This window comes from Arachis hypogaea, chromosome 16 (genome assembly GCF_003086295.3).
Source record: "Arachis hypogaea cultivar Tifrunner chromosome 16, arahy.Tifrunner.gnm2.J5K5, whole genome shotgun sequence".
Taxonomy (NCBI): Eukaryota; Viridiplantae; Streptophyta; class Magnoliopsida; order Fabales; family Fabaceae; genus Arachis; species Arachis hypogaea.
Window position 1 is genome coordinate 7,935,906 of NC_092051.1, and position 143,819 is coordinate 8,079,724.

Sequence of the window (143,819 nt, forward strand, 5' to 3'; positions counted from 1 at the left end):
TTTTTTAGTGAGAGGATGATTGGTGATAAAGTTTACAAAGTTATTTTTTATTATAATGGTTTAGGACATAAGAGATGGTTTAACGTGAAAGGATCCAAGAAAATTTGGATACCTAAGGTCACTTGAGCTTGTTTTGTAAGTGTGCCTAGCATCCAAATGGAAGGAGAATATGTGGTATATGGACAACGGATGTTCTAGGCATATGACCGGAAAGACAACCTTCTTCATAAAGCTTGATGAATATGATGGAGGATTTGTCACTTTCGGTGATGATGCTAAAGGAAAGATAGTGGCTGTTGGAAGAGTTGGTAAAAGTTTTTCATCTTGTATAAATGATGTTCTTCTTGTAAATGGTTTGAAGCATAATTTACTTAGTGTAAGCCAATTGTGTGATCTAGGATTTGAAGTTATTTTTAGAAAATTTGTGTGTTTGGTTGTTTGTGAAAAAACTGGGGACATTTTATTTGAGGCTAAAAGGTGTAATAATGTGTATGGATTGACTCTTGAGAACTTGAAAGAACAAAATGTAACATGTTTTACTTCTCTTGAATCTGAAAAATGGCTATGGCATGAAAAGTTGGGTCATGCTAGCATGTACCAAATTTCTAAGCTAGTCAAGAAAAATTTGGTTAGAGGAATTCCAAATATCAAATTTGATAAGGATCTTACTTGTGATGCTTGCCAATTGGGCAAACAAGTAAAATCCTCTTTTAAATTAAGAGATGGAATCTCAACCAAAAGGCCATTAGAGATGTTACACATTGATCTTTTTGGTTCAACAAGAACTCAAAGTTTAGGAGGTAAACACTATGGTCTTGTGGTGGTAGATGATTACTCTAGATTTGGTTGGGTACTTTTTCTTGCTCATAAAAATGATGCTTTTCATGCTTTCTCAACCCTTTGCAAGAAAATTCAAAATGAAAAAGATTTAAAAATTGCCCATTTGAGAATTGATCACGGAAGAGAATTTGAAAACCAAGACTTTGAAAAATTCTATGATGATTTTGGAATTGCTCATAACTTTTCATGCCTAGAACCCCTCAATAAAATGGGGTGGTTGAGAGAAGGAATAGAAGCCTTCAAGAGATGACTAGGGCCATGCTTTGTGAGAATGAGATTCCAAAATTTCTATGGGCTGAAGCTGTAAATACAGCTTGTTACATTTTGAATAGGACCATTATTGGAAAAGGGTTGGAGAAAACTCCCTATGAGCTATGGAAAGGAACCCCTCCAAATCTTAAGTATTTTCATGTTTTTGGATGTAAATGCTTTGTACTTAATAATAAAGAAAACTTTGGCAAATTTGATCCAAAATCCTATGAAGGGATGTTTGTTGGATACTCCACCACTAGCAAGGCCTATAGGATTTATCTCAAAGAACATAGGACTATAGAGGAATCCATACATGTCTCTTTTTGTGATTCTAATTCAATTCCCAGTGCTGTGATAGAAGATGATACAGATTGTGAAGATGTTGTCAATAAAAAAACCAGTGAAGAAAATCCTAAGACTGCTCAAAATGAAGAATCTGCCAGTCTAGTTTTGTCTCGTCAGATTGGAGGAGACATTTCCATTTTGTCTCCTGAGCCAGCAAACGAAACTGAAACAGTGAGACCCACAGAAGCTCATCAAAGCTTAACACCACTCCGGAAGCCTAGAGAATGGAAGTCCATGAGGGGTTATCCTCATGACTTCATTATTGGTGATCCCTCTCAAGGTGTAACAACAAGATCCTCAACCAAAAGACAATCCGAACTAAGCAATTTTGCCCTCTTGTCACAAATGGAGCCCAACAATGTAAAATAAGCTCTTGAAGACCCATCATGGTTCAAAGCAATGCAAGAAGAGCTTGCTCAATTCGACAAGAATGAGGTTTGGACACTAGTACCTCATCCGGATGGTAAGAAAGTTACGGGTACTAAGTGGGTGTTCAAAAATAAATTAGGTGAGGATGGAAAAGTTGTTCGTAACAAGGCTAGATTAGTGGCCCAAAGTTACGATCAAGAAGAGGGTATAGATTTTGATGAGTCTTTTGCTCCGGTAGCTAGAATATAAGAATTAGGTTGCTTCTTGCCTATGCTACCCATAAGGGTTTTAAAATGTTTCAAATGGATGTGAAATATGCTTTTCTTAATGGCTTTATTGATAGAGAAGTGTTTGTGGCACAACTCTCCGGTTGTGAAGATAAAGAATTTCCAAACCATATTTTCAAACTCTCAAAGGCTCTTTATGGCCTTAGACAAGCTCCAAGAGCTTGGTATGAAAGGCTTGGTGCCTTCTTATTGGAAAATAAATTTCAAAGGGGTACCACCGACACTACTTTATTTATTAAAGCATCTAATGATGATATCCTCCTAGTTCAAGTTTATGTGGATGACATTGTGTTTGGATCGGCCAATGAGTCCTTGTGTGAAGAGTTTGAAAAACTCATGACTAGTGAGTTTGAGATGAGCTTAATGGGAGAGCTAACTTTCTTTCTTGGCCTCCAAATTAAACAAACTCCTAGTGGTAACTTTATTCACCAAGGAAATTATGCAAAAGAACTTATCAAAAAATTTGGCCTAGAAAGTTCCAAACCAATGGGAACACCAATGCATCCAAACACAAAACTTGAAAAGGATAATGATGGCAAGGATGTGGATGAAACAAGGTATAGAGGAATGATAGGTTCACTTATGTACCTTACCTCCTCTAGACCGGATATTGTTCAAAGTGTGGGTGTATGCTCAAGGTTTCAATCTCACCCAAAAGAATCCCATCTTTCAGCCGTTAAGCGCATCATTAGATACATTAAGGGAACTAGTGATTATGGCTTGTGGTATCCAAAATCTGATGATTTTTGTGCAGTAGGATTTTGTGATGCAGATTATGCGGGAGATAGGATGGATAGAAGGAGCACATCCGGCATGTGTTGCTTCCTCGGAAGCTCACTCAACATGTGGTCAAGCAAAAAGCAAGCCACAGTGGCTCTATCCACAGCTGAAGCTGAATATATTTCTGCATTTGCATGTTGTTCACAACTAATTTGGTTAAAAATGCAGTTGGAAGATTACAAATTAAAGATCAATAGTATACCCTTATTTTGTGATAATATGAGTGCTATAAACATTTCTAAAAATCCTGTTTTGCACTCAAGAACCAAGCACATTGAAATTAAATATCACTTTATTAGGGAACATGTGCAAAAGGGTACTATTGATATTCAATTTGTTAAATCTGAAGATCAGCTTGCTGACATTTTTACAAAACCCCTCTGTGAAGACAGATTCTGCACTTTGAGAAAAAGTTTGGGATTGATTGATTTAAGTTCTATTGATAACTTGTGAAATTTTTTATTCTGCTCAGTTTTGTCTCGTAGGAAAGCAGGAGATAAAAATCAGGGTGTGTTGGAAGGGCTATGATCAAAGGGGAGACTGCGCAGAAATTAAGTCTTATGGGCCCCACCAAACTTCTTTGACCCCACTCTGACCGTTTTGTTCATTTTTTTTGTGTATATCACAATCTCTTTTTGTTGTCTCATCAAATCTTGTTGGAAAAGGATGTTGTCAAATCAAATCTTTTCCCTCCTCTAATTCTTTGATTCTAGGAAACCACTTTTTAGTTTAATTTCAAATAAAAGGAAACTTCCTTGATTAATAACCGCTCATTAATGGTCATTAAACTCCCTCCAATTCTCTCTCGACTCCACATTTAATGCGTCCCTAACCTCCCTCTTCACTCCACTCAATTCGGCTCTCTACAACTCTCCCTCTTCCACTTCTCCATTTTCTTTATCATGAAAAAGAAAACCGCCCCAAGAAAAAGTGAAAGACTCCTTTTCTCCCAAAAACCTTCCACACCTCAAACTCACACCCACATACATATTCATTCTACCTCTTCATCTTCTCCCTCACCACCATCCAAACACACAGACACCATGAGGAGGAAAGTCATCGCAACAAAGACATCTTCAAGGAAAAAGAAGGAAAAGGTTCCCATGGCTGAAGAAGAAGAATCCCACACTTCACCTCTTCCATCACTGCCGCAATCACCACCAAAGAAGACCACACCCGGACGCAGTACCCAGAAGACAAAAGGGTTCGTGTTGTATAACACCAGGGAGCCAACAAACTTGGAGTCATTGGATTTCAAAAACAAGTTCAACAAATCACATTCACATTTTGATCCGGCTAGGTTCAATTCTTGTGCCTCCTATGAATTCCACAAGGAGGTATTGGAAAAACGCCACCTTTGTGCCACCTATCTCGTCAATCTCAACTCACTCACAAACAAAGGGATCAATGTTTCTCCTCTATTTGAACTTCTACAATGGACACCACTGCTCCATCTTCAGAAGCCTGTCTACCCCGGATTGGTCCGTGAATTTTATGCAAACATGCAGCTGATAGATGGCACTATCCACTCCTATGTCAAGAGAATTTACATAACTCTGAACTCTGAGACTATCGGGACTGCCCTAGGCTATACAGATGAGGGGCCAAGGGTGTATATGACTGAGAAGTGGGACTCCCAGGTTGGAGTCATGTACAAAATAGCCGTGCAACATAATTGTGAAAATTTATCTGGCTTGGACAGCACAATTCTGACTCACAAAGCACTCGGCCCTACAAACTCCCTGCTCCACAGGATCATCACTCATATCCTAACCCCTCAAAGTGGTTCCCATAACAGAGTAACTGTTTCTGACTCTCTCATACTTTTTGCTCTTGTTACTTCTACTCCTATCTCATTTGGTTACCTTATGATAAGACACATGTGGGAATCAGTTAAGAGTACCAAGAAGGTGAATCTGCCTTATGGCATATTTTAACAAGTATCTTTGAATATTTTAAAATTGATCTCATAAATGAAACAGTAGAAAATAAGGTATCTATGATCAAAGGAGGAGGAGCTATGAAGGGAACCAAGGGGAAGAAATCAGTAGCCTCGGATAGTGAGTTTGAGAGTCGGCCTGAGTTCTCCAGGACAACCGAATCAATCAAAGAAATCCTCACCGAATTCACCAACATGTCGGAGCTAATGGTACAATCCTATAAGGCAGTCCGCAAGCAAGCCTTTGAACATGAGAGGGCTTGGATGAAGTGCAAGGATAGGGTGAGTCTGATATTGTAGAGTTTTGAGGAGGAGTTGGGTGCTGCTAGTGAAGAAGAGGCTGATGAATCTGAGTTCCACTTATCTGATGATTAATCCCTGTTTCTTTTTTTTCGTTGATATTTGGCTTGTTTCGGCTCAATTTGATACTGTAGTAGTTTATTTTGGTACTGTAGACATATGACACTGTGAAACACTCTTGACACTTTGGGTATATTTTGGATATTTTGTTTTCTATGTCATCTTTTGCAGGTGCCCTTGATGCCAAAAGGGGAAGAAATGGCTGAAAATTGAAATTGAGAAAACAGGGGATGAAATCCTTGTGGATTTATGATCACCCTTGTTTTAATTATTGTTTGCTGCTCTGTTGGTTTGATATATGCTTGTGATGCATTTGTTTCATAGATATGCCTGCTGGGTTTTGATCAGAAATATGCATTTGACTTATGCATTTGATTTATCTTGAGGAAGCAATACCTTGGTGAATCTGTTTATTGCCTTAGGAATATACATGTAATTTACCTCGATGAATATGCTGGCTGAACACTTTATTTTTGACAGTTCCTTTAAGCTGTGATATAAAAATAAAGTTTGATAGTTGCTATGGTTTGAGATGATCATACTTGATTAGAAATATTTTTCTTGCTATGATTAATTTGCTCTGATATGTTAATTGAAAAATATTTTCAAAATAGCTTGAACAGCAGCTTCAGGAAACATCAATTTTTTTGTACTCAATTGTTTTGTATGTGTTTGAGCAGAAAATCAATTTATGATGACAAATGAGTTTTGCTTATCAAATCAATTCTGCTCATAAATCAAGCCATTCAACATCCTGCATAAAATATGTTGAATAACATTGTTGCCTTAGGCTTGATACAAATTGTTACAGGTATAAAGCTTCCCTTGGTAAAATAGCTTACATTTAGGGGGAGCCTTGTGACAATTGAAAAAGGAGAGAAATACTAATCTTCAAAGGGAGTACTCTATACTCTAATCTTTAATTTCTTTCCATTTCAATTTTCAATAATGTTTGTCATCAAGGGGGGAGATTAATGAGTTTGAAAAACTCTAAATTATTTTGATGATGAACAAACATTATTAAAACAATTAATTACAAAATTATTAATTTGCTTCTCATTTAACATATGATGGTTAATAATTTTGTTATGCAGATTTTGCAATTGGGATAGATTGGATCATTAATGCTACAAGCCCAATTTGATTAAAAATGATCAGCATTAATACAAAATTATTTTTGATCCTTATGGCTGAAACAATTTCTTGTTGGGCCAGTTTTAATTATTATTGATACAAGCCCAAATTATTTTGCTTGCTTGGTCCGAAACCAATTGAGAGAGGAAGGAAGTCTTTTCTTGCCTCATGCTTCCAACGGATCCCACCTTTCATCATGTGATGGATTTTAAATTCATTTAATTTGAATTAAACTTACATTGGAAACATGAGAGAGAATTAGCTATTGATTTGATAGACATCATCAATACTACACGCTACCTAATGCAAGGGAAGTGAAAATTTAATTTACTTTATCAAAACCCATTAGTTAGTGTTCAAATTTCTCTCTCCTCTCTTTCTCATCTTGCTTCTTGTTTTCGGTCATTACACGGTAGCTATGGAAGAAATATTGAGCCACCGAAAAGAAGAAAGTGCAAGCAACAAGACCATCACAATGATGGCAAGAAAAAGAAAACAAAAAGTATGCTATGGCTGAGATTCTCATCACTTATGGTAAGATTTGGTGAAGAGATCTTGGCTTCTCCATACCAAAAATGGTTGAAGAAGATATCAGTCAGAGGAAGAAGATCATTGGAGGGATGGCTTGACTCTGATTCTGCTCAACCACCACTGGAGGTAGCTACAGTGGCTACGTGATGGAAGAGGTAGAGATTGAAGCAGATGAAGCTATCATCATCAAGCATGCATCAAGGGCTAGGAGTTCATCTTAGAGTGCAAGGCAAGATGGAGGGCTCGGATTGATGATTATTGGTGACCAAGGAAGAACCAGAGGTAATTTCATGTTGGTTATTGCATTTGGTTACCTCTCCTCTCTCTCTGGCCGAACCGGTTTGTATGAAGAAGAAGAAGATTAGCTTGGTTTGTTTGGTTTCAACCGTGGAGGCTTCTCCCTATAAGTAAGGGTGAACAGTCAGGACTTGATGTAAGGAGTGAGAGTGCAAAGCACAGGGTTCTCATAGCTACCTAAGCTAATAGAAGTTCTTCTCCTTCAATATTTTATGTTTTGTATTTTTCTGTTTAATTTTGTCTGTCTTGAGTCTCATGAAAAAAAACAAACAGTGAGGTTTGTAAGAAAAAGCCATAGAGCGAAAAAAGGCAGAGAATGCAAAATTAAAAGAAAAAGCCATAGATGTCCTTAGAGGTCCTTTGTACATCTGTGTTGTGTTTCATGATTCTGTGGGAATTTCCTTGCAAGTTGGGTTAGCACTTAGCAGGTGAAAGCTTGGCAGTAACCAAGTCAAGTTCAGGATTGGGGTTTAGATTCTGAACTTATCCCAAATAGGAAGGGTAGTTCCTAGGGAGAATTGGTGTTTGTAATCAAGAATGATTATAGTAAAATTCCATCATCATAATGATGGAGACTGGATGTAGGCTGCACTGCACTTAGCAGCTGAACCAGGATATATCTGGGTGTATTTTTCTCTCTCTCCTACTCCATTTCTGTTTCTGTTGCATAGGAGATAAAACTGAAAAATATCTCGTGCCGGGTCACGAGATAAAAAGAAAAGTCTTGTGTCTAGGTACGAGACAAAAATAAAAAAGTCTCCAGAAGTTGTTATAAAATGAAACTACTTTTACAACAAAAGTCATAGGTTGACAAACGTCTCTGGCTAAAAAGACCAAGGTATCGGTAGATAAAAAATCAAATAATAAGATTTTTAGTTATTATTTTTATATAAAAAAGTCTAATTTTTTATTAATGATTAATTTTAACATTCGTTATCTAAAATTTAAAATAATTTAACGTATATAATTTTACATTTAATTTAGGTATTAAGTATGTTGCACAAATAAAAATAATAAATTTTTATACTTGCTATTTAATAATAATATTTTTTTCTCTATGCATATAACAATATAATTAGATATTAGTATAAAATAATTATACTGATAGTTATAAAATTAAGAGTAAAACCCCTCCCCGGTCCCTAACCATTTACGAAATTGACCTGGCGCCCCCTCACCATTAGAAATTAACAACGCGGTCCTTAACCATTCTCTCCGTGTGACCAAAAAGACCCTCTTACCGGTACTTCCGGTTACTTTTTACCTGAAAACCGACAAGAGGGTCCTTTCAGTCACACGAGAGAATGGATAAGGACCGTATTATTATTTTCTAATAGTCAGGGGGCGCCATGTCCTTTTCTAGATGATTAGGGACTAAATATTTTAATAGTAGGGTTACACGTAGAGACTAAATATTTTTTTTAGATTTTTAGAAGTGATATTTGTTTCATTCAAATGTTCGTGATATGACGAATTAATTTTAATTTAATTTTACGTATTTTAATTTTGTCTATTTAGTTACTAATTTGAATTTTATGTCAGAAGATTTAGAGTTTTCTTTATTTAACCTAAAATTGGGTGAGTTTCTTCGATTTAATTTCTAAACCAGTGAACAAATTAGATTGAGGTATTTCTTTCTCGTTGCATCAAGAAATTGAATAAAAAATCAACTGATTCTCTTTATATTCAATTTCTTGATACAACAAGAAAGAAATACCTCAATCTAATTTGTTCACTGGTTTGAAAATTAAATCGAAGAAACTCACTCAGCTTTAGGTTAAATAAAGAAAACTCTAGATCCTCTTACATAAAATTCAAATTAGTAACTAAATAAACAAAATTAAAATACGTAAAATTAAATTAAAATTAATTCGTCATATCACGAACATTTTGAATGAAACAAATATCACTTCTAAAAATCTAAAAAGAATATTTAGTCTCTACGTGTAACCCTACTATTAAAATTATGGTTGATGAATTTAATTTCACTAATAAGAAAAATAGTTTAATTTTTCTAGAAAAAGGTGTATGGAATAATAATCTTGGACTAACTTTTTTTTTATTTAGGTTCAACAATATAGAACATACATGTCATTCTTAAAACCCTGAATCCAAGACATAATAATGCTTAATCAACCCAAATAATTATCACTTTTATGTTAAGTCTCGTTGTTAATGATTTCGTGCTATCTATTAAGTTTAACATTATTTGCTCTCTGTCCACATGTAAAATATGGCAGAATACATTAGATGCAAAATTTAGAACAATGCTTTTTTTTTCTTTCTAATTTTAAGTAAAATCCCTCCCCGGTCCCCTCACCATTAGAAAATAACAACACGGTCCTTATCCATTCTCCCCGTGTGATCGAAAGGACCCTCTTAACCGGAAGTACCGGTAAGAGGGTCCTTTTGGTCACATGGAGAGAATGGTTAAGGACAGCGTTGTTAATTTCTAATGGTGAAGGGGCGCCAGGTCAATTTCGTAAATAGTTAGGGACCGGGGAGGGGTTTTACTCTAAAATTAACTCAAAATTAGTTTTTTTTTTTAAACAATTGAATCTTGATTCTAACTTTTAATTATGATATTAGTATTCTCTCAAAATTAAATGTAATAAATATTTGAAAGAAGAGAAATGAAAATATAGATTAGAAAGATAAGCGGTGAAAATTTAAAACTAAATAAAAAACTAAAAAACTATGTATATAATATTAATAATATTTTTTATTTGAATTATATTATTTTGTTAATTTATTTTCTGTAGAACAGAAAGATAGAAAAAATAGAAAATGAGAGAAAAGAGAGAGAAAGATAAAGATGAAGAATGAGAGTAAGAGTGAGAATTTGTTAATTTTGAAAGAAAAAGTTTTATTTTAATTGTAAAAAAAATATCGGATGACATATTTTGATTTATCAAATTACTAATATAAAATATAAATTATATATAGAGTAAAAATAGTAGAGAGAAATAGAAAAATGGAGAGTGGTAGATTAGAGAATTTAGGAAGGGAGTTTATTAATTTAAAAATATATATTTTCTCTCAATTTCAATAAGAGAGTATCATGTGACACATTTGATTATTAAATTAGATAGTAATATATGATACATAATATAGGTATATTTCAATTTCAATTTTAATATTTCAATTTTAATTTTAATACAATTAAAGAATATCATGTTGTACATTTTGATTGTCAAATTAGTAATTAATCATTGATATTGATAATGATATATAAAATAGATAGAGTGGTTGAAGGAAGGAGAAAAATAGAGAAAGAAAGAGGGAATAGGGGAGAATTTTGGAGGAAAATATTTGATTTCAATTGCGATGAGAGAGTGACATGTAGCACATTTTGGTTGTAAAATTTGTAAGGAGTAGGAAAGAATTCTTTAATTTTAGATTGAAAGATTTAATTTTAATTACAATGAGAGAGTGACATGTGGCACATTTTGATTGTAAAATTAGTAAGGAGGAGAGGAAAATTCTTTAATTTAAAAAAAATTAATTTTAATTACAATAAAAAAATAATATATAATACATTTTAATTATAAAATTAGAGATATATAATAGATAATAAATAAATTTTCAATCTATGCAAAGTAAATTGACACTCCAATAGATTACATTAACGGCATAGGTTTTTTTTGGGTTGGGGGGGGGGGGTGTTCATGACATTAACAGCTCTCTCTCTCCCCCTCTCTCAAAATTAAAGTGGCTAGGATTAGATTACAAAAATTAAAGTGAAAATCTATATAATTAATGTGTTTGAAATTAGAAGGAGAGAGTAATTATATTGAAGTCCAGTTTGGCTAAACAATTTAAATAAATTCTTATGAAAAAAGAACTTAACATATAAAAACTTTTATTAATAGTAGTTTATAAATAAATTATTTTGTATTTAAATTTTTAGTTATAAAAGTACTTATTTTAAGATTGTAAGGTTTGGATAAATAATTCAAGAACTTGTTATAACTAACTATAAAAATAATAAGCTATATAAAAATAAAATCATATATGAAAAAATAAAATAAAATTAAAACTGAGATTTCATATCACATACAATATTAAATACAAATTTAATAATAAAAATAAAATGGTAAAATAATAAAAAAAATAACTGAAAAAATATATGAAGTAGGTGATTCAGATGAAATATTGTTTTAAAATGGTGTTGGAAGCAAGGTCAATATTTTCAACAGATGAATTACTATGTGAAAATGGTGGTGAATGGTCAATATTTCGAGCAGATAGAACATTGAGTGAAAATGATGGTAAAAGGTAAACTTTGCATAAAAATGGTGGTGGAGGGCCAATATTTTTAGTAGAAAATATTTTTACAGGGCCAAAGATAAAAGTAAATTTTTTTTGTTTTAAAGTCAATTTTTTTAAGAAAATGATAAAATGACTTATCAAAAAGAAGACGTATTTTTATTTTTCCAAAAAACTGTGAATTAACTTTTTAAAAAATTACAAATTTTTTTTAAATGATATCGAACACTCGTATATAACTTTTCATAATTCAAAAGTAAAAGAAAAAGTAGCATCTAGTGTTGGCCAATTTTATAGTGTCTTTTGTTTGATGCCTAATTTTTGTCTAAATTACTTTTTAATAACTTTAAAATATTTAAAGTTTTTTAACTTTTATACTTTTAAAATTAAAATTAATTATTTTACCTATTTTAATAATTAAACAATACTTTTTAGGCACCATAAAAAACGCGCCTAATGTTTTCCAAGGAACTCTGAGTCATTGACTATTAAGTTTATTACCATTGTGACGTTGATTGATTCTACAGCATATATAAAAAACAAAAAAAGTCTATCTCCTCTGTTTCTCTCCGACTTTTTCTCCTTTTATTGTTTTTTGATGTTTCTAATTTTACAACTGTCAATAGTTCAAGAAATACAAAATATATATAGCAACACATTTAAATATGTACAATGGACATATCAAAATTATGTATAAACTTATCACTATTGCCTTTATAAGTTATTAGCGGCTCAGCAGGTCTGTTCAACTGCTTTTTTATTGAGTTAAAAAAAATATTTTTATATTTTTATTTTTAAAATTATAAATTTAATATTAATAAATAAAAATTAATTATAAAAAAATAAAATATTTTAAATTATTTAAAATATGTAAAAAATATAAAATAATTAAATTTAAATTGAAAAAGGTAAAAAGTTATATTATTATTATGTATACTAAAATTAAGATAAAGATTTACTAACATGAGTTTACAAATTAGTTATTTATATATTAAATTTATTTATTTTCTCAATCTTATTTAATTTGAAGTAAATTTAAAAATTTATATTCAAAACACTATTTATCTTTATGTATAATTCGAATAGATAAAAAAAAATTTTTTAATCTTATATTAGACATCTTTAATTATTTTTAATATTATTATTAATTTAAAATTATTAATTTTTATTTTGATTATATCATCTCATCATATTATACACTATCATTTTTTTTTATTATTCTTTTTACATGGATAACTATTATAGTCTCACCGTCACTATTATGTTGTCTTGTTTTATTTTTTTCTTATTTTCTTCTTCTATTAACCACAACCGCAATCAATTACAATAATACCATTATGGCAGCTCTTATTTTTGTTCATCACTTTGTATGTGAAAGACAGATTAAAAATATATAAGAATGAGTTAACAAAATAATTTATGAGAGTTCTTCAGTTCATTATTGATAGGTATATATATGTAAAAAAATTAAAAAATAAATATCAGATAAAAAAATAATAATTTTTTTTTAAATTAAATTGATGAGAGAAAATTTTGTATGTGAAAGATAGATTAAAAATATAAAAGAATGAATACAGTTTGGTAAGTAAACTGAGGAGAAAGGAAAATGAGTGTGAAAGTTATGCGTGAAATTAATATCCGCGGTAAAATGGTATAAAATTTGCAATTGTAGTAAACGAAAGCGAGAAAAAGATGGAGGCGATACAATCACGATATTTAAGGAAGGAGAATGATGGCAACAGTAATAATACAGAAGAGTGAACCTAATGGTGAGAGGAGAAGCACTAAAAATTGAATAATGAGATAAAAAATTTTATAACCGAATAATGAATCAAACTTGGTATAAAGTACTCACATAAAGAATATACCCAAAATAAAACGATAAGATCCATAAAAAATTATTTATCACCCTAATTATTTTTTGCCTCCTTTCATACATGGAGTTGAAAATCAACATTTGGCATAGTTATTATCTAGTTCAGAAAATCACAAAAACTCATCCAAATAATTGTTACATACAGAGAAGTACATTTAGTATTGGAAAGAGAAGTAAGAAAATTGAAAACGGATAAAATTAATTAAATGGATAAATTATTGGAATAAAAAATTGAAGAAGAGGTTACGGTTCCTACAACTATTAGTGAAATACAGAATAAAAATGAGATAGAAGAACATGTATTGTTGTTGTTAACAGTGAAAGTTCTTTTATTTATAGTAACGGATGCATGTACGGAAGAATCTCTATTATTAAGGGCAATATTAGAAAGTAAATTTGGATACGAAAACTCTGTATCTACATTATATATTGTTATAGACAAGTGATCATCAGCAAATAAAATGGAGCGACCATCAAATTTATTCATAAATTTCACAATATTTAACTATCAACTGTCATGGTAAATTTTAGAAGGTTAGATTTAACAGTGTTTGTATAGTTTTCTAGAGTGTTTGAGAATACTCTAGATGATTCCGAAACATTCTAGAATGTCCTAGAAGGTCCTGGAATACCCTAGAAGGTTCTAGAAGACTCTGGAAGGTCATAGAGTATTCTAGAAGAGTGTAGATGTATATAGAAGTATAAAGAGTGGTATGGAATAATCTAGAAACATTTAGAGAATTGTGATAGGATAGATATTTGTAAAGAAGGTTCTGGATGATTAATCTGGACCGTTGATTAGATTTAATCCTAACCATCCATTGAGGAGGTGGATAGCTATAAATAGGGGTGAGAGTTAGAGTTTGTGTGTGTGAATAATTTGTAACCACACTTGAGCAATAAAGTGTTCTTCCACCAAAGCTTCCTTTCTCTTGTGTTCTCTTGTATTCTTAGCTTTCTTGCTAAGTATTGAGGGTTAGGTTGATTTGGTCTTAGCTCAAGAGGTTGAGTAAGTCCGAGTGCCGGCACGGTAGCGTTGGAGTGTGTCCAAGGCCGTGATAATTTGGTATCCGAGCAAGGTTCGAGAGGGAGCACAAGTGATTTGTGGGTATGGCTTCTAGTATCGCCATGGAGCATATTGAGTCTCAAAGGGGAAGGAATGCTATTCCTTCTCAATGGGGAGGCAAGAAGGTCCGTTCTTCAAGTGAGCCTAGAGGTAAGGACTCTAACTTTCTAGAAGAGAGAGTTTCTGTGTTGGAGAATGCTCTATCCTCTATGGATGAGCGTTTCCAAAGGATAGAACATGATAAGGAGACCCTCGAGGCTCACGTGTTAGGAGAACTAGATGCTTTCAAAGAAAGCATGCTCCAAATTGAAGAGAAGCTTGAGAATTCCTTAAAGTTATTTGAGGAAGTTCGAGTTTGGTTCGAGGAGGCAAAATCTCGACCAACCATTATAAGAGAGACGACAAAGATTGATCTCCCCAAGCCAAAGGAGTTCAAGGGCATAAGGGACGCTCGCGAGGTGGAGAACTTCCTATGGCAAATGGAGAGGTACTTCGAAGGTCAAGGGGTGGTCGAAGAAGCAATAAAGGTACGCACTGCAGCTCTCTACCTTTTTGATAATGCTACTTTGTGGTGGAGGAGAAAATGCGTAGAGATGGAAAAGGATACTTGCAACATAGCCACATGGGAAGATTTCAAAAGGGAGTTGAAAAGACAATTCTTCCCTGAGAATCTGGTTTATGAAGCAAGGAAGAAGTTGAGGGAGTTGAAGCACAAGAGTACGATTAGCGACTACGTAAAGGAGTTCACTACTCTCACGCTTCAAATCCCCAACTTAGCATCAGAGGATGCATTGTTCTTCTTCATTGATGGACTCCAACCTTGGGCAAAGCAAGAACTACAAAGAAGGAATGTTAAGGATGTTGATGAGGCCATCGTAGTGGCCGAATCACTCATTGAGTATCATAAGGGAGACTCTAAATCCAAGTCATCCTCCAAGCCTAGTTCTACTAAAGGTGAGGGAGACAAGGGAAAGAGTTTCTCAACCAAGAAGGAAGGAAAATACTCTTCAAAGAAAGAGTACGAAGAAAAGAAAAAGGCTTTCGTGCCCAAAGGAGGATGCTTCGTGTGCAAGGGATCACACCAAATGAAGGATTGTCCCAAGCTAGGGACTTTGGCATCTATCGCCAAGGAACGAAAAGCTCAAACTCAAGTAACTGAGTGTGTTTGATCTATCCAACACATGAATGCTGTGAAGGGCAAAGAGGCAAGCACTACAGAAAAGAAAGGCTTGATGTATGTCAAAGCCTTTATCAATGAAAAACCCGTCATGGCTATGATCGACACTGGTGCTACACACAACTTCATCACGCCTGATGAAGCAAAGAGGCTTGGGTTGAAGATCACCGAAAAGAATGGCTGGTTTCAAACCCGTGAATACCAAGGGTGAACCCCTTAAGGGAGTAGCAAAAGGGGTTGAGATGACTCTTGGTTCTTGGAAGGGCCTTGTGGATTTCTCAGTAGCACCCATGAAAGATTTTAAAATAGTCATCGGACTCGATTTGCAAAGGAAAGCAAATATAATACCTATGCCATACTACGACGTAGTATGCATCATGGAGAAAGGGTCTCCATGCATGGTCCCTACAATCTCTAAAGTTGGCGGACCACCGATACTGTCTGCCATGCAACTCAAGAAAGGGTTCAAGAAGGGAGAGACTACATATTTGGCTCTATTACAAGAGGAGTCAACATCCGAAAGAGAAGACGTTCCTCCCAAAATCAAGGAAGTCCTTGAAGAAAATAAGGATGTGATGCCTCCCGAGTTGCCAAAACAACTACCACCTAGGAGGAAGGTGGACCACAAGATTGAATTGGAGTTAGGAGCAAAGCCGCCCGCCTCAACACCTTATAGGATGGCACCGCCAGAACTCGATGAGTTGAAGAAGCAACTCAAGGATTTGCTAGATGCTGGGTTCATCCGTCCATCAAAGGCACCTTATGGCGCACCAGTCTTGTTCCAAAAGAAGCATAATGGTTCATTGAGACTATGCATCGACTATCGAGCACTTAACAAGGTAACCATCAAGAACAAATACCCCATTCCTTTGATAGCCGATTTGTTTGATCAACTTGGTAGAGCTAAGTGGTTCTCAAAGCTAGATTTGAGGTCAGGATATCACCAAGTGAGAATTGCCGATGGTGATGAACCTAAGACCACGTGTGTCATGAGGTATGGATCGTATGAGTGGTTGGTGATGCCTTTTGGCTTGACCAATGCTCCTGCGACCTTCTGTACCTTGATGAACGAGATTTTTCGACCTTACCTTGATCGGTTTGTAGTGGTCTACTTGGATGACATTGTTGTCTATAGCAATACTTTGGAGGAACATGTAGAACACTTACGAACCGTGTTCAAGATCTTGCGAGAGAATAACCTATATGTGAAGAAGGAAAAGTGTTCCTTTGCAAGGGACGAAGTCCACTTCTTGGGACACATCATTAAAGATGGAACTCTCTGCATGGATCAAGGAAAAGTGAAGGCTATCAAAGAGTGAGAACCTCCAAACAAGGTATCTGAATTGAGGTCATTCCTTGGGTTGGCTAATTACTATCGGAGGTTTATCAAGGGATTCTCCGCCAAGGCTGCACCATTAACTGATCTTCTCAAGAAGAACCACTCTTGGGAATGGACAAAGGAGTGTCAAAAGGCTTTTGATGAGTTGAAGGCTGCTATCACAGAAGGACCAGTACTAGCACTACCCGACTACTCAAAGGTGTTTGAAGTCCACACTGATGCTTCTGACTACGCTATTGGAGGAGTTCTGATGCAAGAAGGACATCCTATTGCCTTTGAGAGTCGCAAGTTGAATGATACAGAGAGGCGATACACTGTCCAAGAGAAGGAGATGACCGCAGTGGTGCATTGTCTGAGAACTTGGCGTCACTACTTGCTTGGTTCACACTTCATCGTCAAGACAGACAATGTGGCTACAAGCTACTTCCAAACTCAAAAGAAGTTAAGCCCCAAACAAGCTAGGTGGCAAGACTTCTTGGCTGAGTTTGATTTCGAATTCGAATACAAGTCGGGCAAGACTAATGTGGTAGCAGATGCACTGAGTCGCAAGGCTGAGTTAGCGGCCATTTCTATGGTTGAAGGAGATATTATGCATATCATCAAGGAAGGGTTGCATCACGATCCATTAGCCAAGAAGTTGGTGGAGTTGGCTAGAGAAGGTAAGACCAAAAGATTTTGGTTAGAAAATGACCTTCTCTACACTAAAGAGAGAAGACTATACGTCCCTAAATGGGAAAATCTAAGAAGAAAATTAGTGAGGGAATGTCACGACACCAAGTGGGCTGGTCACCAAGGTCAGCGAAGGACCTTGGCACTCATTGAATCTTCTTATTATTGGCCTCAAATGAGAGATGAAGTGGAGATCTATGTGAAGACTTGTCTTGTGTGCCAACAAGATAAGATTGAAAACAAGACACCAAGCGGGTTGTTGGAACCTCTGCCTCTATCAGAGCGACCGTGGGAAATTGTCTCTCTAGATTTCATCTCTGCCTTACCGAAGTTCGAGGGGTTTAGATCTATTCTCGTGGTAGTGGATCGATTTTCGAAGTATGCTACCTTTATACCTTCCCTACTGACTGCACTGCAGAGGAAGCAGCACGACTATTCTTCAAGAATGTGGTGAAGTACTGGGGATTGCCTAAGAGCATCATTAGTGATTGAGATCCACGCTTCACAGGACGACTATGGACAGAGCTGTTCAAACTCCTTGGGTCGGAGCTTCATTTCTCAACAAGCTTCCATCCTCAAACCGATGGGCAGACTGAGAGAGTGAATGCCTTATTTGAGTGTTACTTGAGGCATTTTGTTAGCGCTAATCAGAAGGATTGGACAAAACTCCTAGACATTGCTCAATTCTCATACAATCTGCAAAGGAGTGAGTCTACAGGGAAGAGCCCATTCGAGATTGTGACTGGACAACAGCCGCTTACACCTCACTCTCTTTCTTCCTCTTACTCAGGGAAGAGCCCTGGAGATTATTGTATGATTAAGTCATGGGAAGAACAAGCAGATGTCACTCGTTCTTACCTCGACAAAGCTGCCAAGAGGATGAAGAAATGGGCAGATAAGAAGAGGAGGCATGCAAGCTATCAAGTGGGAGACAAGGTAATGATCAAACTTCTTCCATAACAATTCAAAGCCTTTCGCAAGGTTCATAAGGGCTTAATCCGCAAATACGAAGGGCCATTTGAGATCATTGGACGTGTTGGGGAGGTTGCTTACAAAGTACAACTCCCTCCCTCTATGAAGATCCACCCGGTCTTCCATGTGAGTATGCTTAAACCATATCATGGAGACCAAGACGAACCGAGTAGAGGTGACTCAAGTCGCGCTCCGCCCGTAATAATTAAATCCTTTGATAAAGAAATCGAAGAGAACTTAGCTAATCGCATCGTGCGACGAAGAGGGGTGCCACCAAGTATCCAATACTTGATCAAGTGGAAAGGGCTCCCGATAACCGAAGCTAGCTGGGAAACTCGCGAAGATCTGTGGCAATTCCAAAAACACCTAGAGCGGTATCATGAACAGAATGCGACGAGGATGTCTGCGCATTAGGTGGGGGAGAATGTCATGGTAAATTTTAGAAGGTTAGATTTAACAGTGTTTGTATAGTTTTCTGGAGTGTTTGAGAATACTCTAGATGGTTCCGGAACGTTCTAGAATGTCCTAGAAGGTCCCGGAATACCCTAGAAGGTTCTAGAAGACTCTGGAAGGTCATAGAGTATTCTAGAAGAGTGTAGATGTATATAGAAGTATAAAGAGTGGTATGGAATAATCTAGAAATATTTAGAGAATTGTGGTAGGATAGATATTTGTAAAGAAGGTTCTGGATGATTAATCTGGACCGTTGATTAGATTTAATCCTAACCATCCATTGAAGAGGTGGATGGCTATAAATAGGGGTGAGAGTTGAGTTTGTGTGTGTGAATAATTTGTAACCACACTTGAGCAATAAAGTGTTCTTCCACCAAAGCTTCCTTTCTCTTGTGTTCTCTTGTATTCTTAGCTTTCTTGCTAAGTATTGAGGGTTAGGCTGACTTGGTCTTAGCTCAAGAGGTTGAGTAAGTCCGAGTGCCGGCACGGTAGCGTTGGAGTGTGTCCAAGGCCGTGACACAACGCTCCCTATTTACTCAAATATAGTTGCTAGAATTTGTATTTGTATTTTTCATGTTTTTGACTAATTATGTTCTCTAATTTTCTCATCATTTTAGTCTTATTCTTAAAATATTTGTCAGCATCCATTATTCTTTTTTTGTATAGTCTTTTTTTATATCTAATCAATTTGTTTTGGATAGTGTGCTTATAAAATTCCTATCATCCTTAATTGCTTATTTTAAGTATGAACTTCGCTAAGGGAATAATAAAAAATCTTGACAACATGTATAATGAGTTTTGAATTTGACCCAATACAAAAAAAAATTCAAACAATTATTTCAAAAGATTAACCATCTCAATCCTAATTTATCAAAAAGAATTTACTTAAACATCTTCTCCCCTCCTAACCGTCTGCTACGCCACCCTCATCGATTATCTTACCTCTCCAGCATTAGAAGCTCCCTTACCGGCCATCAAACAACCATCCATGTAATTATTAAAATAATCATCTAATTACCTAGTAAAATGACTATCCAGCATTTGTTAATTGTATATTCTTAAACTGAATCAAACAAAATAACCATCCAATTAAGAATTAAAATAATCATCTACATACCAAGTGAATTAAACATCCAGCTTTTAAATTCGTCTGTTAATGTATATACCTTAAAAACGTAAGGTGAGCGAAATCCAAGAAAGCCAAGTTAGCCGGAAACCTCCACAACACCATAAAACAAAACACTCGCCTTCTTGATATCTTCAATCCGATACACCACATCCACCAAAGACAACCCACCGAACTTCAAATCAACGTACACGTGGCACCATCCCCACCCGCTGTATGTTGCGGATAAAGACGCTGGAACGGTAAAAGCCGCCGGTTGCCAGGGGCTGCACGACCTCCACGTTAGTGGGCTGCGCAACGGACGCAACATGCGCGAAAGGGGTGTCTTCGTTGGACAGCTGGGGGCGTCAGGTTGTGTTCTGGAAAGTGGACAGTGGTGATCTTTGCGACGTTAGTGCGGAGAGAGTGGAAGAGACTGCCGAATAAAAAAATTGCAGCACGTTTTTCGCCGTATAAAATGGAAAAATACATAACTTCTCTATAACTAAATCCTTATTTTTTAAATTTGAAATTAAAAATTATTAGGAATTAATTAAATTAATTATTAACTAATTATAATTTCAATTTTATTTCTGTTGTATACATCGTACACTAAACTCATTGTCTCTCTTTTGGATAATTAAGGTCCACCACCGCCACCACCACAAGCTAAATTATTATGTTGTTGAAAATGATATGAAATAACTAATTTGGGGGCATTGTAACGTAACGCCTTAGTTGAGACTTAGTGTGTGTTTGGATTACAGTTTGCAGATGGAAATTTGTATAAAATTAATTTTGCACAATTGATTTTGATGAAAAGTAAGTTTAGGTTAACGTGATTTATGTTTGGTAATCTTTATATCAAAATTGATTATAGTAAAATAAATGTTTAAATTATACTACTCAAAATCACTTTTAGATGAAAAATTAATAAAAGAGATATTAATTTAAATAATTTCTTTTATATACATGCAAAATCAGAACACTAACAAAAATAATATAAAAAATATTTATCATATAAATAAAATAAATACAATAAAAAATAAAAATATGAAAGAGAGTACTATAAATTTTATAATGTCAAACAAAAAGAAAATATTCTATAATTTTCTTAGTACTATCAGTGCTCTTTAATTTAATATTATTTTAGATTATAAATTTTCATTATTTATGACTCTATTGTTACTTATAATTAATTTTTTATTTATTTTATCCTTTTTTTATAGGATCATAATTGTCCTTTTCTTTATGGGATCATAATTGATAATTTATATTATACAAAATTTTGATAATAAATGTAGTATATAATAATTACAATAAAAAATTTTACAAAGTCAAAATAAAAAATTAAAAAAATTAATACAAAATAAAAATAGAATACATCAAAGAATAGAGAAAAAAATCATATAAGAAATAATAAAAATTCTATAAAACCAACAACATATATCATATGAACAAAAAAATAAAATAAAAAGTAAATAAAATTTATATGAATAAAATCAAATAAAAATAAATAAAAAAATTTCATACACAATATAAATACAATGCAGTAAAAGATAGAAAAAAATTCATATGAACAAAAAATAATAAAAATATCATAAAAATTAATAAAATACTTGAAAAATCAGAGCATTGTAAAAAATAAAAAAATCAACAACATTTGTCATATGAATAAAATAAATACAATAAAATAAATAAAAAATCATATGAACAAAGCCAAACAAAAATAAAAAAGATTTTATAAAAAAATATACATATAAAAAATAGCATAGTAAATGATAAAAAGAACTCATATAAAGACATAACATGAGAAATAAAAAAACTACACAAATAATATAAAAATATTTATCATATAAATAAAAAATATAATAAAAAATATAAAAATTGAAATGTGAAAATGAATACTAAAAATAATAAAAAAATTAAAATATTCAATTTGCTAGTGATTGAAACAAATCTGAACGATTTTGATGAAAAAAAAATTAGAACAAAGAACTATGAAAAAGAAGAACTACTGTGAAGATAATAGTTACTGGTATCTTTTTTATAGAAGAAAATGAAGGGTAGAGTTGGTAAAAAAGAAATAAAATTTTCACCTAATTTTTCAAGAAAAATCAGCAACCATGAACGTCAAACGCAAAAGCTACAAAATTTAGCTTCTCCTGAACGTGCGAGGCAGAATCAATTCTGCGTTCAGAAAGATAAAAATTGCTAAACATAAAAGTAAAATTTTTAAAAGTTCAAACGTGCTTCTCTCTTCTCCAACGTGGTTGTCAAACACACTCTTAATAAGATAAGAAAAATTGTCCAAATGATTTATTTCTTAGGCACATAACTACCATCCATAGAAGACTACTATTTGTCTATTTAATATTTATTGTAGACATACTTTTTATATTATTCAAAAACATATACACCGCTGTTATTTAATTTAGTATTAAGGCATAGTGTGGAGTAAATTATGTATGTATATGTTATGTCACTCTCATAGTTTGAAGGAACATTAACAATTAGGCAATTGGAGACATAATAATCTTATCTTCTACTTGTCCTCTTGGACACGGAAACAACAATAAAAAAATGTTAAAATTAGAGTAATACCCTAAATAGGTCTCCAAGAAATTTACTATCCGATAGTTTTGTCCTCCACAAAATTTAACTAAGATTTTAACCCTGAAGTTTTCAGATATTTTTCAGATATGTCCCCAAAACCGTTTGATCCGGTTAAAGTGGTGATGTGTCAGGTTAACTGTGACATGTCACCTTTAGGACATTTTGGTTCCCATCCACGCTGAACAAAACGACGTCATATTGGAACTAGGGGTAAAACGACGTCGTTTCGGGGAGGACAAATTCGTCCCCACTTAGACAGAGAATGCAAACGACGTTGTTTTCATGTTGGGAACCTATTTGCCTTATAATAGTATCTTAGGGGACCTATTTGACCTATAATTCGTGATGTTAAAAAGAAGCTATATTTACTTTAACGCAAACCTTAAAAACACATTGACATTGGTATGTTCATTTATCAAAATGGTAACATAAACCTGAGAACCCAAACATGTTAACCACATAAATATTTGGCTTCAAGAGCAACACAAACCAAATCAAGTCAAAAAAAGGTTTATTTTTTTTCAACATAAACTAAACGAAACCATTCTAAACAACATAACGTCTTCTTCCTCCAACATAACAAAAGGTGGTAACATAACTAAGACAACAACTTTCACACTAATTCTTAGAAGTATCATTTCTTGAAAGATTGGTTCAACCCTCGTGTTGGAATGATTTTGAACAACTTAGATACTGCCACTGGTTGCAGCTGATATTGTCTCAACACTAACACTCCCCGAATTCTTTGCCCTAATTATTGTCTCCTTTGGACGTCTAAAAGAAAGCTGAGCTAGGAATAAACAGTATTGTTATCACCATGTTTCAGCAATACTGAAATTTTGTGTGAAACATGATGATAACAATACTGTTTATTCCAAACTCAGCTTTCTTTTAGACGTCCAAAGGAGACAGTAATTAGGGCAAAGAATTTGGAGAGTATTAGTGTTGAGACAATATCAGCTGCAACCAGTGGCACAGTATCTAAGTTGTTCAAATTCATTCCAACACAAGGGTTGAACCAGTCTTTCAAGAAATGATGATTCTAAGAATTAGTGTGAAAGTTGTTGTCTTAGTTATGTTACCACCTTTTGTTATGTTGGAGGAAGAAGACGTTATGTTGTTTAGAATGGTTTCGTTTAGTTTATGTTGAAGAAAATAAACTTTTTTTTACTTGATTTGGTTTGTGTTGCTATTGAAGCCAAATATTTGTGTGGTTAACATGTTTGGGTTCTCAGGTTTATGTTACCATTTTGATAAATGAACAGACCAATGTCAATGTGTTTTTAAGGTTTGCATTGAAGTAAATATAGCTTCTTTTAACATCACGAATTATTGGTCAAATAAGTCCCCTATGATACTATTATAAGACAAATAGGCCTCCCACATGAAAACGGCGCCGTTTGCATTCTCTGTCTAAGTGGGGACGAATTTGTCCTCCCCGAAATGACGTCGTTTTGCCCCTGGTTCCAATACGACGTCGTTTTGTCCAGCGTGGATGGGGACCAAAATGTCCTAAAGGTGATATGTCACAGTTAACCTGACACGTCACCACTTTAACCGGATCAAACAGTTTTGGGGACGTATCTGGGGGATATTTGAGAACCTCAGGATCGAAATCTTAGTTAAATTTTATGGGGGACAAAACTGTGGGATGGTAAATTTCTTAGGGACCTATTTTGGTATTACTCTTAAAATTATGAGCAAAGAGTAAATTATTAGTATAATTATTGTTGTAATGTAAAATATAAGTAAGGACCTACAAGAACGTGACGATGTTGCTGGCTCTAAAGACTTCAGGAGCATGGTGAGCTTGGCAGGTTAAGTTGGTGGGAAATAAGGGTCAACACACATTTTTCCGCGCTTTCTTTGGTACTTATAGGTTTCTATTGTTGTATCCTATGAGAGGAAGAAAGGACGAAAGATCGTATAAATAAGAAAAATAAATAATTATAAAAAAATCCAAGAGTCAATGGAGTATTTGTACAATATGTACAATAGACTATTTATTTAGTCCAATATAAGTTAAAAAATGAACATCTAGAGTAAAATATTACTAATTTCTCAAACACAATACATCCATACTATCCAGAATAACCATCTGAGTAATTTCTCAAACACAATACATCCATATTATCCAGAATAACCATCCGAGTACCAAGAATAATAAACATATGATATTCTACTGAATCAAACATCCCTAAACCCCATTATACACATTGTACATATACTCCATTGGCTCTCTATACTTCCTCTTATAAAAATTACCAAAATTTTAAAAGAAATATAAATCATTGATATAAAGATTATAAAAAAAAAATAATTAAAGATATATTTATATTTTTATAAAAAATTTAATTTTTTTAAATATTATAAACATTAATTCTTTTTAATAATTTAGGTATTAATTTTTTTTAATAATTAAATCTTTGTAACAATTTTTTAGAATAATTTTTCTTAATTTTTTTTTGAATAATTTAAAAGGCAAGCTTCACTGTCAGTGATTCATCGATGCTGAAGATGAGTGATTTCGCCATGGATTTGAAAGAAGAGATCAGATAGCAATGCAGAATAGGTTTGATAGGAGCACATGTATATTGTGCAGTTATGGTTAGTTACAATCAATTATTGTTTCAGTTAGTTAGTTACTCTTAGCTGTGACTGAAGCTTCTAGAGAAAGTCAGTTAGCTCCACTGCTTCAGGGATTAGATGCTTCTTCTACCAGCTACAAATAGCTGCTGCACTACACTTGTATTTGTTTTTTGATTCTCTGATCACTCTGCTTAATAACAGAACTTCCCTCTTCTACACACTTCTTTCTCTACTCTCATTCCTTACCTGTCTTCATGCCTTCCTCTCTAATCTTTATATCAGTTTCTTCTATTCCTTATAGCCTAAGTTGCTGATACCTTCATGGTATCAGAGCTCTTGGCTCCATAGCTTCCGTGAACAACCAAATCAGAATCAAGAACGATCAAGAATCATGGCTCAGAATTTTGTCGCAACTCCCATATCCATGAAGCTGGATGAAAACAACTACCTGCAGTGGAAGGATCAAGCAGAGTCAACAATTGAAGGAAATGATATGCTGAATCATCTCACTGGAGAAGAAATTCCTCAAATTCTTCTTCCCAGTGGTGCTGTGAATCCAGAATTTCAGAAGTGGAAGCGGCAAGATGCTCTCCTGAAATCGTGGCCGTTGGCTTCGATGTCAACACCATTCACTACAAGAACGGTTGGTTGTACACTCAAACATCAGATTTGGAAAAGGTTAGAAGATCATTTCTCATCCCAAATCAAAGCCAAAGTAATGCAATTGAAGAACCAATTAAGCACGATTCAGATAGGTAGCTTGGTCACTGAGTATGTTCTAGCAATAAAGAGTACTATGGATGTGTTAGCCTCTCTGTAGGAGAGTCAATGAAAGAGAGCGATCATGTCAATACAATTCTACACGGTCTAACTGAAGAGTATGGCAATGTGATGACTTCAATTCTAGCAAGATCAACCAGCATAACAGTAGGAGAATTAGAACCTCTATTGCTAGCTCATGAAAGCACGTTAGCAAGATTTAGAAAGTCAGAACCCTTTGTACAAGCCAATATAGCTCAGCACTCACAATTCACCCAGAATCAACTCTATCCCCAAAATTCAACAGCAGGAGGAAACTTTAGAGGCAATTTTTGAGGCAGATCAGGAAGAACGTTTAGAGAAAAAGGCAGAGGCACATATAACTCAGAAAGAATGACTCAAGATGCAGGAAGATTTATACAAGAATACAATAATCATGGTGACTACAATAGAGGACAGTACAGTCGAGGAAGAATGATGCAAGGAAGTGGAAAACCACAATGCCAAGTATGTGACAAAGTTGGACACACAGCAAGATTTTGCTGGTATAGGTATGACAAGGAAGATATGCAGGGAAACAGCAATCAGATTACTCAACCAAATGCAAATTACAGCAATATTTTGGCAACACCCTCCACTGTATAAGATCCAAATTGGTATCCTGACTCTGGAGCCACACACCACATTACTCATGATGCACAAAATCTCATAGAGAAACAAGCATACACTGGGGATGAGCAAGTTGTCATAGGAGATGGATCAGGTTTGCATATTCATAATGTTGGTAAAATGTGTTTTAGAACTTATTTGAGCTCCAAGTTACTTACACTAACTAAACTGCCTCATGTACCTGAAATCACAAAGAATTTGATGAGCGTTAATCAATTCTGTTGTGACAATAGAGTCTTTTTTGAATTCTATGCTGACAAATGCTGCATCAAATCACAGGGAACTAGAGAATTGTTGCTTCAAGGGAATGTTGATAGAGGCCTCTATAAATTTGGAAACATCACAGCTGCACACACACCTCCTTCTGCTTATACTTCTACCTTAATACAGCCGAATAATTTTTTGATTTGGCATGCAAGATTAGGACATGCAAATCAAAATGTAGTGTCAAAAGTATTAAAGTCCTGTAATATTTCTATTTCACCTAATAAAGAAACATGTGAAGCCTGTTGTATTGGAAAGTCACATCAATTGCCCTTCTCCCCTTCATATACAGTATACAACTCACCCTTAGAACTTGTCTATTCTGATATTTGGGGACCTGCACCCCATGCAGATAATTCTGGAAATTGGTATTTTGTAATCTTCATTGATGCATTTTCAAGGTTTACCTGGATATATCTCATTAAATCTAGAGCTCAACTAAAATAAGTTTTTAATAACTTCTAACAAATGATTGAATTACAATTAAACACAAAGCTAAAGATGTTACAATCTGATAATGCTGCTGAATATGTTAGTTTATCAAAGGTTCTAAGAGAAAGAGGAGTGCAACACAGGTTCTCCTACCCCCATGTTCATCAACAGAATGGGTCTACAAAAAGAAAGAACAGACACATAGTTGAAATGGGCCTCACCCTCTTGGCTAGTGCCTCCATGTCAACCAAATTCTGGGAAGAAGCATTCAGCACAGCTGCAAAGTTGGTCAATGTATTGCCAACACCAGTGCTTGATGGAGTGTCACCAACAGAAAAGCTGTTTAGCAAAAAGCCACCCTATACAGACCTCAAAGTCTTTGGATGCCTTTACTTTCCTCATCAAAGGCCTTAGAACAAACATAAGTTGGAGTTCAGATCCTCACCTTGCACCTTCATTGGCTACAGCATTGCTCACAAGGGCTACAAATGCCTAACTCAGGCTGGAAAGACAATAATCACTAGGGATGTGGTATTTGTTGAAAACAGATTCCCCTTCCAAGAGCTCAACCAACAAAGACAGTCATTAGTAGAGTCAGCTAGTCAAGCAGCACCACAGCTCCCAATCATTCCAAAACTCCCAGCCTCAGTAATCCAGCCAGCTCCAGCTCCAATTCAGTCAACACCAGTCTCCACACCAACTAACTCCTCAAGATCACTGCCCTTGAGTGTTCAGCAAGCAACAATACTAGCCCCTACACAGTAGCCAATAATTCCTCACTCACAACTAGTAAGCAGTCCTCAAATGCCAGTAGCAGTGTCCTCAAGCCCAACTCCAATCCCAATCAATGACATAGAAATTGTACTCCTAAATTCTGAATCTCTTCCTCAAGCATCAGCAACAACAAATACTCATCCCATGACAACCCGAAGCAAGGCAAGCATAGTAAAGCCAAGAGTCTTTCAAGCAAGTGTAGAACCAAGGAGTGTAAAACAAGCTCTCAACAGGCCAGAATGGAAAGCAACAATGGACTTGGAATATGAGGCCCTTATGAAGACCAACACATGGGAGCTTGTTCAGCTGCCACCAAACAGAAGAGCCATAGGTAGTAAGTGGGTTTTCAGAGCAAAATATAACTCGAATGGATCCCTCCAAAAATACAAAGCAAGGTTAGTTGCTCAGGGCTATTCTCAAAGGCCAAGCTTTGATTTCACAGAAACTTATAGCCCTGTAGTAAAAGCTACCTCAATAAGAATAATTATGTCTATTGCCTTGGCAAACTCTTGGCCAATAAGACAACTTGATGTTAATAATGCCTTCCTACATGGTGATCTGATGGAAGAAGTGTACATGAAACAGCCTCAAGGATATGAAAAGGGTGACTCTCTAGTGTGCAAACTGACAAAAGCTCTTTATGGCTTAAAACAAGCACCAAGGGAGTGGTATTGCAAACTAGCCACTGGGCTGAGAGACATTGGTTTCAAGTCTATCAAGTCTAATGTGTCAGTATTTGTGAGCAATCTCAATGGAGCAAAAACATTTTTGCTGGTTTATGTAGATGACATAATAGTCACAGGGGAATCTAAAGATACAATCAAACAAGTTATAAAGCAGCTGAATGCCAAGTTTTCTCTAAAAGACATGGGAATCCTGCAGTATTTTCTTGGAATTCAAGTGTAAAAAACAAGCAATGGTGGTCTAATCCTCACCCAACAGAAGTACATAAAGGAGCTAATGGGAAAGGCCAACATGGTAGGTTGCAGCCCCTGTCACACTCCTCTGCCATCTACCATCAAACTATCAGCTTGCGATGGTGCCAAGTTCGATGATCCTGCACTCTACAGATCTATAATAGGCAGCCTACAATACCTAACTGTAACAAGGCCTGAGATATCCTACAGTGTGCACAAACTAGCACAGTTCGTGCAATCTCCTTTGGAATGTCACTGGAAAATGGTGAAGAGGGTGCTTCGATACTTGAATGGAACGGCAAACTTTGGGCTGCAGCTAAACAAGGAACATGGAAGTTAAAGCTCAATGAGAATCACTGCTTATTGTGATTCAGATTGGGCTGGGGATCCTGACGATAGGAAATCCACCAGTGGATACTGTGTCTTCCTAGGATCAAACCTAGTGTCCTGGGCCTCAAGGAAGAAAACAGCAGTAGCAAGATCCAGCACTGATGCAGAATACAGAAGCATGGCAGACTTGACAGCCGAACTGATTTGGGTGAAGAACTTGATGTGTGAGCTTCAATTTCTACCAAAGGAGGCTCCCTTGCTGTACTGCGACAACCAGAGTGCAGTGTTATTAGCTACAAACCCCATCCTACATTCCAAGTCAAAACACTTCGAAATTGATCTCCACTTCGTGAGAGACCATGTCAACAGCAAGGCTATAACAGTGCACCATATTCCTAGAACAGTCCAAGTAGCTGACATCCTCACGAAGCCGATCCCTTCGGAGGCATTTCTGCACTTCAGAGACAGGTTGAGGGATACTGAAGTCACATCAATGTCCAAGGAGCAAGAAGTATGTGTTGCAGAAAACAAGAGAAAAGAAAACTAGAGATGATGATAGGAGCACGTGTATATTGTGTAGTTATGGTTAGCTACAATCAGTTAGTGTTTCAGTTAGTTAGTTAGTTACTCTTAGCTGTGACTGAAGCTTCTAGAGAAAGTCAGTTAGCTCCACTGCTTCAGCGATTCGATACTTCTTCTACCAACTACAAATAATTGCTGCACTACACTTGTATTTGTTTTTTGATTTTCTGATCACTCTGCTCAATAACAGAACTTCCCTCTTCTACACACTTCTTTCTCTACTCTCATTCCTTACCTTTCTTCATGTCTTCCTCTCTATTCTTTAAATCAGTTTCTTCTGTTCCTTACAGCCTAAGTTGCTGATACCTTCAAGGTTGAAGATGCTAACGTAGCTTTAGTTATCGAAAGTAGTGTTACTCAATAATGGATTCAATGTCAAAAGTGCATGAACTGAAATACCAAACAGCGTTGATATCATTATATTCCACAACGTGAAACATGCCCTTGCAGAAGTTGCGAATTGATTCTAGTGCTTTTTCTTTTCCTTGCTTCTTAATTGTGCTTTAAGCCATATATAGTATAAGAGGAAAGTAAGGTTGTGCTCTGCTTTCGCTTCGCATCTAACAGTAGAGCATGTCATTATATTTTTCTGAGAAATTCTTACTTAATAGCTTCGAATAATTTTGATAAATGAAAGAGAAAAAAGAAAAAAAAACTAATAGCAACAATGGAGATGGATCGTAGATGTGATGGATGGAAGAATAAAATGGCAGTTTTGGACTACTATGCTCAGTTTGAGCTTATGTTAACCGTCAAAAAATAAAATAAAATAACATGGCAGTTGCTAGTAGTTACCTATCTCCAAAGGTAGTGAAGTTGTTCATAACTAACTAATATAGAACAGAATTAGGAGATCTCTTTATTGGTCATCTTAGTGTATTGTTCAGTTGTAGAAAATAAGCTATCTCCTCTGTTCTCCAACTTTTCTCTTCCGCTTGTTCTTCAACCTTTCTGTTTCTCTTGGAATTCTGACTGCCACTTTTTTTTTTCTTTTCTTTGGTGTCTGTGGCTATGTACTTGGTATGCTTTTACTAATCACAAGTGATGGTCAAATAAAATGGAGTGTCATCTAAATTTATTTAGATATTCCATAATATTTAATTATCAATGCTAACTATTTATGCAAATATGTGATTCCACAATGCAAGCTAATAAACTTCTCATATATATATATATATATATATATATATATATATATATATTTATGTATGTCCTTTCTTGAGATCATAACTTCATGTCCTATTTAGAAAAGAGTTAATACTCAATTTGGTCCTGAACTTACACGTGAGTCTCAATTTAGTTCATGAGATTTCAATTGTCTCTATTTAGTCCTCAAAATTTATAAACGTGTCTCATATTAGTCTCTGAGACGGTTTTTAGTATAAAAACGTTAATGGAAGGCTGTTATAGACTATCAGATGTCACGTTAAAACTTGTAAAATGATATAGTTTTGGTTTTGGCATTTAAATAGCTCAAAAATGGTATCATATCACTTATTTTGTTAGGTAAAATTTTAATAAACACCATTTACGATATTGTTTTTGGTTTATTTGAGTGTCAAAACAAAAACGACATCATTTTATAAGATTTAGTGTGGCATTCGGCTGTTCACGACAGTGTTCCGTTAACATTTATACGTTAAAAATTGTTTCAAGGACTAATATGAGTTATGTTCACAAAATTTAAAGACTAAATAAAGACAATTGAAACTTTAGAGACTAAATTGTGGCTTCCATACAAAATAGCATATGCATTATATTACAAATGAAGACTCAACTCTAGATATTCAAACCTTGTGTTACTTTCCTCAATAATATTATGACAAATGGAAGTAGATAAGGTGGATAGCATAACACTCATAATGATACCTCTCCAATGCGTGCAAAAGTTGCTGTTTTTTATTCTAGTGCTTTCGATGCTCGGCTCATTTAAATATTACACTTTACAATGTTCTTATTATTTTAAGGATTAAATATAAAATCAGTTTCTGAAAAATAAGATATTTTTTAATTTTATTTTTAAATTTTTTTAATTAATTTAATCTTTTAAAAATTATAAATTAATTATATTTATCTTTTTGTCATTCTATTAATAATTTTTTTTAAAGATTAATGTTATAAAATATTAGTTGATAATATATATAATATTTGATATGTCTAATTAGATATTAACTAAATATATTTATAAAAATTTATTAATTTAGTCATTTCTCTAATTATGAAAACTATATTTTTAATATGACTTAGTGATTAAATTGATATATTTTTTAAATATATTTAGTCAACGATCTAATTGAACATGTTATATATCATGTATGCTATCATTTAATATTTTATATTATTAATTGTTAACAAAAATTGAGAAAGAAATAGAGATATAATTAATTTACAATTTTTAAATAATTATTAAAAAAAATTTAAAAATAAATTTAAAAAATAACTTATCTTTCATAGACTAATTTAATTATTATTCCTTATTTTACCGTTCATATTAGATAAGTTTGGTATCTAATCCAGTGGAAGAAAGGTTGTGTGGTCTGCTTTTCGATTTTTTGCATTGGATCCATAATAATATTAGTTTAAGTCATGGGGTTTTGGACTTACTTTTTTACGAAAAATTTATTTTATTATGAAATACGAAGAAAGGAAAGAAATAATTATGATTCAGTAATTATTTATTAATTTTTTTGCATAAAAATAATAATTAAAAATAATTAAATAATTTAAATATTATTTTTACATAAAATATCATTATGTAACACACAATAATAGCATCATTGGTGATTAATCTATATATTGCATATTTGCATCGATTATTATTTTATTAATTATTACCATTAACGTTGATTGATTCTATAATATATAAACAAAATAATCTACTCCTCCGTTTCTCTCCAACTTTTTCTCCTCTTCTTGTTTTTTTATGTTTCTAATTTCAGCACTGTCAATAGGTTAAAAAATAAAAAACATATATAGCAATACATTTAAATGTATAAAATTGGCATATCAAAATTATGTATAAGCTTATTACCATTAGCTTTATAAATTACAAGTGATCATCATCAAATAAAATGGAGCGACCACTAAATTTATTCATAAATTTTATAATATTTAACCATTAATGTTAACTATTTACTCAAATATAGTTGCTAGTATTTGTATTTGTATTATTTATGTTTTGACTAATCTATTCTCCATTTTTTTCATCCCATTGATCTTATTCTTACAATATTTGCCAACATCCTTTTTTCTTTTTCTGTCTTGTCTTTATTTTATTTTTATGTCTAATCAATTCTTTGCTCGGTAGTGCGTTTATAAAATTCCTATCACCCTTAATTGCTTACTTTAAATATATCATTATATCAATTAACAATTTATCATACTCTTCCAAAATGAACGATAAAGATTTGAAGTCACTCAAGAGGTCCAGATTCAGAAATCATTGTCAATACTCAACAGGCAATACAACAATCTAGCAAAATGCGCAAATATAGATGTTTGAACTTTGAAAGAGAAGTACAAAACTTTAAAAAACAAACATAAAATTTTCACAACAAAGGCTTGCTCATAAAAGGGTGCAATATAATGGGAAGAAAAAGTATAGGGTACCAACATATTATCTGCCAACTTCTACCAACTCTTATTTATAATTGTGTTTCATGGAAGTATGTTCGTGGATGTGTCTAATAATTAATGTATTTTAAATACATATATAAAGAGACACATCCAGAAAATATATCTATAAAGACACTTCTATTAAACACCGCTATAAAAAAGACATTTTTATTAGACACATTCACAAACACACTTCCATGAAACACAATTATAAATAAGAGTTGGCAGAAGTTGGCAGATATGCTGTTGGTAACGTAGCGGAACCGTAACGGGAAAAAGATAAAGCATAGAAACACTTGTCAAATATGTTTGTGCTTGTGTTGCTATGCTTTTGCGATCCACCTACTCACCTGGTAATCATCACACCAAATAAAATGCTATCCAAGTTCTTGAGAAATTCCACCATTTCAATTACATGTGCTAACTATTTTCTCAAATATGTATATGTTTTTAGCAAGTTAGATGATGTCATGCATGCATGTCCTTCCTTGAGATTGTAACTTAATGTCTACTTTGTACAGAATCTCATTAGAGGCAACACTAAATCATACTTGTTGAATTACAAAAGAACATACAGAAACTTGAAAAATCACTGAAGACATATAGTTCAAAACAAAACAAGAACAATTGCGTACATTATGGAAACTGATGAAGAAACAAAAGGCACTTTGACTCCAATCCGGGTTGTTAAGACAATTCTTTTTCATCTTCCATTAGCTATTCCATGTCTTCCTAATGTCAGTATGCTTGATGTGAGATATCATGGGCCAGCACTCTCCAACTTGTGGCTCGTATTTTCTATACAACTTAGTGCAATTTATGATTTGTAAAAGATGGAGACTTGTTAAACGGTGGATATCTCTGGGAAGAGACATCAATTTTGGACAACCCCAGATATAAAGAAATTTCAAAGCACTCAGATTCGACAGCCATTCAGGAAGTACCTCCAGCTCGTAGCAACGTGAAATCACCAAAGTTTGTAACGTGCTTGCATACCGTTGGAGAGAATGAGGCAACGTTACCATTTTATAAAGAACAATGGTTTTTAACCTCAAGACAGCATTAGTATCCTCCGATCTATAAAGCCAATCTTCATTGACAACACCGCTGATTCCCAAAGTTTCTAACTGAGGGAAATGGTGAGTATCAAGTGGCAAAGACTTTAGACTCGCACTAGCAGTAACTTCCAAAGTTCGAAGTGTAGGCAATCTTGTCCCAACAAACAAGGACTCCAAATGAACACAATTTTGGACACACAAATATTCAAGACAATTCAACTTTGCAATGTCACTCTCTGGCAAAATAGATTGCTTTGTGGTTATCTCCAATCTTTGCAGGCTGATCAACTTTCTTAACTTTTCTGGTACAGTTTCAAGATTTGAACACCCATCAAGACGCAAAACTTGCAAATTTTGGAGCTTGCAAATAGAATTAGGGAGCCTCTTTATTCTTTTATTATTACAAAGAGAAATATATCTTAAATGTTTCAACATACCAATTGACTCAGGCAAAGTCTCACATGTAGAATTACTTAAATCCAAATATCGCAGGTATCTGCAGTTTGACACCCATGCATTCAAGAAAGCTTCACTGGCTCCCTGATTGTCGACTGGAAATAGAATGCTTCTCACACCTTGTAAGCTTGTCTTGATGGAATTGTAAGGCAAACCATTCTCAACAAAAGACAAATGCAGCACATTTTCTGGTATGTCCTGAGTGTTTGAACTAACCAATTGACACACATCTTTTGAAACGTATACTGCAAGATCATGCACTAAATCATGTAGTTTAAATCCATAAAAGGTGCCACAGTCAACAACGTTATGGAGAAAAGATCTTGTCATTAAGTCACTCAAATATTGGTGGGCATCCTCTAGCATTGTTTTATCTTTGCTTTGCAATGGAAGCAAACCTGCTGCCCCCCAAAGTGGAGCAACGTCAAAAGAATTAAATGCATGATTCTTTGGATAAAGGGAGAGCAAAGCAAAACATTGCCTCAAATGGGATGGCATTTCATCATAGCTTAATTTTAATGCAGGTAAGATATCATCCTCTTTTTGCGGCAAATTCCAAATCTCCTTGTCTCTCATTGCTTCCCACTCTTGTATCTCGTGTTTGAAAAATAGTGAACTTCCCAATGTTCTCACAGCTAAAGGAACTCCTTTGCACTTTTTGACGATTTCTCTTCCAATCATTATCAAATCCGGATGCTTTCCATCTTCTCCTTCTTTAAAAGCCCATCTAACAAACAAACGCAATGAATCCTTGGGAGAAAGATTTTTCAAATGGTAAGAGTTGGCAACGGTACCCATCATGGAAGCGATGGACTGGCTACGTGTTGTGACTATAACTTTGCTTCCTTGAGCACTCACTGAAATGAGATGTTGCAGCTCAACCCATTTAACACGATCTTCATTCCATACGTCATCCAACACCAGCAGGAACTTTCGACCCTCAAGCATGTTTCTTAGACGATGTTGCAATTGCTCTATCTGTAAGTCTATTAAGTTTTGTTGCCCCCCAGGAGCATTAGTGGAAGAAGCAAAATCACTGAGAGGATTGATGATTTTGAGAATCAATGATTTAATATTAAAATCATCAGAAACACTCACCCACCTTTTCAATGGGAAAGACTCACCTACTCTCTTATCATTGAAGACGAGCTTAGCAAGTGTGGTCTTTCCCAAACCTCCAATTCCCACAATGGGAATCACAGAGATATGTTTAGAGCCATCGTTGTTGTCAAGACTCGGTTCCATCAAGAGCTTTATGATCTTCTCTTTATCGTGATCCCTTCCTATGACATCAGACTCAATAACATGGGAGTAAGTCATTTCTCTCCTATGCACAACTCGCCTATCAACTGCAATTGTTTGAAGCCCAAACTTATCTCTATTGGCCGCAACTCTGTCTAATCTCTGCGTAATATCTTTGATCTGCTGAGCAATCTTCCAGCGAAACACAAGTGGATTAGAACTCGAGAAGAAGCGACCTACCTTGTCTTTAGGAGTACCATAGGCTCTGACGACTTGCTTGCGCAATGTTTGGCAGTCAACTTGATCAAGCACGTTCTCAGCATCATAGAAGATGAGTTTGATCTGCTTCAGCCACTCCCGCAGCTCGTGGCTCCGCTCCTGCTTCTGCTCAGCATCCAACAGCACAGCTTTCACATATGAGAGACTGCTTTTCAAGTCTTGAAGGTCATCATAGACACCAACCACCCGAGACGCTTCTTCATATGCACGAGAAGCGAGCTTGGCAGTGAGTGATTCAGCGATGCTGAAGATGAATGATTCAGCCATGGTTATCACTTATCACAGAATCAGAAAGAAGAGAAGAGAGATAGCAATGATAAGGCTAGTAATGTATTTGTTGAAGACCAAAGTGTAGATATCAAAACTAGTGATACGTTCCTCAATAATCGTCCGAGAATCTAATAAGTGGATGAGGTGGATAGCATAACATAATAATGGAGATGGATAGTAGATGTGACAGATGGAAGAAAAAAAGAAAGCATAAGATCCATGAAGGATACTACACACAACTTCAGGCCCCAGGCACATATTTACCAAAAGTAACATCCGTTGTCATTAGTTGCAACTTGCATGAAAAAAATGGCATTAAACCGCTGTTGCTAGTAAGAGAAGTTGTTAATCACTTTAGCTATTGTATTTGTATTATTCATGTTTTGACTAATTATGTTCTCCATTTTTTTCTCTTCCCGTTGTTACTTGGCCTTTCTATTCCACTTAGAATTCTGGCAGCCACCCTTTCTTTCTTATTTGTTCTTTCATATTTGTAAAATTGATCAATATTATTGGGCTGTTAGTGAATGGTGCTAAGTTTTGTTATACAATCCCTGTCATGATTTTCATTTAGGAAAAGTGTAGGCAGAATGGTAGACAATGAAAATATTAAACAATATGAACAATGAATGTATTAGATGTTCATTTTACTAGGTGTGCGGATGGTTTTAATATTAAGATTTATGTGGATAATTTGAAAGTGCAGTGTATTTTTATTTGATTGGTGGTTGTTCAAAAAAGTCATTAGCTACCTAGTATAACCCTTTCATTTAAAAGTTGTATATAATTATATATTGGCATATTGGGTGTGTAATTATCGATTTAATGTGCAACGTGTCAAATTAAAGTAGTTTTCTTTAGTGTGCTACTCTTCTCTTCATTTTTCTCATCCATAGAATTTTTGCCGCCATGTATTTTTCATTTTTTTTCTTTTTTATTTTGTCTTGTCTTTATTTCATATCTAATTAATATTTGGTTTGGTTGATAGTGCAATTATGAAATCCCTATCACCCTTTAAATATCACTATATCAATAAACATACCATTCCAAAATGAAGAAAAAAAAAACAGAAAAATTTTCACAACAACAAAGTCTTGGCCATTAAGTGGGGTTGGCTACACATATCAAATATACTATTGCATCTTATTACGAGTCACGAAAAATTTTGACAGTACAATCATTAATAATTGAGCCCTAAATTCAACTGACCTCTAGCAAGCTCTAATGTGAAGGCCTCAGAGATACAAAAAAAAAAAAAAAAAAAAAAGAAAGAAAAGAAAAGTATGCCAATTTAACTTGGCTTCAGTGATTTCTATTCATCAACGAAAACATGTATATTGTGCCAATGTTCTCCAACTTGTGGCTTCTATTTTCTAATATAGTACAGGACAACCATTGATGAACAAATCTTCAAGGGCTGTAAGACATACAATGCACTTGGTTGTGCGGTGATTCAGAGTCAAGTAGGTCAAGCGCATTCTCAGCATGGGAAAAGATGAGTTTGATGTGCTTAAGCCATTCCCCAAGCTTTTGATTAGGGTTGTGGTCCTGCCTTTACTCTGCATCCAAAAGCACAGCTCTGATGAACGAGGATATATATCAATATATGTAATCAATTTTAGTTTAAGAAGTTCATGGAGATGGAGAAAAAAATAGATACGATCATTGAAGGATACACACAGCTTCAGGCCTCATGCAAAAAAGTTTACCAATCCTACCACCGTTCATTGTCATTAGTTGCAACTAGTTTCAATACTAACAAATAATACCATTCATATCATAAATAGACGTGGAAATAAGCTCTCTCTTCTGTTCTCCACTTATTCTTTCATCTTTCTATTCCTCTTAGAATTCTGGCAGCCACCCTTTCTTTTCTTATTCTGTTTTATTCAGCTTTACAAATTTGATCAATATCATTTGGTTGTTAGTTAGTGCACCGTGCTACTTTTTGTTATAAAATCCCTTCAACTTGTAAATTTATGAATTCTAATTTGATTGAATCTGCAACATATCAAATCAAAGCAGCTAACTCTGCTGTTCTCCAATTTTTCTCCTCCTTTTATTCTTTGACCTTTCTATTACTCTCTAAAACAGCTACACACTCTTCCTTTTTTCTTCCACTGTCTATTAAGCCTTTTAAATGGGAACATTGTGTTCCTAAAGTCAAAACTCAAGACAAGGGATTAAAACTTTAAAATTGTATTTTTGTTATCAAGATCTATAATTATACCATCACCTTTGTCCTTTGTTCTATATAATTAGAAATTTCTATTTTCAATTCTTTGATCATAGCTTAATTTCAAAGCAGTTATGATACCTCCTTCCTCCTGTGGTAAATTCCAAATATCTCCCATTCGTTCCAATTCTTTTAAATTCTGTTAGCCTGGCAGAGCATCAATAGAAGCAAAATCACTACTTGACTTAAAATGTAGTTTAAGAAAATTGACTAGTAAAATACTATGTAAATGATCTCTTTTCATTATAATTTCGACCATTAAATTTTTGTGCTACTCCTATGTTATATTTTTATTTTTTAGACCAATATTCTCAATTCATGTAAAGTAAATTGACACTCCATAGATTACATTAACGGCACAATTTTTTTTTTTGGGGGGGGGGGGGGGTGTTCCAATTCATGACATTATATACATTAATACATATATACGAGGTATTGAAGTGGTATCTAGTGAGAAAGGTGTCCTTATATGCGAAATGAAAAGGTTTAATTATAGTCATTAGATCTAAATAAATGGCTACAAAAATTAGAGTGAGAATCTGTTTAATTAATGTGTTTGAAATTATAGAGAGGGAGTAATTACCATTGACGATTAGTTAATTACCATTGAGGTTGATTGATTCTATAGCATATAAACAAAAGAATCTATCTCCTCTGTTTCTCTCCAATTTTTTCTCCTCTTATTGTTTTTTGATGTTTCAAATTTCTGCCAACAGGTCAAGAAATACAAAACATATATAGCAACACATTTAAATGTGTACAATCCACATATCAAAATTATGTATAAACTTATGACTATTAGCTTTTAAGTTACAAGTGATCATGCCAATGAGTAATAGCTCAAATGGCATAGTCTCCCCATAATCAATTAAGAGGTTGCGGGTTCGAGTCTCCTATCTTTGGTAAAAAAAAAAAAAAGTTACAAGTGATCATCATCAAATAAAATGGAGCGACCACCAAATTTATTCATAAATTTCACAATATTTTACTATCAAGGCTAACTATTTACTCAAATATAGTTGCTAGAATTTATATTTGTATTTTTCATGTTTTGACTAATTCTGTTATCTAATTTTCTCATCCTCTTGATCTTATTCGTACAATATTTGTCAGCATCCATTTTTCTTTTTCTGTCTTGTCCTTATTTTATATCTAATAAATTTTTTGCTGGGTAGTGCGCTTATAAAATCCCTATCACCCTTAATTGCTTACTTTAAGTATTATTATATATATCAATTAACATACCCTTCCAAAATGAAAGATAAAGATTTGAAGTCCGTCAAGAAATCCAAATTCAGAAACATTGTCAATACTCTGTAGGCAATACAACAATCAAGAAAAATGCGTAAATATAGATGTTTGAACTTTGAAAGAAAAGTATTGAAGTTTCAAGAAACAAACAGAAAATTTTCACAACAATGGCTTGCTCATAGAAGCGGTGCAATATAATGGGAAAAAGATAAAGCATAGAAACACTTGTCAAATATGTTTGCGCTTGTGCTGCTATGCTATTGCGATCCACCTACTCACCTGGTAATCATCACACCAAATAAAATGCTATCTAAGTTCTTGAGAAATTCCACAATTTCAATTACATGTGCTAACTATTTACTCAAGTATGTTTCAGCTAGTTGGATAATGTCATGCATGCATGTCCTTCCTTGAGATTGTAACTTAATGTCTAATTTGTAAAGAATTTCAATAGAGGCAACATTAAATCAGAATCGTTGAATTACCATCTTGAATTACAAAGAACATACAGAAACTTGAAAAATCACTGAAGACATATAGTTCAAAACAAAACAAGAACAATTGTGTGCATTATGGAAACTGATGAAGAAACAAAAGGCACTTTGACTCCAATCCGGGTTGTTAAGACAATTCTTTTTCATCTTCCATTAGCTATTCCCATGTGTTCCTAATGTCAGTATGCTTGATGTGAGATATCATGGGCCAGCACTCTCCAACTTGTGGCTCGTATTTTCTATATAACTCATGGCAATTTATGATTCGCAAAACTTGCAGACTTGTTAGACGGTGGATATCACTGGAAAGAGACTTCAATTTCGGACACCGGGAGATATAAAGAAATTTCAAAGAACTCAGATTCCACAGCCATTCGGGCAGTACCTCCAGCTCGTAGCAACGTGAAATCATCAAACCTTGTAACGTGCTTGCATATTGTTGGAGAGAATGAGGCAATGTTGCCATTTCAAAAAGAACAATGGTTTTTAACCTCAAGACAGCATTAGTATCCTCTGATCTATGAAGCCAATCTTCATTGCCAACACTGCTGATTCCCAAAGTTTCTAACTGAGGAAAATGCTGAGTATCAAGTGGCAAAGACTTTAGATTCGCACAGCCACGAACTTGCAAAGTTCGAAGTGTAGGCAATCTTGTCTCAACAAACAAGGACTTCAAATTATCACAATTTTCGACAGACAAATGTTCAAGACAATTCAACTTTGCAATGTCACTCTCTGGCAAAATAGATTGCTTTGTGGTTATATCCAATCTTTGCAGACTGATCAACTTTCTTATCTTTTTCGGTAAAGTTTCCAGATTTGAACACCTATCAAGAAGCAAAACTTGCAAATGTTGCAGCTTGCAAATAGAATTAGGGAGCCTCTTTATTCTTGTATTACCCTGAAGAGAAATATATCTTAAATGTTTCAACTTACCAATTGACTCAGGCAGAGTCTCACATGTAGAATCACTTAAATCCAAATATCGCAGGTATTTGCAGTTTAACACCCATGCATCCAAGAAAGCTTCACTGGCTCCCTGATTGTCAACTGGAAACAGAATGCTTCTCACACCTTGTAAGCTTGTCTTGATGGAATTGAAAGGCAAACCATTCTCAACAAAAGACAAATGCAGCACATTTTCTGATATATCCTGCGTGTTTGAATTGACCAATTGGCACACATCTTTTGCAACATATACTGCAAGATCATGCACTAAATCATGTATGTCAAATATATAAAAGGTTCCACAATAAAAAACGTCATGAAGAAAAGATCTTGCCATTAAGTCTCTCAAATATTGATGTGCAACGTCTACTATTGTTTTATCTTTGCTTTCCAATGAAAGCAAACCTGCTGCCCCCCAAAGTGAAGCAACGCCAAAAGAAATATAATAATGATTCTTTGGATAAAGGGAGAGCAAGGCAAAACATTGCCTCAAATGGGATGGCATTTCATCATAGCTTAATTTTAATGCAGGTAAGATATCATCCTTTTTTTGTGGCAAATTCCAAATCTCCTTGTCTCTCAATGATTCCCACTCTTGTCTCTCGTGTTTGGAAAATAGTGAACTTCCCAACGTTCTGACCGCTAAAGGAACTCCTTTGCACCTGTCTACGATTTCTCTTGCAATCATTATCAAATCTGGATATTTTCCCTCTTCTCCTTCTTTAAAAGCCCATCTAACGAACAAACGCAATGAATCCTCGGGAGAAAGACTTTTTAAATGGTGCGAGTAGGCAACGGTACCCATCATCGAAGCGATGGATGGGCTACGTGTTGTGACTATTACTTTGCTTCCTTGAGCACCCACTGAAATGAGATCTTGCAGCGCAACCCATTTAACACGATCTTCATTCCATACATCATCCAACACTAGGAAAAACTTTTGACCCTCAAGCATGTTTCTTAGACAATATTGCAATTGTTCAACCTCTAATTCTTTTAAATTTTGGTGGCCCGGAAGAGCACCAGTAGAAACAAAATTGCTAGCAGCATTGATGATCTTAATAATCAATTGCTTGATATTAAAGTCATCAGACACACACACCCACATTTTCAACGGAAAAGACTCTCTTATCCTTTCGTCGTTGAAGACAAGCTTAGCAAGAGTGGTTTTTCCCAAACCTCCAATTCCCACAATGGGAATGACGGAGATATGTTTGGAGTCACCATTGTTGTCAAGACTCGGTTCCATCAAGAGCTTTACAATCATTTCTTTATCATGAGCACGTCCTATGACATCAGACTCAACAACATGGGAGTAAGTCATTTCCCTGCTATGCACAACTCGCCTATCAACATCAATTACTTGAAGCCCAAACTTATCCCTATCAGCCGCGACTCTGTCTAATCTCTTCCTAATATCTTTGATCTGAAGAGCAAGCTTATAACGAAACACAAGTGGATTAGAACTCGAGAAGAAGCGGCCTACCTTGTCCTTGGGAGTGCCGTAGTCTCTGATGACTTGCTTGCGCAGTGTTTCACAGTTAACTTGATCAAGCACGTTCTCAGCATCATAGAAGATGAGTTTGATCTGCTTCAGCCACTCTCGCAGTTCGTGGTTCTGCTCCTGCTTCTGCTCAGCATCCAACAGCACAGCTTTCACATATGAGAGACTGGTTTTCAAGTCTTGGAGGTCATCGTAGACACCAACCACCTGAGATGCTTCTTGGTATGCACGAGAAGCAAGCTTAGTTATGAGTGATTCAGCGATGCTGAAGATGAATGATTCAGCCATGATGGTTAATCTAAGAAAATATGAGAGAGTATGCAGAAGATGAACGCAGTCAGAGTCTTCAATCTTCAGCAGCGAAGTCTATAAATTACAAATTTTAAAATCCAAAGTCTTCTTGGATCATTGGATTTTAATGCAGTTTTTTATTTCACTAAAGTTTAAAGAGTTAACCAATCACATATTAAGAGATTAATGTAATTGGCGGAAACACGCCATCATCACATGAAGCAAAATCAAGTGTCTTTAAAATATTCGTTAAACAAATTATTTAAAAAATGTTATATTAATATCACAATTCATAACATTATATATTTATATGTATTTTCAAAAGACTAAATTACAAATTGATATTCTTTTTCATTATTATTTAATTATTCGTATGAATACTATGGGCACATTTTAACTAAAATGAAATCCTTTGTTTTAATACAAAGAGATAAATAATTATAGCATGACCCATTGAACTTTTCCTTTTTTATTGGATTATTAGATGTGAAATCTCCGACCATGATTATGTGTTTAGTACTGACCATGAAGGGGCCTGACACCTAGGAGCTCCTCTACGTACGGAATATCCTGCAAGGTGTTGGTGCACTCACCCCGTGATAGATAGAAAGTGTGGATCTCCGGACGCCAGTGCTTAATGAATGCAGTGATTAGAGAATTGTCAAACACGAAGTTCCTGAGCTGTACCGTGTCGCCAAACTCAACTTCTCTCATGCAAGGAACAATGACGTTCGACGGTGCTAGAATATGACTCACCCGCCTAGACAGTAGCACTTCGGAAAACCGGACCGGTCATCAAACCGCTCTAGCTACTGGTTTACTGGTTCATTGGTCCAACCGGTTCAACCGGAAAAACCGTTTCTGAATAAAATAATAAATAAATTATATACAAACATCATAAAATATAACAAAATCACTAACAACAGTAGTCCTAGGAGGAACATACTTAATCACCACAGAACCAGCACCAATCTTAGCACATTCACCAACCTTAATGTTCCCCAAAATACAAGTCCCTGCACCAATCAAAACCCCATCACCAATCTTTGGATGCCTATCACCAGAAGCTTTACCAGTTCCACCCAAAGTCACACTATGCAAAATTGACACAATGTTACCAATCACTGCAGTTTCACCAACCACTAATCCAGTTACATGATCAAGCAGAATCCCGCTTCCAATCTTAGCACCGGGATGAATACCAACCGCAAAAATCTCGGAAACTCGGTTCTGGATCATAACTGCCAAGACTTTTCTTCCTTGAAGCCATAGCTTATGAGCAACTCTATGAGATTGGCATGCTAAGAAGCCTTTGAAGTTCAAGAAGCAATGCACATGGTTTATGCAAGCAGGGTCTCTTTCCTTAACTGCTTTGAGATTATCCTTCACAGAATCCATGATTTCTTGGTCAGATTTCAAGATCCCAACAAAAAGATCAAAGAGTGTGTTACTTGGAAGGCTTGCACTGCTTAATAAAACATATATGAAATTAAAAACAGCCATAGCAATGAACATTAACAATTTTGCCTACACAATGAACATTAACAATTCTGGCTACAGCAATTCTGCCTACAGCAATTCAGCCAGTCAATAATTATGCAAAACCGAGTAAGTTTCCAGCATTAACAAAGTACAAAACAGAGTAACAAATTTCAGCTTATTTAGCAAAGGAACGAACAGAAATTGAGCAACAAATTTCAGCTTATTTACAAAACAGAGTAACAAATTTGAGCAGAGGGCGACGAGCAGGACGAATCCAATGGAGGATGGGAAGAACTTACTTTCCCATCAGGCAGTGAAACAGCAGACTCAGTTCCAGAACAAATAATCACCCTAACCTTCAAATCAATAACTATTTCAACAAAAATTCAGAAACATCATACTAAAAAAAATTAAAAAATGGCAGCAACAGTCCAGCAACATAACAAATCCATTTCAATAACATAATTTCAACAACATAAGTTCACAGCCACAGTTCACAGTCCACAGAGATTAAATTGACCAGCCACAGCCACAGTTCACACTTCACAGAGGAAGTTCACACTTCACAGAGTATCAATTTCATGCAAGATTTCTACCGGGGTCGATGGAAGAACATGAGCAGAGGCGAGAACAAAGAAGATAAGCAGAGGACGAGTCACTCACCTGGGTCAATGGAGGGCTACCGGTGCTGAGTGTTGACTGTTGAGGACCGCGCGATGGAGATGGAGGGCTACCGGTGTTGACTGCGTGCTGCGTTGCTGGTGTTGAGAAGATGAGCAGAGGATGGAGATGGAGGGCTACTGGGCAGGAACCAGGCGAAGGCGATGATGGAGATTGGAGGGTTACTGGGGCTGAGGATGGCGACACCAGGGGACGAAGGATGGCGACAGGGGGGCTATGGTTCAGGGCGGCTAGGGTTCTCCGTTGGAGATGATTCAGAAAGGGGGAATGAATGAATGGGGTCGGGGAAAGAAAGGGGGGGGGTGGGGTGCTCCACGAGCGGGTCGGGTCGGGTTCGGTTTTTTATTTTTTTTAAAAAAATTATAAAACGGCGTCGTTTAGCATAACCGGCCGGTCACCAATTCGATCTAACCGACCGGTTTTTGGCCGGTTCGCCGGTTCGTAAGCGGTTTTTGTTTGAATGGTTTTCATATGAGGACCGGATCGTTTACAGTGCCGATTCGCGATTAAAGCGGTCGAACCGGCCGCTCCGGTCCGATTTTCAGAACCTTACTAGTAGGCGAGACTTCTATTTAAAAATAAAACTTTTTAAAAATTTGAATTTCAACTTAAATTCTCTAGCATATTCAAATTTAAAAATAAAAATATAAAATTAGACTCAGAAATAAAAATACAAAAATAACATAACATAATAAGCAGGAATAAACAGTAATTAATACATTTCTTTTTATTTATTTAAAAAAATAATAAACAAATAAATAATTAATTAAATTAAATTAAATTAATTAGTAAATTAATTTTTACTATAAATAAATTCGATACCTAACAAATGTTAATAACTTACCAACTAACAAATGTTAATAACTTACCAACTAACTTACTTTATGTTATCTAAAGATAATCTATTCTACTCATATGTTAAAATATTAAATCTATAAAAATACCCTAACTATAATGACATACGCTTATTAATTTAAAAGATGAAAATAATACTAACTTTAAAATCGATTCTCACAACGTGCCAACTATTGTTCAAGTAGTCAGAATTCCGTGCGTCGACATGTCATAACATAAGGGCCAAGCCAACACACATTTCTCCGTGCTTTCTCTCATACTCATAGGTTTCTATTGTTGTAGGCTTGTAGCGAATGAGAGGAAGAAAGATCATATAAATAAGAAAAAAAAATAATTATAAAAATGACCAAAATTTTAAAAGGAATATAAATCATTGATATAAAGATTATAAAAATAAATAAATAAATAATTAAAGATATATTTGTATTTTTTATAAAAAAATTGTTTTTCTAAATATTATAAACATTAATTTTTTTTAATAATTAAATTTTTCTAACAATTTTTTAGAATAATTTTTCTTCTGCCATGGATTTGAAAGAAGAAATCAGATAGTAATGTAGAATAAATTGAAGATGCTAAAGTAGCCTTAGTTATCGAAAGTAGTGTTACTCAACAATGGATTCAATGTCAAAAGTGCATGAACTGAAATACTAAATAGCGTTGATACCATTATATTTCACAACGTGAAACATGCCCATGCAGAAGTTGTGGATTGATTCTAGTGCTTTTTCTTTTCTTTTCTTCTTTGCTTCTTAATTGTGCTTTAAGCCAAATATAGTATAAGAGGAAAGTAAGGTTGCGCTCTGCTTTTGTTTCGCATCTAACAGTAGAGCATGTCATTATATTTTTCTGAGAAATTCTTAATAGCTTCGAATAATTTTGATAAACGAAAGAGGGAAAAAAAACTAATAGCAACAATGGAGATGGATCGTAGATGGGAGAACTTTTTATTGTTGATATTAGAGTATCAATGGTGTTTTTTTAGAATGTGGACTAATATTGGGGTGTTATTTGAAAATGTGGAACCGTTTAAGCAGAGAAATAGAGAAATCGAACTATCCGATTTGTGTTAAAAAATAAAAAAATTTGAGATACAAAAATCGAACACTCCAATTTGTGTACATTCCACAATTTTAAAAAACATAAAAAATTAAAATGTTAGAATATATCACTACTTTTACTTCTATACCAAAAAAAAAAAGAGTACGATGAGAAAAAAAAAAGTAAAAGGAAATGAAAAGTGAAGGATAACAATACACAGAACTTCAAGCCTCAAGCACAAATTTACCCAACTAAAACCCATTACCATTACTTTCAACTAAATACACAGTTGTTAACATTAATAACCATTAAGATCATATATAGTTAATTAACCATTAAGAATAAAATGGTAGTTTTGGACTACTACTATGCTCAGATTGAGTTTATGTTAACCATCAAAAAATAAAATAAAATGAAATAAAATGGCAGTTGCTAGTAGTTACCTATCTCCAAAGGTAGTGAAGATGTTCATAACTAACTAATCTAGAACAGAATTAGGAGATCTCTTTATTCGTTATCTATTATCTTAGTGTATTGTTCAGTTGTATAAAATAAACTATCTCCTCTGTTCTCCAACTTTTCTCTTCCGCTTGTTCTTCAACCTTTCTGTTCCTCTTGGAATTTCGGCCGCCACTTTTCTTTTCTTTGGTGTCTGTGACTATGTACTTGGTATGCTTTTACCAATCACAAGTGATCATCAAAGAAAATAGTGTCATCTAAATTTATTCAGATATTCCATAATATTTAATTATCAATGCTAACTATATATGCAAATATGTGATTCAACAATGCAAGCTAATAAACTTCTCATATATGCATGTCCTTCCTTGAGATCATAACTTCGTGTCCTATTTAGAAAATTTCAACAAAGACAAACAGCTAAATCAAATGGAAGTAAATGAGGTGGATAGCATAACACTCATAATGATACTTCATCAATGCGTGCAAAAGTTGCTGCTTTTTCTAATGCTTTGGATGCTCGGGTCATCCACATGTTACACTTTACAGGATTCTTATTATTTTATGGGTTAATAGTAAAATTAATTTTTGAAAAATAAGATATCTTTAAATTTATTCTTGAAAATTTTTTGTCATTAAGTTGGTATTTTAAAGATTATGAATTATTATATTTATCCTCCTATTACTCTATTAATAATTTTTTTCAAAAATTGATATTATAAAACGTTAATTGATAATATATATAATACCTGATGTGTCTAATTAGATATTGACTAAATATATTTATAAAAATTTATTAATTTAGTTATTTTCTCCCATCACAAAAATTATATTCCCAATATGACGTAGTAATTAAATTGATAGATTTTCGTAAACATATTTAGTCAACGGTCCAATTGAATATATTATGTATCATATATGCTATCAGTTAACATTTTAACATCATCAATTATTAACAAAAATTATGAGTGAAATAACTGAAAAATATATAATTAATTAGTAGTATTTAAATGACCAATTTAATTAAAAAAACTTTTTTAAGATAGATTTAAAAAGTCTCTTACCTTTCAGGATTAATTACACTATTCTTTCTTACTCTACGGTTCATATTAGATAAGTTTGCTATCTAATCCAGTAGAAGAAAGGTTGTGTGGCCTGCTTTTAGGTGTTTTGCATTGGATCCATAATAATACTGGTGTAAGTCATGGGGGCTTTTGGACTTACTTTTTTACTTAACTCGCTGTGGGTTAAGGGCTCTAACGAGGAAATATTTTATCAAAAGTTATTTTACTATGAATCACGAAGAGAGGAAAGAGATAACTATGATTCAATAATTATTTATTAAATTTATTTGTATAAAAATAATAATTAAAAATGGTTAAATAGTTCAATATATTTAGTTAAATTAATTAATTAATATAATATATATTAATAATTTAAATATTATTTTCATATAAAATATCATTGTGTAACACACAATAATAATATCATTGGTGATTAATCTATATATTGCATATTTGCATCAATTATTAGTTTATTATTATTGACGTTGATTGATTCTATAACATATAAACAAAAGAATCTATCTTCTCTGTTTCTCTTCAACTTTTTCTCGTCTTATTGTTTTTTTATGTTTCTAATTTCAGTATTGTCAATAGGTCAAAAAATACAAAATATATATAGCAACACATTTAAATGTATAGAATTGGTCAATTAAATTATAACTCAAATGACATAATCTTCTTATATTTATCTAAAAAATTATAGGTTCGAGTTTCTCGATTTTTGGTTAAATATATATATATAGAGAGAGAATTGGCATATCAAAATTATGTATAAATTTATCACCATTAGCTTTATAAATTACAAGTTATCATCATCAAATAAAATGGAACGACCACTAAATTTATTCATAAATTTCATAATATATAACTATCAATGCTAACTATTTACTCAAATAATTGCTAGTATTTGTATTTGTATTTATATTATTCATGTTTTGACTAATTCTGTTCTTCATTTTTCTCATTTTATTGATCTTATCTTTACAATATTTGCCAACATTCATTTTTTTTTTCTGTCTTGTCTTTATTTTATGTCTAATCAATTTTTTGCTCAGTAATGCACTTATAAAATTTCTATCACCCTTAATTGTTTACTTTTTAAGTATTATTATATTAATTAACATACTCTTCCAAAATAAAAGATAAAGATTTGAAGTCAATCAAAGAGATCCAAATTCAGAAACCATTGTCAATACTCAATAGACAATATAACAATCTAGCAAAATGCAAAAATATAGATGTTTAAACTTTGAAAGAAAAGTGTAGAAGTTTCAAAAAACAAACAGAAAATTTTCAGAACAACAAAGGCTTGCTCACGGAAGCAATATAATGGAAGATAAAGTGTCATGACCCGAACCAAAGTATGACTGACGCTCAAAGGACAAGATGATTTTTAGAAAAATGGACAAAATTTTCTTTATTTTTAGGACCTTACTTATATAAAAATTATCTTCCTGTATTAATAATAAACATCTATTTTCAGAGACAATAATAACAATATATTCCAATTATATTTAGGTTTAATTACTCTGTTGATCCCTATACTTTCACCAAATTTTTAATTAAGTCCCTATACTTTTTTTCTTTTCAATTGGGTCCCTACACTGCTTTAATTTTGTAATTAAGTCCTTCCTAGTGTAAAAAATATTAGAGTTAACTGAACATTTCTTCGCAAATTGAAGGTATTTATAATTAAAAACTTAATTAAATCTTTGACCGCATGTATTTTGGTAAAAATATTATGTTAATTTTAACATTTTTAACATGAAAAGGATGTAATTACAAAATTAAAAGTAGTGTAGGGACCCAATTGAAAGAAAAAAAAGTATAGGGACCTAATTAAAAATTTGGTGAAACTATAGGGACCAACAGAGTAATTAAACCTTATATTTATAACTAAACATATCTAAAATCCGCATTATATATATTAAGTTGATAACGAGAGTATATAGTTAAATTCATAAGTCTTATATAACCAAATTATAATTACTATATAAACAGTTCGAGATTCAAAATAACATAACTCACACCAAGATCCTACCTGTGGTATATGGAGCATTGACATAATCTAGACTTTGAATAAATGTTCCATTACATAATTACTTAACCCTTAGAAAGAAAAAGGACTCACCGAAATGACTAAGATCTACTGAAGGACAGGTGGAATGGAACCTGGAATGACTCCTGTATCTGAAAAATATGAAAATATAATAGGGTAAATTTTGCAACTCAATGAGCAAACATTACATCTATAATCCACACGAGACAATACAAATTTTACCATAAAAATTATATTTTTTTCTAAAAATAAGAAATTCATATTAATTAACTATGCAAATAAATAGATAAATAATTAAGCGGAATGAACTGAAATAAGAGTTCTCATTCCAGAAGTCAAATCAAATCGAATATTAAACACTTAGGGCGACTCCACCTCTAAAGGTAGCCCTTTCCTTTAGTGTGCCCGTACGATATAACAGATTCAACGTGTGGCCTACACGTTAGGCTAGCAACGCCTCTACTATCTAAGGTCTGAGCTAGATGCATCTATGTTAACGTCATAACTGCCGTTAGAGTCTTCCATACCAATCCAAACCAAATCACTTATAAAAATCTCTAATGCTTATAACATATTACCAAATTCCATAGTAAATCAAATATATATAAGAATGCATGTTAAAATTTAATTAAAATTTAATAAAGTCAAATAAAAAAACATGTATGTTTTACAAAATATATAAATATCCTCTCGTGTGTATTTTTATAAAATTATAAGTTTCAAAAATCAATATTTATTTCAAAAATTCAAAAATCACAATAATTAAATATTTTCAAACTCTAAAAATAATGATTCAATTCAAATATTGATAATAATACACTTAAAAATAATTATAGACATAATATCCACTCACAACTTGATTCCAAAGAACCAGAAGTAACTCTAACCACGTCAACGAGTTACCAAATGATATTCAATAACTCTACAACTCTAAAAATAGGACAATAATGATATTTATGAGCTACTAATATTGTCAATTAACATAATCTTACTTACTTTGACAAAAGTCTCAAATTTTCTAACCTAATAACCCTAAATTCGGATTTTGCTATACCCACAAGTATAAGGATAATAAAAATTTGAGATATAACTAATTATTGAGTGAAAGAGTTACCTTAAAACCTTAATAATAACTGGAACTCAAAAATTGAACACTTTTTTTACTTACTAAGTTGAAACTCCATGATTTAAGGTTGTTATAAGTGAAATTTAAATGAATAAAATAGAGTAGAGAAGGAGAAGAAAATAAAATAAAAGAAGTGAGTTTAATGATAATGTGTGATTGTAAGAAGAAGAGATGAAAAGATAGAAGAGATGAATAAAAAAAAAGTGAAAGAGAGAGTTTTAGATTTTGTTTTTAGAAAGAAATAAAAAGAAAATGAAAGAAGGAAGAGAAGAAGGGTCTTCAAAGGAGGGGAGAAAGAGGGAAAGAAAATTTAAGTGGGGGTGCTTTTCCTTTTTTTCTTTTTTCTTTTTCGGTCATTACATAAAGCATAGAAACACTTGTCAAATATGTTTGTGCTTGTGCTGCTATGCTTTTGCGATGCACCTAGTCACCTATTAATCACCACACCAAATAAAATGCTATCCAAGTTCTTGAGAAATTCCACAATTTTAAATACCTGTGCTAACTATTTACTCAAATATGTTTCAGCTAGTTAGATAATGTCATGCATGCATGTCCTTCCTTGAGATTGTAACTTAATGTCTGATTTGTAGAGAATTTTATTAGAGACAACAGTAAATCAGACTTTTCATATTTAATGTATAAATCAATATTCACTTCTCACATCTTATTTATCTCCTCTTACATAATTTTATGCTTCTTACTCTTTCTTACCATCTTGAATTACAAAAGAACATACAGAAACTTAAAAAATCACTAAAGACATATAGTTCAAAACAAAACAAGAACAATAGTGTACATTACGGAAATTTATGAAGAAACAAAAGGCACTTTGACTCCAATCCGGGTTGTTAAGACAATTCTTCTTCATCTTCCATTAGCTACTCTCATATATTCCTAATGTCAGTATGCTTGATGTGAGATATCATGGGCCAGCACTCTCCAACTTGTGGCTCGTATTTTCTATATAACTCAGGGCACTTTATGATTTGCAAAACTTGGAGACTTGTTAGACGGTGGATATCACTGGAAAGAGACTTCAATTTCGGACACTCAGAGATATAAAGAAATTTCAAAGAACTCAGATTCGACAGCCATTCGGGTAGTACCTCCAGCTCGTAGAAGCATGCAATCACCAAAGTTTGTAACGTGCTTGCATATTGTTGGAGAGAATGAGGCAATGTTACCATTTCACCAAGAAAAATGGTTTTTAACCTCAAGACAGCATTAGTATCCTCAGATCTAAACCAATCTTCATTGTCAACACCGCTGATTACCAAAGTTTCTAACTGAGGAAAATGGTGAGTATCAAGTCGCAAAGACTTTAGTTTAGGACAGTTAGTAACTTGCAAAGTTTTAAGTGTGGGCAATCTTGTCTCAACAAACAAGGACTCCAAATTATCACAATTTTGGACACGTAATAATTCAAGACAATTCAACTTTGCAATGTCACTCTCTGGCAAAATAGATTGCTTTGTGGTTATCTCCAATCTTTGCAGGCTGATCAACTTTCTTAACTTTTTTGGTATAGTTTCAAGATTTGAACACCCACCAAGACGCAAAACTTGCAAATTTTGGAGCTTGCAAATAGAATTAGGGAGCCTCTTTATTCTTTTATTATTACAAAGAGAAATATATCTTAAATGTTTCAACTTACCAATTAACTGAGGCAAAGTCTCACATGTAGAATCACTTAAATCAAATATCGCAGGTAAGTGCAGTTTAACACCCATGCATTCAAGAAAGCTTCACTGGCTCCCTCTTTGTGAACTGGAAACAGAATGCTTCTCGCACCTCGTAAGCTTGTCTTGATGGAATTGTAAGACAAACCATTCTCAACAAAAGACAAATGCAGCACATTTTCTGATATATCTTGAGTGTTTGAACTGACCAACCGGCACACATCTTTCGCAACATATACCGCAAGATCATGCACTAAATCATGTATGTCAAACATATAAAAGGTGCTACAATCAATAACGTCATGGAGAAAAGATCTTGCCATTAAGTCACTCAAATATTGGTGGGCAACGTCTACCATTGTTTTATCTTTGCTTCGCAATGGAAGCAAACCCGCTGCCCCCCAAAGTGAAGCAACTTGAAAAGAAGAAATTAGTAATACACGATTCTTTGGATAAAGGGAGAGCAAAGCAAAACATTGCCTCAAATGGGATGGCATTTCATCATAGCTTAATTTTAATGCAGGTAAGATATCATCCTCTTTTTGCGGCAAATTCCAAATCTCCTTGTCTCTCAGTGATTCCCACTCTTGTCTCTCGTGTTTGAAAAATAGTGAACTTGCCAATGTTCTTACCGCTAAAGGAACTCCTTTGCACTTCTCCACGATTTCTCTTGCAATCATGATCAAATCTGGATACTTTCCCTCTTCTCCTTCTTTAAAAGCCCATCTAACAAATAATCGCAATGAATCCTCGGGAGAAAGACTTTCTAAATGGTGCGAGTAGGCAACAGTACCCATCATGGAAGCGATGGACTGGCTACGTGTTGTGACTATTACTTTGCTTCCTTGAGCACCCACTGAAATGAGATCTTGCAGCGCAACCCATTTAACACGATCTTCATTCCATACGTCATCCAAGACCAGCAGAAACTTTTGACCCTCAAGCATGTTTCTTAGACGATGTTGCAATTGCTCAATCTCTATGTCTCTTAAGTTTTGTTGGCCCGCAGGAGCATCAGTAGAAGAAGCAAAGTCACTAGGAGAATTGATGATTTTGATAATCAATGATCTAACATTAAAATCATCAGGAACATTCACCCACATTTTCAATGGGAAAGACTCAGTTACCCTCTTATCACTGTAGACGAGCCTAGCAAGAGTGGTCTTTCCCAAACCTCCGATTCCCACAATGGGAATAACAGAGATATGTTTAGGGCCACCGTTGTCGTCAAGACTTGGTTCCATCAGGAGCTTCATGATAATTTCTTTATCATGTTCCCTCCCTACGACCTTAGACTCAACAACATGGGAGTAAGTCATCTCCCTTCTATGAACAGCTCGCCTATCAACATCAATTACTTGAAGCCCAAACTTATTCCTATCGGCCGCAACTCTGTCTAATCTCTTCTTAATCTCTTTGATCTGATGACCAAGCTTATAGCGAAAGACAAGTGGATTAGAACTCGAGAAGAAGCGACCTACCTTGTCCTTGGGAGTGCCGTAGTCTCTGACGACTTGCTTGCTCAGTGTTTCACAGTCAACTTCATCAAGAAAGTTCTCAGCATCATAGAAGATGAGTTTGATCTGCTTCAGCCACTCCCGCAGTTCGTGGTTGTGCTCCTGCTTCTGCTCAGCATCCAACAGCACAGCTTTCACATATGAGAGACTGCTTTTCAATTCTTGGAGGTCATCGTAGACACCAACCAGCCGAGACGCTTCTTGGTATGCACGAGAAGCAAGCTTGGCAGCGAGTGATTCAGCGATGCTGAAGATGAATGATTCAGCCATGGTTATCACTTATCACAGAATCAGAAAGAATAGAGATAGCAATAATGGAGATCAGAATAAGGCTGGTAATGTATGTGTTGATGCTAGGGAGTCTTTGTGGCTGTCCTTCTAGTTAACATATCAGACTTTTCCATTTAATTAGATAAGATTGGTGTCTTGTCACATCGTGTAATATTAATTGCAACTAAATACACAGTAATATTAATAACCATTAAGAATTAAAATCATAGTTAGCTTAGCTTCAACAGTAAAAGTGTAAACCTGCAGTTGCTACTAGTTACCTATATGCTATCTCCAATGGTGGTTAAGTTGTTTAATAACTTCAACTAACATAGAATAGAATTACGAGATGTCTTTATTCATCATCTCAATGTATATTCAGTTTTGATGAATTCTGCAACCTAGCAAATAACTTCGATCTTTCTGTTCCTCTTGGAATTCTGGCTGCCACTTTTCTTTTCTTTTTTTGGTGCCTGTAGCTGTACTTCGATCATCAAATAAAATGGAGTGCCTACCATCTAAGTTTATTCAGATAATCCAAAATATTTCATTATCAATGATAACTATTTATGCAAATATGTGATTCAACAACGCAATCTAATAATAAACTTCTCATATATGTATGTCCTTCCTTGAGATCATAACTTCATGTCCTATTTAATTAGAAAATTTCAACAAAGATAAACAGTTAAATCGAATGTATTATATTACAAATATGATATAGAGAAAGCACCTCAATTATTACAGTCAGAAAGCAACAAATAAAAATTGAAAAAATCATCCATCGTGAAAGACAGTCCAAAACCAAACAAGAACATTATATATTATGGAAAGTAGTTTTATAAGTAGTGACGATTCATATTAGGGTATGCTTTCTACCTTATATTATTATGAGGAGTGCTAGGGGACAGCAACTTTTGTATTTTGTAACCATCAATTGGCCATCAATAGTGTTTTTAATGGTGTGAGATTACATCTAATGGTGGGAGATCACTCACTTTTTTTTTATGGTTAAGTGCTGACTACAAAACACAAAAGTTGCTGACCCCTTAGACTTTCTCTATTATTATTGAGGTGTAGGTTTTTTTTAACTCTATGTAAAGTAAATAATTTAACCATACTATTTTTTATCCAAAATTTTGTTTTTGACTAATATTTTATAAATTAGTGTTTACAGTTTACTAACTTAAAATATAAATAAAAATAATTCACTTTTTTTTGGAACTATTAGAATGTATATATATTTTTTTATCTAAATTATTTAGTTTTGTTATTAATAAAGTTCTAAGTCATCTTATTCTTATTTTTATGCTCGAGATTTTATGAATTGAAAAATTTTAAGATAGAACATCGATAAATAATGACAATGAGGAAAAGTTTTCCCAAAAATATATTTTACTATGAGGAGAGGAAAGTAATAAATGTACAAATCCAAAGCAGTAACCCACACTGATAATAGCATCATTGGTGATTCATTCTATAACATACAAACAAAAGAAGCTATCTCCTCTGTTCTTCCAACTTTTCTTCTCTTGTTTTTTGATTTTTCTAATTTCAGCACTGTCAATAGGCCAAAAAAGGCAAAACATATATATAGCAGCACACTTAAATGTGTACAATCGACTTATCAAATTATGTGTAAGCAGTAAGCTTATCACCATTAGCTTTATAAATTACAAGTGATTATCAAATAAAATGGAGTGAACACCAAATTTATTCATTAATTTCATAATATTTAACTACTAATCCTAACTATTTACTCAAATATATGCTTCAACAAGCTAATTGATTTCTCACCTATGTATGTGCCTCATTGAGATTGTAGAGAAATTCAACCGAGACAAGAAGTTAAATAAAATTTATTGAATTACAATCTGATAAAGTACCACAATTATTATGAAAGCAACACACAGAAACTGTGATAATCATCAAAGACATAGTCCAAAATGAAACAAGAACATCATACATTATGGGAACTGGAAAAAATGAAAGATACTTCATAAACATCCGTCATGGACTCATGGTTGTATAGCAATCCTCTTCCACTAGAGATCAATCCACCATCTCCGGCTATTGCAAGATTTGAATATGCTTGATGTGGGATATTTGGTGCCAATACTCTCCAACATGTGGCTGGTACTTTCTGTACAATCTAGGGCAACGTTGGATTCCCAAAACTTCAAGGGCTTTAAGACAGTGGATGCCACTAGGGAGAGACAACAACCTTGGACAACTCCAGATATGAAGAAATTTCAAAGAAGTCATGTTCAACAGCCATTCAGGAAGCGCCTCCAATTCATAGCACCTTAAAAATACCAAAGTTTGTAATGTGTTTGCATATCCGTGGAGAGAAGGAGGGAAGTTCACCATCATGCAAAAGAAAAGTGTCTTCAACCTCAAGACAGAGTTCATGTCCTCGTGTCCATCTGACAATTCAAACTTTACACATTCATCGACAACGAATTGCTCTAATTGAGGAAAATGGTGTTTGTCAAGTGGCAAAGACTTCAAATTCTTACACCTCATAATCCACAAAAATCGAAGGGTAGGCAACTTTACCCCTACAAACGTGGATTCCAGGTTGTCACATTCATAAATATGTAAATGTTCAAGCAAACACAAATTTGCAAGGTCATCCTCTGGCAAGACAAATTGCTTTGTGGTTATCGATATTCTTCGCAGATTGATCAAGTTTCGTAACTTTTCTGGCAAAGTTTGGAGCTCCACACAACCACTAAGATTCAACTCTTCCAAATTTTGGAGGTTGCAAATAGACGCAGGGAGTTTCTTTACTCTTCCGTTATCCCTGAGTGAAAGATATCTTAAATGTTTCAACTTGCTGATTGATCGAGGTAGAATCTCAAATGTAGAATCAGCTAGATCCAAATATCGCAAGTATTTGCAATTTAACACCCATGTAGGGAACAAATCTTCATTATTGTCTCCTATACCTATATGTTCTTCAGTTGGAACTGCAATGGTTCTCACACCTAACAAACTTGGTTTGAAGGATTTGAGAAACATATCAAATTCAAAAAACGATATATGGAGAACATTTTTTGGTATATTTTGACTCTCAGAACTAATTACTAGGCATTCATCTTTTGCAACATATAGTGCAAGATCATGCACTAAATCATGTATATTAAAGTAATAGTATGTGCCTAAGTCACAAACATTTTCAAGAAAAGATCTCGAAATTAATTCACTTAAATATCGATTTGCAACATCTAATGAAGTTTCATTTTTGCTTGGTGATGGAAGCAAATCTAGTGCACTCCAAAGTGAAAGAACATGACGAGTCTGAAAATCAAAATCCTTTGGAAAAAGTGAGAACATAGCAAAACATTTCCTCAAATAGGATGGCATTTGATCATAACTTAATTTTAGTGCAGGTAAGATGTCATCCTTTTTCTGTGGTAAATTCCAAATCTCATCATCTCTAAGTGATTCCCAAACATTTATGTCATATTTTGAAAATAGTAAACTTGCCAATGTTCTTATTGCCAAAGGAACTCCTCTACACTTCCTCACAATTTCTTTTCCAATTGTGACTAAATTAGGGTGCTTTTCCTCTTCTCCTTCTTTAAAAGCCCATTTAATGAACAAAGATAAGGAATCTTCCAAAGAAAGGCATTCTAAATCGTGAGAAGGAACGGTACCCATCATAGAAGCAATAGAATGACTACGTGTTGTCACTACAATTTTACTTCCATCACCACCGGCTCTGATGAGACTTCTAAGTTCAATCCATTTGGCACGATCTTCACTCCATACATCATCCAAGACAAGCAAGAATTTTTGACCAGTTAGCCTGTTTCTAAGAAGATATTGCAATTGTTCAATGTCCATGTCTCTCAAGGTTTGTTGGGGCACGAGAGCATCAGCAGAAGTAGTACCGCTAACAGTAATAGCATTGATGATTTTAATAATCAATTGCTTGATATCAAAGTCATCAGACACACACACCCACATTTTCAACGGAAAAGACTCTCTTATCCTTTCGTCGTTGAAGACAAGCTTAGCAAGAGTGGTTTTTCCCAAACCTCCAATTCCCACAATGGGAATGACGGAGATATGTTTGGAGTCACCATTGTTGTCAAGACTCGGTTCCATCAAGAGCTTTACAATCATTTCTTTATCATGAGCACGTCCTATGACATCAGACTCAACAACATGGGAGTAAGTCATTTCCCTGCTATGCACAACTCGCCTATCAACATCAATTACTTGAAGCCCAAACTTATCCCTATCAGCCGCGACTCTGTCTAATCTCTTCCTAATATCTTTGATCTGAAGAGCAAGCTTATAACGAAACACAAGTGGATTAGAACTCGAGAAGAAGCGGCCTACCTTGTCCTTGGGAGTGCCATAGTCTCTGACGACTCGCTTGCGCAGTGTTTCACAGTCAACTTGATCAAGCAAGTTCTCAGCATCATAGAAGATGAGTTTGATCTGCTTCAGCCACTCCCGCAGTTCGTGGTTCTGCTCCTGCTTCTGCTCCGCGTCCAACAGCACAGCTTTCACATATGAGAGACTGCTTTTCAAGTCTTGGAGGACATCGTAGACACCAACCACCTGAGACGCTTCTTCGTATGCACGAGAAGCAATCTTCGTTGTCAGTGATTCAGCGATGCTGAAGATGAATGATTCTGCCATGGTTGTCACTTAGCACAAAATCATGAAGAAGAGAAGAGAGATAGCAATGCAATAATTCAGAAATCAAAAGAACACTCGTAATCAATGTGTTGAAGACTCAACTCTAGATATTCAAAAGTTGGGTTACTTTCCTAAATGATATTCCGACAAATGCAAGTGGATGAGGCGGATAGAATAACATTGATAATGATACCCCGCCAATGCGTGCAAAAGATGCTGTTTTTTATTTTAGTGCATTGGATGCTCGGGTCATCCAGATTCCAGATTGGATAAGTTTGGTATCTAATCTAGTAAAAGTAAGGTTGTGTTCTGCTTTTTCTTGGCATCAACAGTAGATTGTATTGAGAAAATTTGAGAAACAAAAAGAAAAAGTAATACCAATAATGGAGATGGAAAGTAGATGGGACGGATGGAAGAAAAATAAAGGATATGATCCATGAAGGATATTACACACACAACCACTGAGCCACTCTTTCTTTCTATTATGCCCTGTTCTTTCATATTTTCAAAATTGATCAATATTGGTGGGTTGTTAGTGAACGGTGCTACAATAAATATTTGGTCTGTGGTGCGCTTATGAATGCCCTATCACCTCTAGTTGCTTACTTTAAATATTATTATATCAATCAACGTATTCTTCCAAAATAGAAAAAAAAAACATAAAAACAAAAAACAAAAAACAAAAAAGATTTGAAGTCAATCAAGAGGTCCAAATTCAGAAACCATTGTCAATACTAAATAGGCTACACAACAATCTAGCAAAGTCTAACATGAAGGCCTAAGAGATGGAAAATAAGAAAGGCACGTCAACCTTTACCTTGGCTTGTAATTTGTATTCAACGGAAACATGCTTGATGTCGGATATCTTGGGCCAATGCTCTCCAACCGGTGATAGCTTTGATGAACAACAGAGGCAGAGTCGTCTTCTTCAACTCTTGGTAGCTTAGTTATGAGTGACTCCGCCACGCAGAAGAGGAATGATTCCTCCATGAACCACCTTCAGTCTCGTCATTCATAGGTTTAAGTCCCCTGACCACTATGACTCCATTTGCATCACAGCAAAGGTCCCTAGATTAACTAGTTAAATTAATTATTCTATATATTATAAATTTAAAAAATAATTTGTAAAAAAAAATTAAAAAATATTCAACTGGTAATTTGTACACGATTCAATATAGTTATTTAAAAAAATAAAAAAATATATACAATTTTAATATAAATAATAATCATATTCAAACCGGAAACGAACTCGTCGTGGACCAAGGGGGATGGGTTCCTCGCGGTGGGGATGACCGGATCCAAACCGAGGAGAACGATGCTGTCGACGATGATGGAAGTGCAGTAGGTGGCGAAGCAGAGTTACTAGCAGCCAGGGCTGAGCTTGAGACGGCTGGGGTGGCGAAAGGCCAGGTTGTCGGTGGCGGCGGGAGTGATGAAGTTGATGAGGGGGTCGAGGAAGGAGGGGTCACGGTGCTTGAGGGATGCATTCCGGAGGGCCGCGGGCACCTAAAGATAAGTGACGACACCGGTGCCCTGCTTGACCTGGGATCTGATGATGGTGGCCAGTGTCTTATCCTGAGAAGTAGAAGGAGGGTATGCAAACAGGTTGACTATGGCATTGAAGGGGGTGCTTTTCGACATGAGGACCTGGAAAATAATACAGAGGACAGCGACAGTCAGTGTTCAAAGTTAGAAGACCAATTACTGGAAACAGACCTCGGAGCTGGGAAAAGAGTCAGGTGTGTTAGGGGTAACAATGGGTAGGGTTTGGATCCAACCTTAACCTTATTTGCGGGTTGAGATTTTTATATAAACTCAACTCTACTCTATCTGCGAGTTGAGACCTAACTCTATCCGCTCTTAACTCGTGAGTACCCGACCCTACCTGCGGATTACAAAAAATATATAATATTATTATATAACTTGATTATAATTTAAAATAGAACTGATTTTTTTGTAAGAAAAAATATTAAATTATCAATTAATGATTTTCTTTTAGTGGTTAAGTATGTTTTGCATTTATTGAGAGATCTTTGATTCAACATCCACTTAAAACATATTTTTATATAAGTATATAACATAAACATCTTTAGTTGGGTAGGATTGAGACTCAACCCGCACCTTACCCAACCCGTACGAGAACCTTACCCGCTGCGGATCGGGTGGGGTCGGGTTGGGTACCCGCGATAGGGTACATATTACCACCCCTAGGTGTAGGTGTTGACGTGTTGTGCTGCAAAATGAGGATGTGGACATTATGGAAATTTTCCAAGCACAGAACGCAGAAATAGCTCGTAAAAGAAGTGACAAAGTAGAAGGCGAAAATGAGGCGGTACAGACTAAAAAATAAAAAATAGGTGTATAAAAATATTTTAAATGATTTTAGTTCATGGAATATTAAGGGGTTACGAGGTGATGGAAAGTTGCGAATGGTTAAGGACCTTAAGAATAAACATAAGTTAGATATAGTTGGATTGATTGAGACTAAAAAGCAGGTAGTGACGACTGACGAGGTTTGACGTTACAAGAATATGGGGGCATAATGGTGTAGGTTGGGAATATGTAGGGTCTGATGGTGCCTCCGGTGAATTGTTGTTAATTTGGAATGATTTGGTGTTTAAAATGAATAATTGCTATAAGGGGAAGAGGTGGTTGTGTGTTGAAAGAGTAATATTAAAGAGTCTGTTCAATTGTTCATTTATCCTGGTCTATGGTGCACATAATAGAGATGAGAAGAATCATGTTTGGGAGGAGCTGAGTTATATAGTTGGGTTATGTCAAGTTCCTTGTTGCTTTCTGGGAGACTTTAATGAAATAGTACATGATGATGAAAGAAAAGGTGCTACTGGTTTAACTCGGTCTGCGGAAGAATTCAAGAGTTGGATACAAGATATGAACTTAGTGGATATGCCGCTTACTGATCGCAAGTTTATATGGTTCCAGGGACGTTCTTGCAGTTGTATAGATAGAGCTCTACTTAGCTTGGAGTGGTTAGAAGAGTTCTCCGAGTCTCAACTTCGAGGTGGGCCAAGGGGCTTGTCAGATCATTGCCCTGTAATAGTTGAGGACAGGAAGATGACGGTTGGTCCAAGGCCGTTCAGAAGCCTGGACTCGTGGTTCACACATGAGAGATTTCTCAGAATGGTAAAGGAGGAATGGAGAGGTCTGGGGGACAAACAATTTCCAGATAAATTGAAGGCTTTGACATTTTCGTTGGGAAGATGGCATAAGGACAATTTTGGTGAAATGGATAAGAAGATTGAAAAGTTTGAGGAAGAATTCAAGAGAATTGATGATCTGGTAAGTAATGGAGTGTATGATGGAATGATGGAGGCTAGAAGAAAGGCGTTGGTTACTTGCTGTGAGAGATGGTATGTGAGAAAAGAAGTACATTGGAAACAGATGTCTCGGTCTCAGCACACGAAGGATATGGACAAAAATACAAGGTACTTCCACAATATAGCATCAGCAAGAAGGCAGAATAATAAGATTGATGCACTGGTAATTAATGGCAGACGTGTCCGGAATCAAGCTAGAATAAAGATTGCTATCAGAGATTTCTACAAAGATTTATATCATCAAGAACATTCTCCTATGGTGGGTTTCAGAGATGGTTTGGTGGAGAAGATAGATGAGCAAGATGCTGTGACTATAAAAGTACTACCATTGGCCGAGGAGATTCGAGAGGCTGTGTGGGACTGTGAGTCATATAAGGCACCATGATGTGATGGGTACAACATGAATTTCATTAAGAGATGTTAGGGTGAGATTGGGGCAGAATTCACGGCAGCAGTGTTGGGGTTCTTTCAGACGTCCAAGCTACCGGCGGACTCCAATATCACTTGGGTGGCGCTGGCACCCAAGTTCATTGGTGCGGAGAAAATCAAAGACTTGCAACCTATTAGTATGGTGGGATGCATTTACAAGGTTATATCCAAGGTCTTAGTTAGGAGGATGAGATCAGTGATGTCAGCGTTAGTAGGGGAGACTCAGAGTGCATTTGTAAAGGGAAGGAAAATACATGATGGGGCACTTATCGCATGTGAAACGGTAAACTGGCTCAAACTAAGGAAAAAGGAAGCAGCAATAATCAATCTAGATTTCCAAAAAGCCTATGATAGGGTCAAGTGGAGTTTTGTGGACATTGTGCTGCAAAAGATTGGGTTCGGACAGAAATGGAGAGCATGGGTTATGGAGTGTGTGACCACTGCTTCTATGTCGGTTCTGATAAATGGTTCGCCATCTAAGCTGTTCAAAATGGAAAGAGGCTTGAGACAAGGTGACCCCCTTTCACCCTTCTTGTTTGTTCTAGTTGTGGATGTACTGCATCGAATGATTGGAGAGGCAGTCAGGAATGGACGGATATCACCTTTGTTGGTTGGAAAAGGCAGTATAAAATTGTCACACCTTCAATTTACAAATGATACTATTCTATTCTGCCCACCAGAAGATGAGATTATTAAGAATTACAAGAGGATGCTGAGGTGCTTTGAGTTGATGTTAGGGCTTAGTATCAATTTTGATAAGTCCAGCTTGATTTCAATCAATTGTGATGAGCAGTGGGCCCAGTGTATGTGCAACTTGTTGGGTTGTAAGCAAGACACTCTTCCAGTTAAATACCTTGGAATCTCTTTAGGTGCAAATCCGAGGTTGGTGAAGACCTAGAAGCCTATAATAGACAAAGTGGAGGAGAAGCTCAGTCTGTGGAAAGCTAAGGTGTTAAATAAAGTTGGAAAATTGGTGCTTATCAAATCAGTCTTAAATAGCTTGTCGGTGTATTATTTGAGTCTGTTCAAGATGTCGAAAGCTGTTGCTGAGAAGTTGATTTCATTGCAGAGAAGATTCCTGTGGTGTAAGGAAGATGGTCGAAATGGTATGGCTTTGGTAAGATGGGAAGTGGTGCAGGCTCCTAAGAAGCTAGGCGGTTTGGGAGTTGGGGATGCTTTAATTCGAAACACTGCTCTGTTATTTAAGTGGTGGTGACAGTTTGCAAAGGAAGAGTGCCCGTTGTGGAAGAAGGTAGTGTGTTCCTGCCATAATCTGAACACAAATGAGTTACTATCAACTCAAGTACTACCTACTAGAGGAGGCCCATGGAAGGATATTTGCCAAATACATATCACGAATCAACATATTAGGGATAAGATGGTTACAGGTTCGCTGAAAGAGCACTTTTTAAGCTGGACAGAGGAACCGAGGAGTAAGGAGAATCAAGGGCAGCAGTTGAGGTGCTTCTGTGCGATTCTCTGAAACATCTGGATGGAAAGAAATAGGAAGATCTTCCAAAATACAAGCAAAGGCGTTGAAGAAATTATCAACATGACCTTCATTAGTGCTAACGAGTGGAGTGGTGTGGATCCCTTTTGTTGTTGATGGCTATGCCAGAGATGACTTGGGGATCGGTTTCGTGTTGTTATTTTTAGTTATATTGGATTGTTGGATGGCCTTGTTTGCTCCACCTTGTTGTGTTGAGCTTTTGTTTTAAAAAAAAAATAATAATCATATTCAATCCTAATTTCTCAATTCAATGGAATGATGATACATGTTAAATTAATTGATTAAGAAGTTTAAAATTTTAATTAGTAACAGATTAAAATTGATTTAAAATTTTTTTTTTTTTGATAAAAAATGGGGCTCCAGGGCCAAAACAAAACAAACTAAGCTTTTAAAATTCTAGCAAATATGACTTTCTTTTTATCGCCATCCAGAAAAGGGGCAATAAAAGAGGGTGGAGTGATGAAACGATGAACACCCACCGGGAGATTGTGGGCGTGCTTCGCCAGAGCATCTACGCTAAAGTTGGTCTTTCTGAAAATGTGGTTGACACTGAAATCTCCAGAGTTGGCTTGGAGATCTTTAATGGCCCAAATAAGGGAGGTGCAACTATGGAGGGGACTTGAGCTATTCTGCAGCTTCACTGCACAGGTAGAATCCGTCTCCATCCTTACTTTTTTTAACCCCATTTCAATGACAATCTTAAAACCTAAGTATATGGCCCATAATTCTACAGCTGTAATAGTGACTTCCCCAATATTCATCATGAATCCTGCCACAACCATGCCGTTAGAATCTCTAATTAGCCCGCCACACGCACCTGAATCCCTTGCTTGAAGAACCGAGCCGTCGACATTGACCTTGTACCATCCTTCATCTGGCGGTTTCCATCTGACTAGAACAGAGCAAGAAGCTTGGAGGATGTCACTGCTTTTCTTAGTAAGAGCAAGAAGAAGATCCATTTCGGTCAGAGAAGAAGATCCCTGTGGTATTGTTCATTTCTACTTTTTGTTCACCCATCACAGAAGGTAGCTACTGTAGCTACGTGGAGGAGGAAGCAAAAGTGGAGCAGATAGAGCTGTCAAGGATCAAGTGTTCATCAAGGGCCAGAAATCCTTCTTGGGGACCAAGTCAAGATGGAAGGCTCAGATTGATGAAACTTGATGAGAAGGGATGAGAGAGAGGTAATTGCATGTTGGTCTTTGCTTTCGGTTCCCTCTCTCTTCTCTCTGTCCGAACCGATTTTGAGTGTTGAAGAAGAAGAAGTTGGCTTGGTTGAACCGTTTCAACCTTGGAAGCTTCTCCTTCTATAATAAGGGTGAACGGCCAAGGCTTGAGACAAGGAGAGTAAGCACAGAGTTCTCATAGCTACCCAAGCTAACAGAAGTTCTTCTCCTTCAATGTGTTTCATTTTGTATTTCTTTCTTTAGTTTTGTCTGTCTAAGTCTCATGGTGAAAAAGGCAAACAGTGTGAGGTTTGTAAGCAAAAGCCAGTGAGAGGTAAAAGGCAGAGGGTACAAAATTAAAGAAAAAGCCATAGGTGTCTTAGAGGTCCTTTGTACATCTATGTGTTGTGTATTATGATTCTGTGGAAACCTCCTTACATGTTGGGTTAGCACTTTGCAGTTGAAAGTTTGGTAAGTGACCAAGTCAAGTTCAGGATTGGGGATAGATTCTAGACTTGTCCCAGATAGGAAGGGTAGTTCCTAGGGAGAATTGGTGTATGTAATCTGTATGATTATAGTGTAATTCCATCATTGTTGTGATGAAAACTGGATATAGGCTGCATTGTACTTAGCAGCTGAACCAGGATACTTCTTAGTGTGATTTTCTCTCTCTCTTCTACTCCATTTCTGTTTCTGTTACATAGGAGACAAAATTGAAAAATATCTCTTGACTAGTTACGAGACAAAAAGAAAAAAAAACTCTTGAAGCTATTTCAAAAGGCAGAAAGTAATGCTCAACAAAAAAAGGGGCTAAGATTCAATCCCCCATTCTCTTAGCCACTGATTACCATCATTCGCCAAAGGTATTTTACATTGCTTGCATCAAATAATCCATAACACTTATAATAGCATCATTAGTGATTAGTAATGTATTGTGTCAATTGAGCTCACAACTCTAGTCCACAATGCAGCTTTTGTTATACCATCTATTCCAATCAAGATTTGAAGTTAACAATTCTAATTTGTCAGGGCCAAGAAAGACAACATATATAGCAGCATATTTAAATGTGTATGATGGACATATCAGAATTATGCATAAGCTGATGAGACAACATATATAGCAGCATATTTAAATGTGTATGATGGACATATCAGAATTATGCATAAGCTGATGAGCTAACCACCATTGGCTTTGGTGCCTGTACTTGGCATAATTTTACAAATCACAAGTGATGAAGTGCCATACAAATTTATTTAGAACTTCTATTTTAGTTAATTATCATTGCTAACTATGTACTCTAATATACAGGCTTCAGCAAACTAATAAATTATCATATATGTATGCCCCTCTGGCCCTCTTTGATATCATAACTTGATTTTGTAGAGAATTTCAACCAAGACAAACATCATTTAAATCAGATTTCTTAAATTACAATATATGATAGAGAAAGTTTATTACAAAAAGCAGCAAACAAAAACTGAAACAATCACCAAAATGAAAATAAAAGACACTTGAACATCAGCCTTGGTTGTCATAGAAATCATGTTCCTCTTCCATTAGCGACTTCTCCATGTCTTCCTAATGTCAACATGCTTGATGTGGGATATTTGGTGCCAATACTCTCCAGCATGTGGCTGATAGTTTGTGTACAATTCAGGGCAATCTTCGATTCGCAAAACATCAAGGGCTGTAAGACGGTGGATGCCACTGGGGAGAGATACCAACTTTGGGCAACTCCAAATATGAAGATATTTCAAAGAAGTCATATTTAGCAGCCATTCAGGAAGCGCCTCCAGCTCGTAGCACTTTGCGAAGACCAAAGTTTGTAATGTGTTTGCATATCCCTGGAGAGAATGAGGGAAGTTCACCACCATGCTAAAGTAAATTGTCGTTAACCTCAAGACAGAGTTCATGTCCTCATGTCCATCTGACAGTTCAAAATTACCACATTCATCGACAGTGAATTGCTCTAGTTGAGGAAAATGGTTTGTGTCAAGTGGCAAAGACTTCAAATTCTTACACCTCATAATCCGCAAAAATCGAAGGGCAGACAACTTTACCCCTACAAATGCAGATTCCAGGTTGTCACAAGCATAAATATCTAAATATTTAAGCGAACCCAACTTTGCAATATCACCCTCTGGCAAGACAGATTGCTTTGAGGTTATGGATATTCTTTGCAGATTGATCAAGTTTCTTAACTTTTTTGGCAAAGTTTCAAGCTCCACACACCCACGAAGATGCAACTCTTCCAAATTTTGGAGCGTGCAAATAGAAGCAGGGAGTTTCCTTATTCTTCTGTTATTCCTGAGCGAAAGAAATCTCAAATGTTTCAATTTGCTAATTGATCTAGGTAGAGTCTCAAATGTGGAATCACGCAGATCCAAGTATCGCAAGTATATGCAAGTTGACACCCATGTCGTTAACAGATCTTCATTGCCAGCTTTCTCTATTCCAAAAGGAAATAGTATAGTTCTCACACTTGACAAGTTTAGCTTGAAAGATTTGCTAAACAAACCAAGTTCAGTAAAAGACAGATGGAGAACATTTTCTGGTATATTTGGATTTTCAGAACTGATTAGTTGGTAGTCATCGTTAGCAACATATTGTGCAAGATCATGCACCAAATCATGTATAAAAAAGTAATAGTATGTGCTTACGTCAGAAACATTTTCAAGAAAAGACCTTGACATTAATTCACTCAGATATCGATTTGCAATATCTAGTGAAGTTTCATTTTTGCTTGGTGATGGAAGCAAACCTGCTGCACGCCAAAGTGAATGAACGTCATGACTCTGAAATTCAAAATCTTTTGGAAAAAGTGAGAACATAGCAAAACATTTCCTCAAATAGGATGGCATTTGATCATAGCTTAATTTTAGTGCAGGTAAGATATCATCCTTCTTTTGTGGTAAATTCCAAATCTCATTATCTCTCATTGATTCCCAGACATTTATCTCATATTTTGAAAATAGTAAACTTGCCAACGTTCTTATTGCTAAAGGAACTCCTTTACACTTTCTCACAATTTCTTTTCCAATCATTACCAAATTAGGGTACTTTTCCTCTTCTCCTCCTTTAAAAGCCCATTTAACAAACAAAGACAAAGATTCTTCAAACGAAAGACCTTGTAAATCATGAAAAGGCACAGTACCCATTATAGAAGCAACAGAGTAACTTCGTGTTGTCACTACAATTTTACTTCCTTCAGCACCACCGGCTTTGATGAGATCTCTCAGTTCAATCCATTTGGCACGATCTTCACTCCATACATCATCCAAGACCAGTAAGAACTTCTGACCAGCAAGCTTATTTCTTAGAAGATATTGCAATTGTTCAATGTCCAAGTCTTTCAAGGTTTGTTGGACCACATGAGCATCTCCAGAAGTGGTACCATTAAGAGTAGCAGCATTGATGATTTTAATAATCAATTGCTTGATATCAAATTCATCAGACACACAGACCCACATTTTCAATGGAAAGGACTCATTTATCCTTTTATCATTGAAGACAAGCTTAGCAAGAGTGGTCTTTCCCAAACCTCCAATTCCCACAATGGGAATCACAGAGATATCTTTAGAGCCAAAATTTTTGTCAAGACTGGGTTCCATCAAGAGCTTTACAATCATTTCTTTATCATGAGCACGTCCTATGACATCAGACTCAACAACATGGGAGTAAGTCAATTCCCTCCTGTGCACAACTCGCCTATCAACTGCAATTGTTTGAAGCCCAAACTTATCCCTATCGGCCGCGACTCTGTCTAATCTCTTCCTAATCTCTTTGATTTGTTGAGCAATCTTATAGCGAAACAAAAGTTGATTAGAACTCGAGAAGAAGCCACCTACCTTGTCCTTGTGAGTGATTCGCAGTTGCTTGCGCAGTGATTCGCAGTCAACTTCATCAAGCAAGTTCTCAGCATCATAGAAGATGAGTTTGATCTGCTTTAGCCACTCCCGCAGCTCATGGTTCTGCTCCTGCTTCTGCTCTGCATCCAACAGAACAGCTTTCACATAAGAGAGACTGGTTTTCAGGTCTTGGAGGTCATCGTAGACACCAACCACCTGAGATGCTTCTTGGTATGCACGAGAAGCAAGCTTAGTTATGAGTGATTCAGCGATGCTGAAGATGAATGATTCAGCCATGAATACTTAATCTAAGAAAATATGAGAGAGTATGCAGAAGATGAACGCAGTTAGAGTCTTCAATCTTCAGCAGCGAAGTCTATAAACTACAAATTTTAAAATCCAAAGTCTTCTTGGATCATTGGATGCTAATGCAGTTTTTTATTTCACTAAAGTTTAAAGAGTTAACCATTCACATATTAAGAGATTAATGTAATTGCCGGAAACACGCCATCATCACATGAAGCAAACTCAAGTGTCTTTAAAATATTCGTTAAACAAATTATTTAAAAAATGTTAAATTAATATCACAATTCATATCATTAGATGTATTTTCAAAAGACTAATTTACAAATAGATATTCTTTTTCAATATGATTTAATTATTCGTATGAATACTATGGGCACATTTTAACTAAAATTAAATCCTTTGTTTTAATACAAAAAGATAAATAATCATAGCATGACTGATTCTGTATTTTAAATAGTTCTCATTGCTGCTCTAATTAATATCAGGTAGGTAGAGGTGTTTAGATTCAAACAGGTCCAAAAGATATTGGGTTAAGCATGATAAATATCAGGGTAACATACATAAAAATGAAGACTAAGCATGATAAATATTAAATTAGTGACCGGATGCGGTTTTTGCTCAAAATCGATCCAAAACCGCCCTGTGAAAATTATGCTTCTTAGTCCAAATTGCATTACTTTGTTATATATGTTGCATTGAAATTTCATGATCTCCAATCTAGTTCTGCTACAAGAGTGCCTTGTTTGATGAACTTTGAAGATTTCTCCTGTAAAAAAATTGTTAATGGTAATTATTTGTCATTTTTTTTCCTCTACTAATCTGGTTTAGCTTGAACTTTACTTGTGATCTTTTGCATCCCTTTCATCAAATCCAGAGAACAGTAAATGGATTGTCAATTAGTACACAACTTCAGGTTCCAATGCATATCTTATCAAGCGTTTTCATCTATCCAAATCCAAGTCAAGATTTTAATTTTCAAGTTGTGAACTTATGAAGTCTAATACCTTATACTAAATAAAACTTTTAACAATTAGAACCGGTGCAATATAATGGGAAAAGATTAAAGCATAGCAGCACATGTCAAATATGTTAGTGCTCGTGCGGTGCACCTAGTCCATAGTAATCATCACACCAAATAAAATGCTATCCAAGTTCTTGAGAAATTCCACAATTTCAATTACCTGCGCTAACTATTTACTTAAATATGTTTCAGCTAGTTAGATAAGATCATTCATGCATGTCCTTCCTTCAGATTGTAACTTAATATCTAATTTGTAGAGAATTTCTAATTGTGGCAACACTAAATCAGACTTCTTGAAATACCATCTGATAAGAGAAAGTACAATCATTACAAAAGAACATACATAAACTTGAAAAACCATCAAAGACATATAGTTTAAAACAAAACAAGAACAATAGTGTACATTATGGAAACTGAAGAAACAAAAGGCACTTTGACTCCAATCCGGGTTGTCAAGACAATTCTTCTTCATCTTCCATTAGCTACTCCATCTTCATTACTTCCTAAAAGGAAATAGAAGAGTTCTCACACCTATTAAGTTTAGATCGAAAGATTTGCCAAACAAATCAAATTCAGACAAAGATAGATGAAGAACATTTTCTGGTATATTTTGACAGTCAGAAATTTACATTTTGAGGTTGATGATCATTTAAATCAACTTCCTGTTGATGAACTTCCTGGTGTAGGGTATGTTTTACAGGAGAAATTAAAGAAGCAGAATGTTCATACTTGTGGACAGTTGTGAACGATTTCCAAGGTTCTACAGATTCAGTTGATTCTTCTTACAATAATATGATACGATAAGTTCTTTCGAGCAAAGGAAAAAAAAAAGAAAGAAGTTGCAGCCCTTCTTTATTCAAGAATATAGTCATTGCACAAACTTGTGTATTGTTGCAGCTTAGTTCATGTACCTCTATACTCCATAGCTATGTTCAATATTCCTTTTGGTGCATATAATTTAAAGGCATTGGCATCTGTAAATTCAAGATTGTATCGCTGGTTTCTTTGGTTTTTACAGACCTCACTGCAGAAGGACTATGGAATGAAAACAGGGGAAATGCTGTGGTATTATAGCAGAGGAATTGATTATCGACCAGTTGGATCATTGAGGTAGTGAAAAGCCTATCATTTGTCATTAGATTTGAGGTAGGTTAGAACTCCTTAACTTCTTACTTGACATAAAACCATTTACCTGCCTCAACATAAAAGCTTAAACTGTTAGGTAGAGTTTTAGAATTTGATCCTTGTTTGCTTCACTCTTCTAAATAAAAATTGAATTTTAGTACAAGAATGATAAGCATGTGCCTTGTTCATAATTCAAGCCCAAAAGGAGATTGAGTATTGGATATAAAATCATTCGTGTATTTTTTGCTAAAAATTCAAGTTTTTGACTATTTGGAATGGATGGTTCGCGAGTTACGCGAGTTACAATCAGAGTGTCATAAGGCATAATTTGAGTCTGACATGATATCAAATAGAAACAATCCCTAGTCGTATCACATCCTATATACTCACTCATTCCACGTGGCCATGAGCAACGATGATCCGGAAACGGTGCTGTCAATTCCACTGAAGAAAACTGATCCGGTGGAGCTGTACCTGCCGTTACGTAAGTTGGTAGCCTCAAAATACTCGGAGAGCGATGCACAAAAAGTTGAAAGCGTTTTGCAAACCCTAAATAAATGCCGCAGGGACATGGTGGAGCGTGGAGGGGACCTCTCCCTTCCCATGCAACGTGACTGCCTCATCCACTACTTCCAATGTCTTTGCATGGTTGACCCACTCTTCACCTCTCTCTCCTCCGACGCCGACGCCGACGCCGATCCCATCATCTTTGTCTGGTACGACGCCATCAACCCTGAGCATGAGGAAGGGGTCTCCTCCGAGCGCAACGCCATCCAATTGGAGAAGGCCGCTGTTCTCTTCAACCTTGGAGCCATCTACAGCCAGATTGCTGCCTCTTGCGACCGTACCACCGCCCTTGGCCGTCATCTTGCAATGGAATCCTTCAAAGTTGCCGCCAATTTCTTCTTCAAACTCTGGAAGGTTTTTGCCAAGCATGTGGTCTCCGCCACCCTCGATTTGACTGTCCAGTTCGCGGAGTTTCTGCACCACCTCTTCTCTGCTCAGGCTTCCGAGCTTGAATTACAGCAACAACTCAACAACAACCACGCCAGTTACGCTCTCCAACAACACCGATGTGACCCATTGTTTAGCCCGGTCAGTCTTCACTCTTGATTGATTTTACATTTATTTTTTCATTCTATTGATGATAAATTGATGATGATGATGTAGGTTTGTGACTTTTATCTTAAGGCAAATTATCTGATACTTGTGGTTTTGGGTGTGGCTGGACGGAAACATGACTACCGTTTTGACCAAGGCGAAACCTGGGTAACTCATCTTTCCCAGAAGTTGAACTTCTTTAAGGCGAAGGCGAGGGAGGCTGCTCATGTGACGAAATCATTCATCCTACCCAGATCCCTGCTACCTGAAGTATACTCATCGGTCAATTCTTGTGCTCTTGATCATGATGCAGAATGTGTGACTGAGATATTAGTGAGAGGGATTTGCAGGAAACCCAACCTACAACAAATATACCTTGACCTCCTCCTCTCCGAGTTCAATCCTTTCAAGATCGTCAAGGATGGAAAGCTGGTGGCTAACCCATGGGACATGCCTCCTCCTTATCCAACAAATTCCGCAATCCTCTCATCTTCGCCGTCTCCGTGGTATTCAAATATTCTTCAATATCTTCCTTTGAAGAAGAGTGAGCCCTTGAATCTCTACGAGTCCCTGCGCAATTACTTTGTCCTCAAATACTCTGAGAGCGTGGCAAAGAAAGTAGAAGGCCTTCTCGAAATGCTACAGAAATTGCGCAATGAGATGCTGCGTGATGACCTTTCTCTACCCTTTCGCCGTGACTGCCTCATCCGTTATTTCAAATGCCTTTGCATGATTGAGCCTTTCTTCCCTTTGAATATCTTACCCAACCCACCTATCTTTGTTTGGTACAATGCCATCAGCCCGCAACAGGACTCTTCTCAGCATAACATCCATTTGGAGAAGGCCTCTGTTCTCTTCAACCTGGTAGCCCTCTGCACCCGCATTGCTCTCTCCTGCAATCTCACCACCATCCAAGGCCAACGCCTTGCCATGGATGCCTTAAATGATGCTTCAAATTGGTTATCTCTACTGAGGTTTGAGTCTAAGAAGGCATCTGGCACGATTGACTTGTCAGAACCATACACCACTATGATAGGAAATAAGATTTCCAAGTTGAAATTGAAGTTTCCTCATTCCCAATCTGATGGATCATCATTACCTGGATATCCTGTATGTATAATCATCTACCTTTTTAGTTGATCTTTTCTTAGTACAATTTGATTGATGCCAATCTTTATTTGTTAAATTGTTTGATTGAGATGATGCAGGCTTCAGCTTATGCTTGGTCAATATTTGGGCTTTTAGGTGAGAATCTTGAGTCGAAGATGAAATCCTGCCATGATGAAACGGATCCGAATGATGTCACCGAACAATTTATTTTAGGGTATTGTAAGTCTCACTCCCTGCTTCAAGAGGTATGTCAACTACGATGTTTGGACCTTCTCTCTGAGGTTAGCCCTGTCAAGATTAAGGATGGAAATCTTGTGGCCAATGCAACCTTAGAGGGACTAAATTTGGCATTGGAGAACATGAGCTTGCAGGAGACACCACAGTAACATTACCATAGAGAAAAACTAAACAAGCTTTAGGAATTACCTTGTTTTCTTTTTTAATTGGATGTTGAAACTTTGTTTGTTGATGCTAGAACTCTTTTTGTGAAATATTATCCTCGCAATTTTGTTTCTTGATGTATGAATATATTCCTTCTTATTCATCACCAATTTATAGTGATTTGTATGCCTCTGGTCTTATCTTGTAGCTATTGCTAGTTATTGTTGCATATTGGTAAACTGAACTTATTGTGTTTGCAATCTCCATCAAAGCCTAATAATTTTAAACAAACAAATAATATGTTTCATTTAGAATCATTCTTATTTTTTTGTTGAATAAATCGGTAGAATGAAAATCGATCACTAGAATGAAAATAGAGAAATACTAACCTATACAACTAGATTAATTGATGAGTTAGGTTCAAGCATCTGCTTTAAGTTTTTAATTTATTTATTGTATATTTATTAAAATTAAAAATTTAAAAATTAGATTATGTACATATATATTGGATTATATAAAACAAATATTAGAATATAAAATGGAATATATGTGCACCAAACTTTGCTACTTGACTTATCCTAAGCACTAACAAAAAAATTTGGTCAATTATAGATGTAGACCTTCTTTTTATTTGTTCATGTTATTATTTGATACTTAGATGGTCATATGAATATATTATTACGCAAGACTTTGCAATGTCACACTCTGGTAAGACAGATTGCTTTGTGGTTATTGACATACTTTGCAGACTGATCAAGTTTCTTAACCCTTTTGGCAATGTTTCAATCTCTATACATCCAGTAAGAAGCAAACACTGCAAATTTTGGAGCATGCAAATAGAAGAAGGAAGTCTCCTTATTTTTATATTATACCTGAGTGAAAGATATCTTAAATGTTTCAGCTGGCTGATTGATCGAGGTAGAGTCTCAAATGTGGAATAATCTAGATTCAAATATCGTAAATATTTGCAACTTGACACCCATGCTCTGAACAAATCTTCATTGTTGGCTCCCACTCTTCCAAAAGGAAATAGAAGAGTTCTCACACCTAATAAGTTTAGCTTGAAAGATTTGCCAAACAAATCAAATTCGGACAAAGATAGATGAAGAACATTTTCTGGTATATTTTGACAGTCGGAACTGATAAGTTGGCGCTCATCTTTTGCCACATACAGTGCCAGATCATGCACTAAATCATGTATACAAAAATGATAAGATGTGCCACAGCCAGAAATATTTTCAAGAAAATATCTTGACATTAATTCACTCAAATATCGGTTTCCAACATCTAGTGAAGTTTCATTTTTGCTTGGTGTTGGAAGCAAACCTAGTGCACTCCAAAGTGAAACAACATCAACACTGGTAAGTCTACAATCCTTTGGGAAAAGGGAGAACATAGCAAAACATTGCCTCAAATAGGATGGCATTTGATCATAGCTTAATTTTAATGCAGGTAAGATGTCATCCTTTTTCTGTGGCAAATTCCAAATCTCAGCATCTCTTAGTGATTCCCAATCATTTATCTCATATTTTGAATATAGTAAACTTCCTAATGTTCTTATTGCTAAGGGAACTCCTTTGCACTTTTTCACAATTTCTTTTCCAATCACTACTAAATTAGAATGCCATTTCTCTTCTCCTTCTTTAAAAGCCCATCTAAGAAACAAAAAATAATGAATCATCTAGAGAAAGACCTTCTAAAGTATAATGGGAACAACAGAAACATGTTTATCATCATCATCATAATCAGAAGTCTGCTCTATTAAGAGCTTCACGATCCTTTCCTTATCATGTTCCCTTCCTATGACATCAGACTCAATAATAAAGGTTATATTAATATCAAGAGTCATAATCTATTCTAGACTCAAGTCTAAACACGCAAATCACAGAGACCATCAATGTAATGCATTATAGTGAGCAGTTGACACATCTTAGCATAACAGAGGAAAGAGTGGAGTTCATGTGGTGAGAGTGGTGTTAGAACTTTGAAGCGTGTCTTGCTGCCACAACAATTGTTTGTTCTCTTAAAAACATTCTTTCTTGCTCCTCTATTTTATGCTTAATAATGACACAATTATACAACAATACAACATCCTTTATACTTGTTTGCACTATAGGTCATATTGGATTATTGACTGAAAGTGGAAACTTAGATTTTCTTTGTTTTTTTTTTTTTTTCAATTGTTCAATGCCTTGATGCAACTGGAGTAGATGTTGCAATCATAGTTACCACTCCTCAGCAAGTCTCTTATTGATGTGAGAAAAGAGGTGAGTTTCTGCAAGAAAGTTGGAGTGAAAGTTTCTGGGGTAGTAGAGAATATGAGTGCCATTTGCCAGTCCCTCATGGATTTCAAGTTCATGAAGTTGGCAGATAATGGTGAGCAGAAAGATGTCACGGAATGGGTGTTGGGATACATGAGAGAAAAATTCATCTTCATCACACATTCCATAAATATCATTCTTTTAATGTGTCTCATTCCTCTTAATGTCCAACTTCAACAAGAGTGTTTATGCTACTACAACTGCATGAAATCGTTACATCAATAACCACTGAATCAAATATTGTGTTTGATAAAATTCTCCAAAGATTTCTACAACCAAAATTTTCAGTTCTATTCAACTTGAAGGAATTTTCATTCATTGCCGTCCTGATTTTACAACTACTTAGTACCCTGCATCAATTCTCATTAAATCAAATAGTGCTATCCAAATTCTTCCAAAATTTCTCAATGTTCATTGTCTATCTAAGCAAACATGTTGAAGAAACTGGTTAAAATAAATTAAGAAAAAAGATTGATTTCTCATAGATGTCCCTCCCTGACCCCGAGGTTGTAACTTTACATTTAATTAGTAGCAAATTTTAAAGGCGGCAACACTAAGCAGGAGTGTTTGAATTGCAGTTTGAGGGAAAAAGAACAATACAGGAACAGAAGACACTAAGATAAAAGAGATGTTGTCATAATGTTGTACATTAAACAGACAATCCAAGTGCAATTCTGATCAAGTGTACAGCATGGAAAACAAAAGTTATTTAATTTTTAGTCAACTTTTTAATTTAAATATTTATTTTTATAAAAAGTTATTTATTTTTTATGGATAATTTTTAAAAGATAGTTAGTTACACTGATAATTAATATTTCTTTTCCACTAAATGGTTACTTTATGTCACTTTCCGTCCTTTACACAATCATTCCAGGGATTATTTGGTCCGTACATGTGAAAACTTTCCTCTCAAAGAAAGTGGGAATGGCTTTCTTTTTCACGTATTTCTATTTTTGTTTCTGGGTGAGTAATCCGACAGTTGTTGTCCAGGTCAAGTAGTTGAAGACTGGAAGCAACAATGGATATCTAAAGCTGACTTGATAGTTGATAGTCTCCTAAGCATTTCAATTGTTCTGTCTTTTTATCTCTTCTGGCCTATTTCCCAGCAATCATGATTGAAACTACCATTGTGAGCGGGATCACTAATAGGGAAGATTTCTTCTCCTGCATATAAAGAAATTTGTAATGTGGTAGGTGTATATAAAGGCCTACTGTTACTTGAGATGTATTACTCAGTTAGCTAGAGTAGTTGTATAGTCAGTTAGATGTTAGAAGTAACTAGAAGGTCTTGACTCTTGTATGTAACTGGTAACTTAGAAGACTGGTAAATTAAGTAGCTTAGCAAAGTAGATACTATAAGTAGAATACTGTTCATTCTTGTAATCAGTTAGAATGCTCATTTTTGACATGATCAATTTTCAGAGTGCAAATTTTCTCTCACCTCTGTTTCCTTTCTTCATCCCTCTTCTCTTCTCTTCACACCTGAACTCACACGATAGAGATGATGAGAGTGCTTTACCTTCAACGATAGCTCTTCCACACCTGCAACACTTGAATGAAACCCTGTCATACATCCAAGCTGTGCCGTCTGATATTAAGCAATTAATTATCAGAATCATCGCTTCTTCCAAGGGGGGTGCTTCTCCCCAGGGGGCTGCTTCTGCCAGCCAACTGAATCTAAATGCTCTAGAAATGGAACAATTGACAAATCTGCTAAGAATTAAACTTAGCGATCAGAAGTTCCTACTGGTCTTAGATGATGTATGGAACGAGGATCGTGGTAAATGGGTTGATTCAAGTGGGTGCTGAAGGAAGTAAGATCCTAGTGACAACACGTAGTTATGCAATTGCTTCCATGATGGATTCCATTTACTCTCACAATTTGAAGGGTCTTCCTCTGGAGGATTTATTTTCTGTGTTTTGTAAATGGGCTTTTACGGACAGAGAAACGCAACATCCAGATTTGTTGGCGATAGGAATGGAGATTGTCAAGAAACGTGGAGGAGCTCCTTTGGCGGCAAGGACGATGGGCACCTTACTCTTTCAAAAATTTGAGTAAAGGGAACATCAAGCCAGAAAGGAATTCTGGAACTGTCAGATATACATCCGGATAAAAACTCCATCTCCAAGTTAAAATTTCTTTCTCTTTAGTGTTTGCCACTGGTGCTGACCTTACCTGGTTGGATTCATGGAGCTGCAAGCACGTTACAGTACTTGAGGGTTAAAGATTGCAAGATGCTGGAAGAACTTCCTGAGTGGTTACCACGTATGAATGTCCTGAAATCTCTTTGCATCATAAATGCTCCAAAATTGATGTCTCTTCCTAATAATGATGATCGCCTCACAGTCCTTGAATCTCTGGATATGATAGGTTGTCCTAGCTTATATGAAAAATATAATCCACAAGATGGAGAGGATTGGCACAAGATATCTCGCATTTCACATGTGCATTTTCATTGTTGATCTTCAAGATCTGGAGATTACTTGATGGAAGTGGACAGTTATTGTTTCTGAATGTAATTGATTATTCTCCTAGGTTAGGCAAAGTTTTCTCTTAGGTATTATTTTCTATTAATTGTATATAACATTGATAATGATACTCCTCCGGTGCAAAAGTAGTGGTATATGATTTGTAGTGCATTAGATGCTGTTAATGTTGCAAGTGTGAAGAGTGCATGAAGTTAGTCTCACATCAAAGAAAGTAAGAAAAAGTGAGAAGTTTATAAGATGAGAGACCCATTAATTTGACATTTTAAGGTTTTGAGTTGAATGTAGCATCTTCTTATTTTATTTACACACAAAATTACCATCCATTGTGATTATTTGCAACTAAATACTTTGTTGTGAACATTAATAACCATCTAGATAATTGTTAGCTTGCCTTGATGAATAACAAGTATTAAACCGCTGCTGCTAGTAAGAAAAGTAGTTAATCACTTTAACTATTGTATTTGTATTATTCATTTTTGACTAATTCTGTTCTTCCTATATATTGTTCTTTTGCCTTTCTATTCCACATAGAATTCTGGCAGCCACCATTTCTTTCTTATTCTGTTCTTTCAGATTTTCAAAATTAACCGATATTATTTGGTTGTTAGTAAACGGTGCTACATTTGTTATACAATCCCAATCATGATTTTCATTTTGCAAGTTGTGAATGTATACATATATGCCTCTTTGTGTGTAATTGTTGATTGAATCTGCAACTTGTCAAATTATATATTTAGAAATTTTACAGATCACAAGTGATGGAGTGCCACAGAAATTCTATTTCATTTAATTATAATTGCTATGTACTCCAATATAGCTTTAGCAAACTAAATAAAATTTTCATATATGTATGCCCCTATTTATGGTAACTTTATTTTGCAGACAATTTCAACCAAGACAAACATTTAAATCAGATTTAGTAAATTACAGTATATGATAGAGAAAGTTCCTCAATTATTACAAAAAACAACAAACAAAAACTGAAACAATCATCAAAGACATCATCCAAAATGAAACGAGAACATTAATTGCACATCATGGAACAAGAAAAACACAAGACACTTGAACATCAGTCTTGATTGTCACATTAAATCAAATAGTGCTATCTAAATTCTTCCATAATTTCTCAATGTTCATTGTCTATTTGCTCAAACATGTTAAACAAACTGGTTAAAATAAATTAAGAAAAAAAAGCTTGATTTCTCATAGATGTCCCTCCCTGAGGTTGTAACATTACATTTAGTTAGTAGCAAATTTCAAAGAAGGCAACACTAAGCAGAAGTGTCTGAATTGCAGTTTGAGAGGGAAAGAACAATACAGGAATAGAAGACACGAAGCTAAAAGAGAGGTTGTCATAATGTCGTACATCAAACAGACAATCCAAGTGCAGTTCTGATCAAGTGTACATTATGGAAAACAAAACAAGAACAACTATTTAAAATGGAAAACTTGAACAAACAAAGGCACTTATAGTTTAATCTCAGCAATAAAGACTTGGATCTTCCTCCAATTTTTCTTCATCTTCCTTTTATGATGTCTTCTTGATGTGAGATATCCCCTGCCAATAGTCTACATCTTGAGCTGGTGAGTCGTCTGTAATCTAGGACAATCACTGATTTCGAATGATTTAAGTGCTGGGCGATGAAGGTCACTGGGGAGAGACTTCAAATTAGGACAATTTGTTATTTGAAGAGATTTCAATGAACTTGGAGTTGACAGCCATTCAGGAAGTGACTCCAGCCTGTTGCACTCTTTAATAGCCAAAGCTTCTAATGTGCTTGCCGATCCTTGAAAACAACTAGGCAAGGTCTCCACCAGCTGTGGCAAAGAATGAAGATAAAGGACTTTTAGTCTCAGGGTAGAGTTCCGCACTTCCTCAGAGAAGTCCAAATCACCACACTTGTTGATTACCAAAGTCTCCAATTGAGGAAAATGGTTAACATTAAGTGGTAAAGACTTCAACCTCTCACAACTATCAACCTCCAAAGTTCGAAGATTAGGCAACTTTCTCCCTACAAACAAGGACTCCAGCTTGTCACATTTTTTAATACATAAATATTCAAGAGAGCTCAGCTTTGCAATGTCACTCTCAGGCAAAACAGATTGCTTTGTGGTTATCCCCAGTTGTCGGAGATTGATCAAATTTCTCAATTCTTGTGGCAATACTTCAAGCTTTGTGCACCCATCAAGAAGCAAAGATTGCAAATTTAGTAGTTTGCAAATTGAAGCAGGCAGCCTCTGAATTTTGGTATTGTTCCTGAGAGAGAGAAATCTTAAATGTTTCAACGTCACAATGGACTGGGGCAAAGTCTCATAAGTAGAATCACTCAAATCCAAAAATCGCAAGGATTTGTATCTTGATATCCATGCATTCAACAAAACTTCATCCTTGGCTCCCACTCCATGAACTGGAGATAGTATGGTTCTCACACGAAATATTCCTCGTGAGAATAAAATGCCACGCAAATCATCTTCAATATAAGATTGATGCAGAATATTTCCTGATATATTTTGCATGTCTGAACTGACTAGCACGCATTCATTTCTTGCAACAAGTAATGCGAGATCATGAACTAAATCATGAATTTGAAAATAAAAGAAAGTGCCAGAGTCTTCAACAACCTGAATGAAAGATCTGGAACTCAATTCACTCAAATATTGATTTGAAACATCTAACAAAGTTTTACCTTGGCTTGGCAGTAGAAGCAAACCTAGAGCCCCCCATAGACAAGCAACATCAGAACTAAGAAAAATATAACCCTTTGGATAAAGGGAGAACAAAGCAAAACATTGCTTCAAATAAGTTGGCATTTGATCGTAGCTGAGTTTAAGTGCAGGAAGAATACTTTCCAAATTCCAAATATCATTAGTTCTCAGTGACTCCCACTCATGCTTGGTACGATTAGAAAGTAGTAGACTCCCCAGTGTTCTGATGACCAAAGGAAGCCCTTTACATTTTCCCACAATTTCTTTTCCAATCATAACCAAATCCGAGTGCTTTTTCTCTTCCCTGTTTCTGAATGCACATTCAAGAAACAGAAACATTGAGTTCTCTTCGGAAAGAGGTTGTAGCTTGTAAGCGGGTACAGTACCCATCATAGAAGCAACTTTAGAACTCCGTGTTGTCAACAGGATTTTACCACCTTTATTGCTCATTTCAATTAAAAATCTCAGCTCCATCCATTTAACACGATCTTCATTCCATACATTGTCCAAGACAAGCAGGAACTTTTGACCAGCAAGCGTATCCTTTAAGAGACGTATCAAAGTCTCCATGTCCAGTTCTTTTAAATTCAGTTGGCGCAAATGAGAACTCGCAGAGTTGATGATCTTAACAATCAATTGCTGGATATCAAAGTCCAGAGAGACAGACACCCACAATTTCAATGGGAAACACTGAGTTACCCTCTCATCACGGAAGACAAGCTGAGCAAGTGTGGTCTTTCCTACTCCTCCCGTCCCCACAATGGGAATAACTGGGATACGTTCGTCATCATCTTCAGGATTCTGCTGCATTAGGAGGTCTATGATAAATTCTTTATCGATCTCCCGTCCTATCACATTCACATCTGCAGCAACGAGAGAGGTCGTTTCCCTGCTCCTATGTGAAACGTGGTTATCAACATCAATTGCTTCTAGAGCAAACTTACTCATATCAGCTGCAACCATGTCTAGTCTCTTCTTCAGTGACTTCATTTTTCGAGCCATCTTAACGCGAAAAACAATAGAATTAGAAGTTGTGAAGAATTGCTGTACCTTGGAGGCTCTATCCACATGATTCCGTAACACTTGGGTTTGAATATCATCAAGGAAGTCGTCAGCATCACAGAGGACATTTTTCAACTCCCTTAGCCACACCGTCAGAGGTCGGTTATTTTCTTGCTTTCTCTCCGCATCCAGCAGCACAGATTTGACCAATAAAAGAGTGTCTTTCAACTGATTCATCTCGTCAGAAAAACCGCCCTTCAAACGGATTTCATCAAGTGCAGGTGAAGCAAGATCTGCTATCAGTCTCTCCATGATGCCGAAGGGGACAGGTTCCGGCATAGTTTCTGATACAAGAGGACCAAATGCTAGTCCAGAACTCGAAATGTGACTAAGGCTACACAATCAACCTTAGATATCAAAGTAAATAATAGCATGTATGTTATTAGATAGCTTAACTCGCAAGTATCTATTATCTATTATATATTATTAGAATTAAATTTCTTTAATTAATAGCATGCATATTCTTTTAATATTTTATTTGATCAGATTAATTATATCTAATAAATTACATTAATTTTTTATTTGACTAGAATAAATAAATTGATTTTACTTTAATTTACATTGATTTTTTTGTATTATGTATTTTGATTAATAATATTTAAAAATATTATTATTAATTATATATTTAATTTAATTGAAATAAATATCAAATTATTTAATATTTTATTTGAATACTTTGACTATAACTAAACAATTATATTAAACACTTCCACCCCGTATAAGATTGTCACATCGTTTTTGTTAACTACATTCTGCATTGAATACATACTTCACAGACAATGATAAATATATATAACTTGATATGATCATGTTTTTTTGCTTAACCCATCAACATTAAAGTCCTTTTCCTTCTAAACTGCAAGGCTTGGTAAATAGATAATTATTGTTAAGCTTCAAATTTTCTTTGAAAAATACCAACTTGTAGTACCTAACCTTCATAATTATTGATTGCACCAAGGTTCAAAAGTAAAATTTTGGTGGAACTTTCATGAATCAAACTTGGCATTTCAATGTTAGAAATAACATATGGCTTCAACAGTATCATCAAAGAAAGTCTTGTTACCAAAAAGAGTCATGTTAACTTTATCATCAATCTGAATTATGCAAAACATGGTGTCACATGTAAAAACTAAGGAATGGTAAAAAAACAGATCAACAAGTAACAGATCCATAACCTTCAATTGAGAATGATATAGCCCATCAACAACATAAAGAGAACAACAACAAAGCATTTCCCATACTGCTACAAAAACTCTTTATTGAGCCATCAAACTAACCAAATCTAAATTCTTCGTTTCCTTGGGAGTCGGCAACCATTATGAGGCTTTCTAGTGGTATCTTCAATGTGAACAACCGGATTTCTACTTTTGTCCGCTCGAGAATCCAAAAAACCCTCCAACCAGCTCATTATTGCTTGCCTTTTTCTCCTGAAATGAGTAAATCCATTCACTTTCATAACAACAGCTTTCAACCCCAAACCCCTTGCCCTTCGCCCGACAACCTCTGAAGTTGCCTCAGCAGCATACCTAGCAAGCTTCTGCCCTGATTTCATCTCTTTCACGGAACCAACAGAGCCGCTAAGCTTTATGTTCCCTTTAGAATCTGTTACGGTAACAAACGTGTTGTTCCGCAGCATCTTTATATGAACAAAATCGGCGTCTCTCTCATATTGATTACTGTAAACCTGAAGATGATCCTGGCCATCTTCATCTATAACCCCTCTCACAAAATCCATAGGCCTGGAACTCTTCTCAGTCTCGGTCTCACCATCATTCTCATTGCTTACATTTAGATTCTCCCTATCCCGCATAAAAAAAGGACGAGTACCCGAATCACGGCCAAAACCCCTCCTATTCTGAGCATAATTGGCACCTCTTGAGTTTGAGTTCTCTCCATTCTGCATGAAAAAAGGAAGATTATCCGGTTGACGGTTGAAACTCCTCTCATTCTCAGCACCACTTCCATTCATGTTCCGCATCACCCTATCCCGGATGGCATCCGGTAAAGTTTCATTCCCACTCCTCGAGTTTTCATTTAATCTATCCAGCATCGAAAAGGGACGATTAGGATCCGATTCACCAGTTGAAAATCCTCTAACATGCTCTGCAGCATGAAAATTTCGAATAAGACCCTATTACACTCATGACTAGTGACTACCCTAAAAACTAAACCCTCACTTGCAAATTTTGAAACGGTGAATAACAATTGAAACTTCAACTAAAAACACAATAACCATAACGTTTTGCACAAATCCATATCAAACAACTCAGGTTATAAACTTCCAAACACACAATTCACCAACCAACCAGAACACTCACCCTAAACCACTAATCAATAAGCAAAATTTCTAACGAATAAGATCGAAATGCCATAATCCATGGATGGGTTAAAAATTGAAAGCAAAAAAGAGAACCAGGACATTACCGATGTGGTTTTGCAAAGATCCTGAGGAGAAGGCAGAGATAAGAGACCGTGAAGGTTTGGGTGCGACGAGAGAAAAGAGAGAAGATCCACGGACATGGCCAATCGAAGAGAGATAACGATACATAATCAAAGATTAGGGTTTTCAGAGTTTTTCCTTCGTTTTTCTTTCTACCTCAGTCACACTGAACCACAGCTCCATCTTACTGTGTTCCGGGTCGGGTCCCATACCCATTTTTTGTGGTTCTTAGACCCAACAGTCTCATTCAAAACGCCCAAAAACACCTCCTTTGAATTGTAAAAATTAGTGTCGTGTCCAAAAAAATAAAAATAAGTAGTGCCCAATTTAGACAGTAATATATAGATTAAGAAATAATAAAAATTATTTTTTAATTTAAAAAATTTTAAATGAATAAAATATTATTCCTATTAATTTATCTAAAAAATATTAATTAATTTTATTTTTATAATCTACTTAATTTTTTGCACAAGAAAAAAAATAAAGTATAAAATACAAAAATTTAAAATTTTCTAATTATTTTAGGCAAATACTTATCTGTACACCCAGAAATAAATTACTATGACACTTCATTTAAATATTTAACAATATTTAATGGGTAAAGATTCAAGCCCATGTCATCTCTTTTTATGTTCTTGAAGTTAGTGTTCTTCATCCGATTATGTAAATGATTCCCCTTCAAAGTTCAAACAAGATGACATTTTGTAGCACCCAAAAAATTCTTCTACTCCATTCATGAGTCTTGAGGCTTTTACCAATGTCAACTACCTCTACCTCTTTTAAGAAATGAACCTTCAGTCCAACTTGACAACCAAGTAAATAATCTTATATTTGAGTGATGAGTTTAATTTATGAACCAAAATAATATAAGTAAAAATATAGTAACTCTTGTGATGTAGTTTTTTTATTGTTCTTGCCAATTGATGGCATGTCCTTTTGCCATTTTTCAGGTGCAATTACGTTAAGTATATACTAAAATCAATTATAAAAATTAGTTATCAATGTAAAATATGCTAAGATTTCTAGAAACACTTTTTTATATTTTTCATATGAATTATTATTGATTTATATTATATTTAATTATCATTGCTAACTATTTACTCTAAAATAAGAATACTACTAATTTTTTTCATATATGTATGTCCGGATCCAAACTTAATGTTATTTTGTAGAGAATTTTAACTAAAAACATCTAAATTAGATTTATTAACTTACAATATATGATAGATCAAAAAATGTTCCTCAATTATTAAAAAAGCAACAAACAAAAACCGAAACAATTACCAAATACATGCTTCAAAATGAAACAACATTAATTACACATCATGAAAGCAGAAAAATAAAAGATTTTTCAGAGCACCTACAATGGTGAGTTTCTCTTTCACTTTTTTCTGACACATAGGAACTCTAATTATTGGAGGAGAGAATGAATGAGTTCCTGTACAGGTCTCAATGTGAGGGAATTCCTCTAAATAGGGACTCAAATTAACCAATAATAACTTGCCATTTAGCAAGTTATTTTAAAAAATAATAATATAAAATCTGAAATAATTAAATAATTATATTAAATAATGAAATAATAATTAAATTAGTAATAATTATAATAAAAATTATATTAAATAATTATATTTTTATTTAATTAATAATTTATATTAATTATTTAAAAAATAATTAATTAGATTAAATAATTAAATTTTTATTTAATTAATGATTTATATTAATTATTTATATCATAATTGAATATTATTTATATTATTATATTAAATTATAATTAATTAAATTTACTTACATTAAAAAATAAATTTAATTTTCACACCTTACAAAATAATTCTTAGTTGAGTTAGTTATTTTTATTTTAAAATTTAAAATGCTAACGATATTATTAAAATTAGCAATTGTAAACACAAAACTATAAATTAGTGTAATCCCGAATTATATATTGTGTATTATTATTATATATGAATTTATTTAATATTAATATTTTTTAATAGTGAATTATTTTTAAATTTATAAATTTAAATAATATTATTAAAAAATCAATTACATTAATTTTAAGTATTTTAATTAATTAATTAAGTGGGACTACAACATGGACTAAAGTTAGTTCCTTCTAATGGAGAAGAGAGAAATACTTTGAGTTCCTATTTATCGTTTATGACGCAAAAGATGATGTGAAGTTATTTTTTATGACAGATGGGCCATAAATAAAAATTGAGATGAGTTCTCTACTAGAGATGGTAACATTAGTTTTGGTTGTCATAGAATTCCTCATCTTCCATTAGCGACTCTTCCATATCTTCCAAATGTCAGTATGCTTGATGTGGGATATTTGGTGCCAATACTCTCCAACATGTGGCTCATACTTTCAATATTTTATTCAATCATTTTAGGATTTTATTTTCCTTTTGAGGTGAGTAATTCGACAGAAATTCAGATCATATAGTTAAGATTCGAGGTAACAATGGACATCAAGATTTGGGTATCTACAATTTACTTGATAACCTCTCATGTGAGTACGAGAAAAATATTGTTTTTTAATAAAGAAATTAAAAATATTGTTTTTTAAAGATGTTTATATATGTCATATTATTATTGAACATTTTTATTAAATCGGTTAATAATTTATTTTTTAATAAATCAGAACAAAATCGATTTATTATAGCAACAATAATAAATCCAATTGTCTGCATTATAATTATTAGACCCGGTTACGCAATCTAAATCGAATATCTTTAAATTTTTTGATAAAAAGACAAATATATGTCTAACTTTTTGTTTTACATAAATTTGAATCCCTACAAATTTAAAAATACAATTAGATCCCTAAAAAAATTGAGTTTATTGTTATTGTTATAAAAAAAATCGGCATTATTCTAATTTGTTAAGAAATTAAAAAATAACCGGTTCATTAATACGTCCAATAATAATACGACACGTTAAGTGTCTTTACAAAAAGACGTTTTAGGCGTCTTTACAGAAATATCCCCTTAAATTATAGCTCGTTAACTTTTAAAATTTTATAGTTAATTATTTATTTGATTTGATTGAGATACATATTAAATTATTTAAGATTTTGTTTGATCACATTAATTATAACTAACCAATTATGTTAATTATTTAATTATATCAATTATTTAATTTAATTAATTTAAGTATATGTTATTTGATTCAATCTATTATCACATTAATATTTGAGTGATTAAGTTGTTGTTTACTGAAAGTTTTTTGACATTTTCTTTCTTAATCTTAAATATTTTAATTTTAAATTTCAGATTTTTATTCATTGTTTATATTTTTTATTTTAATATTAAATCTAATATTTCTATTAAATTTTTTTTTGTAATTTATTGTTTATATGGCCACTATTAATTATATGATCGTGAATATTTTTTTAATTTATTAAAAAGAATAATTTCATTGTTTTCTTTTTATTTTATATATTTTTGTATTTTATAACTTATTCAAAGTAAAAAGTCATATATATTATAGGAAAATTTTATTTTTTATTAATTGTTCTTTCATTTGGTAATACTTTTTTTCTTCTATGAAACATTATTTATACTCTTTGATTTTTTTTATAAACTATAAAATATTATTATTTGTCATGATGCTTTATCTCCTTTATTTTTTTTATTTTGTTTCTATTTATTTAAGTTTTTATAATTTTTTATTATAAATTTTATTATTTTATCTCATACAAGTCAATTTATTATAATTCTTTATATGTAGAGTATTTAACTATTTAAATTATATCCCTTACATATTTAATTTACTTTTTATTTTAAAAAATTGAATGATAAAATAATATCGATGAAAACTTCTTTATCTTTTTAGCTTACCTTTTTTTTATACGAATTAGGGGTAGCAAAATTCTTTAAGATACAAAAATTTTTACAAGTATTATCCCAAATAGATATCCCAAAGACGGGAAAATTTTTTCACAAAAATGAAAATGAAAGAAGAAATTTTTCTAAGACAATTGCGGGACCCGAATGGAAATCTCTGTCCCATCCCCCACGATCTTTAAATAATACAAATCAGTCTTAATATTTTAGAAATTTCTATAAGTAGGGGTGTCTGCGGATCGGATCGGATCGGATATGGCCAAAATTTCGATCCGATCCGCACTACAATCATCGGATCGAATCCAATATCCGTAGCTTTTTAAGGTTGGATCCGATCCGCACATTTGCGGATCGGAACGGATCGGATATCGGATATATCCGCAAAACACAAAAATATTTTTAAAAGCTTATTTTTATTAAAAAAATATCAATAAAATTTATTTTTCTATTCTTTTAAATATGTTTACTCTTAAAATAATATTAAACATACTTTTCTTGTATAATAAATTAAAATAATTTAACATATATGATAATTATTAGTTAAAATAAAACATAAAAAGAATATTTTACTTATTTATTTCTTTATTTTTGCGGATACGCGGATATGCGGATATCAACACAAAATCCGCAATCCGATCCGATTAGTGTGTAGATCCGATCCGAAAGCCTTGCGGATCGGATCCATATCCGCAATTTTCAAATCGGATTCGGATAAACACCGCGGATATGCGGATCGGATCCGATCCATGGACACCCCTATCTATAAGTATGTGAATAATCTCATTTATTATATGTACAAGTGTAATAACTCGTGTCATGTACATGATAAAATTGAAATTATAATTTTAAATTATTCTATTAAAATTAATTTAAATTGTAATAATTTAATTAATAAATAAATAATATGATGTGCATTGTTTGTGTTTTTTAAATATAATATTAAATATATTAACTCGAATGTAGCTATTAAGTGTATAAAAATTATGTTTGAATTATGAATTCTCTAAATAAAATCATCCCGTTTAAAATATTAAAATTATGATTTCAATCATAAATTACACTTATAATTTAAAAAATTTTCTGATATAATATTACATTTTTTTCTCCACTTTACTATTAATATATTGATATTGCAAGTGTAACACCCTAACTTTTAGCACGTCATCGTACAAAAAATGAGGCGTTACTAACCTGTTTTCCTTATTCACTATTTAATATTGAGCCTTTAGTTCGATTTCGCGTTTCAATTTTTAAGAATAGCCGAAAAATCTTGTTTCTATTAACTAAAATCACATTTTAAAGATCTTCAAATAATAATAATCACATAATTATTAATATTAATAAATATTATACAAAAAGATTCAGACGAAACTCAGATACAATTCATATCCCTCTATATAAAATAAAAACTTAATAACAAAGGCAAGAGAATTCTATGAAAGCAACTCAACACATAAATTTAATTCAAATAAGACTAATAATCGCCCGCAGCTTCAAATTGAGTCTTCGAACCCGTGTCACTGAAAGGGAGGAGACTTTGGGGTGAGAACAAATCACACGTTCTCAGTAGATAATGGAAATGCCGTAAAAGTAGTGAAATAAAATACAAATAATTAACTTTACTATATATATATATATTTCTATCAAAACTTGTTGAAAATACTTTTGGTTTTACTTTAGCTAACTAATTACCTCTTTTGAAATCCCTAAACTCAAATCAAATTTTAAATATAAAACTAGTCACATTACCCATCTCTCAGTCACATAATTAATCCTCAACAATCACAACATCAATTCTTAAACACCTCAATACATTCGCAAACTAATAGCACAAGTAAGAGGTCCAAACCAACATACAAACAAGTCAAACAGCACAATCACAGAGAAGTAATACAAGCAAACACAACCAAATACAAATGTGCAAACAACATGATGCATGTCTATCCCTAGTGCAGGCCATGAGCTCATGTGTCAGTTGCCTATCCGCTCCCGACATTACCCGGGTACAAGTCCCAGGTACGACTTTCCAGATGCATACAGTGTGCTTATAAGTCGTACGGCTAGGCCACATATAGTGTGACTTTCCAAATCAATAAGCGTACATCTAGAAAACAGTTCTCAGTAAGTAGGCGTTTCCACTTTACATTTGGCACTAAGGCCCAAACAATGTCACATCTGCTCTCCTGTGGCAGACAATCTCTTTAATTAATACATTTTTTTATCTTTGTTCTCTACTCTCCTGTGGCAGATATTCATTTTCTTAATAAACCGAACTCATCAAATCATTTGTTATTTAAAACCATCACTCTTTATAACATTTTTCAAACCTCCGAAACTACTTTATTTACAAGAAGTTCTTCTTTCATACAAAAACCAGTTCTTACTTAACCATGATTTTCTCAAACCAACTTCAAAACCATTTCAAATTTAAACCTTTTTCAAAAGACTAAAAGAATCATTTTTTATAAATCAATGAAACTCATTCCCACTATCTCAAATTGTTTCAAATGCGGATTTATTTTCTATATCAAAGTAACCCCAAATCAAGAAAAGAAAATAATTTTACATAATATTCAATCAAACCGACTTTCCAATTCAATAATCAGAATTTTCAGCCGCAACCAACCAATTCAGCATAATCTCATAAATCAGAATTTTAAACAATTCCATCAAAATTAGAAAATCGACATCAGTCACAGCCTCAATTCAACCAGTTGCAATTCAATCTCATCAATTAATCACTCACAACAACAAAATCAGTCACGAGACATTTATAAATTATTTGCATTTATTCATTAAACTTTAATGGCATTCATAAATTAAAACAATTAATTTTAAAATAAAATCCCCTACCTTCATACGAAATCAAAACAATGGAAGTTTTGGAAAAATTTTCTGACTGAGCTGCTGAAAAAGAAAATGTCAGAAATCGTCTATGTCTCCTAGAATTCTAATTGGCCGAACTCAAAGAAAAGAAGAGCTACGTCACCGTCAACTTCCACTGAATAAAAGTAACGTCAACATGAAAAGAAAGAAAATACAAACATTTTTATCGGATTAAATTTTTTATTGGAATTACAAATCTCAAGAAATCGAAGCCGAAAAAATCGAAGAGAGTCACGGTTTCTCCCTCACCCTGGATCTCTCTTTCTTTCCTTTCTTTAAATCTTGGTTCGGTTCCAAGAAAGAAGAATGAAGATTAGATAATGATATGATTAATGAATGGTGGCAATGTGCCTTAATTAATGAAACGTGTAACCATTATACATATGCATGTATGCATAACAACCACGTCTTTCATTTCTTTACCTTTGATTATATATACACTAGTGAATGAACCCGTGCTAAGCACGGGAATTAAAAATTACATTATGTCTTTCTAACATCATGTGCATTATAATCCAAATAAATTATACATACCTAATATAATATTTGTCATTAATCGAATTAATTAAAAATAAACAATTTTTTAGTGAAATTTAAAAAAATGAAATCATTTGTTGCATGTTAATTATTAATATTAAGAGACTTCTAAATATCATATTATATCACAAAAAATAATTACTCATTTCACTGTACATAAAATTAAAACACATGTTCATCAGCAATCACAAAAATACATGGTTGAATATATGCAAATATTTCGAACTTGTAATTAGTAAGAAAAACAAAATTCTTCCATCCAAACTAAATTTAAACTCATTTTTTCCTATCAGAACTATTAAAAATTTGGAAGTAGAATCTTATATTAAAAGATAGATTTAAAAAGTTTTCATGGAAACGAATATAATAAAATAATAAATTTAAAACAATATAATTAAATTTTTAGAAAGTTATAAATAATAAATTTTATTAATAATTTGAAATTACATAGTACGTATGAAAATGATAACATCGTACCATAAAAAGTTTTTTTATTAATTTTATATTATTTACATAATAATTTAGAATGTTATATAGAGACAGGACAAAATAAATATTAAGTATGTTATATTTGCCTAATAGACAATAAAATTACTGACAAATAAATATTTTCTAATATATTTTATTTTTCATATATATTACACCATTCTAGTATTTTAATAAACTAAAGACTTGGTGTATTAATTTAGAAAATCTAAAAAATATATGATATTTTATAGATCTCAAATCAAAGGATAATTTTTGGATAGAGTTTTGTTAAAATAACTTCATACATTATTAAATATCTCTATATACAATATTTAAAGTACATCTATTGGAGATTGAATCATTGTTTTATATTAATACTCTCAGTCCATCTATTGATCTCACTCTTGATAATGCAACATATAATTGTCCATGTGTAAACACCGATTTTGACAGAAAAAGTCCAACCATATTAAGTGTTTAACCCTGCGATTTGTTAATTGTCATACCAAAGGACACAATCAAAGGAAATTGCCTCCGTTAAAACTTAAATGGAAGTGTCTCATTATTTGAAATCATGTTCATCCTAGGAATGAGAACAACTTGGCCAGCTTTGTCACCTGTCAATATAACGCATTCAATAACATGATTACCTAATCGTCTTACTTGCAATCTAATTCCATTGCAAAGACCCATAGATTGATCAATGTTTCATAATAGCATAACAGGTACACCTACTATTTGAGTTTTAACTGGTGGGTAGGCAATCCAGAACAATTAATTGAGTTCAAAAGATCAGTGGTGATGGTATCCAATTCAGATTCCATGTTTCCTTCTTCAATGCATAATGAGTCGGAACTAATATAAACCTTTTCTTCTCCAGCAAGATAACCCATCATTGTATTGTTTACATCATGCACAACCTCAAGTGTTGGAGCGAAAATTGTGCGCTCCTTGAAATATATAGAATTGTTAATATTAAGTAATAAGTTCGGATAATCAAAGCTTACCAGTTTTTCAAAATCACTGATATTATCATCAATAAGTATTTCTTCAGAAATAATGACCTCAGATTCACCGTCAGTTGAATCACCAGCCAATCCGTCTCCAATTTTGATTAGCCATTTTGCATGTTTTAATTTCATATATATATATGTAATGCATATCTAAGCCACGTTGTGGCCTTTCTTTCTTTTTTTTTTTCCGAAAAATAAAATAATATAATTCTTTTGTTTTTATTTTAAAAAATTTTATTATAATAAAAATTATTTAAAAATTTTAATATATTTTAAATTCAAAATATCATAAAAGTTGATTTAATTACTTTAAAAAAATAAATCTCTTTAAATAAAATAATAAATAATAAATAACTCATTATTTAATTTTCAAAAAATCCGGGGTGTTACATGTCGCTCCACGTGTCATCCATTATGTCATCATTGTAGATGCTCTAAATTAGTCTCTCATTTTGTATTAAATGACTCATTTTAGTTCCTGAAATTGAATGTCGTGCACCAAACTAGTCCATTCACCAGTTTTTTTTCATTTTTTTAAAAATTTAAAATTTTTAATATTTTAGATACATTAATTTCAATTCTATTTTTTCACATATCGTTTAAATACAAGTGCTTTTATAAAATTTTTTAAAATTTTAGTTTTAATTATAGAATTATTTTTCTATAATAATTTTGTTCGGTTATGAAAGACACATTTTCGTTGTGTGTAAATGGGCTAGACTGAAAGCACTTCAAGCACCTTCACTATCATCTCCGACCTCTTCAGTCTAGATGAAAGAGGTTGAAGATAGAAGTGGGGTACTTGAAATAACTTCACGTCAACTCCAAAATCACGGTTAGAGATACTCGTAAGAGAAAAAATATTTTATAAAAGTACTTGTATTTAAATAACACGTGAAAAACTAAAATTGAAATTAATGGATTATGAGAATTTTGAATTTAAAGACAAAAAGGAGAAAAGACTAGAGAATTGACTAATTTAATGCACGACATTCAATTTTAGAGACTAAAATGATGACATAATGATTGATACGTGGACGAATATTGTTGCGACACGTGGCACAAACAGACATGTGGTCAAATAGTATTATGACACGTGACACAACCATCCACATCAGCATGTCACGTGTCACTGGTCAAGGCATCGTCATATCATTACACATGGCTAAATCATGTAATGATATGTGTCACTAACAGTTCACGTCATCACGTCGTTAATGAAAAATAGGTCAGAGACTAACGTTGTGTATTTTTGTCAATCGCAGAGACGTAACTAATACAATTAAAATCTTAAGAACAATTTTAGTACACGATGCCAATTCCAGAGATTATTTTGGAATTTAACTCAGGTGATTATTTATATGATCATGTTATGTGAGAATAACTTTAAGAGAAATTGTTTAAAGAGCTAAATTGAGTTTTACATAATAAAATTTAGAGTCTACATTAAGGTAATTAAAATTTCAAAAGCTAATTCAATAATCTCCATAAAATAACATGCAAATTTAAATATTAACTTTCAAAATTATGTTTTTTACTTGGTCAGATATTACTTTCTACACAAATAGATAGGTAAATTTTAATATGCTTATATTTATTATGGTTATGAAATATTGTTAAAATTAAAATAATATTTTTTATATTTTAATAATATTTTTTAAAAACGTTGCTAAATAATGGAAAAAAAAAATTAAAAAGACGTTATTTTAATTTTAGTAATATTGTTTTATATATTATAGAGAGAGAGATAGAGAGAGAGAGTGCTGAGAAGAAGACGACGACTACTTCACTCACAGTCCACTCTGCACCACCACCAACTACACACTTCACTTAACATTATCTCAACCAAATTCTATTCTGTTCTCTAATTTCCCGATTCTTCCAATTTGAAATTCAATAATTAAGAATAAACACTCGCACTGTTAGGGTTCTTTCTTCACTTCCTGTGAGCTGAGATAAAGAGAGAGAACTCAACAAGAAGAGGAGGAGGAAATGGTAGTAGGAATGGAAGGAGCTGCAGAGATCGTGAAGGCGCGTACGGACAAGAGGGATTACAGAAGGATCATCCTTCCCAACTCCCTTCAGGTCCTTCTCATCTCCGATCCCGACACCGACAAGGTATTCTCTCTCTGATTTTTTATTTTCATTTTTTTATTTCAATTTTATTTGGTTGATTCTTGTTTTGGCTGTTTGCAGTGTGCTGCTTCCATGGACGTTGGAGTAGGTTCCTTCAGCGACCCTGCTGGCCTCGAAGGCCTTGCCCATTTCCTAGGTTTCTTTTTCTTTTTCAATTAAATAATTGGTTCTTTTTACTCGTTGCATGTTGATTTGCATTGGATTCTTTGTTTGCGGTTAAATGTGCTCTTTGAATCACGTTCATCCAAGATAGGCAATTATCATATTTAGCTATGCTTTAGTTGAAAATTATAATGGGGAGTTAATGATAGAAGCTATTTATCGGTCACTTTTAGCACTATTGAATATCGATATTCCCTGTTCATAGTCGATTGGTGGCAAGTAGCGGAATGGAGTGGCATATAATGAAATAAGATGGAGTAGATGGAATGAAGTGGAGCGGAGCAATATGATTGTTCCACTATATTGTTCATTTGCTTGGATATTTTAGTAATGGAAAGGAGTAATATTCCATTCTGTTGTTTAGATATTCCAACGGAGTGTAGTAAATGTTGTGGGGAAAAAAGTTAGCAATTCACAATCATATTTCTCCCAAATTAGGGGAAGAAAAATGAGAAGTTGTGGTATTGGATAGAATCTATTACCATTTTCCATATCATTCTATCCATTTTATTCAATCCAAACAACAGGACTCGTTAAAATTCCATCCTCTCCCATTCCATTCCACCTTGTTCCACCAATATGTAGCTCGATTAGGAACAGAAGATATTAATGTTTGGTGTTTGGATTATTGTTATATTTATGCTAAAGAGTTGTGTTATGAGAATTTAAGATAATTGTTTCTTGTGGTGGGGTGTGGAATATTTATACATTTTTAGAAAATTTAATTTTTGATGTGCTTTTTTTCATGGTTGACAGAGCACATGCTGTTTTATGCCAGTGAAAAGTATCCGGTGGAAGATAGCTACTCCAAGTATATCACTGAGGTAGAATTAACACTAAAAAAAATGTCATTCCTGGAAGTGTTTATGAACTTTGATATTGTTACTTCTCTTTATGAAGTGATTGATTGATTGTTTAGTCCTGCTGCCATATGTATTCTGGTTGAACTCTCCAGTTTTGTTCCTCTCTAGCTGTGAGAACATGAAAGCTGAAAGTAGCCATCCTTAGCATATAGCTCATTGTTATTAATGCTTGTGGTTAGGATATGATGGTCATATGAAAACTGTTGAAATTGAGTGTGCATTGCCATTAGGGTATCTCTGAGCATTTAAGGAAACTGAGATGTAACCTTTCATTTCTGTCCATTGAGTATATCGGAAACTAAAATTAATATTCTGCTGAACTCTTGTGATTTTGGGCCTTTGGCATGCTAATTTATTTATTTATTTTAAGGAGCCTTTTATTTTGTGGCTTTGGCTGGGATTTGTCTTCTGGTGTTCTTTTTAATTTATGTTAGTAGCTATCAATACAAGTACTATTGGCAGGGGAAAAGTAGATCTGCGAAGGAAAATTGCATATATTACCAACAAAAGCATACTTGCTAGAGCGATATTTTCATCTTGCTAAGATACTAATGCAATACTTAATAATCATGAAGTCCTGATTTTGACCCTCGGACTTTTACATGTGTGATTTGTTTTTGCATTTGGGCAATTTATTTGGATGGAATTAATTTTGTATTAATTGATTTGGTTAGAATTTATTTTAAGGTAAAATGATTTATATTTGTTAGTTTGATTTCAAAAATAAATTTTAAGATACCAATTTTTCAGTTCATTGATTTTGAAGCCTAAAATTGATTTTGGAGAGGGGTAAGAGTACCACAATTGATTTTGAAGCATTAAAAGGAAACCCCTTCTCTTAAACTGAGCAAAATGTAACACATATTGTATACTGATGTCTTTCATTTTAATATTAGAAGCTAAAACTCTTAAAATTTTCCATTTTCAAAAAGACTTCCTGACATCTGTTTGCTAATCACTTTTGCTTGTTTTTCTATGCGGTGTGTCTACCTGACACAGCATGGAGGAAACACAAATGCATTTACATCTGCTGAGCATACCAACTATTATTTTGATGTTAACACAGATGGGTTTGAAGAGGCCCTGGACAGGTATATTCTGCTTTTCTGGCTTCCTTACCCCCCCCAACACAAAAAAAAAAAAAAAAAAAAAGAAAAGGAAAAAGAAGGAAGATTCTTGGAAAAATATGCTGCTGTACAAATTCTGATCTTGGTTATGGTGTGTTTTCCAGATTTTCCCAGTTCTTTACTAAACCATTGATGTCTCCTGATGCTACCACAAGGGAAATTAAAGCTGTTGACTCTGGTAAGACGATCATTTTAACTTCATTTGGTAGCTTTAGTTTTATCTCCCTTGACATATCTATATCCTTTTCTTTGGTCCATTTCTTGCAGAAAACCAGAAGAATTTACTATCTGATCCATGGAGAATGAACCAGGTATATGCTTGGTAAACTTGATTGTTTGATAACAGAATTCAGAAGTTTATGTGCAGCAATGTTTTTCAAGATTTTTTACTTTGAGTATGTACTTTTTGGAAGTAGTTTTCATTTCTGGATGTGTTCCATAGCTTTTATTAATGAAATCAAACTCTCTGAAACTATTTCTTTTATCATTATTGAAATATTTGGATGATTGGTAGTTGGAGGATATAAGAATATGGAAGAACCATTGATACTATCCTCAGCCGCAAAGTTGAGGAATGGACAAGGAGATTGGATTTCTTGTCTTCAACCTCAGATTTATGAATCTTAATAAACTTCAACTCGTATTTATTGGGTCAAAGTGATTATTCATTCCTACTAGGCAAATAGCCTAGTTTTATTTGCTAAATTTTCAGTTCTTGTCGTTCATCTGTTTTAATCTTGCTCTGTCTTTCCATGTGAAACATCACAATCTGTACAGCTTCAGAAACATCTCAGTTCTGAAGATCATCCTTATCACAAATTTAGTACAGGTCAGTTATTGGTTTGTTTTTCACAATGTAATTTATGAGTATGCTTAACTGTGGTATAACTTATTTTTGAAATTTCCCCCCTCTCCAGGTGTAATCAACATTATGAGGGTGATAATCTTCTTAGCATCATAAATTTCTTGTAGTTCTAAAATAATTAAAAAAAACTTTTTTTCTGTGTACAGGTAACTGGGACACTTTGGAAGTTAAACCGAAAGAAAAAGGATTAGACACAAGGAATGAGCTTCTCAAATTCTATGACCACCACTATTCTGCCAATATAATGTGTCTAGTTGTATATACTAATGGTAAAGGATATTTTTCTGTCAGTTACAGTTTCTACTAATTATTTTCCTGAAATGGCCGATACAATAGTTATACATTGATATTTTCAGAAAGCCTTGATAAAATTCAAAACATTGTGGAAGTAAAGTTCCAGAATATTAGAAACACCAACAGAAGTTCTTTCCACCCTCCTGGTCAGCCATGTAAATCAGAGCATTTGCAGGTATACATGTTCTGTTTATGACTCGATGGTAATTCTAGCTGGCTCCTTGTGTGCTGATTCTAATGCAATTCCTGTTTTGCCTTCCTGTTTTAGATTCTTGTCAAGACTGTCCCAATAAAGCAAGGTCATAAATTGAAAATTTTATGGCCGGTGACCCCTGAGATTCGTCACTACAATGAGGGTCCATGCAGGTATCTTGGTCATCTTATTGGCCACGAAGGAGAAGGGTCTTTATATTACATCTTGAAAACATTGGGTGGGTTTTGCACATCTGTTGGATTTTTTGTTATTAATCTTATGGAATACTTAAATTTAATTCTTTTATATACTTAAAAATTCCTATGGTTATGTATCGGCATTTTATGGGCTGAAATTGTTCTTGAAATAGTTTTCACCTAGCCTTTTCCTTGTCTAATTCTATAAACTATAAGCAAACATCCTCTTGTTCCTTCCTTTTTATTTGACAGAAAAAGAAATTTATGGATATGAGAGAGAAGAGTACATAGAGAGATGATAAGGCATCTTTGCAAGAAAGAAAAAGATTACATGTAGTTTGTACAAGATTGACCATTGTATCAAAGCAGGCCAATCTCTCTGCATATCATTTCTATTGTCATTTTAAGACTAATGGATCCTTTGAAATTTTGGGTTTTGGACTTGCAAGCTTATATTATATATAAGTGCCACTCCTTTTGCAGTGTATATAAATACACACTGGAAGTTAATAATTTAGGATAGTGTCCAGAAATATATTTTCTATGTCTCTTCCTTTCTCCAACAGTCTGTCACTACTTGGAGCGAGGGCCAACTGAAAACTCAACATTTAGACCAGCTTGACTTACACAATGCAGTTGTCCTTATGCTCATCACGGATGTACATATGATCTTCAGGGTTCTGGATTAGGGGTTTCCTTAATAATAAGTTCATCCAGACATATTCAAGCTTCTATGTATTTTGAAATGTCTCATTAAAATCCACTTTGCAGGATGGGCTACGGGCTTGTCAGCAGGTGAATCAGATTGGAGTTTGGACTTTGCTTTCTTTAAGGTTTCAATTGAGCTTACGGATGCCGGACATGGTTAGATTTCTCTTGCCTCCCTAATTCCTCTTTGTCATTCACTTATTCGTTTATACATTTCTTCCCACGTTCAACAAGTATTTTCATGATTGTAATTGTTGTAATCAACATCATTGACGTTGTTAGTATTATTGTCGTTGTTATTAGTCATGCTAAATTCAAAATATGTGAAGCATCGTTCATTGATTCTTTAACCTCATTCACTCTTTTGGCTTCAATCTGTAGAGCACATACAAGATATCATAGGGTTGTTGTTCAAATATGTTGAACTTCTACAACATTCTGGTGTTTGCGAATGGATATTTGAAGAGGTATGGATATAGATTGTGTTTGATTGCTTAATATGTCCTCTAGAATTGGTTTTTATTCATGCTTTCTAAATGATATACTCTGTTTTTGCACCCGGTTTCAATTGATTATAATGCAATTTTGGATGTTCATGAAGCTTTCAGCTGTTTGTGAGACCAAATTTCATTATCAAGACAAAATTCCTCCAATTGATTATGTTGTTCACATTTCATCAAATATGCAGGTACTCCATTTCTTTTCTTTTGATGATTAAGTTCCAATGTGATAATATGTTGTTGGCAATAAATCCTTTTTCTTAGAAATTGTAATTCTAATGCATCTGTGTTATTTTTTCAGTTATATCCTCCAAAAGATTGGTTGATAGGATCATCTTTGCCTACTAAGTTCAGCCCAAGTGTTATCAAAATGGTTCTAGATCAGCTTTCTCCAAACAATGTCAGGTAAATGCACTAAAATAAAATATGTAAATTAATCTTATATTTCTAAAAGCCTAAGTTGTTACATCTGCAAAATTACCAAAAGAGCTTAAGTTATAAGGTTGAGATTCATGAATGGTTTTTTATCTTAAAAAAAAAATCCGTATAAGATTGTTGTAGGTGATTTTGCAAGACCATGATTATTACTTGACATTACAACAGCATCTATAACTATAGAGCCTTATGTCACTAGGTGTAGTTGGCTATAGAGATTTCAAAAAGTTTACTTTGGCTTGTCGATGGCCTACCTAACACAACTCTCCTCTTTGTAAGAATCAATGGTTTTTCAAATTAACATATACTCCACATTGATTTGATAAAAATGTGTTTTAAAAAAAGATTTACTTACTGATTGGTTGAGGGTAATTTGCTATGGCTTTCTCCTTTTGAGAAGATTATGGAAGGACATCTAAGGTTGATCCAACGAGCATGCATTATGTTCTAGGGGTTATGACTGAACTTGGTTGTTCAGATTGTAAACTATGTGTAGACCAATTGAGGAGGTTGATAAAATAAATTATAAAGTTGATTTGTTTTCATTGTAAATATAGGCTAGCATTGTAAATTTGAAGCTTTTTGCAATTAATATTTCAATTTTTTTTATGAAAGTTATCTATTTTGTTTTTTCTTATTTCTATTGTGATTATTCATTTATATCCATTGGCTGTGGCCTTGTTACATATACTAATCTAACTCTTAACTATCATATAGAATCTTTTGGGAGTCCAAAAATTTTGAGGGGCATACTGATAGGGTGGAGCCATGGTATGGAACTAATTATTCCATTGAAAAGATTTCCAGCTCTGTGATTCAGGTCTGTGTTTATATCATTAGCTATGCTTGATTTTTGGACTGAATTGAACACAATGTTCATTATTTCAAGTTATATAGTGAAACTTTCATGAAAGAATGGAACCTGACGGTCCTAAGCTTCTATCTGCAGGAATGGGTGCATTCTTCTCCTGATCAAAATCTGCATCTTCCGGCTCCCAATGTATTCATTCCCACGGACTTGTCGCTCAAGCCTGTGCAAGAGAAAGTATGACATATATAATTATTTCTATTTATCTAGGATTCCTACATGAGTATCTTGACCAAGTTATTAATATTTTGAAACAGGTAAAATTTCCAGTTTTGTTAAGCAGGTCATCATATTCTGCCTTATGGTACAAGCCAGATACATTGTTTTCCACTCCCAAGGCTTACGTAAAGATTGACTTCAATTGCCCGTATGCTGGAAGCTCTCCTGAGGCTGAAGTTTTGACTCATATTTTTACACAATTATTGATGGATTATCTGAATGAATATGGTGGGTTGCTAGTTTTATTCATTGACTTCTTTGTAAAGAGATATTTCTGCAATAATGCATCCATTTTGTTAGTAAAATACAAGTTTAAGAGGTTCTTACTGTGAATCTGTTTTTAGCTTATTATGCCCAGGTCGCCGGTTTAAATTACGGTGTGAATCACACAGATAGTGGTTTCCAGGTATCCTTTTTATATAATTTTACTTTTAAGGTTACAACTTCTGTTTTGAAAATGATATAAATATGCTAAGATATTGTGTTTTCATATCTACATTTTTATGACATATTGACATAGAGAGTGGTGATAATTTATTTTAAATATTCATAAGTGGGATATTGATTATTAATAATTTAAGAGCAAAACTATATGGTTTTGGAGTTTATTGCTGCTGCTTCGGATGCTTTGTATGATAAAATTTGTGGGGGGAGTTGAAAGAAAAACAGAAAAGAGAGGTAGTGAGGAACTTGATTTACACATTCATAATTTTTATGCTCGTTATTTTCCTTCCTGTCTTTTTAGTATGTTATTTCCACATCTTCATAAAACATAAAACTGCCATTATATCTTTCAGGTGACTGTCCTTGGTTATAATCACAAGTTAAGGATTTTACTTGAAACTATAATTGAAAAGATTGCAACATTCAGAGTGCAAACTGACAGGTTCTCAGTTATTAAGGTATTGTATGAGGATTGAATTGATTCTTGTAGACCATGGGTTGGTTGATTCTTTGGTAGTGCCTTTGCCTATGTGTCTCTTTCCATTTAAAATTGGCAGTTATTTTCTTCAAGTTTATTCCGTAATAAGAAAATATATTTAAAAAGTTGAGTCTGCAATATTTATTCTGTAGTTTATCCATGTCATTTTTCTAAACAAAAATATTTGTTTTTACAAACCCATTTATCAGGAAATGGTAACCAAAGAGTACCAGAATTCCAAGTATCAACAACCATATCAACAAGCTATGTACTATTGCTCGTTGATACTTCAAGATCAGACCTGGCCTTGGATGGAACAGCTAGAAGTGCTTCCACTTCTTCAGCCTGAAGATCTTTCAAAATTTGTACCAGCTATGCTCTCAAGATCCTTTTTGGAGTTCTATGTAGCAGGTTGTTATTTGTCTCTCTTCTTTTGGCTCCGTACTGTTTTGTTGCTTTCCAGTTCAATTGGGCTTAAAATATTTAGCATATTTTACAGGAAATATTGAAGGTAATGAAGCGGAGTTAATGGTTAGACACATAGAAGATGTTCTCTTTAAGTGTTCAAAACCTTTGTGCCAGCCTTTATTTCCATCTCAGCATGTAACAAATCGGGTTGTTAAGCTTGAAAGTGGCACGAGTTACTTCTACCCATCAGAATGTCTTAATCCTAATGATGAGAATTCTGCTCTTGTGCATTATATACAGGTAGATTTTCTCATTTATAATAATTTTGTTTTGCCTGTAGAGTCCCCAATAAGGAGAATACATCAGATGGATTATAGCAAGAGGGGGACCTAGAAAACCATAGTGAAAATTTATTAAAATAGATTTAAATTTTAATGATTTAAACATGAATATGATTCATGTTAGAGAATGGCACCATTAAATCCATGTAATCAACAACCCTACTTAGTGTACAAGGCTCAGTTTCTCAAGTATATGTAGACTTGTATTTTTCCCTTACCTTGGCCGTATCATTGATTAGATGAATCCTTGTTCTTGTAATTTGTAGCCATTGTTCACCCACTTGAGAGAATTTTGCAGGTTGGTCGAGATGACTTCAAGCTGAATGTTAAACTTCAGCTTTTTGCCCTTGTTGCAAAGCAAGCAGCCTTCCATCAGCTTCGATCAGTTGAGCAGCTAGGGTACATTACTGTGCTCATGCAAAGGTATGTATGATTTTAGCATCTGATACCCATATTCAGTATAAAGTATCTCCATGTGTTTCAACTTATGTTTTGAACGCATGTAGGAATGATTGCGGTATACGTGGGCTGCAGTTTATTATTCAATCCACAGTAAAGGTAGTTGGAGATATATTTAAATCATTTTGTAAACAATGTCCTGGTTGCTTCATGCTAATAATATTCTGCTTATTTCTCAGGGTCCTGGAAATATCGATCAAAGAGTTGAGGCATTTCTGAATATGTTCGAGGCCAAACTACTTGAGATGACAGCTGATGACTTTAAGGTCTTCTGGATGTTTTTTAACTGTACTTTCTATTGAATTGTTATTATCTGTTGTTGGTAGTTGCATTGAAAATACCTGTTGTGTATCTGACTTCTCAACTGTATGCAGAGCAACGTAAATGCATTGATAGATATGAAACTAGAAAAACACAAAAACTTGAGGGAAGAATCAGCATTCTTCTGGCGAGAGATTACTGATGGAACTCTGAGGTTTGATAGGAAAGACTTTGAGGTATGAATACCAGTTCAAAATACAGTACATGTGTCAGAAGAATATGCTCAAAACTGGATTATAGAGCATCATGCTTGTACTGAATTAGCTATATTCTATTGTGTGGCTTTGGCATAGGTTGAAGCATTAAGACAGCTTACTCTTCAAGAGTTGATAGACTTCTTCAATGAATATGTCAAAGTTGGTGCACCTCAAAAGAAGACTTTGAGTATAAGAGTTTATGGGAACCTCCATTCCGATGATTACGAAGCAGAGACTTCTCAACCAGACTCAGCTAAAATAGAAAATGTTTTCAGTTTTAGGAAATCTCAGTCTCTTTATGGCTCTTTCAAAGGGCTTTCTGGGCAGATGAAATTGTAGGGATGCTTTTTCTCACCCCATATCTTTACTACCTATAAAGAAAGAACACTCATAGTGACTTAAGTTATCTCATTCATTTTCGTAAAATGATTCCCTCGTTTCACCGAAAGGTTAGTTTGCACTTTGCACAAGTGCGATTTATCAAGCTTCACATCACCATAAAGGTTTTTGTAGACTTCACATCACCATAAAGATATGATTACCATTTATTGACTTATGTAATCAATTGTCATATAATGATGAGTTACCCCTTTTTTTTTTGGTTACTTCATCGAGTTGTATAACAATAATTGGATAATAGGAGATGATGCCTGAAATTTGGGTATGAAGGAAGCTAGGCTTTGATATGCAAGTTGTGCAGGGGTAAAATGATCATTTTCTGAACAAAGAGACTATTAAGCGATCCCATTAGTAAAAATATCGCTAAATTAAATTAAAAGTGAAATAACTTGGGTTTCAGTTGTATCATTGAACTCTACTATTCTCTTTAAAGAATTGATTCTTTTTCCTTTAAAGTTTACAAATTAGCTTACTCGTGGAATTCATGTGAATTTCTGCAAATGATTTTATTCTAATGAACTTCATTGAAAAAGGAATGCCTTTTCATTTATGGTCAGTAGTCCTACACTTCGCAATAATATTAGTTATATCACCGATGCAAAGGCAGCCATGTGTCTTTCTTTGTAAATTGGGAACATCAAACAATGGTTGATTTGATGTGATCAAGATCTAGAATACAAGCAAATCCAACTTGTGAGGGATTACTTAGTTTTGGTGAATGTCATTGTATCTTTCCAATTACTTATGTTTGAACTTGCATCTACCAATACAAGAAACTCCAATAATTTTTTTTCTACACACCTTTGAAAATTCCGTAAAAATATCAACCAAGTAACTCATTTAGAATAGTATTGAAACGTGTCATAGATTGAAATGGTTGAAAAGGAAAAATTTTAAATAAAGTCTTAGTAACTGTGATTCAGAATATACAAACCATTCAAAGCCCTGAAAATTGACTCCTAATTCTACTCAACTTGCATAGTAGAATTTGCTTCCTCTAAGATTCCCTTTAGTTCCTTTACTCTTTGCCTAGTCAATGCAACACAGTCCTGAAAGCATATCAATTACAATTATCAACTTTTATGAACATCATTTCATCAATCATACATGTAGGTGTAAATGATTTATACAGGATACATAATAAACTCTCCTAATCAAGCACAAATTAGAAATTAGATGGAAATTTTAATAAATGGAACATTTTGGTATGCAGAATCAAAATGAGACGAGCAATGTTTATGCTATAGTTTGAGAAGGTTCACTTTGTCAGTGCTGTCACAATTAGCAAACCAACCTGGATAGCAGATGTGAAGGCAAGAACTGGGCCACCAGGCTTGTAAAGGGATACAAGTTGGCCAGATGTATCTAAAGCTATCGTAACCACGGTTTCCATAATGGATTCTTCTTCAGCAGTGGGATCTACCAAGATGTAGTTCTTGTGGAGTATGCACGTCAACGAGAATGGAATGCTTCTTAGTGTAAGATTCCTTTTCTCTTTATTAACTGGCTCTTGTGCCTTCTTTTGTCCATCATCCTCGGACAAGAGCACTATTTTGCCATCATCATTCATTGCAACGGCAGGTATTTGCACTGTTGACATGGAAATTTATATAAGGAAAGCAAAACTAATAGTACATATAATTAAAACAGTGGCTCAAATCAACAACACCAACAATAATACATAGATTTTATTAGCATAAAATCAGAATAGTCACTGGTAAACTTGAAATTTGATTTCCATGCATTTAAGAAATGTATAAGTAATGGCAGGTGGGATGTATTATTTTAATTGGTCTAATGCATAAAAAGAAAAATGCAACTAGATGCTGCATATAATAATGAAGAAAGCAAGATTTTGGGAAGAAACAATTAGTAATAGTGTTCTCAAAATCAATCATTCAGTTCTTAAAAAATCAGATAACCACAATATATACACATTTCAATAATTTGGTGGGCCTGATAAGATTAAAATTATTGCGTTCAAAACTGAACACTTGCATTTTGATATTCCAAATCTTTTTAGAAGACAGAAATACATACACACATATAGATATATAAGGTCAAAAGACGTCATTGTAGCACACAATAAATAAAAGTATAAAACATGTTCATATTCTATGTCAAGTGTAACTCTTCAAAAACACTTGACTCAATTCATGTATGGTGTACTAAGAGGTAGTCACAGACCACTCCTCATATTCTTATCAAGATCTCCAAACTAGCATGCATTTGTAAGTATTAACATTCTTTACGAAAAACCTAAAATGCAGGAAGTATCATTTTGCTGTTTTTATAGGATGAAGTCATATATGCTCTGAATGATATTCATAATGTAAATAAATGACACTTACAATGCGATAAGGCAGCTACTGCCGAAAGTAAAGCTGCATCAAAAAGAGCACCATCAGCATCCAAACAATAGACATCCTGCATGATAACAAAGGCAGTATTATGTCATTCAATAAATTGACAACCATGCAATCAGAGCAAACAAAGACAGGGTATCTCACATTAAAGTTGGAGTTTTATCCATCCTTTTCTATGTTTGCTCTGTGAAATTTGATAAATGCAGTCCATATAGAAGCTTACCAAGTAAGCCATCCATGCAGCTTTTCCAGTAACCAAAGACAACTCTTTTAAATCAATACTTCCAGAACTGGAAGAGAATAAAAACAATAGGGTCAATTTTGTTGATAATTGAAATACATTAGATATATTAGACAATTAACAAGGAGGGACGACATGATCAGTTATGTAATCTAGATTTGAACATGGTATTCAGTATAAAAAACAATATAATTATGACTTCAAATCTTGACTTATATTAAAATGTATAATTTGGTTTGTTAGTTGAACAAATAATTACTTGACTTAAACATATAAAAAGTTCAATTTGCAAAATAACGGAGAAAGAGAAAAGAAAAGAGAAGGGGGGGGGGGGGTTGAAGTGACGTTGGTAGTTTTTAGTTCAGCTTGCTCATTGCAGGATCACAAATATGGAACATAGAAAAGTGATAGGAAAGAAAACAACTTGCCTGGAAATAGTGTCAGACAATTGCTTTGAAATAACTGGTGCTGCTTCAGCAGGCCTTCCAGGTCTAACAATTGGAGAACAAATTGGAGGCATGTGGAAATCAATAGCTGAAACAGAAGAGATAACATGTTTAAATATCGAAATATATGATATATGGATAAGACTAGATAATTACAATAAAAGTGTCACAGCTAATGATAGCCAACCTATACATCCCTCATCTGGTGATTCCAAGGATGGAGTCATAACTTCCATCTTAATAGCGGTCAGCATAGTCTAAGCAAGGAAACAATTAAAAAGACTCAAGAACCTGCTTAAGAACGATACCACACACACAAATAGATAGGAGAGGAGTAACTGACAGTTGATCCAATCTTTACAAGTGCTGAACCGTTAGCAGATGCAACAGCGCCTAAACAGAAGAGTTAACAATCTCAATTCCAATCCTCTTATGACTAACAAGCCACATAGAAGACAAAGATTTGGTAAATTGTAAGTAAAATGGCAACTAACCAAGAACTACAGTTGTATCTCTAGCTTTCCCAAGTGGTCTACCATCAGGACGTATAGCTTCGGCAAGATGACGCTCAAAATATTTAAGTGGGAAAAGGCGCCTAAAGGCATCAACCTCCATTTCTGATGAAAGATCCTTGGAAGCATCTGGAAATCCCATACTCTTTTGCATATTTAAATAAATAAACAAAAAGTAATGTAAGAAACAAAAAGTATTAATAGCTGCTAGAAACACATATACTCATCAGAGCAACGAGAAGGAAACAATGCAACTGCACAAAGAGTTGCCATCCATGAAATGGTGGTAACAGTGACAATACTAAAAACTAAAATTAAAATTGCAACTATTTTCTACTTCTAGAGATTCTACCGTAAATTATTCTGGAAATGCATAGGACCCATTATTTACAGCGTAAAAAACTTACGTTTTTATTTCCACCTAAGAAGATAACAAGAAACAAAGATCAAATGAAACTCAATGAAATGTTCCACAGGTACAAAATTTCACATAACAAAAAATCAATGACGAAGAACATTGAAACAAGAATAGGAACTCAAATTGCAACGTAGAAATGCACAACAATAAATAATTAAAAATCATATATTAAAAAAAAGGCGCGAATAGCTGGGAAATGGTACTGACTGTATAAGAAGCAGCAGCTTGCCAGAGAGGAGGTGGACGACAAGAATGTCCAAGCCGATGGTCGTGCCGGGGGATCCGCCGGGGTGGTGGCGGTGTTGCCAGAGGCGGTGGCGCCGACGGTCGGAGAAGAGTGGTGTAGGGTGCGGCTGGTGTTTGGCGAGTGAGGAGCTTAGGTCTCCGTAAATGAAAGCTCTAAAGTTCTTTCTCTTTTTTTTTTTATTATTTTTTCCAATGTTGCGTGAAAAAAGGCCCAGCCCAGGTGAGTCTCAAGCCAATTTATTTTTTATTTGGGCTGAAAGTGCCAATAATTGTTCTTTCATATTTGGGACTTCCTAAGCCCATTCTCATTTTACAGCCCAATCAAAATAATTTCGAAAGAAAAAAAAACTAGACTAAACTTCTGAAGTAATATTATTCCTAGCGAGAATTGGGGCAGTTCCGAAAAACCCTAAACCCCGGCGACTGAAGAAGCTCGATTCAACGTCAATGGCGTGTAACGGCTCTGGTTGCCAATCCGGTTGCTACAAAGACGAAGAAGAACCGAAGCGTGAGAATCTAGCAGTTCCAACAAAAACCGATTCAGCGAGCAATGGGAACATCTGCGTCAAGTGCAAGCTGAACGACTCCGTTTCGGGTTACGGCGGCATCGACGATGGTCGCTTCTGCGCTGATTGCTTCAGGAGCAACCTGTTTGGGAAGTTCAGATACGCCGTCACCTCGAACGCCATGATCTCTCCCACCGATAAGGTCCTTGTTGCATTCTCAGGTGGCCCTTCTTCAAGGTCAGTTCAATGAAATTTCTTAGTTTGTTTGTATGAATCAGAAAATCTGTGTTTTTACTGTGAACTCTTAGAAGCATGATAGAAGATATATTCGCTTTACTTTGTAAAAGTTCTTTTTAGAAGCTTATCCAAGTTCATACTATGATTGGTCATGTTTATAGATGATGAAAATGTATGCATTTTCTGTTTAGGATAGCTTTGCAGTATGTGCATGATTTGCAAGAGAGGGCACAGAAGAATTTTGATGCCTGTAGAGATAGGTCGTTGCCTGTGTTTGGTGTTGGAGTGGTGTTTATAGATGAGAGTGCTGTTGTGCCGATTCCTTCTGGTGAGATGGATGAGGCGGTTGGATTTGTTTCTTCGGTTGTTTCGTGTTTAGCCCCGCCAAAGAAGGAGTTGCATGTTGTTCCTATTGAGACAATTTACTCGTCCGATTCTAGTGACGGAAAGGAGAGGCTGTTAAAGATTCTGAATGCTGTGAGTGATCCCACTGGAAGGGAGGATTTGTTGGTTAATATTCGCATGTTGGCACTTCAAAAGGTTTGATTCTGAACGCCATAATGCCATACACTTATCTCATCTTAGATAGAAGCTTGTCTGCTTGTGCCTTGTGGATGTATGTGTGTGTGTGTGTGTATGTGTATATATATATATATGAAAGCAGCTAATTTAAAATGTTTTACATTATGCAGGTTGCTTCTGAATTTGGTTATAACAGACTTGTTCTAGGATCATGCATTTCAAGAATTGCTTCTCATGTCATTTCAGCCACTGTGAAGGTTTGTTGTGGATTTTGAGTGAGCGAAGGTCGTTAGTCCTGTAGCCCATATATAACCATTAAATGTGAATATCTGTGTCATGCTTCATTCATGAGAATGCCAAATTGACTGGTCCATGCCTAGTTTAAGATTCTTGTCCACATTGTTATGAATAAAATTAATCTTTCAGCTTATACTCTGTTGTAGTTCTTATATATGTTTCTTGTTTCAACCATTCTACATAGAAGATGACCTAATAGAGTGCATCCTTCTGTTCATGTTTTTACAGGGTCAGGGATATTCATTACCTGCAGATATACAGTATGTTGATGCTCGATGGGAAATTCCAGTTGTGCTTCCTCTACGTGATTGTTTCGCTCAAGAGATCAACATGCTTTGCCGCCTTGATGGGTAGAAAATTGTTTCTTTTGTGTCATGTTAAGTGTTGTATCATATATTACTTTACTTTCCGTGTATTCTTTAATGTGCCAGACTCACTGAGTTGTATAATCGATTGAGTACATGTCTTTGATCTGTTTGGCAGGGCAGTCTAAAGACTTTAAAGTTGTCTACAAGTCCAAGCTCTACCATCAATGGCTTGGTCTCATCATTTGTACAATTATTGCAGGTATGATTTGTTGCACCTTGTCCTTACCCTTCTATACAACAGAGACACTTTTGAAGCTGGGTTTTAAAAATAGTAGGTCATATGATCCGTTTAATTAATACCTCAGTTGGAGCCAGTGATTCCCTTTAGACACCTCTTGTTTTAACATATAAAGTTATCTTAATTGGTATACCCATATACAAATGTGCATACATGGGTATGGGTATGTGTATGTGTATGTGTATTATTGTAATTGAATTATATGTTAAAGTCTTGTTTACAGTAGCTGTGGCTCTAAGTTTGGAAATGAACACCATTTTTGCAGGAAGAAAACCCATCTAGAGAGAGCACAATTGTGAGAACAGCTGGGAAACTCATTCCTTTCCAATTTAACAAGATTCCCGAGATCACTGATGGTCATGTTCCCTTGGCAACTCGAAGACGCCAAAAGAGATATAATCTCAAATCGAATGAATCTGTTTCCTCGGAATCTTTCTGTCCTCTCTGCAATAGCCCACTTGATAAGTCTGAGATTGTTAATCGAAGCAACCATGATAATGGTAGCACTGGTGAATTTTTTTATGCTGCTTGCTGTTCTAGTTGTCAGTATCAGATACTTCCAAGAGATTCCACGACAATGGAGCAATTTTATACGGATTTACCCCAATCTATAATTTCCAGATCAGAGGAAGCAAACAATTGTAACTTGAGTCTGCTAAGGTGAGTGACTGTTTTGATGTCAAGATCAATGGATTGCATTTCAAATTCAGTTATAACTCATGCTTAGCTATAATCACTCAGCCTTCTTGAAAACCCTTACTGTGGTACTGGTCTACTGGGTGCATGTTAAATCAAATTTGAGCTCTTGCTTATTAGGCAAATATTTACTTTCTTCATATTGCAATTCTTTTTACTGTCATGATGGTCTTCGCTGGATTACATGTGACCTGAAAATTCTACTCATCTCTTTCTTTTCAGGGAACAAATACAAGATTGCTTGCTTTCAGATGATGAAGAAGAAACTTAGGTATACTTTCCCGGTTTCCCCACATTGAGGCTCTTAGTTTGAGGGCATGAATTCAAGTTTTGGTAATTGAATTTACGATTTTGAGTAACGTACTACAATTTTTGGCTTATGGCAAGAGAGTTTATCTATGGCATTAAACATCAAAATCTACTGGCCTCCTTCAACAGAAAGTTAAAGTCTTGGATTCATGAAGTGAACAATTCGAAGAGTGACAAAGCTGACCACAGATACTTGTGCCTCATGCGTCACGCGGGGTGTTCAATTTTCCTCATTAAGAATCGCTTTAAAGCTACTTCAAGTGTTAATAAACAGGGTTGGATCATTTTAATTTTCCCCTTATTATTATGTGTGTATATTATTTCATTAAGTGACATTGTGGTAGTGTACTGTAACTTAAGTTAAAAGATAGGTTGGATCACGACCCAAATAAAGGAAAGTGGAAAAATTATTCTGCAATTTTTTTGTAGCTAGAGATTTCTTTTTCTCCCCATTAACATATTTGACGTTTAGTTAGTGCTATCTTTGATGAAAACTTTTGTCTGAACTAAGTTCGAGATTTTTGTATGAACATATGCACGAAAAACATCTATAATCGGTTATATATAACTAATTCAACTGCCACTAAATATATAAACAACTATGAATCATTAATTACAGAGGATCACTTCCAATTTGGCAATTGCTACCAAAATTTATGCCATTTTGAGTGGTTTAGTGAAGAGGGAAACAATAACGGCTAGTTTTTTTTTTTTTTTTTTATCTAAGTTCGAATCTGTTAGTTTTACGACCGTTGCTTTCATAAATAATAAGACGTAATAATATTGACTAATTTTAAAAGTTACATCACACATGAATAAAATAGACTACATTACGTACGGTAATACATAATAAAAATAAAACATACCACTTAACTCTATGAATACAAGGAACCATTAAGTAAACCACTTATTGATTATTTTTTTACATGCAATCTCATGAAGAGTTTGTCGTCTTTCACTCATTGTAGATGTGTCGGCATTAAGTATTTGCAGATCCATTTCTCTTTCCCTTTCTTTAGCTATCCTTTGCATATCCATTTCTCTTTCCCTTTCTTTAGCCATCCTTTCCATTTCCATTTCCCTTTTCTTTGCATTTATCTCCATTTCTTTAATATATTTCTGAGTTTGTAATTCTTGTTCTTTCATTGCCGCTTGAATTTGTAACTCCTTTTCTTCGATTGCCATAATCTTTTTCCTATGTTGCCTCTCCTCTTCTCTTTCTTTTTTTCTATTCATTAGTTCCTTTTCTCTAAGGTTGTTAATATCTTTCATGAGAGATAGTTTTTTAACAACCAATAATTCCTTTTCGCTAAGATCTTCACACATTTGTACTTTTCTCTTACCCTTTCTCTTCTTCTTCTTTGATCCTTGTTGGCGAACGGGAGAGTCCACACTGGTTTTCATAACCATCGGTGTTTCTGTATTTGATGATGATGAGTATTGCGAATTTGGACTAGATTGTATCGGAATATGAAGGGACGGATTAGAAGAGCCACCAACACCAAATGAGTCATGTCTCGATGTACTGAATTGAGTTTGAAATGGCAAGGATGTTGGAGTAACATTTCCGATAAAGGGGTTAAATATGGATGAAAATGGAAAATGTGGTGTTTGTGAATTTGGATTATGTGGTTGGAATATAGGGAATTGATTATTATAAGGAGTTTGAAAATTAAAATTAGGAAGATTTTGTGGATTTGGATTTTGAAATGTATTTGATAGGATGAAGTTTTGATTTGGAATATGAGAGTTTGAAGTTTGAGATTGAGTTTGAAATGGCAAAGATGTTGGAGTAACATTTCCAATAAAAGGATTAAATATGGATGAAAATGAAAAATGTGGTGTTTGTGAATTTTGATTATGTGGTTGGAATATAGGGAATTGATTATTATAAGGAGCTAGAAAATTAAAATTAGGAATATTTTGTGGATTTGGATTTTGAAATGTATTTGGTAGGATGAAGTTTTGATTTGGAATTTGAGAGTTTGAAGTTTGAGATTGTCGGATATTTGAAATTTGAGAAAAATTTTGTAAATAATTGAAAAAAGAGTTGAATTGGTTTGGATCCATATTTTTGAGCAAAAAATAATTTCAATAGAACTTTAATTTCATAAACTTTGAAAGAAGATGAAGGAAGAGTAGAAGAAATTGTGAAAATAAAAGTATAGGTAAGTAGTATATATAGAATAATAAAAATAACAGCTAGTTTTGCAACGGCTATTTAACGGCTAGTATTGCAACGGCTAGTTTTATAATATAATTAATATTTTAAATTTTATAAATAAAAATAAATAATCCAACCAAAATTTATTTTATAAGGTGTAAAAATTAAATTTATTTTTTTTATGTAAACAAATTTAATTAATTATAATTTAATATAAGGATATAAACAATATTCAATATTAATTTAATATAATTATTTCTATTAATTATGATTTAAATAAGGCCCAACTTTTTGACCGTTGGAGTTGGTCTAAGTAGAGTTAAATTTTAGAAGGGTTATGTAAATGATTAGATGAGTTTTGAGAATTCTGACGTGGAATGCACTGCATGGCACCAGAGAAAGAAGACGACGGCACCGCCACGTCGCCGGAACCACAGCCGTCACCTAGCGGCCGCTCCATCTGCTCCTCCTGCCGCCGCCCTAATCCGGTATGCCTCTGCCACGTGCTTCCCCCTCACCCCATCGAAACCTCCACACAAGTCCTCATCCTCCACCACCCTCACGAGGCGCACCACAAGCTCTCCACAACTCCTCTCCTCATTCGATCCCTTCTCCGCGCCACCGCCGTCACCGGCCGCCGTCTCCGCCCCGGCCTCTCCCCCTTGCTCGACCGATCTCCTCCTCCTTCCGTTATCTACCTCTTTCCGGCGACATCCTCCACTCCGGCCGTCGACATCTCCGACCTGAACGTGCAGGACCTCACGCGAAACGGCGAGAGAGAGCTTGTGTTGATCGCGTTCGATGGTACGTGGAAGCACGCGCGTGAGATGGTGAAGGCGAGCGAGGAGTTCCTCCAATCTAGGTTCGCTGTTAGGGTTTGTTTAGGAGTAGATGAGACCGTGAGTGGCGGAAGCATCTACGATTCGGAGTTAATTCTGAGAAAGGAACCGTTTTCTGGTTGCGTGAGTACCATGGAGGCCGTGGCTAGGGTTTTGAGGGTTCTTGATCCGAATGGAGTTGAAGTTGAGAGCATGCTGATTGGGATTTTGAGGGAGATGGTGAGGTTGCAGGCTGGGTTCTTGAAGCCGATGAATCCGAGGCCGAAATTGCTGAAGAAGGCTAAGGAAAAAGAGAAGAAAATGATGGAAAAAGATGAGATTTGAAAGGTTTAGCGATCTCTTTCGTGGAATTCAACTGGTATATCGAAATTGGTTTGCGACCATGGTTTTAAATTGCGGCTACGATAGCAATGCCATTAGTGCAATCGGGAGAAACTGCCATGATTTAGTGCTCCTGTGTTGCAGAACTGCCATGATTGCTGAAGTTATTTGCTTGTAATCAATGGCTATGGCTCAGTGAGTAAACTTTTCTGTTGCAGTGTTTCTGCTTTGTCACTAAGCTGATTATAGATGCCATTTGGTCAGTTTAAGTATCATTTCTTGGTTATGCCAATGCTTTGGTGTACAATCCTTGATAGTTGATGTGAAAATAGATGGAAAATTGTGCTGGAAACAACAAAGATGTGTGGGAAAATCGAAGTTTGGGATCAATTCATTTTTACTATCATATTCTTCCCATATATCATTCGAATGAGCTGAAATTGGTTTTTCAATACCACGACATTCTACAATTTGCCGGTTTCTTATGTCCCTTGGAGTTCGAATAAGGACAAAAACACTGAATTTTGTTGATTCAGTTTTCATAGTTCATACATTGACTTCGTTAGTGCATGTTTATTGATTAGCAATTTACTTTTACTTATCTGTTTTTGATGTGCTGATTTAAGCTCGATAACTGTATACAGTAATATGGTTTTGATGTTTCTAGATTACTCATTGGGATCCAAGTTATCAATCTTTTGACAGAGGTACATAAAAACAGCATATTGAAGATTTGAAAATCTTAATTACAGAAGCTATATTTAAAATGGAACAGAAATACAGAATACATGACAGCAAAAAAGCTTATGCTCTAGTGATTAATGTGCATGTCAAGCAGTTTGAGTATTATTATTATTATTATTATTATTATTATTATTATTATTATTATTATGCTAATAAAGTAGATATTACATTATTGCAAAAGAAGTCAAAGCATCTTCCTGATGGTCACAACTGAATGAGTTAAATTCCAATTTGAAGATGTAAACTTCTTAGAAAGCTGAGTAATTTGGATTTTACCATGTGAACAAATATATTGCTGATCTTGGTAGTGAAATTCAGTAGCCACCCTTGGTTGAGTTTACTTATCTTTTATTTTGATAAAGGGAGGTGATGAATCATGAATCTGGCAGTTCATATATCAGTCATCCTGGGAATCTGGGTTTCCACTTTCCAGTACTAACTTGATGACTTATACAATTTTACAACCATTTGTTATCTCTAATGTGCTCTGCTTTTTGGCACTCTTCAAGAACCCATTAGAGAGAACAAACGGTTGCATCTCTGTATAAGTCAAATAAACTTGGTCTTTGGAATCCCAGATTTGCAGGATCACTAACTTACAACATGAACTTCCAGCTTCATGATTTTCCAAAACAAGACGAACAAATACAAGCTTCATGATGGAGCAGATAAAAGGAGAAGGTTTAAGGATCACTCTGATACTTTATTAGAGAAAGCGACAGTTTCATCGCCATAGTTGGTCGAAGCCGGAGATGTGTCTGCCATTTCTTTATTGTTATAGAAGCCATGTCAGAGCTTCAAAATGACATAACAAAATGCAAAAGAACTAAAATATACGCATTGGGGTCACCAGAGGGTGACCTTCACATCCAACCAAAATACCACACTTGGCATTAGCAGCTGAAATATGTTGAAAGTACCCAAATTCCCAAATCCACCCATTCCTAAACTCTTGATGACCTACCTCATAATGAACAAGTGGTAGCTAGGTACATCACTAATAATATTAACATGGATTCAGTTTGACTCATTTGTATCTGCTACTGGTGTCTGTATGTGTGTGTATTGTTCTGTGCTTTATAATGGTGTCAAAGCATCCAACATTCTATTTCACAACCCCAATTACAAAGCAAAGTATAATTTGAACAAACCATCGAAGGAAAGGAGCCAAGGAATCCTTCCTGAAAAGTGGTGTTTGAGTCTCAGTTTTTTCAAGTATAATAGGTATTCTTTTTGTTTGCTTGTGTCATAGTATGGTGAATATTCATTGCCCTAAGATTTAGCATAGTATGTTATAAATACTTAAAGTTTAAATAGTGACAATCTTTCAACTATTATAGTCAGGAAGACAGTTCACAGAACAGTATAAATATATATCAAATAGGCCTGAACCAAAATTGATAAATATAAGTGTTATTTGCTAGGTGCTTGAACTTGCAACTGAAATATTTTTAGTATGTCGAGATACCTAAGTATAAAACACTAGGAATTCAATATCTTTTAGGCCTTGAACATTTTAAAATAATTTGAAAATAAACCAGAGATGCTAAACAGAAAGGACCTTTTTTTTTTTCATAACAAAATATTAGGGTGAAATCGGCATCCGTCCCTAGGGTGTAGGCTCAACGAACATTTAGGGAGATAAGAATCACCGGCCAAAGTAGCCCTCATGGCAACAAAGAGGATTCAAACTCGCATTCTTTTGGAATATTTCTGAGTCTTTGTCACATGTGTCAACTATTTTTGCCAGACATGCATAACTATGAATTATTGTATAAATTTATAATATTCCCAAGATAATTTGAGTAAATATATTCTCAAATTTACATCATGAAATTGTTAATAACACATCTGCAGAATTTAGTATCCCCCACATTTGATCCCAACTTAATTAGTAGAATGATCCTTGCAATTCGGACCTTAATTAGGATATAATTGATTGGCTTATACTTTTCATAACTATATATATCCAATAGGTGAAGTTGATTAGCTCTAATGTCTTGCATCTCCACAATACTTTCTAATACTCTGCCTAATTTTTATTCGGTCATTTTGTTTTTAAGTAACAAATCTGAATATTTGAAACTACCATCCATCAGAAATGAATAATACTTTACAAATAAGGTTATATAAAATTCTAAAGGACATACATCTTATTTTATTTGTGTACATTTAATTATTTATGTACATTTATAAGGCCATAATGGGATTAATGGCCTTGATATAATGATAAACCATATTACATGGAAGTACAGTGCTTGTTCCTTCAGTTCTCATACTCTAGACAAATTATTATAACCATCTTCATAAGTACATGATTGTGCATTATGTCCAATATTGAGACTCCAAATATAATTCTTGATGACCAAAATCACAAAGATGAACACCGCAGTAGGGATGCAATAGATTCCAACCAACCCCAAATGCAATGTTAATGTTGCAGTAGCATCAAGTAGAGAGTAATGGTGGCCAGGCTTCAACAATATGATTATGCATAGTGAATATATGGTGAGAAAACCACATGTTACCAACCCTGCAACTTCATAATTCCCCTCTTGGTGTTTGTGTCCAATTCCCATAATCACAAAGGACATTACCAACATCACCATAACCTCCCCAATAGACTTAAAGAGAAAGTGGTTAAGGTACCTCTCATACACTTTGGTCAAGAAGCTAAAGAACATAAGCAAAATTAGGAACACAAAGTTCCCAATATTTGCAGCCACAAAGAAGATTAAAGGAGCATGGATATGTGTTTTGTAATGCTCAGTTTTCATGTAGAAACCATATGCTAAGAAGAAGCATAATTGGCTTATAAAGTAACATATTATACGCATTGGTGTCACCAGAGGATACACATTTTGTGTTATCCATATCTGGGGTGGTGTTGGTGTTGAAGTAGAAGCATTATTGTTATTTATATTATTCTCCCACAAATAGTGTAGCACTTGTCTAAAGGAAACTATGTCTATTTGTGTTTGGTTTCCACTTTGTGAATTGAGAATTAGATCAATACCTGATGGCATAGTTGAATTGGTAAGTGGATTTTGGGTAATGTTTCCAGGGTCAGGAGGAATGTTTAATGTAGATTCATGCTGCAAAAATTCAGGGTTTGATGGAGGAGTTGCTTCAGATTTTGAGGATGAACTTGACATTTGGAATAATATATATGATATGAGAAAAAGTGATGAGGCAAGAGATTGTTGGTGTTATAATAATACTTTCAGATTACTAGCTGAATTGTATTGTATTGAAATTTTATCTAGGCCTTTTGCTAATTAAGGTTCTTATAATAATAATTGAGAAGTTTCAATAATGTGTCCCAAGAAAAGCATAACAAGTTAGAGTAGATTAAATAAGTAAAACATTCCCTAAAGTTAACTTGAATTTATTGATAAAGAATTATTGCATGCATGATTCAAAGAAAGTAATCTCTCTTTCTTGAGAAATGATTTTTCATAGGAATCTACTAGAAGGAATTTTTACTGTTCCCATCATAACGAGTGGTACTGCCAAATTTAATTGGAAAATATTTTAATATGAAAATGTCTTTAAGTTAAAATTATAACTAAGATATAAACATGTATTATGTTAAATAATTTAGTCAAACATATTAAAATATTTGATAGTTTTTAACTGTTATTTTCGTATGAGATATTTTTAGGTAAATACTTACTTTATTTGTAATCATGTCACTAGAAAATTTTAGGTAATTATCAATGTGCGATAGTAGTTTTTAGTCATTTACGGTAATTTTTTTCTCCTAAAATAAGGACTAATCTGTTGCGGATTGAACTCCATTTAAATGTTTGTCACTAACTAATAGATTACTACATGCACAAGACAGGATTCAAATCCTCAATACTTTTTTTTTCGGTAAAAAATCCCCGATACTTACTTAAACGGACAGCTGGGCTAACAAGACCATTTGATCAAAATGTAACAAAATGACAAAAATAATACAAGAATTTCCTTTTTTTTTTGTTATTGCTTGCTAAGGTAACAAGGGCCGAAAGCCCAAACAACAACAACAGAAGAAGCAAATATCAAACTGAAAAAATTAATTTGGTGTCCATTTTAGACAAAAAAAAAAAACGTAGTGATCCGGTTTTTGTAAAATATGTCCTAAAATTATCTTTGGAGAATTGAAGCTAATACTTGAAAAATGGTCTTGAATTCACCAACCGGTGACATAAAAGGACCAAGTTGGGCATAACATAACATGTTTTCATAGGCTGAAAATAGAAAAAGGTAAACAAATAATTTAATAGCAACATTCCGCACGAGGCCAGAGAGAAGTTGTGGTATGTAGGGCATGCTTGTTGCAACATATTAAGAAAACAGAAATGCCACAATTCACATGATTTCCTGCTTTATTATTGTGGATTCAAAGCTGCCATACTTGCCACTAGCAAAAATAATCATAATCTAGATATTTGTTAAATGCAATAAATTAATTTTAAAATAGGATTGATTTGAGTGTAATGCAACAAAAATATAAAATAAAGTTAAAAAACATATTTTTTTTTTTTTTACCAAAGATAGGAGATTCGAACCCGCAACCTCTTAATTGAATATGGAGATACTATGTCATTTAAGCTATAACTCATTAGCTAAAAAACATAATTGTTAGAACTAAACAAGTAATGGAATTAATCAGATTACATTATCACTGATTTATTGGTTCAACCAGTTTATTTTATAGCTTTTGTTTGTGAAACTAAATTATCATACTTGATTTGATGATTTTGGCTACTAACTTTTGAATTAATTAATAATATATTAGTAGACAGTATAAATCATCACTAAAACTTATCATACTTTTTAAACCCCATATGGATTTCTAGTTGCTCTTTCCAATCCAATAACATCATGATTTCCCTTACTTGCACAATCACTTTTCGCCTTTCCCCTTTGCCCATGCAACCAACCAATAAAATAAATTGAACCTCCCATATAACCCTTTTCTCTTCATTGCTGCATATAACCCTTATTATATGGTGTTTTCTGTGATGTCTAAGAGTTTAGCATTTAATTGTAAACAAATTAAATAGTTAATATTTAATTTAAAAATAAAAATATTTAAAATTTGTTATAGAAAGTAAAGTTGGCAAAAGTTTTATATAATAGGTACATAAAATTGGTTTTATTATAAATTCCAGGTCTCTCAAAAAAATAATTTTTATATATTTTATGAGGGTATGGAGTGTTAAGCGATTAAAGGAGAGCACGAACATAAGTTGAGTATGGTAGAGATGAAAATGTTGAGATGGATGAGTGGTCATACGCGATTGGATAAAATAAGGAACGAAGATATAAGAGAGAGAGTTGGAGTAGCACCTATTGTGGAAAAGATGGTTGAATCGCGTCTTAGGTGGTTTGGACATGTGAGAAGAAGACCGATAGAACATCCAGTCAGGAGGGTGGATGAGATGGAAGATGAAAAAGGGATGAAAGGCAGAGGAAGATCTAAGAAGACCATCCATGAGGTGGTCAAACGAGATTTACATGTAAACGGTCTCTTTATAAACATGATACATGACAGAGCATAATAGCGTTGTTTAATTCATGTAGCCGACCCTATCTAGTGGGACAAGGCGTTGTTGTTAGAGTAAAACATTTACAAATTTTATGTTTTAGATATTTATGTACATCTCTAATGAAATATAATATAATTTCTAGACACTGTTCAGTTAGGTTTACACTCAATTTTCACAATATTAACTTGCAATTGTTAAAGTTTATGTATTTGATTACAACGGCACATTAATAAGAAAGATGATACGGATTATTGAAGTGCAAGTGATAAGTGGTGTGCTATAATTAATATGTTCTTTTTCAATTGACAACAACAACAACAACAAAATTATTAATCATTTCAATTAAATAATGCTATATTATTAGTGGCAGTTATGTGGACGGTGGAGATCAAAAAGTAGTTAGTCACATTGGCTAAATTGGCGGTGGAAAAAGTAGTGATTTAGTGAACTTGGCACGGCGAAGACGGCAATTTTCGTCACCAAATTTAATCGTTTGCACATAATTTCTTTTTATAATTTTTGTTAAACAATATGCTTACAATTTAAACAACTTTTTTGGAGCAACAAATTTGTGACGGTCCAAACAAGACGCTCTCTGTAGTTCGTTTCGTACCAATAAACACAATGTTTAGGAACCAAGTTGGATTGGTGTAGTAGTTAGCTCACTAATCCGCTTAAGCAAGTGTCGGGGGTTTGAATTCCGCCTTGTGCATGCAGCAACTCATTGGTCAGTGACAAACCCTTAAATAGAATTCAGTATTGCGACGGATTAATCCTTGTCCTGTCGGATTGAGGGATACCATGGGGAAAAAAAAAACACAATGTTTAGGAAGCTATTTCATTCATGTTTAATTTGGGATGAAATTTTCAGTTAAAATTCAATTTGATTGAATTGAATTTCTTTGTGTCCTTCTTATTATTTGAAGGGGAAAAAAAATACAAATATAAAGCTTTTAGCTTTGAACAAGAAGCTATTGAAGTTGCAAGCAGAAAATAATGGACAATCAAAAACTTTGAAGAGAAAAGCAATGTTTATGTTGTTCAATTTGTCTCTATGAAAAATAAACTCGGTGCACGCCAAAATAAATAAATAAATAAATAATAGTGAATGTTTAATATGTAATAGCATTTTCTTAACTCTTATTTAAAAAAAAAAATAATTACAAGAAGGATCAAATAATTTTGTAATGGGTTGTCACTTTGTAGATGATGACCATATATTTGTGAGCTGGCGTGGGTGACACTCTTTTCTTCATTGCTAATTAACGATTAAATCTCCTATGAAATCTCTTCTCATGTGTCTTTATCATATTTATTGTTTAAGACTTTTTTGTTTGTGCTTAAAAAAATATAAATATTATGTTTACTGTTTTCACCCTTTTTTTTTTCTCCTTTATTTTGTTTACAAAACTTTTGAAATGAGAATATTAAAAATGAAATAAACTCTTAATTAGTTTCTCTCTGACTTCATATCATAATTTCAATGGTAGCAGGCGGGCTAACCTCAATAATTTTTCTAAGTAATTAATTTATATATTCGAGTTTTGAAAATAAAAAAAAAATATTATTAGAAGAGAAATTTGAGACCTGAAGATTTTTTTTAGATCTAACTATCCAATCTAAATAATAGGTCTGAGTTATAAGAGTGTTCAAAAAAAAAAGAAAAATGAAAGACCCACGGCCCCCCAAATACAGGAAAAATCTGATTTTAATGATTTTATCAACTTTTCATAGGCATATGGTCGGTTTGCAATTTGCAGGTTATTAATTTTTTATGTTATCGACGTTTAAATATAAAAGATATTTCATGCACACAAAAAAATTAATCATAAAATTAATTATTATGTATTTATATATAAATATATATAATTATTTTATTTTTAATATATAAATCAATTTTTTATTAACAAGTTATAATTTAAATAATATAATTTTTTTTATATTTATTTAAAAATTATGAGTTTAAGTCTCATTTTTAATTTAAAAAAAAAAAAAAAAACCACAGCCCCCTCATCTGAATGCACAAGTTAGTTTGTATTAAGTTGATCGATTAATCAAGTCAATGTCAATTTTTATTTCAAAAAGTATTTTTAATGTTTTATCCAAATTTATGCTTATCCTTAAGATTTAAGAAGACTCTTGCTTCTCTTTAACCTAAATCGCTACCATCGAGAAAAAAAAAATTATTAATTTGTACATATATGACACATCATTGTAAGAAATATTACCACCACAAACACAAAAGAAAACTAGGATAATAATAACTAATCACCTTCTTAATAAGAACGTGTTATATTAAGATCACAGAATTTAATATATTTTCTTTCTCTAATTTTATATTTATTATTATAACTTTACGGCCAACGAGCAATAACGGCATAATTTTAGCTTTACAGCAACCAATAAGCTTAACTTTTATATCTTAAACTTGATACTCTAAAATAACCTATGGAATATACTATTGTATTGTGTGTATATTCTTTTCACAATATTATCAATTCGGTCAAAATACTATTTTGGCTCTTTTTAATTAAATATAGGATAAAATATAATTTTTATTTATAATGTTTGCGATTTTTTTAAATATTCTTAATGTTTAATTTTATTTAATTTTATTTTTAATATTTTTAAATTATTTAATTTTATTTCTAATATTTTTTATTTGAATCAAAATTATCTCTAAAAATTATTTTATTTTATTCCTAAAATTTTATATAAAATTAATGTTTAGGAATAATTTTGATATAAATAAAAAATATTAAAAATAACAAAATTAAATAAAATTAAACATTAAAATTTTTTTTAAAAAAAATTACAAATATTAGGGACAAAAAAAGGTCCATTATGTTTAAATATATTGAACTTTAACTTTAAGAATGAAATAAGAAAGAAAGAAAGAAAAAATCTCATTAAAAATCTACATGTTATGTTATGTCTACTAATTAAATTGAATTTGTCCAATTTTGAATAATGATCATCAATATATATTGCACTTCTCTCAACCCTACAAAAATTGCATGCAGATACAACTTCAAAGTTTGCGATCAAAGCGTTTGGATTCTTTGAACATGTATGAATTTTTTAACTCAATAAATTTATTCTAACTGAATCAACAAGAACTTCTCACCAAATGCAAAACATGCACCATCACTAGCTAAACCTTTTAACTGCAAGTTTAAAATGGTTCTTTCTTTTTTCTTTTTTCTTTTTTTTTTTTTTTTGTGTCTCAAATATAATACTTGGTGTCAATGGAAGAAAGGAACTCTTCTCTTTAAGCCAAAGTGATTTGTTTCAAAGTCTTCTCTTAGTTACCTAATGGATGGTAGCTGAATTTGTTGTATATATATATATATATACATACGCTTTGAAATATGATTTGATAAACAATGCTATTTATATATATACTCACTTTTTTAATTAAAAGAAAATATCCAATGCAAATTTTATAGTAAAATAATCATGATAGTGTTATTTTCATATTCTGCAATAAAGCACGGACACTTCGCTGAATTATCGTATTCGCGTGTCGGACACATTTTGGATACGACACTCATCGACACTCGTCCGACACGTGTGTCTGCTGTATCCAACCGTGTCTTAATAAAAAATAAAAAATTCTTCTCCGGACACGTCTGGACACACCTAAATACCATCACGTGTCTGCGTGTCCAGTTTTATTCTTAACATATATTCTTAAAATAAATTTAGATATAGTATATATTATTATTTATTAAAACAAAAAATATTTTAAATACTTGATATAATTAAAATAAGACATTAAAAATAATTAAATATTTTAATTTATATTTTAATATCAATAAAATATCAAAATATTATTATAATTTATCTAAAAAATACTTTATATTTTATATATATGCATGTCCCCGTATTATGTAAGATTTTAAAATTTGTGTGTCGGTGTGTCCCGTGTCGTGTCGTATCATGTGCTGTGTCCGTGTCAGTGTCCGTATATTATAGTCTGTCATTCAATTTTGAGCAGTAAAGTCGCTTATTATTATATTAATATTAAACTTTAATAATTTTCACAAATTTATGTCTCCTTATTAACCAATTTTAATTTGTCACTGTTTCAATTTGACATTAAACCTAATAACAAAACAAATTAATCGTGTAATGAACAGTCATTAGTCAATAAACACATTAAATTAAATAACTTTATTATAACTTTATGTGATGTAGTCATTTTATCTTATAATAAAAAGCTACATTCTTCAATATATATATAAAAAAAAGAGATCCCTTTTGATTTTTGTGGTCTAATGGAACATATCTTTCCCCAACTTCGTGGTAGACCCTTCACCTTTTTCTTCTTGTTCTTCTTTTTTTCCCCTTTTGTAGGAGGACTAGCTAGAATCTCCATCTAGCATACCCTATATAATATATACACACATGAACCCATTTTATAGAGTTCTTTTCACCTGAATAAATTCATATAGTTAATATTGGATAACTAACGTAAACACTTTAATTTTTTTATTCACTATATCTTAAGCAATATAAACGTCTATATATCGATGTCTAATTAACGGTAATATTAGGAAGATAACAAAACAACCAAAATTTGTGTTATTTAACATTTATTAATTGTTACAGTAATTAATAAATGTTAAATGCCATTGAGTAATAACTCAAATGGCATAGTCTTTCCATACTCAATTAAGAGGTTGCGGGTTCAAGTCTCATATCTTTGGTAAAAAAAAATAAAATTAATAAATGTTAAATAAAGTAAGTTCTAACTAATTTTGGCTAAATTTTATTGATTATCAAATATTTTCGCTAATTAAATACTGTTATTTAGATAAGAATAGGAATAATAATGGGACGAGTTTTCACCCTATTCGATCTATTTTATTATATTTTAATTTTAAAATATTTGTTCTAATAGCGTATTCGTGAATAGTAAATTTTTGTATCTTAACCAGTTTGTACGGTATCTGTCTTGTCTTTATTTATTCCGTAATTTCTAAAATTTAACATACAAAATTAAATTCTAAATTAATAAAGACAATGATTAAAAAATTAAGATTCAAACACTATATTAAAAAAAACTAATATCCTTTTAATATATCCTAAACAATGGTTTTTTTAATTCACCATAAATTCGAATTCATTCCTATTCCTCAAAAAAAAAATTGTCCTACAGAAAATCCAGTCCAATCAAATAAAAATAAAGTATATATTTGTAGACTCGAATAAAACTGTGATATTTAAATAAAAATATACTTATTTTTTTAATTTATAATTTAAGTTTTTTTTTTCTGTTGAGTGTAGATAATTAAATGTCAAATAATAAAAACAATTATATATACATATAATATACATATATGTAGAAACCAAACCCTAGTCTATAAGTCTTGGATTAGTGATTTATGTGTAATTGTCAAACATTCAAAAGGTAATTGAAATAGTGCCAATTTCTTTGTGTGTGTGTGTGAATTATTTAGCTGTATATATACTTATATAGATAGCAGATCGGTTAGCATAGTCATAACACTGATATTGATATACTACCAATCTTTTCTGAGTAATAACTACAAAGGTTCTTTCATTAGCAGATTCCTATAAATCATGGTTCTTGATGCCTCATCTAACCACATTCAATTTATTAAAGCTGTGTTTGGGAAAGAATCTGAGAGTGACTGAGAGATAAAAATTGAGAAATACAAATTAAATTAAAATTTTGTATTATGTTTGATTTTTAAGATAAATATAGAAATTAAAAAGTACATTTTAAAATTGAAAAATTAAATAAAAGTATTTTTTAAAATAAATGTTATTAAAATTTTAATTTTATTTTATCTTTAAAATTTTTAATCTCCTGTATTTTTATTTTTTAGAGTTATTGAAAAAACTAAAATTTTATTAGTATAATAATATCTGAAAAGAAACTCTATCTAAGAATATTTATATAAAAATTGAATATAATTGTCTAATATGTGTATGTATATACTATTTTTTTTTATAACACTATTATATACTATTAATTAATTAACATGAAAAACTATAATATTTAATTTGTTAGGATCGGACTAGTTTTCATTTCATTTATGAAAAAAGAACATTATTATAAAAAATAGTGAAGTAGTCTTTGTATTGGTCCACCTACTTTAGGGTTGCTTTGCTTCATCAAATTAAAGATATAGTAGCCATCAGTAGTACATTTCCCACCAGCTCTCATAAAGTATAAATTATATTATTACTGGTAATAACGGAAATTAAATTCAGTAGGTTTACACTAACCAACCACACTTATATTATAGTCCAACTATTTTGTGCTTTATTTGTTTTCTTCCTATTCACTTTCTACTTTTGATTAATCGTCATCGTTAATGTTAATGAGCAATAATTTCCACTAAATTCAAAGATTCCATGGTTCTGAAATAAGCTAAACCCTCATAACTATTGTCTTAATATGTATTTTTAATATGTATTTGTTATTAATTTTTTTTAAATAGAATTTAGTAGCTAACATAATAAGAATATAATAATAGATAATTTTTTATTTTTTAATGTATTTAATATATTAAAAAGATGTTCTTAAGATATAGGTTAGCAAACCTTTTTAAAATAAATATTTAGTTCACTAGTTGAATGCTAACGTAAGGTTTCTTTGCATAATGAATGCATATAAATAAAAAAAAGTAAAGTGATAATTAGAATTTTTTAATTAATTTTAGATTAATTAATTTTTGAAAAAAAATACTAATTAAGTCTTTAAAAATAGTAAACAGTAAATATGTATATTCTTTTGTTAATAAATAATACAAAAAAAAATAAAATTATCCATATATTTTGTTATTTATAGTACTGTATGTCTGTTACTACCGCATGAATAGAAAAATGATATAATTTACAACAGGAATCATTTATTATTTTTTGAATTTTTATATATTATTTATCAACTATTTTTTATTTATCACATATTGTATCAAAATAAGTGAAGTTTCACTCTAAAAAATTGTTATATACATGACTTATATTTCATAAATAAACACATCAGAATAATTAAATAATTAACAGTATATATAAATATTACCATTAAATTGTAGTTGATGAATTGATACTTAATAGAATGACATTATGTATTAATTATTTACTATTTTAGAAGACTAAATTGATACTTTTTTTTAGAATTTAATTAGTTTGAAGTGGAGATCTTTGAGACTCTAATTTTCACTTTATTCTAAATTAAACTTTACGTTTTATTTGCCAAAAATACACATAAAAAAATAAATAAATCTAAAGACATGTCTTTATCTTGATAGAATGATAAATATCAAAGTTACCAAAAATTTAGGTTAAAATAAATAAATGAAATCCAGATTTTATTTTAGAGAAGTAGTCTAGCTTTCTTTTTCCTAAGGTGGTGGGGCGACCGTAAGAATGGGATTGGGATTGAGATTGAGTGAATGCTGGACCATGATTTCATTTCTTTCGGAGGTTGAATGTCGTTTATATGCAAAATGGATAGGCAATTCCATGTCACAACAAAAAAACTCTGCTGTTCCATCTTCTATGCCTTTCTCATTTGATGTTACACATTATTACAATCTAAATTTCATTTCCCACTCTTTCTATCTATTGGTAAAGGAAGAGAAGGAAGAAGAGGGAGGAGATGAAAGAAAAAATAGAAAAGCAAAAATTTGCAGAATATAGGGAATAAAAGTTAGGACTTGGTTTAAAAAAAAGGGATCATTATTATTGATGTAGTCATGTGGTATTCTAAAAATTTAGTCGTTGATAAAAAAAAGTTTTTAAAAAATGTTATGGATAAAACACTTTTAAATAATTTAAAAATACGATAAAAATAACTAATAATTATTATATTTTTTATAAGTGACAAAAAATTTGTATATTTAATAAATAATTTATTTATTTGATTTAAATTTTTGTGTTAATATTTGAATAAATATTAAAAAATATAAAAAAATTAGAACAAAATTTTATTTTTATATATATATTTTTTTAAAAAATGTGATAATTCATAATAAAAAAACTTTTTTAAAAAGTTCGCTTGACATAAAATTTTATATCAAATTTAATCTATAAATTTTTTTAAATATATTTAATATTTTTATTATATTTTTTAATTTTTTAAAATTTTATTTATCGTTAGTATCTTTTAAAATTATTTTTGTTAGTAAATTTTTGAGTACGATGTTGATAATTAACTGAACAAAAACTAGAATATCTTAAAAAAAAAAAATTGGCTGGAGGCGAAGATTGGCAGAGGACTGACGATCATTCTTTTAAAAAATGTTTGGACGGTTTCGTCCCTTAGTACGGCAACGGCAACACTTGTCTAAGTCTTTCGAAGTTTCGCTCCTTTTTTCAATTTGTGAAATTAAAATAATAGAAATATAAATAAAAATTAGTAATAAATTTTATTTCTTTCGTCTAATTTGGTTTCACCACCCTTTTTACCTCTGAGGATCATAATTGGTTTCATCTTCATAACAATCAGTCACTCCATAACCCCCGTTCTCCTCCTTCTTCTTCTGCAACTCTCTCTTGCAAATCTCACAGGCAAGAAAAGAAAAAGTTAGAGAGAGAAGATACAGGAAACACCAGAGGCAGCAATCAATAATAATTCACTTTTTTTTTTCGTTGTTTCCAACACCCACACTCTCTCTCCCTTTTCTGCCAGCTCTGCAGCTTTGTCGTCCTCGTCAATTCTCTCTCTCTCTCTCTGACACACACACAACACAGCCATCATCATTCTTCGCATACTCTCCTCGGAGCCAGAGATCTCAGTAGGTACCTTCATCACTTTCTAGTTTCTACTCACTCACTCACTAATTCCTCTTATTCTTCTCTTTTTCTTTTGATCTCTTGCTTTCGTATATTCTCTCTTTCTTTCTTATTCTTGATCTAGGTCCGCCTCCTATTCCGGTAACGCTGATTGCTTCTTCTTCTTCTCATTCTTTTTTTTTTCTTCATTTGTTACGTGATCGTCTGATCTTCTTCTTTTGGAGCTCATTCATCACCTCTGAATTCCTTTTCTACTTCCTCTTTTTGTGATCTCTGCATCTCGCATGATTCGCATATCGTCTTCTTTTTTACATCAAGCTTCGATCGATTGTGTGTGTTTTTCGTTGCTAGCTTGTGATTTCAGAAATGAATGGATGAATGAGCATTAACTGGTTGATCTTAAATCTCAACATTCAAGTGAATCCGTTTTGTTTTAGTTTAAATTTTTTCATGTGTATCTGCTTAGTGCTTAGTACTTTTCATTGTTAGCTCGGAATTCAGATCAAGTGTGTGCTCTCAAAGGTTCCATGGGGTTTTTCTTTGGTATTGAGCCAATAGTTCTTGTGTAGCGCATTGCGATCATGATTGTGAGATATTCTTTTCTGCTTTTATATTGCTTCTCGGATTTTGGATTACTGAAAAAAATTCAAAAGCCCTGGCTTGCTTAAACCTTTTTTGCTATTAATTACCTGGAGCATGGTTTGGTTTGCAATTATTTGCTGAATTCTTTGCAGCAATTTGATTGTATCTAACTTCAATCTGGAAATGCTGATCCCCCTTTGTAATTTGAGAACCGGTCACTTTAGAATGTGACTTCGATTGGTGGATGTTGCTGCGATAATTGTAACGTTCTAATATGTATCTTAGTGCTGACAGAAGTAATGTAGATTAGGGACATTCATTCAATTATGAACTTCTTCTGTTTGTTCAAAGTCCAGCGTATTCTAGTTATCTAAAGCCATCCCAATGGCCAGTGGTGGCAAATGTGTAGTTCGTTATATATGGCATTACAAGTTGGATTAATCAGATAAAAAGGTTCGTTAGAGGAACATATTTCGCAGCAGTTTAAGAGTTGATTGCTATTTTAATTAGCTAGGATCAGCATAGTATAAACGTGTTTTGAGAAAATTGAATATCATGTGTGGATGAGCCTGTGAGGGCGGTTGTTATCACATCTAACAAATGTAGTTTCATTATAAAATGTGAAATCGTAGAACGATTGAGTGTTTGCTAACATTCTCCTAAACCTTTTTCTTCAAGACAGTAATCCTCTCCACTCTTGAAGAAAAAGATTTTGGAGTGTACAAGATACCTAGGCATCCCATGATATCGAACAGAATGGTAGACTAAACCTTGACACAATGTGATACAAGTGAGCATGGAATTTAACAGCTAATTAGCCATATTGTATATGCAGAGCAAGTACAAGAGTGTTGCAATTTTCATTCAATAGGGCTAGAAATTATGTGCTTGCTAAATGATATTTTCCCACAGGAAGTTTAACTGTTTATTTTTAGAGATGGTATTTCTGATTGTAACAATAATTAAAGTAGTTTTATTTGCTTTTGATACATATCATAGTCACGATGAAGGAAGGAGAACATATTAGTTGTTTGTTTATTTCATTGAAGGAGAACATATTGTTATGAATATAGTGTAAATGACCCCACTGTGAACCTCAATCATTGAGATAACGTGCATCATATGGTGGTTTGAGATTCAGAAAATATGCAATTGCTTTATCACAATGTGGTACATGCTTTTCTCTAATACATTCTTAATTAGCTCTGTTTTTTCTCATGCTGTGAATTACTATGGAATTGCAGACCCAGTCTGTGCTCTGAAAAGAAGACTATTTTAAAAGGAAGCTTCAGTCATGTCCAGTGCCACAAAAGTTTTGGATCCAGCATTCCAGGGAGCGGGTCAAAAAGCGTATCCTACAAAAGTGATTATTAGGAGAACTTGTCAAAATTATTGCCCCTCCCTTTCATGTTTTATAAAAGGAACAAGTATAAATGGTACAAAGTAAAACCAACAGAAGTAATGTCAATAGCATAGCCATACATTAAACAATTAATCTTCGGATATAAGAGTGATATTTCTTGGTTATAATATTTTATGCCTGATATATTATCTACTTTGAGGTGGTTTAGACTTAATGAATTGTAGTGGAACTGAAATATGGAGGATTGAGAATTTTCAGCCAGTTCCATTGCCCAAATCAGAGTATGGAAAATTCTATATGGGAGATTCTTACATCATCTTGCAGGTGCAGGCTATATACAGTATTAGTTATATGTTTTTTATATGCCTGTATTTTATGTCACTGTGTGACAACACTTCTGGCTGAATGTTTTGAATATATTTCATCTTTTTCTCTTTAACCTGTGCTAAATGTTCTTGAGTTGATTTCTAGTTTTTCTGAGATTGAAACAGACAATATCATGCCAGTTATTTTATTCTGATGCAACATAAATCAAACCGGATAAACAGAAAAATAGAAAAAGAAGCTCCTGTTTACATTAGTCTAAAAGGCCTTCAAAGAATCCCTTCTTTTGGAAAATAACAGATGAAGTCTTCAATAAAATTCCTACATACGTGTGTATTTGCAGACAACACAAGGCAAAGGAGGCACTTATTTTTATGATATTCACTTTTGGATTGGAAAGGATACAAGTCAAGTAAGTTTTGAATCCACCTTGATCTATCTATCCGCCTCTTGCTGTTTTGTCTCATTCAGCCTTTTCTATTTCATTCCTAGTAGAATGAAGAAGTCAATATATTTTGATCCTTTCAAAATTATGTTTTCTTAGAAAATTGATTTCTTCGAGTTATGTGTTTATGTTTCTTTAATATTTTTTTCCCTTTCACTTTTTAAAGTAGTTTTTTAGATATGATGAAATCCTCCATGGTTCCCTTGAATGGGTTGGATAGTCTTGAATATATCTATTTCAGAAAAAAGTTAAATAGATGATTTTCCTTGTAGGATGAGGCTGGAACAGCTGCCATTAAAACTATTGAACTTGATGCATCTCTTGGAGGACGTGCTGTGCAGCACAGGGAAATCCAAGGGCATGAATCTGACAAATTTTTGTCATATTTTAAGCCATGTATAATACCATTAGAAGGGGGTGTTGCATCTGGATTTAAAAAACCTGAAGAGGAGGAGTTCGAAACACGTTTATATGTATGTAAAGGAAAACGTGTTGTCAGAATGAAACAGGTAAAGTGTTCTCTATTCATAGAGCTTTGTAAACTGAGTGCACATTCGTTGGCTGAAAATGTAATTGATCATTTTCCTTGTGCAGGTCCCTTTTGCACGGTCTTCACTGAACCATGATGATGTATTCATCCTAGACTCACAGAATAAGATTTATCAATTCAATGGAGCTAATTCAAATATTCAGGAAAGAGCCAAGGCTTTGGAAGTTATCCAGTATCTGAAGGAAAAGTATCATGAAGGGAAGTGTAATGTTGCCATTGTTGGTAAGGGCACATAGTACATGTTTCCATGTCACTTTCCAAAAACCCTATTATAATTTTGTATTTTTATTTCTTTATGAAAATAAAAACGTGTTTCATGTTGCAGATGATGGAAAGTTGGACACTGAGTCAGACTCAGGTGAATTTTGGGTTCTCTTTGGTGGTTTTGCTCCAATTGGAAAGAAAGTAGTTAGTGATGATGATATCATTCCTGAGACAACTCCTGCCCAACTCTTTAGGTAAGTTGATTTTGTTGTCATCTCCCCTGACCCTGTTTCTTCTTGATGCATGCTTCAAAAAGATATAATAGTGATATTGTCGATGATTTTTAGCTGAGATAAATCCACAACAAAGAGATTCATTGGCTACTACCTTTTAAAAATTTTTCCTAATGAGTAGATCTACTTCTCTGCTAGCAACTCGAGACAAAAAAATGATTCTTTTGTTGATTATAAAAATATTATTTACTTTCAGATTTTACCAGCAGATGCTTGTGCTGGGCATGTGCATTTATTTTGTGCTACTTTTAAATGAACTTTTGGAGACATAAGGGAATCTTGATTAGAACTAAGTATTTGGAGTATCCTCATTGTCGGAAATCTGTAGGCGTCTTACCAAGTTACCTTGTTGCATGCTGGCCATAGTAGTTTCAGTCTTTTCTCTTTTTTATTTTTATCTCTTTTTATCCCCCCCCCCCCCCCCCCTTTTCTGTCAAATATATCATAGCCTAGCTCAAATCTCTTTTCTGAATTTGTTTCTCCTTCATACTCTCAAGTGTTATAGTTTCTTTAAAATTGTGTTTATTTTCTATGATGCGTACACTATCTTTTAAGTTTCTTGACCTAGAGGTAATGACCATGTGCTTGTAGTATCGCTGATGGTGAGGTCAAGCCTGTAGAAGGTGAACTTTCTAAATCACTGCTGGACAACAGCAAATGCTATTTATTGGACTGTGGTGCTGAGGTATTCATCTGGGTTGGCCGGGTCACACAAGTTGAAGAGCGAAAAGCAGCTTGTCTTGCAGCTGAGGTAATGCCACTATAGAATCTTTGTTTCTTCTTTTTATGTTGGTTTAAAGTGGATTAATATACTGAACTACTAATATTTCCAGGATTTTCTTACAAGCCAGAAACGACCAAAATCTACAAGGATAACCAGGGTCATTCAAGGTTATGAACCACATTCATTTAAGTCTAACTTTGACTCTTGGCCATCAGGATCCTCTAATACTGGTGCTGAGGATGGAAGAGGAAAAGTTGCAGGTGGACATTGTTTCTTCTCATTTTAATTTCTGGCTTAGCTATGTATCTAATTAGTCATGCTGAGTAAGATATTTTTGCACTGTCAGCTTTGCTGAAGCAACAAGGAATCGGTGTCAAAGGAATGACAAAAAGTGCCCCAGTAAATGAGGAAATTCCGCCTTTGCTTGAAGGAGGTGGAAAGTTGGAGGTGAGTTAATAAATGGTTTTAATTGGTATCTTGGCTTAGTTTAATTAATACCGGAAAACAATATATCTTGTCATAATTTAATCAATACCAGAAAACACCTACTATTGTTTAATTTCAGGTTTGGCAAATCAATAGGAGTGCTAAAACTCCATTACCTAAGGAGGATATTGGTAAATTTTATAGTGGCGATTGTTACATAGTACTGTACACTTATCACTCTGGCGAAAGGAAGGAAGATTATTACTTGTGCTGTTGGTTTGGCAAAGACAGCATTGAGGTATTTTCTGTAATTCCAATTAGAGCCAATTAACAGTGCTGCTTTCCATGTCAAGCAATCACTATATATTATAAAGCTATGTAGTAATATTTCTGAGACTGCATTTGTTTGTATATACGTTCTTCCATAGTTATGTTTTCTGGGACAAAATGCATGTTATTTGGCTAGTAATCTTTAAAGGAGAGTGCTAGATTCTTTGGTAAATAAGATTACTTTATAATGAAGAAATTTGTATGTTCTCCAACAATAATTAACTGTAAAATGAATGAATTGGTTGACTTTTTTTGACCTCCGTGATTTTGGGTATCGTGTAATCTAAAAAATACGAAATTTGCTGGCAGTTTCAAAACTTCTGCTTCTAGTACTTTATGAATTTATGGTTATATAAATTTTCTTCAGGAGGACCAAAGAATGGCATCTCGTTTGGCCAATACAATGTTCAGCTCATTAAAGGGTAGACCTGTTCAGGTATCATAATGTGAATTTCAAGTTTGGGATATTGATCGGAACTGTGTATGATTGTACTAGTTTTTTCTTGCAGGGTCGCATATTTGAAGGTAAAGAGCCACCCCAGTTTGTTGCTCTTTTCCAACCTATGGTGGTTCTCAAGGTATCATATGCAGAATCAATCAAAATGATATGTCATTTTTATTAACATATAGATTTTGTGAAGCTAACCAGTCCAACTGAATTATGTCTGTTTCAGGGAGGTTTGAGCTCAGGTTACAAAAAATTAGTAGCAGATAAAGGCTTGCAAGATGAGACATACACAGCAGAGAGTGTCGCACTTATTCGAATTTCTAGAACTGCCATACATAATAACAATGCAGTGCAAGTTGATGCAGTACGTTTCCATCAATTTTTTTTTTATTTCTGTCCACCGTAATTATGTTGTTACAAGCCTATGGTTTATCTTTCTTTACTAGTCCACCCTAATTGTGCTATCCGTATTCAGGTGGCAGCGTCATTGAATTCTGCTGAGTGTTTTGTCCTTCAATCTGGCTCAACAATGTTCACTTGGCATGGCAATCAATCCTCCTTTGAGCAGCAGCAGCTAGCAGCGAAAGTTGCGGAGTTTCTAAAGGTAGCTGCCATGCTACATTTTTTCTTATGCTCTCTTTGTCTTCTGTTTTCACTGATTTCTTATCCTCTCTAGTTGATATTTATCTATTTTTCTACTTATTTACAAAGCAAATCGCTGAATTTTTAAGATATATTTTGGGTCCCCTCATTATTTTAAAGATTAACCAACCTGTTTCAGTCTCAATCTTATATAAATCACACAGTTTTTCGAGTTTCTAGTGTCTATTGACTTGTATGATTCACCTTTGGGAATAAGTTTAACACTTCCACACATAACAAGTTCGCAAGTTTTTTATTAGAATGGATTTCTATAAAATTTTCGTTATCCATTATACTTCTGTTTGCCTAAATGGTTACTTCAAGATGAAGTCATTCACCAGTTGGCTAAATGATTTTTAATATGAAGATTATTTAGTAATAGTCATTGTTACAACATACCTTATTTCTTAATGTGTTACACTGACGCATCCATATCCAGCCTGGAGTTGCTTTAAAGCATGCTAAAGAAGGAACAGAAAGCTCAGCTTTCTGGTTTGCTCTTGGAGGAAAACAGAGTTACACCAGCAAAAAAGTCAACAATGACATTATCAGAGAACCACATTTGTTTAGTTTCTCTTTTAATAGAGGTATCATCATATAAGTACTTCTCCATATAATTATGAAACTCCATATTTGTTTAATGATATTCAAATAAGCTGACCATTTCTATTTTGTATATTCTTATGCAATGTCGATGCACCAGGAAAGTTTCAGGTGAGTTTGTGATTACCACATAATGTAAACTTTCACACTCTTGCTAGGAAACCAGTCAGCAGTAACTCTGTAACTATAGGTTTTGTTTTTCTTCTAAATCTACCTTTTACGTTACTCTCCAGGTAGAGGAGGTGTACAACTTTTCCCAAGATGATTTGTTAACAGAGGACATCCTCATACTAGACACGCATGCAGAAGTGTTTGTTTGGATTGGCCAGTCTGTGGACCCAAAAGAAAAACAAAATGCTTTTGAAATTGGCCAGGTAAACATGCTCAACAGATTAGAGCATTTACTTCTCATATTGTCCTTTACTTGATTTCTTCTGGAAAATTTTCTCAGAGCTATATAGATAAGGCTGTATCACTGGAGGGACTATCTCCTCGGGTACCGCTATATAAAGTAACAGAAGGGAATGAACCATGCTTTTTCACAACATACTTTCCATGGGACCATGCTAAAGCTATGGTATGTGCTACAACATAACAGAATTCCAATTTTTTATTTGTCTTATTTTCTTAGAAATGACTTTGTTCTGGCAATTATTATCATCTGCAGTTGTTGATTACAGTTTTCTGCGTGTAAAAGTTACTATTATATTTATTATAGTGCTACATAATGCTATCAATACATATACTTAGCAGAAGTATATCAGATATATGTGTGATTTCTGAAATTGATTAGGTAATCCATGTGCATGTCCATGTTTCAAAATGAGCCACCTTATGGATTATTTCCTGATGCAATGCAGGTTCAGGGGAACTCTTTCCAGAAAAAGGTGACATTACTCTTCGGGATTCGCCATGCTGTAGAGGTATAGACCTGAGTTATTAATTCTGATGACAAAAGTTTTGCTGTTTTTCTTACTCTAATGCTGTACAGTAAATATGTTGTGCAATGAATATCTGTTTAACTACGCTTGCTGAATATGTTGACAGGAAAAGTCTAATGGGCCAAGTCAAGGGGGACCAAGACAAAGAGCTGAAGCTTTGGCTGCCTTGTCTAATGCCTTTAATTCATCTTCTGATATGACATCCAGTATGGTATGGCAACATGTTTAAGATTGTATAAACTATGTTTTTCTTTGTTGTTTTATAGTCAATGAAATTCAACCAAAAGTAGGTTCTCCTAACAAGAGGGTGTAGGATAATGATGAAGCATTTAAGCATATTGTATATGGTATCTTTTCTTTTGTTATTAGTGGTAAATTTAATAATTATATTTAGGTAGGTACAGGTTCAGGTTTTTCCATCTTTGCCAAAAAGAAAAATTGAAGGAAAGAATATCATAGTATTTAAATTAAATTTGCCAAAAAGAAAAATGAAGGAAAGATATCATAGTTTTTAAATTAAATTGAACATCTCCAAATCAAGTCACAGATCATGATGATTTCATACTCCATTGGAACTTGCCTTTCTTTCTAATACTTTCTACTCTCACAGTCACAGGATAGATTGAATGGGCTGAATCAAGGAGGACCAAGACAAAGAGCAGAAGCTTTGGCTGCTTTAAACTCTGCATTTAAATCATCATCCGGAACCAAAAGTTCTAGCCCTAAGACAACTGGAAGAAGTCAAGGATCACAAAGAGCAGCAGCAGTAGCTGCTCTCTCTCAAGTTCTTACTGCTGAGAAGAAGAAACAATCACCTGATTCTTCTCCTGTGGCAACCAGAAGTCCTGTCGTGGAAACTAGCACTTCTGGTGAGAAATATAGCTCTTATTGTCTAAGTTAAATGTGTGCTTCTGATCATTTACAAGATTCCGTTCTTTGCTGCAGATGCTAAAAGTGAAAGCGCCCCTTCCGAAACAGAAGGTCCTGAAGAAGTTGCTGAAGTCAAGGAGACAGAAGAACCTGCTCCTGGAACAGGTAGCAATGGGAATTCAGAACCAAAGCAAGAAAGTGTGGAAGATAGCAATGATACTCAAAATAGCCAGACTGTGTTCAGTTATGAGCAGTTAAAGGCTAAATCTGGTAGTCATCTGTCTGGAATTGATCTTAAACGCAGAGAGGTTAGTCTTTAATTTTCACGATATCTATTCATTTATTTGTTCATTCATGTTTGAAAAATATATGCCTCACCTGAAATTTTGAAGATTTGCAAGTTATAAACGTGCTAAATTTTCGTCATATTTCTTCGGTGTCTACCTTCAGTATATTTGGATTAGTGTTAATATTGTTTCTTCTCCACTTGATGCTGCTTAGGCCTATCTGGCGGATAATGAATTTGGAACTGTATTTGGAATGACAAAAGAAGCATTCTATAAATTGCCAAGATGGAAGCAAGACATGCTGAAAAAGAAACATGAGTTGTTTTAGACTCAAATGAGGGGTGACATTGGTGCTGCTATTGCATCACAATACACCATATTCCTCAATGAAATTCATGTTGGATAGTGTGGTTTTATTGGTACAATACCATACTTGGATTCCTATGCATAGCACTTTGGTTTTGGCCTATAATGGAAGTAGCTGTTGGTTAGTGTCAAAGTTTGAACGTGATGCTGCCTAGAGAGTGATTTTTGGTTTCTCCCTTTAAATTTGAGGGCTGCCTCTTCCTCTTGTAATGTTCACATATTATTGTAGCAAATTAAGACAGTGGACAGGTCCAATTCTTTCAGTTTGTCAAAGTTTGTATTTTAAGAATTTGTTTTTTTCTGTCCCCTTGTTGCTATTGGTTAGGGAGGCTGGTGTATATGTATTGCATGTTAATACTGAATCTCAATATAAAGAATGAAAATTTGTTTGTTTGTTATTTACGAGTATGAATTATTGCTCCACTTTTCGTTCTTCTAAGTCTATTATCAAGTTACAGAACAAGTTGTTGACAATAAACTGCATAATATAATGGCTTTGACTGATATTAATCGAAACAGAATTCATAGTGTACATCAAAATAGAAGTATTGTGCACATGACTAGCAGTTATACACAGAATAGTCATCACTCATTTGTAAAGGGAATCCAAATATCAAGAATGCATCGTCCTTTTATTCTCTTTCCCCTCTTCTCGTTAGTGTTACCTCTTTTTGAAAACAACCTGCGTTATTTATTTGCTAAGTTGTACTTGCTAATACTCATGGTAAGTTGACTTCTGAACTAACATGATCAATACAGTTTAACCGCGTTATGGGCAATGGCAATGAACATGTAGCAAGTTTTTTGCATCATTTCTTTCACAAAGGGAGACTTTTCTGCCACAGATTTTATCCATTGTGGGTAAAGCGTAGCAATAGCATTACGTTGATAGATTCTTTTTCAGCTTATTTAATTGGTTAGTTCCCCATCTGAAGAAGCACTCTCGTATGCATTTATAAGATGATTATTGATTAAGCACTTGCTTCTCAAGTTCTCATATTGTCAAGTAGCACCACCAAGTATTTAATTTGCATTGCTGGGTCTAGGAATTCATGGGTCTCAAAAGTCAACGCACACAAAAAAAAGTTAATAATAGTAACAACTAGAGCTAGTTTTGAAGGCATATATATACCAAATAAAATCCTCAAAATTAAACTAACTTGGATTGGTCAAGTAGTCAATCTACTCGTCTGTTTAATCAAGTGTTAGGAGTTTGATTCACACTTTGTGCATAAAGTAATTCATTGGCCAGCGGTTAGGTGCTCAGATCCAACTAGTAATGTAAACATATTAAACGTAGGAAGGACTACTTAATTCCAAGATTGAATCCCTAGGCACATTCATTCCCAGCTCATCGTTATGACACTTCTTACTTAACCAACTAATTTATTTG

The 143,819-nt window shown here is 33.8% G+C and overlaps 13 protein-coding genes and 1 pseudogene across 23 annotated transcripts; 5 read left to right on the forward strand and 9 right to left on the reverse strand.

Annotated features, from left to right (window-relative positions):
* Positions 1-34,135: 34,135 nt before the first annotated feature.
* Positions 34,136-37,134, reverse strand: LOC112758977 (putative disease resistance protein RGA1). 3 transcript variants are annotated; one of them, XM_072219744.1, is made up of 2 exons: positions 36,604-37,034; positions 34,136-36,525 (listed from the first exon to the last, which is right to left on the reverse strand). In XM_072219744.1, the coding sequence occupies exons 1-2, from the start codon at positions 36,907-36,909 to the stop codon at positions 34,321-34,323; spliced, it is 2,511 nt and encodes an 836-aa protein (XP_072075845.1). In that variant the 5' UTR covers positions 36,910-37,034; the 3' UTR covers positions 34,136-34,320. The 3 variants fall into 3 exon arrangements, with proteins under 3 accessions (XP_072075845.1, XP_072075846.1, XP_025663558.1); XM_072219745.1 differs by having other exon boundaries at positions 34,136-34,967; positions 35,103-37,025; XM_025807773.3 differs by having other exon boundaries at positions 34,136-37,134.
* Positions 37,135-40,861: 3,727 nt separating this feature from the next.
* Positions 40,862-44,300, reverse strand: LOC112755398 (putative disease resistance protein RGA1). Its single transcript, XM_025803463.3, has 2 exons — positions 44,161-44,300; positions 40,862-43,643 (listed from the first exon to the last, which is right to left on the reverse strand). Exon 2 carries the CDS (start codon positions 43,631-43,633, stop codon positions 41,051-41,053), a length of 2,583 nt encoding a protein of 860 aa, XP_025659248.1. The 5' UTR covers positions 43,634-43,643; positions 44,161-44,300; the 3' UTR covers positions 40,862-41,050.
* On the reverse strand, positions 43,964-49,262 carry LOC112756561 (serine acetyltransferase 1, chloroplastic-like). Its single transcript, XM_025805178.2, has 5 exons — positions 49,219-49,262; positions 45,782-46,109; positions 45,418-45,474; positions 44,583-45,019; positions 43,964-44,497 (listed from the first exon to the last, which is right to left on the reverse strand). Exons 1-5 carry the CDS (start codon positions 49,260-49,262, stop codon positions 44,479-44,481), a joined length of 885 nt encoding a protein of 294 aa, XP_025660963.2. The 3' UTR covers positions 43,964-44,478.
* A 3,738-nt stretch (positions 49,263-53,000) lies between these two features.
* LOC112758704 (putative disease resistance protein RGA1) lies at positions 53,001-56,013 on the reverse strand (annotated as a pseudogene).
* A 1,707-nt stretch (positions 56,014-57,720) lies between these two features.
* Positions 57,721-62,312, reverse strand: LOC112757120 (disease resistance protein RGA2). 3 transcript variants are annotated; one of them, XM_072219746.1, is made up of 3 exons: positions 61,770-62,296; positions 61,349-61,599; positions 57,721-60,524 (listed from the first exon to the last, which is right to left on the reverse strand). In XM_072219746.1, the coding sequence occupies exon 3, from the start codon at positions 60,061-60,063 to the stop codon at positions 57,943-57,945; it is 2,121 nt and encodes a 706-aa protein (XP_072075847.1). In that variant the 5' UTR covers positions 60,064-60,524; positions 61,349-61,599; positions 61,770-62,296; the 3' UTR covers positions 57,721-57,942. The 3 variants fall into 3 exon arrangements, with proteins under 3 accessions (XP_072075847.1, XP_025661508.1, XP_025661509.1); XM_025805723.3 differs by having other exon boundaries at positions 57,721-61,599; positions 61,770-62,312; XM_025805724.3 differs by having other exon boundaries at positions 57,721-61,599; positions 61,781-62,160.
* A 6,065-nt stretch (positions 62,313-68,377) lies between these two features.
* Positions 68,378-71,280, reverse strand: LOC112759104 (putative disease resistance protein RGA1). Its single transcript, XM_025807926.3, has one exon. The coding sequence runs from the start codon at positions 71,115-71,117 to the stop codon at positions 68,529-68,531; it is 2,589 nt and encodes an 862-aa protein (XP_025663711.1). The 5' UTR covers positions 71,118-71,280; the 3' UTR covers positions 68,378-68,528.
* Positions 71,281-73,531: 2,251 nt separating this feature from the next.
* LOC112758509 (uncharacterized) lies at positions 73,532-76,054 on the forward strand. The gene is made up of 3 exons (XM_025807205.3): positions 73,532-74,367; positions 74,443-75,483; positions 75,582-76,054. Exons 1-3 carry the CDS (start codon positions 73,678-73,680, stop codon positions 75,867-75,869), a joined length of 2,019 nt encoding a protein of 672 aa, XP_025662990.1. The 5' UTR covers positions 73,532-73,677; the 3' UTR covers positions 75,870-76,054.
* Positions 76,055-81,851: 5,797 nt separating this feature from the next.
* On the reverse strand, positions 81,852-84,722 carry LOC112758745 (putative disease resistance protein RGA1). The gene has a single exon (XM_025807482.3). The coding sequence runs from the start codon at positions 84,720-84,722 to the stop codon at positions 82,245-82,247; it is 2,478 nt and encodes an 825-aa protein (XP_025663267.1). The 3' UTR covers positions 81,852-82,244.
* Positions 84,723-85,499: 777 nt separating this feature from the next.
* LOC112756359 (uncharacterized) lies at positions 85,500-87,136 on the reverse strand. Its single transcript, XM_025804921.3, has 2 exons — positions 86,868-87,136; positions 85,500-86,546 (listed from the first exon to the last, which is right to left on the reverse strand). Exons 1-2 carry the CDS (start codon positions 86,989-86,991, stop codon positions 85,726-85,728), a joined length of 945 nt encoding a protein of 314 aa, XP_025660706.1. The 5' UTR covers positions 86,992-87,136; the 3' UTR covers positions 85,500-85,725.
* A 10,193-nt stretch (positions 87,137-97,329) lies between these two features.
* Positions 97,330-107,452, forward strand: LOC112755426 (insulin-degrading enzyme-like 1, peroxisomal). 2 transcript variants are annotated; one of them, XM_025803508.3, is made up of 26 exons: positions 97,330-97,750; positions 97,829-97,904; positions 98,687-98,754; positions 99,793-99,884; positions 100,025-100,098; positions 100,188-100,231; positions 100,698-100,749; positions 100,932-101,054; positions 101,142-101,254; positions 101,348-101,510; positions 102,241-102,333; positions 102,559-102,644; positions 102,779-102,865; positions 102,979-103,082; positions 103,830-103,932; positions 104,062-104,157; positions 104,238-104,427; positions 104,544-104,605; positions 104,997-105,101; positions 105,331-105,532; positions 105,621-105,829; positions 106,169-106,293; positions 106,377-106,428; positions 106,509-106,595; positions 106,704-106,826; positions 106,944-107,452. In XM_025803508.3, exons 1-26 carry the CDS (start codon positions 97,625-97,627, stop codon positions 107,184-107,186), a joined length of 2,898 nt encoding a protein of 965 aa, XP_025659293.1. In that variant the 5' UTR covers positions 97,330-97,624; the 3' UTR covers positions 107,187-107,452. The 2 variants fall into 2 exon arrangements, with proteins under 2 accessions (XP_025659293.1, XP_025659294.1); XM_025803509.3 differs by having other exon boundaries at positions 97,353-97,750; positions 101,348-101,445.
* Positions 107,453-108,092: 640 nt separating this feature from the next.
* On the reverse strand, positions 108,093-111,645 carry LOC112755428 (uncharacterized). Of its 2 annotated transcripts, none has more exons than XM_025803513.3 (9): positions 111,437-111,645; positions 110,794-110,956; positions 110,643-110,692; positions 110,487-110,556; positions 110,282-110,387; positions 109,836-109,902; positions 109,598-109,673; positions 108,541-108,836; positions 108,093-108,295 (listed from the first exon to the last, which is right to left on the reverse strand). In XM_025803513.3, the coding sequence occupies exons 2-9, from the start codon at positions 110,951-110,953 to the stop codon at positions 108,212-108,214; spliced, it is 909 nt and encodes a 302-aa protein (XP_025659298.1). In that variant the 5' UTR covers positions 110,954-110,956; positions 111,437-111,645; the 3' UTR covers positions 108,093-108,211. The 2 variants fall into 2 exon arrangements, with proteins under 2 accessions (XP_025659298.1, XP_025659299.1); XM_025803514.3 differs by having other exon boundaries at positions 110,794-110,940; positions 111,437-111,623.
* A 185-nt stretch (positions 111,646-111,830) lies between these two features.
* LOC112755427 (cytoplasmic tRNA 2-thiolation protein 2) lies at positions 111,831-115,066 on the forward strand. Of its 3 annotated transcripts, none has more exons than XR_003179003.3 (8): positions 111,831-112,218; positions 112,410-112,758; positions 112,911-112,997; positions 113,266-113,387; positions 113,526-113,604; positions 113,909-114,303; positions 114,562-114,672; positions 114,778-115,066. XR_003179003.3 is itself a non-coding variant. In XM_025803512.3 (8 exons), the coding sequence occupies exons 1-7, from the start codon at positions 111,923-111,925 to the stop codon at positions 114,608-114,610; spliced, it is 1,377 nt and encodes a 458-aa protein (XP_025659297.1). In that variant the 5' UTR covers positions 111,831-111,922; the 3' UTR covers positions 114,778-115,066. The 3 variants fall into 3 exon arrangements, 2 of the variants coding, with proteins under 2 accessions (XP_025659297.1, XP_025659295.1); XM_025803512.3 differs by having other exon boundaries at positions 114,562-114,610; XM_025803510.3 differs by having other exon boundaries at positions 114,562-115,066.
* Positions 115,067-115,871: 805 nt separating this feature from the next.
* LOC112757977 (tRNA-uridine aminocarboxypropyltransferase A) lies at positions 115,872-118,658 on the forward strand. The gene has a single exon (XM_025806522.3). It carries the CDS (start codon positions 117,190-117,192, stop codon positions 117,973-117,975), a length of 786 nt encoding a protein of 261 aa, XP_025662307.1. The 5' UTR covers positions 115,872-117,189; the 3' UTR covers positions 117,976-118,658.
* Positions 118,659-132,602: 13,944 nt separating this feature from the next.
* Positions 132,603-142,824, forward strand: LOC112755446 (villin-3). 3 transcript variants are annotated; one of them, XM_025803539.3, is made up of 24 exons: positions 132,603-133,034; positions 134,855-134,960; positions 135,198-135,297; positions 135,641-135,709; positions 136,015-136,251; positions 136,337-136,514; positions 136,618-136,750; positions 137,381-137,540; positions 137,623-137,773; positions 137,860-137,960; positions 138,079-138,237; positions 138,637-138,705; positions 138,779-138,847; positions 138,944-139,081; positions 139,193-139,321; positions 139,799-139,946; positions 140,063-140,073; positions 140,196-140,336; positions 140,414-140,539; positions 140,823-140,885; positions 141,010-141,114; positions 141,514-141,772; positions 141,849-142,081; positions 142,275-142,824. In XM_025803539.3, the coding sequence occupies exons 2-24, from the start codon at positions 134,905-134,907 to the stop codon at positions 142,386-142,388; spliced, it is 2,949 nt and encodes a 982-aa protein (XP_025659324.1). In that variant the 5' UTR covers positions 132,603-133,034; positions 134,855-134,904; the 3' UTR covers positions 142,389-142,824. The 3 variants fall into 3 exon arrangements, with proteins under 3 accessions (XP_025659324.1, XP_025659325.1, XP_025659327.1); XM_025803540.3 differs by having other exon boundaries at positions 132,700-133,030; XM_025803542.3 differs by lacking the exon at positions 132,603-133,034 and adding an exon at positions 133,059-133,169.
* Positions 142,825-143,819: the final 995 nt, after the last annotated feature.

Bases quoted from the DNA above. Each gene is read 5' to 3' on its own strand.
- LOC112757120 (XM_025805723.3), bottom strand. From the start codon at position 60,531: ATGGCAGAATCATTCATCTTCAGCATCGCTGAATCACTGACAACGAAG.
- LOC112755426 (XM_025803508.3), top strand. From the start codon at position 97,625: ATGGTAGTAGGAATGGAAGGAGCTGCAGAGATCGTGAAGGCGCGTACG. The intron at 100,232-100,697 runs GTATATGCTTGG...CAATCTGTACAG, and splicing joins ATCCATGGAGAATGAACCAG to CTTCAGAAACATCTCAGTTC. The intron at 101,255-101,347 runs GTATACATGTTC...TTCCTGTTTTAG, and splicing joins GTAAATCAGAGCATTTGCAG to ATTCTTGTCAAGACTGTCCC.
- LOC112755428 (XM_025803513.3), bottom strand. From the start codon at position 110,953: ATGGGATTTCCAGATGCTTCCAAGGATCTTTCATCAGAAATGGAGGTT. The intron at 110,557-110,642 runs GTCAGTTACTCC...TTCCTTGCTTAG, and splicing joins TTGTAAAGATTGGATCAACT to ACTATGCTGACCGCTATTAA. The intron at 108,296-108,540 runs GTTGGTTTGCTA...ATATGCTTTCAG, and splicing joins CCTTCACATCTGCTATCCAG to GACTGTGTTGCATTGACTAG.
- LOC112756561 (XM_025805178.2), bottom strand. From the start codon at position 49,262: ATGAACCGTAGAGTAAGAAAGAATAGTGTAATTAATCCTGAAAG. The intron at 46,110-49,218 runs GTAAGAGACTTT...CCGCTCGTGGAG, and splicing joins AGTGTAATTAATCCTGAAAG to CACCCCACCCCCCCCCTTTC. The intron at 45,020-45,417 runs GTAAGTTCTTCC...GATTCTGTGAAG, and splicing joins TTTCACTGCCTGATGGGAAA to GATAATCTCAAAGCAGTTAA.
- LOC112757977 (XM_025806522.3), top strand. From the start codon at position 117,190: ATGCACTGCATGGCACCAGAGAAAGAAGACGACGGCACCGCCACGTCG.
- LOC112758977 (XM_025807773.3), bottom strand. From the start codon at position 36,909: ATGGCTGAATCATTCATCTTCAGCATCGCTGAATCACTCACTGCCAAG.
- LOC112758509 (XM_025807205.3), top strand. From the start codon at position 73,678: ATGAGCAACGATGATCCGGAAACGGTGCTGTCAATTCCACTGAAGAAA. The intron at 74,368-74,442 runs GTCAGTCTTCAC...ATGATGATGTAG, and splicing joins GTGACCCATTGTTTAGCCCG to GTTTGTGACTTTTATCTTAA. The intron at 75,484-75,581 runs GTATGTATAATC...GAGATGATGCAG, and splicing joins CATCATTACCTGGATATCCT to GCTTCAGCTTATGCTTGGTC.
- LOC112755446 (XM_025803539.3), top strand. From the start codon at position 134,905: ATGTCCAGTGCCACAAAAGTTTTGGATCCAGCATTCCAGGGAGCGGGT. The intron at 138,706-138,778 runs GTATCATAATGT...TTTTTCTTGCAG, and splicing joins TAAAGGGTAGACCTGTTCAG to GGTCGCATATTTGAAGGTAA. The intron at 139,322-139,798 runs GTAGCTGCCATG...ATCCATATCCAG, and splicing joins AAGTTGCGGAGTTTCTAAAG to CCTGGAGTTGCTTTAAAGCA.
- LOC112755398 (XM_025803463.3), bottom strand. From the start codon at position 43,633: ATGGCTGAATCATTCATCTTCAGCATCGCTGAATCACTCATAACTAAG.
- LOC112759104 (XM_025807926.3), bottom strand. From the start codon at position 71,117: ATGGCTGAATCATTCATCTTCAGCATCGCTGAATCACTCATAACTAAG.
- LOC112756359 (XM_025804921.3), bottom strand. From the start codon at position 86,991: ATGTATCGTTATCTCTCTTCGATTGGCCATGTCCGTGGATCTTCTCTC. The intron at 86,547-86,867 runs GTAATGTCCTGG...TTCATGCTGCAG, and splicing joins ATCTTTGCAAAACCACATCG to AGCATGTTAGAGGATTTTCA.
- LOC112758745 (XM_025807482.3), bottom strand. From the start codon at position 84,722: ATGCCGGAACCTGTCCCCTTCGGCATCATGGAGAGACTGATAGCAGAT.
- LOC112755427 (XM_025803510.3), top strand. From the start codon at position 111,923: ATGGCGTGTAACGGCTCTGGTTGCCAATCCGGTTGCTACAAAGACGAA. The intron at 113,605-113,908 runs GTATGATTTGTT...CCATTTTTGCAG, and splicing joins CATTTGTACAATTATTGCAG to GAAGAAAACCCATCTAGAGA. The intron at 114,304-114,561 runs GTGAGTGACTGT...CTTTCTTTTCAG, and splicing joins TGTAACTTGAGTCTGCTAAG to GGAACAAATACAAGATTGCT.